The 141,519-nt window shown below is 51.5% G+C and overlaps 2 protein-coding genes and 1 non-coding gene across 13 annotated transcripts; 1 reads left to right on the top strand and 2 right to left on the bottom strand.

Moving 5' to 3' along the window:
* Positions 1 to 26,775: 26,775 nt before the first annotated feature.
* On the top strand, positions 26,776 to 26,880 carry LOC113830765. The gene has a single exon (XR_003482094.1). It is a non-coding gene; the product is annotated as a U6 spliceosomal RNA (small nuclear RNA).
* Positions 26,881 to 44,551: 17,671 nt separating this feature from the next.
* On the bottom strand, positions 44,552 to 110,915 carry Ahdc1 (AT-hook DNA binding motif containing 1). 10 transcript variants are annotated; one of them, XM_027399547.2, is made up of 7 exons: positions 110,880 to 110,915; positions 110,110 to 110,206; positions 66,928 to 67,109; positions 60,650 to 60,761; positions 60,487 to 60,524; positions 55,275 to 60,185; positions 44,552 to 45,191 (listed from the first exon to the last, which is right to left on the bottom strand). In XM_027399547.2, exon 6 carries the CDS (start codon positions 60,109 to 60,111, stop codon positions 55,318 to 55,320), a length of 4,794 nt encoding a protein of 1,597 aa, XP_027255348.1. In that variant the 5' UTR covers positions 60,112 to 60,185; positions 60,487 to 60,524; positions 60,650 to 60,761; positions 66,928 to 67,109; positions 110,110 to 110,206; positions 110,880 to 110,915; the 3' UTR covers positions 44,552 to 45,191; positions 55,275 to 55,317. The 10 variants fall into 10 exon arrangements, with proteins under 10 accessions (XP_027255348.1, XP_027255350.1, XP_027255345.1 ...); XM_027399549.2 differs by having other exon boundaries at positions 110,110 to 110,203; positions 110,880 to 110,904; XM_027399544.2 differs by lacking the exon at positions 110,880 to 110,915 and adding an exon at positions 110,439 to 110,847 and having other exon boundaries at positions 110,110 to 110,203.
* A 9,899-nt stretch (positions 110,916 to 120,814) lies between these two features.
* On the bottom strand, positions 120,815 to 134,456 carry Fgr (FGR proto-oncogene, Src family tyrosine kinase). 2 transcript variants are annotated; one of them, XM_035438902.1, is made up of 11 exons: positions 134,109 to 134,456; positions 133,389 to 133,491; positions 131,783 to 131,881; positions 126,372 to 126,475; positions 126,054 to 126,203; positions 124,160 to 124,315; positions 123,878 to 124,057; positions 123,453 to 123,529; positions 123,003 to 123,156; positions 122,069 to 122,200; positions 120,815 to 121,976 (listed from the first exon to the last, which is right to left on the bottom strand). In XM_035438902.1, exons 1-11 carry the CDS (start codon positions 134,389 to 134,391, stop codon positions 121,768 to 121,770), a joined length of 1,647 nt encoding a protein of 548 aa, XP_035294793.1. In that variant the 5' UTR covers positions 134,392 to 134,456; the 3' UTR covers positions 120,815 to 121,767. The 2 variants fall into 2 exon arrangements, with proteins under 2 accessions (XP_035294793.1, XP_035294792.1); XM_035438901.1 differs by lacking the exon at positions 134,109 to 134,456 and having other exon boundaries at positions 133,389 to 133,537.
* Between the last annotated feature and the right edge of the window lie 7,063 nt (positions 134,457 to 141,519).

A 141,519-nucleotide genomic window follows, 5' to 3' on the forward strand; every position in this document is an offset into this window, starting at 1 on the left:
TCTGCTTCCAGTCCATTTAGGTGGGGGATAGGAGGACACTTGCCCAATAGCTAATTGAATACAAGATGCTGCATCTGGGTGACAATGTGACAATCCAGTTTGGCTCAGTTAGTATTCTGGAGCAAGTCTGTATAGCAGAGATAGGCCTCTTACGCAAGGATGACAGGAGTCGCTGTTACTGTCATGTCTTCTGGGCTCTTTGCAGTGTATTGAACTTACTTTTTAGAAAGGGAGTGTGGCGAGACAACGACACAGCTGTCAGTAAAGTGCCACTTTGAAAGCATGAGGACCACCAGCCGGGCATTAGTGGCGCACACTTTTAATCCCAGCACTCGGGAGGCAGAGGCAGGCAGATCTCTGTGAATTCAAGCCCAGCCTGGTCTCCAGAGTGAGTGTCAGGACAGCTTCCAACACTACACAGAGGAAACCCTGTCTCGAAAAACAGAAAGAAAAAAAAAAAAAAAGATTTCCCGGGTTTTGGTGGCACACGCCTTTAGCCTTTAAATCCCAGCACTAGGGAGGCAGAGGCAGGTTGATCTCTGTGAGTTCGAGGCCATCCTGGTCTACAGAGTGAGTGCCAGGACAGACAGAGAAACCCTGTCTCGAGGAAAAAAAAAAGGTACAACAGATCCGATGATGGCGACCTGTAATAACAGCTATAGAAGGCAGAGACAGGCAAATGTCTAGAGCTCACAGGCCCAGGCACTTAACCTGCTTGTCCAAACTTATTTGTTTGGACAAATTGTTTTGTTTAAGATTTATTTATTTAATGTGAACTGGTGTTTTGCCTATAAATATTGAATCCCCTAGAACTGGAATAACAGACAGCTGCAAGATGCCATATGGGTGCTGAGAATTGAACCAGGGTCCTCTGGAAGAGCAACCAGTGCTCTTAACCACTGAGCCATCTCTCCAGCCCCTTGTTTTGGTTTGTTTGAGATGGAGTTTCTCTGTGTAACAGTCCTGGAACTTGCTTTGTAGACCAAGCTGGCCTCAAACTCTATGGCTGCTTCTGCCTCCCAAGTGCTGGGATTAAAGGTGTGTGCCACTACCACCGGGCTAGATCAATATTCTTGTGGAAAAGTGAGACCAGGGATGTGACCAACATGTTCCCAGAATCTTAGGGGTCAACAGAGATGACAAGTAGGTGAACACATGCCAAGTGAGGTTGCCCCTGGGGAACTGCAGTGAAACAGCCAATGCCAGGTCTTTAATTTTTATTTTATTTTATTATTTTGAGACATGGTCTCTCTACTATGTAGCTTTTGGCTGTCCTGGAACACTATGTAAGCCAAGTGGCCTGAATTTACAGAGATGCCCTGACTCTGTCTCCCCAGTGCTGGGATTAGAGGCATGAGCCACCACATCTGGTGTTTCCAGGTCTTCAGGCAGGTCTGTCCACTCTTGAGAGCAGAACTCTGACCATCAAGGGCTGCTTTGGCTGTATTTCCAAGTCCTTTTCCCTCCCTGAAGCTTAAGACTTCAGAAAGGACAACACTGCCAAGTAAGCAGTGCCAAGAGGGCCCCAGTGATAACTGGATGGGTGTCTCGCAGGCTTGGATTGGGACACTATGTCTGGCACATGACTGTTTAAAACCTGGTATGACTGACTGGAAAGTGAAGGAAGGCAGCTGTGTGAATGACAGTGGCTTTGGGCTGAGACTGACGGAACTCTGAAGCATAACTCTACCCTTCTAGTCTGTCTGTGCCTTATAGAGAGGTTCTCTAAAATGTGGGCAACAGGGGCTACAGAGATGACTCAGTGGTTAAGAGCACTTGCTGCTCTTGCAGAGGATCCAGGTTCATTTTCCAGCACCTACAAGGTGGCTCACAAGCACCCCTAACTAGTTGCAAGGGGTCTGACAGCCTCTCCTGACCCCTGATGGCACTGCATACACATGGTGCTCATGCATGCGTTGAAGTACACACACATAACTAAAATAATTAAACCTAAAAAAATGTTTTGATATAGACAATGGAGCAATTGTGAGAGTTCCATGAGTTAATGATAGAATTACTGTGTGCACAAAGCTCCCAGTAGCTATTTATTCACTAGTGGATTCATCCATTCAATAGAAACTACTGAAATGGTTCAGCAGGTAAAAATGCTTGCTGCCAAGCCTGATGACCCCAGTTCAATCCCCCAAACCCACTTGGTGGAAAGAGAAAACTAAGGTGTCCTTTGACTTTTCACACACAGGCCTTGGTATGTCCATGCCCTAACACATGTACACACACACACACACTCAAAAAACAATTTTTTGCTTGTTATTTTGAGACAGGGTTTCTCCATTTAATCCTGGCTGTCCTGGAACTCACTTTGTAGACCAGGCTGGCCTTGAACTCAGAGATCCATCTGTCTCTGCTTCCTGAGTCCTGGCACTAAAAGCATGGGCCACCTTGGCCTAGCTAATTAAAAAAAAAAAAAAAAAAAAAGTTAAGCACTAGGGACTGGAGAGATGGCTCAGCAGTTAAGAGCACTGACTGTTCTTCCAGAGGTCTTGAATTCAATTCCCAGCACCCACATGGAGGCTCAAAACCATCTGTAATGAGATCTGGCACCCCCTTCTGGTCTACAGGCATACATGCAGACAGAACACTATACAAAATACATAAATAAATCTTTTAAAAAGTGCTGCTGGGTAGTGATGGAGCAAGCCTTTAATCCCAGCACTCAGGAGGCAGAGGCAGGTGGATCTCTGAGTTCGAAGCCAGTCTGGTCTATAGAGCTAGTTCCAGGACAGTTAGGGCTACACAGAGAAACCCTGTCTCAGGAGAAAAAAAAAAAAAAGCTAAGCACCTAAAATATGTAGAGCACCCTGGGAATGGATAGCTGCAATAGTGAGCAAAACAGACCCTTATTGAGGTTAGAGTTAAAGTTAAATAAGTGAGCAGGCACTTCAAAATTTGGTGTGAAAAGGAACAAAAGGCAAAGAGCAATGTGTTTACAAGAATAAATGTCTGGACAAGAGGAAGCAGCCTGAGCAGGTAGTATCGGGATGAATTGATGAACACTTGGGAAAGAATGTCTGCCCCAAAATAAGCTGGAAGTTGGAAAAATTGGTTCAAGTCAAAAGATAGGTGCAGAAGAAAAGTTGGTTTGGCATATGAAAGGCACTCTATAAATTGTACTTGACCAGGTGGTGGTTTTGGTGGTGGTGGTGGTGGTGCATGCCTTTAATCCCAGCATTTGAAGAGTAGAGGCAGGCTGATCTCTGTAAATTCAAGAACCAGCCTGGTCTATACAGCTGGTTCCAGGATGGCCAAGGCTACCCAGAGGAAAAAAAATGTTTGGTTGATCCAGCATCCAGGGAGGTAAGTCTGAATCAGCAAATCCAGCCAATGAATTGCAATAGAACTGATACAGACACCTATGCCCTGACCATGTGTCATCTGATCTCAAGACTTTGAAGCTAGCTTGTCAAAGTTGACACACACCTTTAATCCCAGCACTCAGGAGGCAGTGGCAGGCAGATCTCTGTAAGTTTGAGGCCAGCCTAGGCTACAGAGTGAGTTCAAGTACAGCCAGGACTACACACAGAGAAACCCTGTCTTGGAAAACAACAACAACAACAACAAAAATAAATAAACAAACAAAATCTTTGAAGCCAGACAATCTGGCTTTAAATCATTCTTTGACAACTTCTTCAATGGATGATGTTGTTATTATTTGGTTTTTGTTATTGTTTGTTTGATGTATTATTGTTTATTTTATTTGGCCTCAAATTCAAGGTAATCCTCCTGCTTGAGATTTCTGAGTCCTGGAATTACCAATATGTACCACAAAGTCTAGCTTTGGGCAGGGTACTTCATCTCTCTTGAGTTTTCCTTATCTGAAAGATATGGATCAGAGCTAGGCTTAGTCCCCCACACTGTTCTCTCTCTCTCTCTCTCTCTCTCTCTCTCTCTCTCTCTCTCTCTCTCTCTCTGTGTGTGTGTGTGTGTGTGTGTGTGTGTGTGTGTGTGTGTACCTGCAGAGGACAGAAGATAGCAGCAGTGACATTGCATCCCCCGGAGCTGGAGTTACAGGCAGTTATGATTTGCCCTCCTCCCCCAACATAAGTGCTGGTCATGGAACTCAGGTCCTCTGGAAGAACAGAAAGCTCTCTTAACTGCTAAGTCACCTCCCCAGCCTGATACTTGTTATATAGCACACACTAGCTTCAAACTCCTGGTAATCCTCCTGCCCCAGCCTCCTGAGTGTTGACATTACAGGTATGTACTACTGGACCTGGTTTGGTGGTGCACACATAATCCCAGAACTAAGGCAGGAGTTAAGGCCGACCTGGACTATATAGCAACTTTGAATCTAATTTGGTCTACAAAGGGAGACCTTGTTTCCAAATAAACAGAAAGAAAGGCTTATAATTGGTTTTGGCCTTGTGTGCAGGGAGAGGGAGGAGGATTCAAAGACCTAGAAAATACTGTGTTGCCACAGCTAGGCTCTTCTCTTAGAGCCTCAGCCATATGCCTCCATTTCCTGCTTCACCTTGGATCTCTATGAGTTTGAGGCCAGCTTGGTCTGCCTAGTGAGTTCCCAGCCAGCCAGGCTACATAGTAAAGCTATGTCTGAAAACAAACAAACAAAAAAAAATATTAAAATTGTATCAAAAATTGAGTGAAAAAAATAATTACTATTACTTCTGTTTCCCAGAGCTGTAAAGATTTAATGAGCTTGAGCTAGGTTTGAAATTGCAGTACTCAGGAGGCTGAAGCTGGAACATCAGTAGTTTGAGACCAGCTTGAGCTACACTATGAGACAGTGTCTAAAATAAATAGGTAGGTAGGTGGATGGATGGATGGGCAAGCGGGCAGGCAGACAGACAGACAGGTAAACGTGGTGGCACTTCTGTGATCCAAGCACTCAGAAGGTGAGGGTAAAAGGATTTGAAATTTAAGGTTGTTCTCAGCTACATAGCAACTTTGACGCCATCCTGGACTACATAGGATCTTGTCTCAAAAATAATGTTAGATGACACAGTAGACGTGAAGCACTTAGCACAGTGATTGGCATACATCAGCAGCTATTAGATGGTAATAATAGATCTAACAATGATGATGGTGAATGAGCCCGGTGTGGTGGTTCATGATATTTAACACCTGTGCTCCAGAGGCTGAGACAGGAGTTTCGCCGGGGCTACATAAGGAGTTCAAGGACAATCTGGGCAAGACTTTGTTTCAAAACAATAAATTGAGCCTGGTGTAGCTCACCTTTGATCCTAGAACTAGTCAGAGGCAGGCAAACTGGTGTCTGAATTTTGAGTCCTGCCTGGTCTACAGAGACACTGCCTCAAACACAAGTAAAAAATATTGTTAATATGCTGATGTCATCAGTTTCTACCTGTACTAGAAATCAAGATTTGGGGCTTTGCTGACAGGCTATCCAATAAAAACCTTAATACTTCCTGTGTAGGTGATGCAGCTAGACAACTGTTTTCTGAGAAGATAATGTTACATATATTAAGAATATTAGCCGGGCATTGGTGGCGCACGCCTTTAATCCCAGCACTCGGGAGGCAGAGGCGGGCGGATCGTTGTGAGTTCGAGGCCAGCCTGGTCTACAGAGCAAGTGCCAGGATAGGCTCCAAGGCTACACAGAGAAACCCTGCCTCGAAAAAACAAAACAAAACAAAAAAACCAGAAACAACAAAAAAATATTAATGAGCTTGTGCTAAGGCTGTACATGTATGAATTAACTCCTTACAACACGCTTATGGGCTTGTTTCTGTTATCATGTTACCCACGAGGTCAACAAAGAACAGGGGAGCTAAGAGCCTGGCTCCAGGACATCCAGTCAGGAAGTACTAGCTAGAATGAACCCAGCCTGGGCTAGCCAGGCCTTCCCTGTTACATCCAAGTTATCACTAGAATGCTGATCCAGTATCCAGGCTGCAAAGAGGCCACGCCCTATGCCTCTCAAGAGCTCTAAAAAGTCAAACTGGCTGGGAGTGGTGGCCCCCCCTACAATACCTAATGAGACCCTGTCTCAAAAAACAACAGTCAGCTGTCCATTCCCTGAGAAGAACATGAAACAGACCCTCTTCCTCCACAAGGGAGGTGAAAAGAACTCTAACCGTGCTCTGTTTAAACGCCAGCTTTGCAGTTTAATGGCTCTGTAATCTTAGCTGGGTTCCACCCATACTCTGAGCCTCAGTTTCCTTATCTCTGAAATAGGAATGATAAAGCTTCAAGGCAAACAAGAAATAAGGCCTGCACAAACTCTAAAGTGCAGTCCACCCGGGAGTTCTTCTCACTGTTGCTATGGGGACAGGAACCCTCTGGGAGAACAGCCCATCAGGCTGACAAGCAAAATTGCCACCTGTAGAAACAGACCAGGGATCAATTCCTAAACCTGCCTCTTCCACAGTCTGGAGCTAGGTGTGGGACACTTATAATCCCAGCACCCAGAGGCCAAGGGAAGAGGATGGAGAGTTTGAGGCCAGTTTGGGCTACCTAGTTAGACTCTGTCTCAAAAACAAAAAACAAAACAAAACACACACACACACACACACACACACACACACACACACACACACACACACAAAACTAATCAGCCAGACAACCCAAACACGATTTCTGATTTTGGTCAAGGTATATGACCTGTTAGAGCCTCGGTTTTCTTGTCTACAAAATGGAACGAATTATATGACTGTTGTAGAGAGGGAGAGAAAATGTGAGAATGCCTGAAATGCTGTGAGCCAGTGTCTGGTACAGAACTAGCAGAACCAGGTACAAAGCGCAGGGATCAAAAAGGATCACCTCTCTGCATCCTGCATCCCCACCCGGATCTGTGGGAAGTGGGTGGGGAGTTCTGTGCTCAGAGCCCAGAAAAGTCCCTGCCACTCCCCTTCCTCTGGCATCCTCAGCTCTTGCTGGGTACACAATTCTCTCTCTCTCTCTCTCTCTCTCTCTCTCTCTCTCTCTCTTCTCTTCTCTTCTCTTCTCTTCTCTTCTCTCTCTCCCCCCCCCAAGTTCTTCACTGAGCAATCCCAGGGGGCCCCAAACAACCTCGGTCCCAGCCTGGCTCACAGGCTTTCCCCGCCTCCACATGCCTTAATCCGCTGCCTTTGCGCTTGCCATTCCTTCCACCTGGAATGCGCTCTCCTCCCTGAGCGCCTTTGAAGGGGAAGGCGGGTGCTAGAGGGGAAGGATCTGGAATGATGTTCCCCTACCTCCTCACTCCGCTCCCCTGCATCCCCAGCGGCATACCTGACCTCCCCCTCCCAGCGTGGGGGAAGAGGCAGCTGGGAGGAGGTGGGAAGGGGGGAATGAGAGAAGGGCCCTCTGTAGGATTTTTCACCTGCTTGGAAGAGACTGACAGAAACGAGAGCTCTAGAAAGAAGCTGCCTGCTGCTCTGCTTCTGAGGGCCCAGCTCAGTGGAGCCTCCCTGCCTTCCCACCATGCCATTCTGCCACCTTCTTCTCTCCTCCTTCAGGCAGGTGCTCCAGTCAGGGAACATGGGTGGGCAGCGGGGTTAGAGAGACGGGGTTCAAATCCCCTTCCTGCCACTTAACCCAGCAAATGACATCAGCAAACTGTTCGGCCTGCTTCTACCTCATCTCTTTAGAAAAGGGACAACAACCAATGCCTGTCTCTTTGGGCTGTGGTAAGAACTAAGTGAGATGGCAGATAAAAAAAACGTCTGACCTGGCCATGACGGAAAGGCTCAGGACAAAGACGATAGTGACAGTGGTTAACACCGTGCTCATATGTGCCTTGCAATGCTCTGTGCCTTGATGAGGATGAGCAGGGTTTGTGTCTGGCCTCCCATACATGCAGCAGAGGTGTAACCCAGTGCTATAGTGCAGACAAAGCACTCAACCCCAACAAAGCCGGAGTTCACTCCAGAACCCATCCCCCACCCAAAAAGCCCAAATCCTTCCTGAACTTGACCTCCTTTATCAATCTATTCATTTAATAAGCATAGATTGCTGTCTGCTCCTGTCCAGGCTTATGCAGGGCACCAGTGACCCTGGATCAATCTACACCGCTTTTGTCTGAAAGCACCTCTTAATGAGAAAGAAGCCATACGTAGAACGTGACATAAAGCCGGATGGGCACAGTAACTCACACCTGTAATTCCAATACAGGTGTGAGGCAGGACGATCAAGGGTTCGAGGTCATCCTCCTCCATTGCATAGCAAGTCTGAGACCAGCCTGGGCTACCTAAGACTTGTATCAAAAGCAAAATGAGATGCATCAGTGGTTAAAGAGACCTGCTGGCAAATCCGAGGACCTGAGTTTAATCCCTTGAGTCTGCAAAGTGGAAGGAGAGAAATGACTCCTGCAAGAGGTCTTCTGATCTCCAACCATGCCCCCTCCACACACAAAAAATAATTAAAAATAGGCAACATAGTGGAGAATGCCTTGAACCCCAGCTGGTTCAAAGCCAGCAGCCAGCGCTGGGGCAGGAGGATTGCAAATTCCAGGCCAAGCGCTACAGAACGAAGTTCACAGCCAACCTAGACAATTTAGTGAAACTTTATCTCAAAATGAAAAGTACAAATGGTGCGGATGTCACTCAGTGGTAGAGTTTGCCTAGCATACCTGAGTCCCCAGTGCATCCACACATACAAACGGGGGAGGGGGTGGAAGAAGGAAGAGAGAGAAATTAGAAAGAAGTGTCCTTGCCTTGATGGTACCTTGGGTAATGGGAGAAACAAAAGCTAAGTTAAAGAGCGTAGCAGGCAAAGGCAAATTCATAGGCAAAGATCTAGAGGGGAGAGAAAGGATGATTTCCTGGGGAAAAGAAAGCCTCCTTAGCGACTGGTGAATAGAGAGCAGTGGAGCTGAAGGTTTGAGCTGATGAGGGTGCTGGGCAGATGTGGAAGGGTTCTTTGTTTTTTGTTTTACATGTATTTATCATAATGGGAATGGCCAGTAGCCTTCCATCATGTGGGAATTGAACTCAGATCATCAGGGTTGGCAGCGAGCAGCAGCGTTACCCACTGAGCCAGATGGCTGGCCTGATATTCTTATTCTTATTCTTATTATTATTACTAGTGTAGCTCTGGCCGGCCTGGTACTTGCGGGCTGACCTGGAACCCTGGACAATCCCACCTCAGCTTCCTGAATGCTGGGACTGCATGCATGAACCACCTCACTCACTGGCATTAAAGGCCTTTAACAGGGATGGGCCATTGGGGGGGAAATCTATTTATGGCTTACATTCATTCCGTCAAGACTCACTTCCAGCAACGTAGCTAAGCTCTGTCAGACACCAAAGCAGGAGGCATGGGAACTACACATAATTAATGATTCTTTAGCCAGAGCAAAGGGTGGGACACTGTGGAGGGTTCCAATGAGCCCTTAGGATGTGAAAGTAAATGGCTCTGAGGAAGAAGAAGAAGAAGAAGAAGGAGAAGGAGAAGGAGAAGGAGAAGGAGAAGGAGAAGGAGAAGGAGAAGGAGAAGCTACCAAGTTTTGTACAAAGCAACAGTGAAGCCGGGCGTTGGTGGCAAATGCCTTTATTCCCAGCACTCGGGAGGCAGAGGCAGGCAGATCTCTGTGAGTTCGAGACCAGCCTGGTCTACAAGAGCTAGTGCCAGGACAGCCTCCAAAGCCACAGGGAAACACTGTCTCGAAAAGACAAAAACAAAAATCTAAAACAAAACAAAAAGCAACAGCGAAGATATGGGTGAAGAAGGCCCTGCAGAGCTTGCACTAGAGACACCAGTGATTCAAGAAAAGGAATGAGGTGGGCGTTGGTGGCGCACGCCTTTAATCCCAGCCCTCGGGAGGCAGAGGCAGGAGGATCTCTGTGAGTTCGAGGCCAGCCTGGTCTCCAGAGCGAGTGCCAGGATAGGCTCCAAAGCTACACAGAGAAACCCTGTCTCAAAAAACCAAAAAAAAAAAAAAGAAAAAAAAAAAAAGGAATGACAGCAGGAAGAGGAGGGATGGTGGAACAATCCAGATCCTGTAACCTCTGGTCTGGAGAAAATGGCCAAGAGGGCAGGGCAGTGGCATCCCCCACCGGCCCCTCTGCCGATCATCCCACATTGTCTCAGTCCTGCTGAGGCCTGAGGCTTGTCTCCCTCCAGGTTCTGAAAGACACACCAAACCCAGGAAGAAAAAAGAGGTGGTGAGGATTCGGGGGGGCGGGGACAGGTCTAGGCCTCTTGCTGGAGCGCAGGCTTCTTTCCAGGGCCTAGAGCCAACAGGCTGGCTGGGGAGGCAGAGGTTGCAGGCAAGGATTAAGGAGCTGGTTGCTTTTCTTCCCAAACCATAGCTGCATCTCTCTCTCTCTCTCTCTCTCTCTCTCTCTCTCTCTCTCTCTCTCTCTCTCTCGCCCCCTCCCAACCCCCCCTCTTTTTTAAAGAAAAATGTTCCTGTACATGTACCCGGAGGCTTTTGCAGGAGGCAGCTTTTGGAGAGCTGGGAAAACAAGCCAAGAAGCAAGAGGGAGGAAAAAGACCACGCCTCGCCTGGCAGATTCCTAATGGCCCAGGAGACCAAGGCTTTGCAGGGGGAGCTGCGGGGGTGGGGGTTGGCTCCAGTAGGAGGGAAGGGAAGGGCAGGCCGAAGGACAGCCACTTGCTGGCCAGTGACCTTGGGTGGGATGCTGCTTGCTTCCCTCTGGTGTGGATGGAGGAGGAAGGCAGAGCCGAGGCTGGCCGGCTGAGGTCACAGGAAGGCCCCTTCTAGCCTGAAACGTGATCTCGGGATGTGGAGCCTGCCAACCTGCCCCGACCCTGGGCCAGCTAAGATGAAAGGCTGCCTGTCTCCAGCTTCCAGACACCACCACCAACAACAACCCCCACTAACTCCCCAATCAACACGTACCCCCTCACCCCATCCCACCCCCACCCCCCACCCCCGCCCCAGGCCCTTGTACCTCCAACTTGGAGAGCAGCGAAGCTGCTTGCAGCTGGCTGGAGCCAGTTGCTGGACTCCCCACTCCTCTTATATCATCCCACCCTCCCTTCCTTCTTCAGCTTGGTGGACCCAGAGAGGGCTGATGACCTGCATGAGGTCACACAGCAAGTTGGAGGGGCTGAGCCAAGACTGGCCACAAAGTCTGGACTTTGACTCCAGACTTCCTTGTCATTCCCAGAAACTCACTGCTGGGAGGCTTATCCTGGGGACTTGGAGGGATCTAGGGCCAGGAAGGACAGTTCAGAGCTGTATCTGTTTGAAGTCACAGCACAACTTAATGTTGACTAAAGTCCGGGCTTTTTTTTTTTTTTTTTTTTGCTTTTGCTTTGTTTTGTCTTTTTAAGACCAGAAGAAAATTCCAGGCCCCTGCTTAAGCCTGGACTTGCCCTGCTGGCAGGGGAGGAATGCAGCTCTGGCCACCACAGCTGCCGGTGACCATCTGCAGTCTCAGCGCTTGCTGTTCTCATCCCAGCAGGCACTGGGACAAAGGCCTTTTCTCAGGCCTGTCCTTTCCGGGCCCCTAAGCCACCTCCTCACAGACAAACCTGCTAAGTCACTGTCCTCTCTGAGCCTTAGTGTCCTTTCTGTAAAATGGGGGCAGTGTGTCTCCCTGACCTACTTCCCAACTGCTTTTTGAGGTTTCAAGAGCCAAAGTGACCTTGGAACCATGACCTTGGAGTTCTTCCTCCAGGACTTACCTCCTCTCAGTCCCTCCAGCCTCCAGCCCTGTGCCCTTCTGCTTTCCCCGGCAGCCCAGTCCAGCCTCGGTCAGCTAGCTATCATTTTGGGAAGCCTGCCCTACCTCCAGTCCCTGCTGGCTTCATCAGGATATTTATCACCATTGTAATGAAATAGTTAAACTGTGTTATTGGATCTGTCTCCTCGAAAAAAGGAAACAACGGCAGCTGACACTGAGTGCTCATTGCATTCCAGGCATATAGGTGCTGTTAATGTTCCCATCTTACAGATGACAAAAAAGAACATAAAAGGTCCTATCACTCGCCTTAAGTCACAGGAAACTGAAGGTCGAGCCAGGACTCACCACAAGTCAGCTGCAAACCCAGACTGCCATTCCATACCCGAGGCTGTAGCAGTGTACCGCTAATGATGTCTCCCCAGCTCCCAGCCCAGCAGCCAGCATCCACTCAGTGATCCATTAAGTTGGCTGAACGCATACACAAATGGCTGAGGGATGTACATGAATGTCTGGAGAATAAAGTATCTTCCTGGTTGAGCTGGGGAGGTGGTGAGTATGGGTCCCCACTCTGGACTATTATAAAGAACAATTACTACATTCTTTCTGCAGTAGGGAAGCCACCTGGGATATCACCTTTGATTCTTTCCCCCATTTCATCTGCCGGAGCCAACCTGTCCCCACTAGAACCCCAGCATCTGCTTGGTGTCTCCCAGTGTGTACCCCTTCCTCCCCACCTCTTTTTTTTTTTAACTTCATGTGTATGAGTGTTTTGATTGCATGTCTGTGCAGCGTGTGCATGCAGAACCTACAGAATCCAGAAGAGGGCATCAGATCCCCGGGAACAGGAGTAAGAGTTGTGAGTTGCCGTGTAGGTGCTGGGAATCAAACCAGGGTCCTAGGAAGAAAAAACGGTCCTCTTAGCCACTGAACCATCGCTCCCGTCCCTCCTCCCCACCTCTCAGCCAGGTCAAGTTTTCTATGTAGCAGAGGGAAGGTGACCTTGAACTTTTATTCTTCCTGCCTCCACCTCCAAAGTGCTGCAATTACCCTCCATCAGGCCCAACTCTTTCCCCCCCCTACAGGTATATGTGTTTGGGGAGAGAAAGAAATGGGGGCAATGGAGAACAGTGAATAAGGATCTATATGGGTCCATACATGACACAGCACAGTGTGGAGGTCATGGGATTATCTTTCAGGAATCAGTTCTGTCTCTTCACCGTGGGTTCCAGGCATTGAACACAGGCTTTTACCTCTTTGCCCTAAGTACCTTTACCCAATAAGATGTCTCATCAGCCCCAGGCCAGTTCTTTCTCTTGGATTTTGTGCCAAGTTCCTCATAGATCGTCTCTGTCTCTAACATGCACGTCTAAAGTGGGCATAATAGCTCACGCCTTTTATCCCAGCACTCAGGAAGCAGAGGCAGGAGGATCTCAGTGAGTTTAAGGCCAGCCTGGTCTACATAGTGTGTGAGTTCCAGGACAGCCAGGGCTGCATAATGAGAACCTGTCTTGAAACACACCACCCAAAATAAAAAAGTGCACCCCTGAAAACAGACAGCTAATTATGTCACCTCTCATGCCCTCCACTGGAATGGCTCTCCAGTGCCTTCTGGGTAAAACTCACACTTCTCACCAAAGATTCCACACTCATGACCCTGCTGCCCTCGACCCAGCCTTACCTCCTGCAATCTCCTCATGGCTCCACATGTCCTGTGCCCAAGCTCCCATAAGGTATAAACAAGGAAACAGACAAAGAGGGGTCCAGGTCCTACTCCTACCACCTGACAGCTGTAGTTTCACCCCTCCTGAAGTATGGACGAAATCACAGCATCTCACTAGGTCGGTGTGAGTGTTCCATAGTTGCTTTGGCCCTGAGCAGTGGCTATATTCTTATACTTCCCTTTATTTAGTCTGTTTGTGCAGTGTGTGCCCGAGCACGTGAGTGGAGGTCAGAGAACAACCTTAGGTGCTGAGTTCTTTCTCTACCATGTGGATCTCTTGTAGCCCAGGGTTTCCTGAAACTGGGTCCATAACCTTGAGTCTCTGAACCTTCTTTTTCCATCTCCCAAGTATGGGGATCATAGCAGGGGTGCCACCATGTCTAGTACACGTGTTGCTGGGGATCCAACCCCGGGTTATCCTAGGCAAACACTCCGCTCTCTGAAGTACATCCTTCACTCTGCTCTCTGAGGTACATCTTTACCCTGTTTCTTATTATTTATTTGTTTATTTATTTTGAGACAAGGTCTCTCTGGGTAGCCCAGGCTGGCCTAGAACTCACCATGTAGTTCAGTCTGGCCTCAAACTACAGTTCACCTCAGCCTCCTGTGTAAAATGTAAAATGTAAGTGTAAACAAGTGTAAAATGCCATGCCTGACATCACCAAGGACTTTATTTATTTATTTATTTTTGTTCTTTGACATTTTTGTACATGTATATAATGACTTTTTTTTTTCAGACAAGGTTTCTCTGTGTAACAGTCCTAGCTGTCCTGGAACTAGCACTGTAGACCAGGCTGGCTTTGAACTCACACAGATCCGCCTGCCTCTGCCTCCTGAGTGCTGGGAATAAAGATGTAGGCCACCACTGCCCAGCTGTATAATGACTTTTGGGGTTTTTTGTTTGTTTGTTTTACAGTACTGTGACTACTTCTGGAGTGTGGATGACATCACACCATCTCACAGAGTCCCTGCGAGGAATCAATGGCTGCCTTGGTCTCAGCAATCACTATAATTCCCTCTCATCCTCCTTCCCTCTTTTGCTGAGGCACTTTGTCTCTAAACCAGTCCCCTACCTTCTCATGTCTGTGTGTGTGTGTCCCACTGAGTTTAGTTAGTTACTTACCTGAGCATGCATGAGAGTTTGCTTACTGGGGCCATGCTATTAAAGAAAAGGACATCTCTCCCCATCAACCATTAACTGTCAGAAGTACCTCAAAGAGTGGCCTCACCAGCCGACCCCTCATCCATGATGAAATGACTAAGTGAGCATTTTTTTCTTTTAAAGACTAAAAAAAAAAATGTGTGTGTGTGTGTGTGTGTGTGTGTGTGTGTGTGCGCGCGCACGTGCACGCACGCGTGAGCTCCCACGCACTCCCACACACACTCTCATGTGCATGAGGATTTGTACAAGTGTGAGCAGCGGTACCTGAGGAGTCCTGAAGAGGGCATTGGATCTCCTGGAGCAGGAGTTACAAGTGGAATTGGGGTACCCCACGTAGGGGCTGAAATACTACTGAGCCTTCTGCCTCAGCCTTCTAACTGGTGGGTTACTGCTGTGAACCATTAGGCCTGGTCTCCAAGGGCATTTCCTATTGGCAGTCTTCCTGACCCCTCATGGCAAGCTCACATGGCCCCTTGTGGAGGAAATCCTCCTGATAGCCACATACCTCTTCTCAGATGAAGTCAGCCTGCCTCTCCAGGCTCCATTGCACTTTGAACCTCTATAAAACACCCTGGATGCTGCTGGCTGTGGGTATTGTCCTTCCCAAAATACACAGAGTGTGGCATACAGCAGGCACTCAGCAGATGCTAATTGGATTGGATCCAGTCACCATGCCACTAACTCTACTGTTTTTTGTTTATTGAGACAGGATTTCACTGTGTAGCCTTGGCTAGCCTTGAACTCACAACATAGGCCAGGCTGATCTCAAATTTACAGAGATCTGCCTGCTTCTGCTTCCTGAATACTGGGATTAAAGTCATGTACCATGGGGCTAAAGGTTAAGAGAATTAGTTGCCCTTCCAGAGGACTGGGATTCAATTCCTAGAACTCATGTGGCAGCTCACAACTGTCTATAACTCCAGTGTGGATCTGACACCATCACACCAAAGTGCATAAAATAAAATTAAATAGCCATGCATTGGTGGTGCACGCCTTTAATCCCAGCACTCGGGAGGCAGAGGCAGGTGGATCTCTGTGAGTTCGAGACCAGCCTGGACCACAAGAGCTAGTTCCAGGACAGCCTCCAAAGCCACAGAGAAACTCTGTCTCGAAAAACCCCAAAATAAATAAATAAATAAATAAATAAATAAATTTTTTTAAGGCAAATGCCACCATATCCAGCACCTTTTTTGGTACTGTTTTTTTGGTTTTGTTTGTTTATTTGTCTGTTTGAGACAGGGTCTTACTATGTATATTGTGGTTGGCCTGGAATTTGCTATGTAGACCAGGGTTACAGAAACCTGCCTGCCTGGCTTCCTCAGTGCTGGGATTGAAGACGTGTACCACTACAGCCAGCTTTTTAAAATTTTACTTATTTATTTATTTTATGTACATTGGTGTTTTGCCTACATATATGTCTGTGTGAGGGTTTCAGATCTTGGAGTTACAGACAGTTGTTAGACGTCATCTGGGTGCTGGGAATTGAACTTGGGATTGTCTGGAAGAACAGTCAGTGCTCTTAACTGCTGAGCTCTCTCTCCAGCTCCCCACACCCAGCTTTTTTTTTTTTTTTTCTTTTGAGACTGGGTTTCTCTGTGTAGCATTGGCTGGCCTGGAACTTGCAATGTAGACCAGGCTGGCCTGGAACTCACAGAGATTCTCCTGCCCCTGCCTCCCCAGTAATGAGATTAAAGGTGTGTGCCACCACTGTTTTTCTCCTGGGTCTTTGTTGTTGTGAATTTTTGCTTTGTTTTAAATTTTACGAATTATTATCACTGTAGGTATACATGATGTGTGGTGGGAGGCATGTTCTCTCCACCCTCTCAAACAGGACTCTGTGTAGTCCTGGCTGTCCTGGAGCTCACTATATGGACCAGGCTGGCCTCAAATTTACAGAGATCTGCCTCTGTCTCCTCAATTCTGGGAGTAAACACGTGTGGCGCCGTGCCTGGCTGGTTTTCTCACCTTTCTATGGATTGTTAGGGATTGAACTCCGGTGGCCAGGTTTGCACAGCAAGCACCTTTCCTGGATGAGCTCTTGCCAGCCCTTGTTTTATGTTTGTTTGCGAAAGGGTCTTGCTATATAACCCAGGTAGGCCTTGAACTCCCAGCAATCCTCCTAACTCAGCATTCCAAGCTCTGGGATCACAGGCATGAACCACTTTACCCAGCCTGCCAGTGCCTTTCCTTAGTCCCTGGCAGGGGAGGGGATTGTGCAGGAACTGGTGCCTGGTGTCCTCTAGATCTGGTGCAGGTTCTGTGGTGTGTGGGAGTGGGAGTGGGTGGGGGAAACTCCTGGCTCCCATCTCTGCCAAGCTCTCTCTTCCCTGAGCGGAAGATTGGGAAGAGGAGGAGAGCCCAGGTGCTGAACAGAGCAGGTGGCGCCTAGCTGGAGTTGGGCGTGGGGAGAGCTGGCAGGCTGCAGCTCCTCTAAGACCAGGGCTAGGCCCTGCAGGACCGGGCCTCACAGCTAGTCCCCTCCTGCAGTGCCCCACCCCATCCTGGCACCTGGATTAAGTGACTTTTCAAGTTGTAAAACTGCATCTTGATTGCAAAGGGGTAGAATCCAAGCCTGGCCCCGTCTCTGCTGAGCAAGGAGAAAGGGGGCGGGTTTCCTTTAATTCCTCTTTGTGCTGTCACATGCCCAGCAGAGAAGGTAAGGAGAAGTCACAAAGCCTGTGGGAGGTCATTGTCCCCAGCCTTTGCTTCAGTTACTGTTCCTGTCACTTACTTTCCTTAAACCTTCTCTCTCTCCCTTCCTTCCTTTCCTTAAAGATTTTATTTATTTATTATGTATACATTCTGCTTCCATGTATATCTGCACACCAGAAGAGGGCACCAGATCTCATAATGGATGGTTGTGAGCCACCATGTGGTTGCTGGGAATTGAACTCAGGATCTCTGGAAGAGCAGTCGGTGCTCTTAACCTCTGAGCCATCTCTCCAGCCCCCTCCCCCCCTTGTTTTTTCAAGACAAGAGTTTCTCTGTGTGTAGCCTTGGCTGTACTGGACCTCACTTTGTAAACCAGACTTGCCTCCAATTCACAGAGATCTGCCTACTTCTGCTTCCCAAGTGCTGGGACTAAAGGAGTGCACCATACCTAGCTTTTTTTTTTTTTGAGACAGGGTTTCTTTGTGTAGTATATGTAGACCAGGCTGGCCTCAAACTCAGAGATCCTCTAGCCTCTGCTTCCCGAGTGCTGGGTGAAAAGTTTCTACACCCGGATAAGCCTATCCGCCAATAGAACAATCCAAATTAGACCACATGAAACCGAAGTCCATGTTTAGCTGGGTGTTGGTGGCGCATGCCTTTAATCCCAGCACTCGGGAGGCAGAGGCAGGCAGATGTCCGTGAGTTCCAGGCCAGCCTGGTCTCCAGATCGAGTGCCAGGATAGGCTCCAAAGCTACACAGAGAAACCCTGTCTCAAAAAAACAAAAAAAAAAAAAAAAAAGAAAGAAAGAAAAGAAAAAGTCCATGTTTAATGGATACAGCATTCCTGGGTGGCCTTCCAGCCCCCAAGAGAGGAGATGGGAAAGGAAGACCAGAAAACCCACAAGTCCGGTTTCTAGGGGACAGTTTAAATACCCTGTGGGAGTTGTCTTGAGCATCTCTGGGGGAGGGGCTTTCTGAGATGCAGCAGGGTGTGGAGGGAGATGGGGGAGGGGAGCTTGGGTGGAATTTCCACCATAACATCCCAGACTCTTTGGGTTTATGGATGTCAGCGACTGGGGCAAAACTTTTATCATAACACTGGGATTAAAGGTGTATGCCACCATGCCCAGCTTCTTTTTTTTTTTTTTTTTTTTTTTTTTTTTTTTTTTTTTTAGTTTTTCGAGACAGGATTTCTCTGTGTAGCTTTGGAGCCTATCCTGGCACTCGCTCTGGAGACCAAGCTGGCCTCGAACTCAGAGATCCACCTGCCTCTGCCTCCTGAGTGTCAGCCTTAAAGGCGTGCGCCACCACCTCCTGGCTCCACGCCCAGCTCTTTAGACCCTCTCCTGATGACCCACTTTCCTCAGGATGAAGTATCAACTCCTATACAGCCCTCAGAGCCCAGAGTAGTCTGCTTCTTGCTTCATCTGATTTGCTTGTGTTTGTTTTGAGACAAGGGGTTCACTATAACCCTGACTGGCCTGGAATTTGCTATGTAGACCATGTGGCTTGGAACTCAGTCTCTGCAATACTGTGATAAGGGTGTGTACCACCACATCCAGCTGCTTCATCTTTTTTTTTTTTTTTAAGTTTTATTTATTTATTGTGTATACAGTGTTCTGCCTTCAAGTATGCCAGCAATTCAGAAGAGGAACCGGATTTCATTATGGATGGTTGTGAGCCACCATGTGGTTGCTGGGAATTGAACTCAGGACCTCTAGAAGAGCAGCCAGTGCTCTTAACCTCTGAGCCATCTCTCCAGCCCCATCTTTTTTTTTTTTTTTTAATGGAATTTTCTTTGTTTTTGTTTTTTGTATTGTTTTGTTCTTATCCAAGACAGGGTTTCCTCTGTGTAGCCTTTGTTGTCCTGAAACAAGCTCTGTATATCATGCTGGCCTTGAACTCACAGAGATCTGCCTGCCTCTGACTCCTGAATGCTGGGATTACAGGCAAGGCCTGGTTGGTTTGTTGTCATGACATAGGGTCTCTTGTAGGAAGACAAAGAGTTCTGGGCCATCCTGGGCTCCCAAGTGCTGGAATTTTCAGGCATGTGAAATTATACCTGTCTCTTGTTTTTTTGAGACAGGATGCTGCCATGTAGCCCAGGCTAAGCTCAGATTCATGCATGATCTTAGCCCTCTACATGCTGAGATTATAGCAGGCCTGTGCCTCTGTGTCAGACTGTGGTTGGTGCCTTTGAAACCTACAAAACCCTTTGCCTATCACAGGTTATGCCTGGTCTCCCAAATGTTTCCCCTTTCTTTCTTTTTCCCCTTCCCTCCTCCTTCCAGGTCCCCCGCCACCACCACTTTACCTAGGCCTTTGCACATGCTAGGTACAGACCCTATCACCCAGCCCTTGGATTTTTGAGATGGAATCTTGTTATCTAGCCCAGGTTGGCCTCAAACTTAGAATCCTGTCTTCACCTCCTGAGTGCTGGGCTGCAGGCATGCACCACCTTGCCTAGCTCCATATGTCATCCTGTAACAGCCATATCACGCTTATACCCGTGATTCATGGTGACTTGCCATTGGTGCAGTGTGAGGGAGCGGCTGCAAATCACTCCTGCTCTTCACACCTGCTCATTTCTTCCAAGTTTTGAGTGCACCTCACCTCCTAGAACAAACTTCCCTTGACCACTCCTACACTGGGTCAGGTCCTCTGACCCCATGGTTCACACACCTTTACTTTGGAGCTTCTCCCAGCAGCAATTAGACAATTACCATACCTCTGTAAGCTCAATTTCCATGGTTCTAGGATTGTTGTTTTTTTTTTTTTCCTCTTCTCTTCAGCAAGTGCTGAAGGTGGAACCCAGGGCTTTGTGTGTGCTAGGCAATTACTTTTATCAAATGAATTATATACCAAGCCCTGATAAATGGTTTTGCAAAAAATGTTTTTTAATTTTGTATTTTAGCCAGGTGTTGGTGGCGCATGCCTTTAATCCCAGCACTCGGGAGGCAGAGGCAGGCGGATGTCCGTGAGTTCAAGGCCAGCCTGGTCTCTAGAGCAAGTGCCAGGATAGGCTCCAAAGCTACACAGAGAAACCCTGTCTCGAAAAACAAAAAACAAAAAATTTGTATTTTATTTTATTTATAGACAGGGTTTCTCTGTATGGCCCTGGCTGTCCTGGAACTAGCTCCATAGACCAGGCTGGCCTTGAATTTAGAGATCTGCCTGCATCTGCCTCCCGAGTACTGGGATTAAAGGTGTGCACCTGTTTGATTTTATTTCTATTACATTTATGTATTTGTTTGTGGTTTTTCAAGATAGGGTTTCTCTGTATAACAGTCCTGGATGTCCTAGAACTCACTTTGTAGACCACGCTGTCCTCAAACTCACAAAGATCAACTTCTTCTCCCCCCTAGGTGTTCGGAATTAAAGACATATGCCACTGAGCCCTGTTTTATTTTATGTTTAATTTCTATTAAAAATTAAAGGGGAAAAAAAGCAAGATAGTGACACAAACAAAAATAATAATAATTTTAGCCGAGCGTTGGTGGCGCACGCCTTTAATCCCAGCACTCGGGAGGCAGAGGCAAGTGGATCTCTGTGAGTTCGAGACCAGCCTGGACTACAAGAGCTAGTTCCAGGACAGCTTCCAAGCCACAGAGAAACCCTGTCTTGAAAAACCAAAAAGAATTTAAAGGGTGCGTGCATTTGTATACGTGTATGCCATGTATGTGGGTGCCTGAGGAGGCCAGAAGAGGGTTTCAGATCTCCTGGTGCTTCAGCTGCAAGTATTTGTGAGCCACCCAATATGGTGCTGGGAGCCAAATTTGGGTTCTCTGGAAGAGCAGGAAGTGCTCTTAACTACTAAGCCAAGTCTCCAGGCCTCAGAAACACTTTTTAGAGAAAAATACCTATGGAAGAATGCTCACATCAAATACAAACCTTGATGAATTGTCACCCAAGTGGCAGAAGCCAGACAACATACCTTCCCTCATTTCCTATATCTAGAAGCCCCTTCCTGTCCTTCAGCTTTGACCATTGTTAATTTGTTTTGTTTTGATACAGGGTCTCATGTAGCCCAGGCTGGCCTGGAAAGGCCGAGGTAGCTGAGAATGGCCTTGAACTCCTGATCCTGCTGTCTCCACCTTCTAAGGGCTGGGACTGACAAGGTATGCCACAAGGTATGTCAGATTTATTTGATGCTGGGTATTGAACCCAGGGATTCCTGCATGCTAGGCAAGCTCTCCCCCAAGAGCTACACTCCCAGCCTGTATGTATGCTAGTCTTTTTCACTCTTGTACTCTCAGTACCAGCGCAGAGCCAGAATTAGCAGACACCCATGGGTTTGTTGAATGAATGAACGAGTTGGAGATACTGTTTAGGGATCTTTTTAAAAAAATAATTTATACTTTATTTGCATTGGTGTTTTGCCTGCATATGTGTCTGTGTCAGATCTTGGGAGTTACAGACAGTTGTGAGCTGTCATGTGGGTGCTGGGAATAAAACCTGAGTCCTCTGGGAAGACCAGTCAGTGCTCCCAACCGCTGTGCCATCTCTCCAGCCCTCTGTTTAGGGATCTTAATCAGTTACTTTTCTCTGCCTTTTAAAGAATTAAAAGACAGGAAAATCTGCCAAACAGAGAGAAGACTACAGAAGCCAAGGTCTGCTCTCTCCTGGAGGACTGGGCGTTTTAGCAGGGGTAGGGGTAGGGTTGAGAGGGGGCTTTCTTTCCCCAATTAAAGTTTGGCCAGTTTGGAAAAACATAGGGAGGGTGATAGGTCTGAAAGTTTGGGGTAACCAAGTCCTAATCTGGCCTTCAATTTGACAGACTGGTCCGAAGATTGGGGATGGGGTGCTACTGGTGACCCTACTGGTCGGAGAAAAAGCCGACTAGGCCTCTGTCTCAGAACAAAATGGTGAAGAAGAAGCCAGACATCTCAGAAATTCACCATCTTTATCACCTAGTCATGCCCTAACCCTGCCTGTCTATCAGACACTCACTCCCTCTAACTCCTAGTCCCTCGACACTTAATTCATCAAAGAAGGCCACATGGAATCCAGTGTTCTTCAGTTGTAGTCCCAGCTTGGTGTGACCCCAAGGAGGTCTCTTCTGCTTTCTGGGTCTCAGTTTGTGGAAGAAGAGAGGCTGGACTAATGATCTCCTTAGGGCTTTTCCAAATGTGGCATCTGGAGCAAGATTAACCCCTGGGGTTCAGGCCCTACACCACTGGGAGTTATTCCTGTTTCCTGGTTGAAAATGAGGCCCTGAGGGGTTTGGAAACTCGATCTTTGCACAAGGTCAGAACCTGGGCCTGAGAGTCAGGAGACAGAGGTTTGAGTCCAGGGCCGACCTCTGGGTGAGCTTGGCTCAGTCCCTTCCTCTTCCTGGTCCTCCCAGAGAACTTCACCTGGCAGGAAAAGGGTTGTGGGAGAATGGTTGAGTTGGCGCCAGGCCTCTAAGCACTAAGGTTTAGTTCCTGGGGAAGGGCAGCTTTCTGGCTCTGGGTTCAACTCTGCCAGGCAACTGGGAGGGGGGAGGGAGAAAAACACATGGTCTGATACGGCCCAGGGTAAGGGAACTCACAGTCTGGCCAGGGACCCAGTGTTCAGCCAGGAACCAAATGGAAAATAGACTGATGTTCCAAGTGATTCTCAGTGTGCAGGGCTAGAGGAGATGCACTGGGGAGCTCTGAGTGGGTTATAGAAGACCCCAGGGTTGGTGTGGGGGAGGCAGAAATGGCTTCCTGGGGGAGAAGATTTTTGAAATTGGCAGGGCAGTCAGTCCAGTGGTGCCCCCAGAGATGGGAGGAGGCAGGAAGAAGGAAATTGGGTCCAGGTGACCACAGAGCAGCAGCTTGGCCTGGTATAGGAGAGGTGGGGCTCGCCTGTGGGAGCTTGGACAACAGCCACAGCTGGGCCACAGAGGGAAAGGGGGAGGCGGGGACTGGCCTCCGCACTGTGAAACACCATCTTCTCAGGCCACAGATGCAGTTACGAACTGGAGGAGCTGCTCTCTGGACAGCCCCAGGGCCCTGTCTGGCTGTCCTAGCTCTGCAGGACAAAGGTGAGAAGCACCGTTGTCTCTGGCCTCAGTCCCTCCTTAGCTCCTTCTATAGGGGCCATCGAGACACCTTCAATTTGGATGACAGGCCCTTTCTGGCATTCCAAACAGAGGCCACACAGAACATGTCTGTGTCTCATTCCTCAGGCGGATGACTGAGGCCAGTGGCTGTTAGCCAGATTAGGGGAAAGTCTAAGATACTGATAATGGGCACCAGAGCTGGAGTCAAAAGCGTGACTGCCAGGGTTTGATTCTGTTACTTATAAACTGAGCAGCCTCAGGCAAGTCTCTCAAACCTTGCTGTGCCTCTGTTTCCTCACCTGAAAAGTGGGATACTAAGATTACTTCCTGGGCATTGTGAGAGTTAAACTGGGAGCTGGGTGTGTGACGCTGAGATACACGGAAGCACAGCCAGCTCAGAGGCGGCTCAGTTAACAGACACCCGTGTCACGCCAGTCTCAGCACAGGCTACTTCACCTCTAAAATGGAGCGGGTAGTTCCTGCCTTCTGAGGCCCTTGTTACTCAGACGGACAAACTGTTCCTTTCAAGAACACACTGGAGGCCCTTCCAGGCCCCACCTCCCTGCCCCATTCCTCAGCACCCACTCCTGGTGAACAGCTGCCTTTGGCTACTCCTCAGGCCCAGGAATCTACACTGGCAGTGTGGTTTGGACTAGGGAAGGGCATGCCCACACCCTGTCAGCTGGCTCAGGGATTCTAGGATCCTTGGTCAAGCCAGAGCTGTTTTGAAAGGAAGTGAGGGTGGACCCTTGCTGGGCTTCCCCTCCCAGTCTCTCTGATTCTTCATTCTGTGAGGGAAGAACCAGTGAAGGAAGGCTGGGGTGACCTTTTGAAGTATTGAGGCCCCAGGTCCCTGATTACCTGGACTTAATTAGGTCCTCTAAATTAAATCAGGATGGGGCTGGAGAGATGGTTCAGAGGTTAAGAACACCAACTGCTCTTCCAGAGAGCCTGAGTTCAATTCCCAGCAACCACATGGTGGCTCACAACCATCCATTATGAGATCTGGTGCCCTCTTCTGATGTGCAGATATACATGGAAGCAGAATGTTGTATACATAATAAATAAAATCTAAAAAATAAATAAATAAAAAAAAAGGAAGTAAGCTGGGTGTTGGTGGCACACGCCTTTAGTCCCAGCACTAAAGGCAGAGTCAGGCAGATCTCTGTGAGTTCAAGGCCAGCCTGGTTTACAGAGTGAGTTCCAGGACAGGCTCCAAAGCTACAGAGAAACCCTGTCTCAAAAAAAAAAAAAAAAAAAAAAAAAAAACCAAACCAACCAAACAAACAAAAAAAAAACACCACCAACAGCAACAAAACCAACAATAAAGGAAGTAAGCTGGGCATGGTGACTTACTCATTTAATCTTAGCACACAGGGTCTCCAGCCCCACAAGCCGAATGAGTAAAATAAGATCATCACCATGGAACACATCTATAAACTCTCCCACAAAGCAGCCAATGAGCATTAGCTGTCAGCTATTCTGCACACATAACTCCAATTTGTATGAATGCAGAGAGGAGAACTTACTGGGTAAGAGAACTAGGGTGTGGAAGGCTTCCTGCGGGAGGGGCATCCATGTTGGACCTTTAGGGATAAGTGGGAGAGGGCATTCCAGGAGACAAAGGAAATGACCTGTTTGGGTGTGGCTGGCTGGGAGGAGCAAGTAGAAAATCAGCTGGAGGAGCCTTTGGGGGTGCTTCAAGGACCATGTTGTCAGAGCTTGGACTGTGGGTGCAAAACAGGACTCTGGCTGTTTTAGAGAGACCTTGCTGACTGTGGTGTGGAGAATGAACCGGAAGGGAGAGTCTGGAGGTCATGCTGGGGAGGAGATCTGAGCATACTCCCGGTGGGAGGGCCCCTTCCCCCCACCTCTGGTTCAGCTCTGACCTCTCCTACTTCCTGCCTTCCCAAGTGTGTACTTGTTCCTTTGCCTGGAACATCTTCGTCCTCCCTTTGTCTGGCTTACTCCTTGCCCTTCAGATCCCAGCAGCTTGTCCTCCTGGGATGCTGCTAGACACCCCCATTTAGGTTAGGTCCTCCTCTGCACTTTCAGACCTGTGGCCTTCCTGACTGGACTCTGACCTAGGGCAGGGACTTTGCACCTGCCCTTTGTTGTGTCCAGAATGCCTGCTGTGGCTCAGTGCTGGCACCCAGGGTACCCTGTCTATGATTCACGAAATGAGCGTTGTGAGCCTGTTGGGACAGGTATTGAGAGTGGGAGTGCCCATGAGGAGGTCAGCAGTGACAGTGAAAAGAGATGGGGTAGAGTGGACAGGGACAGGGCTGAGGAGAGGCGAGCACGAGGGGAAAGGAAGAGTGGACTAGGACTCAGAGGTCTGGGTTGTCCCCATCATCCCCACCCCCACTCATTTCGATAAGCCCCGCTTTTAGCCAAGATAGGAAGCTTGAAGGAGGGGTTGGCAATAGGGAGAGGAAGCAGAGGAGGCCAGGAGCAGGAGGCTGGGGCCCTGGCACATGCTCTCCAGAATGCTCCTGTCTGCCCACCGGTGGAACCATATCGGGACTCTATAAAAATGTCTTCGGCATTATGGACATAGTCAATCCTCGGCATGCTTCCCTGGTAAGCATGAAGCCCTGGGTTTGATCCCCAGCACCTCATTAAATTGAGTGTAGCGGTGTGCACCTATAATTCCAACACTCCTGAGATGGAGGCAGGAGGGTGAGAAGTGGAAGGTGAGCCTCAGCTACATGTGCAGTTAAAGGGCCAACATGGGATACATAACACCAGTGATTGAGAGCCAGCGCCCTGCGCTCTTCCAGAGAACTGGAGTTCAGTTCCCAGCACCCATGTCGCACAACAGAATGTAATTTCTGTTCCAGGCGAATCTGATACCTTTTTCTCTTCTCCTTGAGCACCCACAGAGTTGTGATATACATTTACACACACACACACACACACACACACACACACACACACACACACGCACACGCACACGCACACACACACACAAATAAAATGAAAATAAATCTCAAACAAACAAACAAACAAAAACTTACCAAGCCAGACAGGGTGTCATGCCCCTTTAATCCCATTACTGAGGAGGCAGTGGCAGGTGGATCTCTGAGTTCAAGGACAGCCTGGTCTCAAAAAAAAGAAAAAAAAGAAAAAAAATCATGACAGATGTGGTAGCCTACACCTTTAATTCCACAGGCAAGACAGATGTCTATATTTGAGGCAAGCCTGGTCTACACAGATAGTACTAGGCCAGCCAGGGCTACATAGTGAGACTAAGTTTAAATAAATTAACAGATAGGAACACTTACTGATCTTGCAAAGGTCCCAGTTCAGTTCCCAGCACACACTTCGAGCAGCTCACAATTTATTCTATCTCCAGCTACAAGGGATTCGATGCTCTCTGCCCTCCTCTGGCCTCTGCGGGCACCTCTGTACATGTCGGTCACATACATTCACACAGGCATACACATACACATAGATAAATAATTTAAAAGTGGGATGTGTTGATAAAATGCTTGCCACACAAGGAGCAACAAGAGTCTATAATCCCAGGGGAAGGAAGACAGGAGGAGCCCTGGGGCTTGATAGCCATCCAGCCAGTATAGCTGAACTGGTAAACTCCAGACTCAGTGAGAAACCCTGTGTCAAAAAATAAGGTGGTGTTAGCCTCAGCAGCATACTAAAATTGGAATGATAAGGAGAAGATTAGCATGGCCCCTGGGCAAGGATGACACTCAAGTTCTCTAGAAGCATCCCATAAGGCGGGGGGAAATGATAAGGTGGAGAGTGATTGAGAAAGACACTTGAAGATTGAGCTCTGGCCTCCACACATGTGGAGGTACACACGCTACACATGTGTATACACTCGAATACAGAGCTGCCTCCTTAATGCTGGTCACCTGAAACAGACTGACTCATTGTTTTGTTTGGTTGCAGGAAAGATCTCACTGTGTAACCCAGACTGGTCTTGAATTCATAATCCTTCTGCCCCAGCTTCCTAAGTGCTGAGATTATAGGCTTGTGCCACCTTGCCAAAAGCTCTTTCTTTGGGTGGGCTGGGAGGAAGGTTTTGAGACAGGGTTTCTCTGTGTAGCCCTGGGTGTCCTGGAACTTACTCTGTAGACCAGGCTGGCCTCAAACTCATGGAGATCAACCTGGCGAAAGGCTCTTGATTTGTATTTTATTTATAATTTATTTTTATGTGTATTGGTGGTTTGCCTACGTGTATGTCTATGTGAGGGTGTTAGATCCTGGAGTTACAGACAGTTGTGAACTGCCATGCAAGTGCTGGGAATTGAACCTGGGGTCCTCTGGAAGAGCAGTCAGTGCTCTTAATCACTGAGCCATCTCTCCAGCCCTGTATTTTATTCATAAATACCCCCCTCACAAGACTGGCAGGTTGCCTCCCTCCACAAAAGCAGAGAACTTGCTTGCCACATGACCTAGTACACCTGGCAGGCTCCTTGACCCATAGTAGGAGGCTCAAAAATTGTTTGTTGAAGACTTGTAGCTCAGATAGTAGGGTGCTTGCCTGCCAAGCACAAAGCCCCGAATTCAGTCCTTGGCACCACATGAACTGGGAGTGCTTGTGTGCATCTTCAGTCTAAAGCCACTAGACTCTAGGCACTTGGGAGATGGAGGCAAGAGGTTCAGCTCAGTATCATCCCCAGATACATATCCAGTTCAAGGGCATCATGGGATGGTCTGGGACACGTGAGACCCTGTTTTTTAAAAAAGAAAGGGGGGGGACGGACGGACGAGGAAGGCACTGAACTCAGCCTCCAGGGTGTCAGGAGCCTTGGAATGCGCTTAAGCAAGACAGTGTCAGGATTCAGCTCGTGTTTTAGAAACCTCACCCTGGTGGCTGTGCATAAGATGGATTATGGATTGCGGAGGGAAGGCAGGCGACAAGAGGAGGGGGAACTGAGGAGCCACTGGGGGAGACAAAGACACAGCACCTGAGGCTGGGCCTGAATGCCCCCTGCCTGTGAAGCTCTGAACCCCCTCCTAGTCCTCCCCTCCACCCCCCAGGCCTGTTGTCTTGAGCAGCAGTGGGAAGGACAGGGCTGGCAAAACTGACACTCACTAATCACGGCCCTCACCCCAGAGCCGCACTGACTGTCTGGTCTCCATGGAGACACGGCAACCTCCGGCCACTTGTTAATGGCAACTCAACAAGGCTGCAGCAATGGGGACGGGCCTGACCAGTGTGCCCAGCTCCGCACCATTCATCCCAGCTTGGGCCTCTGCAGAAGACCCCAGGGGTGCCGGAGTTGGGGCACAGGAAGGAGGTCTGGTGGCTGGGAGATACTGCACCCCTCTGCGGCCCCGCCTCCCTTGGCACTGCCAAGCAGCGAGGGCAGAGGCAGTCTCTGCCCTGGCTGACTCCTCCGCAGGGCTGCTGGGAAGCTGAGCTCATGCAGGTCACCCAGGCAAGGCCAAAGGGCTGGCGGGGGATGGTGCGGAGTCCGGAGGGGATCTGCCTGCATCCCACACACAGCAGAACGGAGGGGGATGAGCTTTTCCTGCACCAACAACCCTCTGCTCTGCTAGCCTGAGGCAGGGGCCCAATTGGGAACCATCTGTCCAGAACCTCTTCCCAGAGCACTGTCGCTACAACGGAAATGCCACCATTAGCAATTCGTTCCATCAGGAGGCAGCATGGCTTAGCACACAAAACGCTGGCTTTGCAGTCAGGCCAGCCCAGCCTGGGTATAAAAGCCTGGCTCTGTCCCTACCATTGAGCATTGATTTCTCCATCTGTAGGATGGGGACGATAATCGCGCGCGCGCACACACACACACGTGTGTGTGTGTGTGTGTGTGTGTGTGTGTGTGTGTGTGTGTGTGTGTGTACATGCACAGCTGGAAGTGCTACGGTTATTTCCTGGAGACCAAGTCTCAAGTCTCAATTCCTGTGCCTTCCCCTCAACAAGCCGATCCTTTTGCCTCTTCTTTTTCCCTTTCTTTCTTCTTCCTTTTTTTTTTTTTTTTTTTTTTTTTATGTTTTTGAGACAGGGTGTGTTGCCCAGGCTGATCCTGAACTAGCTAAGAGTGACCTTGAACTCATATACTCTTGTCTTCACTCCCCAAGTGCTGGGATCGCAGGCCTGTGCTGCCTTGCCTGGCAACTGCAGGCCTTTCTTAGCCACCACAGACCATCTGGGTCCTCTTCCACACTTCCCAGGATGATCCCACAGATGCTCCACCCTCCTGTAACTGTCCCACATTTGTGGTCCCCATAGACTGGGCTGGGTAGAGTGAGCCTCAGGGACAAAACTGGTGAAATAAACAAGGGGGAGGAATGGGGGTTCTCTTGTCTTTTTTTTTTTTCTTTTTTGTCTTCCTTTTTCCTGCTAAGCATTCCATGGAGGTCTCTTTTCCCTCTCCCCTTCATACTGCTGTTCATCTATCCATCCCTTCCACAAACAAGGACTGCACCCCTCTTTTATATGGGGGTCTCAGAGGTGCAGATATCACCTTAGCCTCAGATAATACAGGAGCCAGGCATCCAGATAGCAGGCATCCCACAGTTGGCTGGGGGCCCTTCCCACACTGGTTTTCCGCGTTCATTCCCTAGGCAATGCTGCAAGACTAAAGAGTCCTGGGAACTCATCTAGTCCAATCTGTGGAAGCCATCAGGATGAAAAAACGAGGCTCAGGGTGGCCCAGGATCCCACAGCAGCTCCATTTTGAAGCTGACAATGTGGGTCTGCTTGGGAGGTGACTTTTTTGGCTTTCTGGACCCTGCTGACAGCTGCTTTTCCCAGCAGCAGCTGGAATGCTGGTGGGAGGCCTGCCTGACCTTTGCACCCTGACTCCCCAGGGCAGAACCAGGTGGTTCTGTTGGGGCCCAGGGTGAAGAGGTGGGGTCAGGGGATGGCTGTGAGTGAGCAGTGAGGGCACGGGGCAGCTGGAAGATAAGGGACACAGTGTTTATTCTGTAGACCCAATCAGGGGCTCTGGCTGGATAAACCTGGTTTTTCTTCCTTTTTTCTTTTTTCTTTCTTTCTTTCTTTCTTTTTTTTTTTTTTCAGACAGATTTCTCTGCGGCTTTGAAGCCTGCCCTGGAACTCACTCTGTAGACCAGGCTGGCCTTGAACTCACAGAGATCCGCCTGCCTCTGCCTCCCAAGTGCTGGGATTAAAGGCATGCGCCACCAATGCCCGGCAAACCTGTCTCTTATTAATGAAATGTTATTACCAATGAAAGATAAAAAGTATTTGCCAATGGAGGCAACCATACAAAGGTAAGGAATTTTTATCTGGGGCTGAAAGAGCTGGAGGCCACAGAGTGAGCCTGTATCTCTATCCTGTGCATTACCTTTGCAGAATTGGAGACAAAGATTTGTCCAGTCCAGACTGTTCATTTGCTAAATGAGGAAATGAGACCAGAGATGGGGAACAAGTTGCTCAAGGTCACACAGCCATTGTGGGACCAATGTGGGCCCAGAGCCCAAGCTGTGCACAAGGTCCCCTGCCCAGCTGCCTTGCTTGCTCATTCAGCCCCTTGGTTTTGTCTCCCCCAGCGAGTGGGCGCAGAATGGGCCCAGCTTCCTTCCTGCCGCCCTGCCCGCCGTCTGCCACGTTGGCAGCCGCCTGAAGCCTTCTCGCCCCTGCTGCTGCTGCTGCTGCTGCTGCTGCTGATGCGGCATCAGCCGAGACCAACCAGCCGAGAGTTTGCCCAGAGCAGCCAGGGCTGCCTGAGCCTGAGCTGGGGCAGGGCTGGCTGATTCTGCCAGATGGGAGGGAGAGAGGCAGCCAGTGGAGGGAGAGAACTAGAGCTGAGCCCTCTGCTCTCACCAGCCAAGGGAGGGAGGTAGAAGACTGTGGTTGGGGGCTAGGAGGCTGGAATATCTGACCATGAGGTTCAGACAGCTGGGTCTGCCCCCTCAGGAGCATGTACACACACACACATTCACATACACATACACATACACACACACACACACACACACACACACACACACACACACACACACGCCTGAAAAAGAACACTGAGGGTGAATTTATTTGCTTTATGTGTGCAAGTTCTGCTGTGTGTACATTTGTGCTGCTCAGACACCCACTGTGTGTTTGTATAAGCACAAGAAAAAGTCGTGTGTGTCCTGTGTTTGAATTCAGGCTACGTGCAAAGAAATGCTGTGTCTAGCAGTGTGAACACCTCAAAACCAGCATATAAGACATCACTGACAAGGAATCCAGGTGTACACAAAGGGGTCAGTACATGTGCCTGACTTTATGTATGCCACGTCAGGGTGTGTCAGGCGTTCCCATGAACTTGTTACAGTTGACAAGAGAATAATGAGGTAATTATGAAGAAGACATCGTGGGGATGTCTGCCTTAAGAGATGCTGTGTGAGACTGTGGTTTGGTAATCTGCATCTGGGAAAATGCTGTGTAGCTGTGTGGGCTGGACCAAATGTCCAGGGGCAGGCATGCAGCATCTCTGTGGCTATTGATGGTGGCATAGGGGAACGTTATGTGTCTGTATGTATTTGGTTGTGTGTATGAGAGATTAGGAGGCAGGACGGGGGGATGATGGTTGGTGGCGCTGTGCAGGGCAACACTGCTCAGGATTTGCACTTGTTTCTCTGTATGGCAGGGCCTGTATGTGCCTGTGTGTGTGACTATGTACTGTGTGATGGAAACCACGTGGGTCTGTAGTGAGCTGAGCTTGGAAAGGGAGGGTGTCCATGCCTGGGTTTGTATTTATCTGTGCGCCCCAGGTCAGATTCGTTCCTACCTCCTGTGTGCACAGGTGGCTGCTGTGTCCAACCGTGTCTTTGTGTGTTTCAGGTTGCCTGAATGTGCACAGAAGGAGGACATGGTGGGAGGACTTGAGTGCGTGCCTGTGCGGGCCCCTTTAACGTGGCAAGTCTAAGAAATGTCGGCCTTCTTGGCAGCAGATCTGGGCTTGGTTCCACTGGGGGTGTCTGCAGAGAGGGGCTTAGAAGGGACGTGCTTGAGCGAGAGAGACAGGAAGAGAAGGGGGGGCAGCCCAGCTTGGGGTTTCCAGGAGGGAAAGCCAGACATTGGAACTTGTCAACGCTACCTCCTTCCCTGCCCCCACCTCTTTGCTGCTGCCTCCCCTCCTGGCGCCTGAAGGCTGTTGGCAGACGGACAGACAGACAGACAGTGCACACATAGACTGGCTCCATGGCACAGAGCCCAAACCCGGGCCCCTAAATACACAAGCCTGGATATGGAGGTCCAGGGAGAGCAGAGGAAGTGGCTAAATCTTGGAAGAGTACATGTGTTTATGTGTACTGGGGAGCAGGGGGTGCTGTTGGCCTCTGGTGCTTTAACCTAAACCAGCAGGCCTGTGGGGGGGGGCTGCTAGGGAAGCCTCTGGGGAGGGGGCTTTTATGGCTCAAGCCAGGCTCTCAGCCCTGCCCCCTGCTTATACAACTGCTGCAGTGTCTCAGAACACCAGCGCCTCAGGAATCAGTCTCTGGTACTGACTGTTTTACTGAAGCAGAAGACGACTAGGGAAGGTCAGCAGCTCATCAGGGCCATGCGACAGGAGTAGGATCGGAACCCGGGGCTGCTTCTCAGAAGGAGCTGTGAGCAAGCACGGTTCCTGGGCCAGTCGCCTTGCTCTTCTCATGGTTCATTTAGTTCTTTCTCCCCCTTGGGGTCTTCAGGTTATGACAATGACTTTGATGTTATTGTTGTCTCAAGTGACAAGTCTGCTTATCTGCTGTAAGTCCATCTGCTGATCACAGTGGCTCTAACATGATCTAGAAGAGAGCTTGGGTTCTGTACCAAGGTTCCTGCTGGGGGGTGGGGCAGGGTGGAATAGAGAGATGGAGAAATTCAAGAAGAGAGGGAGGAGGGGGGATAGAGGAGCCAGGGGCTGACCTGAGCAGCAGGCTCTCCCTCTCCACCATCAGCCACCAGATCACACTGTTCGGAGAGCATCCTGTTTGGTGAAGGGGATTCCCCCTGGGCCCAATCCCTAAGTCCTAGGAACAGAAGGTCTGGAATCTTAGGGCAGCCCTCCAGGTATATACCTAGCCAGCCAGTGTGGGCCACACTTGCCCTGAGAAAGGGGTGGGGCTGTGGTGGGCATGTGCTGGTTAGGGGTGTGGCTCTTGGAACCTGAGGTGGTGACTTTGAAAGGACTCTGTGTGTGTGTGAGCATGTGACAAACAGGTTGGGACTGCAAAGGAAGGAGGAAGACTTTGGGAATGTCTGTGACAGGCTAGGAGTGGCTATCTGTGTGGAGGGTTGTGAATCTTTGTTTCCATGCTCTGCATTGTGTATGTGTGTGGTGGTGTACATGAGTCTGAGGTACACATGTGTTGTCTATGTGAGTCATTACATTTTTTTCAAGTATGTTATTTATTATTGTGTGTGTTGGGTCTGCGCCTATGCCACTGCGTACCATATGGAGGTCAGAGGATAACTTTGGGAGTTGGTTCTCTCCTCCTTCCCTGGGATATGATGATCCAACTCAGGTATTCAGACTTTCCCAGAAGTGCTTTTACCTACAAGTCCTCTCAGCAGCCACTCTATAATTCCTGACTATGGGTTATGAACGTAGTTCATACATATTTGTGGGGTACTAAATAGGAAGGAATTGTTCACACACATGGCTATATATTCTGGAGATCTGAGTCATATGTGACTATGTGGACCTTCCTTTCTTTTGTAGTTCCGTGGATTCACTGTAGCACTTTGGGTATTCTAAACAAGCACACTATCACTACCACAGCAGGCTTTTTTTTTTTTTTTTTTTAAACGTAGCCAGGGCGTGGTGACACACACCTTTAATTCTAGTACTCAGGAGGCAGAGTACTAGAGGATCTCTGTGAGTCTGAGGCCAGCCTGGTCTACAAGAGCAAGTTCCAGAACAACCTGTCTCGGAAACAAAAAAAAAGGTGTGTGTGTGTGTGTGTGTGTGTGTGTGTGTGTGTGTGCGCGCGCGTGCTCGAGTATATACTCTTGGGCATCAGGGGAGGTCAGAGGACAATTTCGGGAGTCAGTTTTTTCCTTTCACTATGTGGGTTCTGGGAATCCAATTCAGTCATCAGACTTGGTGGTAAGTAAGTGCCTTTACCTGCTGAGTCATCTCACTAGCTCCCCAGCACTCTGGCTTTTTATTTTGAGACAAGGTCTCACTAAATTGCGTAGGCTACTGGGGGACACATTCTGTAGCCTAGGCAGGCCTTCAGTTTACAGTCTTCCTGCCACAGCTCTGAACTGTGTCAGGTCAAACATATGTATGGTTCTTTGTTTTTGTTTTCTGAGACAGGATTTCTCTGTGTAACAGTCCTGGCTGTCCTAGAACTCACTTTGTAGACCAGGCTGGACTTGAATTCACAGAGATCCACCTGCCTCTACCTCCCAAGTGCTGGGATTAAAGACATGCACCACCACCGTGCATGCCTTATTTATTTATTTTTTTATTGTCAACCTCCCGCTATCATGGACTCAGACTATGAGGACTGCAATTTTAATGTTTCACTCAGTCTCTCGAATGAGTCGAATAAAAAGAATCCAATTCATAGTAGGCACTGAGTACATACTTCTTGAATGGATGACGATTGAGCATTTGCTTGGCTAGGCATGAGATATATATGCTCACTGTATGTCTGGGTGTGTGAATTGACACTTTTGTGTGTGTGTGTGTCCAGATATGTGAGGTTTCTGTCATGTGTGCCATGTGAACCAAATCTGTGCTGGGATGCATGTGTGTGTCTCAAAATGGGACTGTATACCTGAGGCTGTGTCACTATGTGAGCATTGCTAGTGTTGGGGATATGGCTGTGTGTGCACAGTTCTGTGTGCATGCGTGTGGGGGCGGGAAGTCGCTGTCGGCTTCTCCCAGCCTTCAGCACTCACTCAGCTTCACCCCAGGTCGCCTGCTGCGAAATGTCAGTGGCAGAGAAGCTAAAAATATCCTCTCTCCTCCTTCTGCTCACTGCTTGGGCTGATGGGACTGTGGGGCCCCAGCCGGCCCCTTGGGCCCTGGGGGAAGGAGGAACTGCTGGATGAGGGGTTAGGGCAGGGAAGGAAAGGAGGTCCTTCTCAACACAGTCCTCATCTTCCTAGGCTCCAAAGCCAGACCCCCAAGTTCACCTCTTTCAGGAAGCCCTTCTGGGCACCCAGCACTGCCACATGCTCCTGTGTGTCTGTGTGTGTGTGTCTGAGGTATCCCAAGTTATCCAGGAGGGAGCTATGGTTCCAGCAGACTCCAGGTTTCTGGGGCAGGACCCTGCTTCCTTTGTCAGCCCTGGGACTTCAGACGATAGGGTTGTGCCTCCTCACCCAGCTAGGGGGCCCCCAAGAGAACTGATGACACTGCTCCTTAGGGCTGAGGATTAGGGGTGCAACAGCCAATACATGAGTTCATTCAGCCCTGTTCTTGGGACCAGAACCTTCTGACTTTAAGGCAGATGCGCTGTTACTGAGAGCTTGTGGGCAAGGAGGAGCCTCAACTTCGTCCACACCACACCCTATGCTGGCGCATGTTTGTGCCTTGAGTACTTGTGTGGGTGCAGGTGGGACATGTAAGGGCCTGTGGTCCTTTGGGGAGCATGTCTTTTCATATGTTGGGCCCCTGGGTGTGTCTTCCTGTGTCAGTGGTGTCAGCCACTGTCTGTCTTGGGCACTGTGGCAATCAGTAAAAGTTTGGCGGACTGTGTTTCCCTGGGTGCTAGTGTGTGTATGTGGGTGACTACGTATGCTGGCTTTTGTCTTTCATCACACAGACCAGCAAACACTATAAGCTGCGTGCATATGGGAGTTGCTGGTGTTAGCATGGGATAGCTTCTATTTGTGTGTCTCTGGGCTTGAGGGTGCCTGCTGGATGGTCAGTGCCTGATTTTCTTTGGTGTCAAGATACCTACAGGCACCAGGCAGTGGGGCAGGTGGCAGTGGCTCATGCCTTTAATCCCAGCACCTGGGAGGCACAGGCAGGCAGAGCTTTGTGAGTTCAAGGCCAGCTTGGTCTACAGTGCTAGTTTCCAGGACAACTAGGACTGTTACATAGAGAAACCCTGCCTCAAAAACAACAGCAACAACAAAAAGGTATCTGTAGGCATATCTGTTTCCATGTCTCAATCACTCGATGGTCTGTCTGTTCCTGTATTTGTGTGTGTGTCTTTATGCCTATGGGCACCTCTGAGAAGGGCTGTATTCCTCTGTTACTCTTTTTTTCATTTTGTTTTGTGACAGGGTCTCATGTACTTCACACTGGCCTTGAATCCTCCATATAGCAAAGGCTTACCATGGACTCCTGATCTGACAGCCTCCACCTCCTAAATGCCAGGATTTACAGGCATTCACTGCCTCTTGGCATGTGCCTGTGTCACTTTGGAGAGGCTGTGACCAGGTGTCCCTGTGTGTGTTTGTATTCTCTGTGGCACTGGCATGTGGTTTCCTTCTGTTTTTCTAAAGATACATGGTTTTTAAATGCGTGCGTATGTGCGCCATGTGCATACCTGTACCGTGTGTGAACACATGCATTTATTAACTCTGTCATGAGAAAGCATACCAGAAGAGGGCGTCAGATCTCCTGGAACTGAAATTACAGGCAGTTGTAAGCTGCCAGGTGGGGTGCTGGGAACCGTACCTCCTGTGTCCGCTGGAAGAGGGTCAAGTGCTCTTCACCACTGCTTCCATACGTCAAGCCCTAGTTTGTTTTTCTTAGTCTCTCCCTGTTCTGGGTTGAAGGTTTCAGGGTTGTGGGTGTACACTACCTCTCTCTGCCCTTCCCAGAGTCTCCAGCCCTGAGATTTCTTCTGCTCTTTCTCTGTGGGACTTGCCACCTGAGATGGGAGAGAAGCAAACAGACAGGCAGCCATGGAGCCCACGACAGGCAGGGTTGGGGCCAGGCTGCCACGAGGGCCCTGCCTCAGCTTTGCTCCAAGCAAGCACTAAGCCAGAGAGCCTCGGTTACATGTAAACACCAGCTGTGTCAAGACAGCACAGCTTCTTCTAGGTCAACAGACAGCTGTGGGGTTGCTAGGCAACCGCCTGGCTCTCCCCCCCCCCCCCAATCAGGCTCCCCTCTCACTGCCTCTACCTGTAAACTCTTTGCTGGCACCCTCACCCCACAGGGCCTCTCGTCACCCCCAGAGCAGTTAACAGAGTGGTGTAGAGAGTCAGGGCAGCTTTGGGACTGGAATCCAGCAGGAGGTGTGACTCCTTCCAGTGTGCTTTCTACCCAGGCCTCTTCAGTTCCCACCTCACCCTATTAGGTCTGAGCTGGAGGGCCGAGGAGCAGGTCCTTGAGAGAGGGCAGATCTACCTAGGTGTGGTGGTAACTAATTACCCCCAACCCCAAAGTCATGCATGACCTGGAGAGGAGCTAGAAGCAGGGTAGGTGTCACTATGTTGGCCTTTGACAAGGTCGCATGGGAAGACAGACTGCAGTACCTGGGTCTCCCTTTCTTTTGCTCTGTCCTGCCTTCCCTAAGGGTGGTCGCCTTATTTCCAAGTCTGACCCGTGCTTCCTCCTGTTGCTTGGTGCCTGCGCCCGCCCAGGCAGGTAGCCCCGCAGGGCCAGCCGTAGCCCTTGGGCCTGGCTGGACTCAATGCCGGAGAGATGAGGCGATAGTGGCCTGGGACCAAGGACTCAGGATCCGTGTGGAGCGCGTGGGCCGAAGGCGCGCGCCTGAGTGACGGCGGAAGCTGGAGGAAGGAGTGGGAGGAGAGAGCGGCCAGTGGGGGGCAGCTGTGGGGGCAGTGCCCGTGGCCGCCCATTAGTATGCGGCCGCGCTCGGCGCGCCATGGCAACCGCTCCCCCCACCGCAGCCTGGGGCGCAGCGAGCACCTCTCCTCCCACAGGTGGTGGCGCGCACTGGCGCGCACTCACGCATGCACGGGCACGCACACTTGGGCTGCCTGGCGCCTGGGGGCGCGCCGAGGGCGCCAGGTGCGCTAGGGCCCAAGTCACCTCGTCACCTATGGGCGTGTCCCCAAGTACTCCAAAGTGAGCCCAGAGGGAGGTGTGTGTAGCTGAAACTGTTCTGTCTGGGTCCCTCGTGGGTCCCTCTGTCTCTGATTGCCCTTGAGGTTTGTGCCTCTGTGTGCTTTTCCCTCCTTATTCCTGAGTGTGTGTGTGTGATTCTGAGTGTGTTGAGTGAACCCGTGAGCCTGCATCTTCTCTATTTGTGTCTTTGTGTCCCTGTGCATGACTGTGGCTCTGGGGTTTTCTCTGTCTGGATGAGGATTTGGCTGAGTGTTTTTCACGAAGTATGTCTGTTCTGTGTGAGCCGTTGATATCTGCATGTGACCCACTGTGTCTGGCATCCTTGTGTGCTTCGGGGAGTGACTGTTTAGTTCTGTACCTGAGTGTGTTCCTGTGAAAGTCCTCAGCAACCATTCGTGTACATATAGGTCATTGTGTGCTCCCGTGAGCGCTCAGATTGTGTATCCTGGAGTGTGCTTGTGTCCAGGGGCTGCTGGCTCCTGGCCCTCCTGGGCTTCGCTCCCTGCTGCCTGAGTGAGCCCACACCTGCTCTCTGAGCACTGGGCCCCTCCCCCCACCTGGCAAGGACAAGGAAGGACAGAGGCAGACATGGAGGCAGAGACAGAGACATAGAGGGGGACACAGAGCCAAGTAGACTGGAGAGGTGGAGACCAGAGTCACATGATCAGCCTCTTAGCCCAAGACCCAGAAGAGAAACAGATGCCAAGATCCTGACATTACAGAGAGGGACACCCAGAGCCACACAGAGACCCAGAGCACCAAGTCCGGAACTACTGAAACAGAACAAAGATCAAGGATGTGGCTCCCCTCCTTCCCTCCTCCCTCCCACTCTCCAGTTTCCAGCCCCAGCTATGCCTCCCCCACATACCCAAAGCTTAGCTCTCCTGGTTCTGACTGGAACCCAGCCTCCTCACAGCTGTGTGTGTGTGTGTGTGTGTGTCTCGGTCCTGTAGTGTTCTGGGCTGGTGCCTACCTTGTGCACAGCCCTTTTCTGTCACCCCCCTCCCTCCACACTATCCACATTTTTACAAGGTCCAGATTACACACACCTTCACCTTCACACATACAACACCACATAGTCAGTCAAACCCAGGAACACACCATTAGAGTGCCTCTCTGTCACATCTGTTGTTTGCTTTGTGACAGAGTCTTATTTTGTAGCACTGGCTGGCCTGAAGCTCACTGCATAGACCAGGCTGGCCTCGAACTCCCAGACATAGATCCATCTGCCTCTGTACCACAACATCCTGCTCTTCACATCTATACAATGGGCCGAACACAGCCACAAGAGCAAATCTCTCATGGGGTTCCAAATCCGCCATTCATAGGAAGAGACAACACCAAAATATGATTCCATCAGATTGTATGTTTAAAGGGGAAAAAAATCTATTTATCTCATTGACCATTGTGCATTGTGTCCTCAAGTGCCTGGGCCGGTGTCTGGGAGCTCCAGACCACTGCAGTGTACACACAGAAAAGCGCCGTGGATACACATAGGAATACATATTAAGTATGGGTGTGTGTGCACAGGTGGATGTGTGTGCAAATGCTAGTACAATAGCTAGACTAGAGGCTATCAACTCTGGATGCATACTGAGAATACCAGAAGAGCTTTTAAAAAAGAAAACCCATGCCTAGACCCCACCCCGGGCAAATAAATCTAGTGCCCTCAGTTTTGACCACCGCCAGCAATTTTTGCTATTAAAAGGAAAGAAAAGAAAGGGCCAAAACATAAAACCAGGATCTAACACACAGCCCAGGGCAGCCTTGAACTTGGTATCATCCTGCCTTTGACCCCTCAGTGCTAGTATTATGGACCAGCCCCTACAGCATGGAGCACAGACAGGTATCAGCATTCTGGTGTTCTCCAGGTGGCTTCTCTGAAAGGTGGTCAAGAACCACTATGTGAGTAAACTGGAGATACAGGCTTGAGAGGTCAGATCGGAGCAGTTTGGGGGCCTCTTCCGTGCTGGAGACAGAACTCAGGGCCTTGCTTATGCTAGGCAAGCACTCTTCTAATGAGTAAGACCCCAGCTTCTGGGTTTTCACTTTTAACAGTACAGTGAATTATAGACTCCTGAAGACCAGATTGCTCAATTCTGGTGTCTCCATTTACTGGCTGGCCTTGGCAAATTACATTTCTGCACTTGAGGGTTTCTTGTGTAAGTTCTTTGCCAAGGTGTTAGAGGACAACTTGCAGGAGTCAGCTTTCCTTCTACCATGTGCATTCTGGGGACCAAGTGTAGGCTGTTAGCCCTGGCGGCAGAAGCCTTTACCCACTGAGCCATCTCCCTGGCCTGGGTTTCTTTTTTCCTTTCCATGACCACATTGCCTGGGCTGACCTCGACCTCCCTGTGCGGCTGAGGATCAGCTCAGGATCACTGCCTCAGCCTTCTGACTGCTGACATTTCAGGCTTGTCCCACCACACCTTGTTTATGTGGCGTTGGCAATTATTCCAGGGCTTCATCGTGCAAGGGGAGCACTTTGCTGAGATACACGTCTAACCCTAACAGTATTTCTCAAACGATAGTTATCGAACCCATGGCTTTGTGCTCGCTACTAGGCAAGTGCTCTACGGATGAGGTATACCCAACACTGTATTGAGCTTCCTGTAAGATGGACAGTTGCAGTGAAACCTCGTGGCACCGTTGTGGAAACTGTGAAGCTGGCACACACACACACACTCACTCATTATTTTGTGATGGTGGAGAATGAACCAGGGCCTCGAGCTTGCTAGGCACACTTGCTCATCACTGAGTTGTATCTCAGCCTGAAACCTTTTACTACAGAATGAACTAATTCGTGGGTTTTATAAGTGGAGTGACCCTCCCCATGCTGTGGATCAACCCCTGACCCTGTTTTATGCATGCTAAACATTGTGCTCTTCCATGTCCTGAGCTAAACAGATTCTGTTTTTCATTAAGTCTGTATAAAAAAAAAATATCAAAGGCTTCAAGTCAGTCTGCAGGCCTGTCTACTTCTGCCATTTTCCATATGACCTTGGACAAGTCACTCCAAGAGCAAGTCACTGAGAACCTGTCTTGTCTTCTATAAATGATGGGAAGATCTTTTCTCCATGTCAGATTCCTTGAAGGACAGACACCCCGGAGAAGTGACAGGGATGGTAGTGCTAGGAATGATAGCCAACTCCGAACCATAGAGGCTCCACCTTTATTTCTTTATTTGGTGCTAGTTATTGAACGCAGGCCACCTTGCCCAACCAACCCTCTTCTTATTTTGTGTGTTCTTGTAGGCACACATTTGTGAATGTGCTTTTAGAGGCCAGGCACCAACTTCAGGTCTCTCCCCTCAGGTACTATCCATCTTGGTTTTGAGACAACATCTCTCAATGGCCAAGAAGCTCCAAGGATGTCCCTGTCTCCATCTCCCTAACGCTAGGGTAACTAGCATGTGCCATCATCCCCAGATTTCCTCCCTCTTCAAAATGTGTTTTGGGATAAAATGTGAGTCTTCATGCTTGTGCAGTAAATATTTTAGACTGGGTTACTTCTCCAGCCCCTATCTATTTGCTTATATCATGGTGTGTTTGTGGAAGCCAGAGGACAACTCATGGGAATAAGTCTTCTCCTTTTATCACATGGTTCCAGGGTTAGAACTGAGTTGGTCAGACTTGCCACCAAGAATCTCTTTACCTGCTAAGTCATCTTGCCAGCACCCCACCACCTCCTTTTTTTGTGTGTGTGCTTAAGTAAATATTTGGCTTTGAATTCACCTTATAGCCTAGGTCTTGAACTGAGATCCATCGCCTCAGTTTCCCAAGTAGCTGGGATTAAAGGTCTGTACCACCAGGCCCAGGTAGAAACCATGTAGTTTTGATGCATTCTGGAATCAGGTGTGGTACCTTGGCTGTGATAAAGCCCCAACCTCTGAAAATAGAACTAAACAGAGTGACCTCCATTATTGCCTCACTTACCTGGCAGGATCTCTTGTTGCCCTTTCCTCAGGGATTCTGGGGCCTGAAAAACTTTCCATCCCCAGAGCTAAAGTCTGGTCTCCAACATGAGTTGGCATCCTTCGCTATACAGCAGGGCCACCCCAGGCTGGTTATCTCCCGATTCCTCCCAGACTCTTCTCTTTCTGTTGTACTGGTGATCAGGGCTCGTGCAAGCTAGGAAAGAGCTCTACCACTGAGCTACACCCTCAGCCTGACACCTCTTTCTCTCTCAGCATCTTGTTCCCTTTCACTTCTCACAGAGCATTAGGTTCTCACCAAGTCCCTTCCCAGTGCCCTCCTCCCACCAAGCCAAGGAGCCTTCTCTCTGCTCTAAACGTCTCCCTCTAAACTGGGGTGGGTCTCCCCACCCTTTTCTTTAGTTACTGTATACACAACCTCTCACTACTGTTCCTTCCCTTGAGATCCATCTTGTGCTGAGCTGCAACTCCCTCCCAGCACCTCCCCTCTAAGCCCTCAGCAACCCCCACCAGGCCTTACCCTCTAACTGAACCCTGACTGCCAGAGATGCCAGTTCAGCTCAGCACCCCCCTCACCTGCCAGCTCCACCTGGCTAGACTTCCCTTTCTGCCCCTCAGCAGCCATCGAACACATGAATTTTCTCTCTTCGGGCAGCAAACAGGCTTCTTTGGGGTTGGTCTATCGCAGCAGTCCCGGGGTGAGCTTATTTTTTGTTTTGGAGTGGGTAATTGAGCCCAGGGCTTGTGCCTTCTGTAATTCTGTAGGCCAACACTCTGTAATTGAACTACATACAGCTCCCTATCCCACTGCTCCACCGGATCTTCTGATGCCCAATTCCTTTCTACCATTTTCCTCTCCACTCCAGAATGACCTCGCCAGAAGGCTTCCACTGGACTCTCCCAAGCACATGTCCTATCTACTGAAGTTAGGTCTGCCTGGGACTTCTGCCTCCTGCTGCCATCCTCTCCCACCTCTGGCCTTTGCACATGTCTTTCTTGCTTCGGAAATCACTCATTTTTCTGTTAGCACCCTAGGCGTGGCTTTTTAAAAGCTTTCTCCTTTGGAAAGCCCCTTCCCTGACCTGACCGCTCAGCAGGTCTTACTGCTTCCTGCCTCACTTCCAGCTCCACAGGGGATTGTCAGCTTGAGAGTAGTGCTGCCTCTCCACAGCAGGCAGGAAGGGTAGGCCAAGGTCTGCATCTTGAGGGTGTGTGGAGGGGGCTGCCCAGCAGATGGCTTTTACACCCAGCAGAGGATGCAGTTTTCAGACACTGTGACCTGTGAACCCTTCTGCCTCTTCCAGGCATGGAGGTATCGGGAAGGTGGGGGCATGTTTGCCTCTCAGCCAGTGCCCCTGATGACCACAGGCATGGGTCTTGCTTGCTGCTAGTGTCAGGGAGGCTAAGCCACCAGGAACTTGGCTTGTCACTCTGAGTGTCACCGAGGAAGAGGGACAGGGAAGTCACACTCAGCAGAGCTTCACCATCAAGTGAGTCATGGGAAAACATGATCCTGAAAATCCTAAGGACCAGACCAAAGTGGACATTGAGGAGTTAAGGAAACGGAGAGTCTGGCTGGCCATTGTCAGGGAGTAAGAAGTAATCTGGTTAGTTTCTCTGTTAGCCAAAGCTGGGAGGAAATACATGAATAGCATTTAGAATTTAGGATGTAAGGAAAGAAACATGAGGGTCACCTTAGGTTACACAAAAGCACACAGGTATGTCATAGGAAATGAGGAACAGGAGTCGGGGATAGGGGGCACTCAGGACCTGGGATGGATAGAAGATACCTAGCAGGGGCTACTCCAGTCACGCAAGGAAGTCACGTGCTCTAGTCCTGAAGGGTTGTGGACTTACTATGGAGTGTTTCAAAGATTGATATTGCTGTGTGTGGTGACACAGGCCTGAAATGCCAGCATTTGGGAGGTGAAGGCAGGCAGGTCTGAGTTCAAGGCCAGCCCGGCCTAGATAGCAAGCTCCAGGACAGCTGGGGCTGCATAGAGACACTCTACCTCAATAAAATAATTAAATATTAGCATCTTGGAACCACCACAGAATCCTGAGGCCCAATGCCCCGGGAGACAGGACCAATGAATGGACTTAGGGTACTGCCCTGGGACCTGAGATGGAATGAGGGAATCTAGAGGAAGAGGATGGAGGCCAAGCTTATAGGGGGGCTCCTCAGGGAGAAGAAACCAGGCTTTGGGAGCCATAGGATTTAGGATAGAAACAGGGGGATGGTGAGCAATGGATTGGAAGTTAAGAACACTTACTGTTCTTGCAGAGAACCTGGGTTTGAGTCCCAGCATCCACACAGGCAGGTTATAACTGTCTGTAACTCTGGCTCCAGGGGATCCCTTGCCCTTTTCTGGTCTTCAAGGGCACCAAGCACACATGCTATGCACATACATGCAGCACTCAGAGGTAGGGAACACAGGAACACATCTGGTATTTCAACTCCCCTGGGGATCAATGGCTGGAAACAAAGCCCAGCTGTGTCCCTTTCCAATCCATCCACCCTCACATACTGTTTTACAAGACACAAGGTGGTTTTTTGTTTTTTTTTTTTTTTTTGCTTTTTTTCATTTCTTTTTAATACAAACTTGGATCTTTGGGTGTGTCCTGCCAACAGAAAACAACAACAACAACAGAAGATAAAACCCAAAAAGTGAAAAAGAAAAAAAGGAAAAAAAAAAAAGCTCCCAAGAGGTTCTCCCTCCCCCCCCACCATGCGAATTTGCACACCACGGGACCACAGCAGGTTTACAGAATGCAATATACAATCCACAATTTATAATAAAACAGTATATACAATAAATAGGATATTGTTCATTTTTGTCAAACGACCTGTAGATAAATTTCTCAGTGCACACTTGCAGGGGTTCTAGACACCTTGAAGCCCCGCTCGCAACCTCTTGCACACTCGCTCTCTCTCTCTCTCTATTTTTTTTGTCTTTTTCTAAAACTGTGTTTTGTTTTTAAGTTTTGTACATTTTAAAAAGTATTTACAATTGCTGGTTTTGTGCAGAAAGGGCTCACCTTCGGCTTCTGCGTGGAGGAGATGGGCAGGGAGGGGTGGGAGGTAGGATATGGGGCTGCAGGGGGTGCAAAGGGCAGGTGGGAGGCAGAGGGGCAGGCGCTCCTGCCAGAGGACGATGTGGACGCTGGGAGGGGTCTTGGCATTGGTTTTCTGAAAGCTGTAAAGAAACAAAAGAAGAGGCAGAAGTTAGCAGCAGACAGACACTGAGCTAGCTGGGGGGGGGGGGACGCGCTAAAAAGAGGCTTGGCTCAGTTTCCACAATTCTGGAGAAGCTAACTTTGCTCCTTCTCCAGGCAGCCCCCCATGTAACTTTGAGACTTTGCCTTTTCTTCTCCAAGCTCAGTTTCCTAATTTGGTGGTGCTTTTGTTCAGTCTCATGTAGTCTAGGTTAGCCTCAAACTCGCTGTGTGCCAAGGCTAGCTTGAGCTCCTGATTCTCCTGGCTTAGCCTCCTGAGGACTGCAATTACGGGTGCTAAGTGCCCAAAATCATACCAAGAGTGAAAGATGGGCCAGAGAAGCAGGCAGATCTCTGTCAGTTCAAGGCTGGCCTGGTCTACAGATGTGTTCTAGGACAGCTTGAGCTACAGAGAAAACCTGCCTCCAAACCAAAAACCAAACAAAAAAAAGCAAAAGAAAGGAAGGAAGGAAGGAGGCCGGTGCTGGAAGGGGTATCAGGGTCCCAAAGCAGGGTTTGCTAAGAGTTTAGGCTCTGGAATTAAGAGACAGCCGAGCTTGCATGCCAGTGCCCCCATTTAAAAGTTCCATGACTTTGGGTAGGAGCTGAAGCCTGTTTACTCATTGGAAGTTCTCTATGTGTGTGAGAGACAGGACCTCACCATAGAACTCTTGCTGGCCTTGAACTTAGTGCTTGCCTAAAATCTATTGAAGCCCTGGGTTTCATTCCCATCATGGCATAAACCAGGTGTAGTTGTAGCCTCTTACCCTACTCATGAGGTAGAGACAGAAGATACTGTTTTAAAAACAAAACAAATAAAAGCCAAAGGAGGGGGCAACAGGACCACCATTCTAGGTTTGTTGCTGGACCCAGTGTTTAAGACAGGGAAAGGTTGAACACAAATATGTAATACATTAAATCTAATTATCACTTTTATTAATTTTATGGGCTCTCTAAACCTCAGTCTCCAAATGTTGTAATAATGAGCTTGCTTGGTAATGCTTCTAACCTCCATGGTTGGAAAGAGGGACAGGGCAGAGTCTGGCCACAGCACCACACAGGTGTGAAACACTGCTTCTATTTCTTTTCAATCCACCCTTCTTCCCAGCCCCAGTCATCCATTGTGCTCCTAGGAGAGATGAGGTGATGAGGAAGTCATCCTCAATGAAGGAATGAAGAAATCACCCAGCACAATACCATCTGTGTTTGGTAGAAACAGTGCCTTCCTGAAGCTTGGGAATTCCCGAGTCCCCACAGCCACTAAGGTACCTCCTTTTGCTAGACAGTTTTGGTCGTGTGTGGGGATCATGTATATGGAACTTATCTTCTCTACCTAGACCCCCCTCCCCCAGATCTCCAGCTCTATTGCTGTAAGGGATGAGAGAGCCAAGACACAGCCGCCTTAGGCCATTCCCAGGTCATTAGATTGTCTGCCTCAGAGGTCTGGGACTCTGGCCTCCACCTCCAGAATCAGGGGTAGGGCGGGGGTGCTAAGCTGCCTCCTAGGTCTCCTCTGTGCACCACCTGTCCTCCCCGACAGCGGCAGGAGCCAGGCGGCCACAGAAAGTCCCTTCCCTTGTACTTTCTTAGCTTTCCTCTCCAACAGGGCCACATTGGCATTCCACTCAGCCTCAGCTGCTGTCTGCTGGGCAATCAGCCCCAGGGATGACTTTTGTCCTCTGGTTGGACTTGCCAGGACACCCTGGAGAGCCAGGTGGGTTCCTGCAGGGAAAGGGAAGCACCCACCTTGGTGATTAGGCCACAAGCATGTGGGAGGGTGAGGAGGGTGAGGGGGTGAGGGTGAGGGTGAGGGCTGAGGGCTCGGGACACCAGATCTGTACCACAGTAAGGGGTACTGAGGGGAAGGTAAGCCAGTGTGCCTGTGAGGTGGCAGATGTGTCACAATTGGGGTAGTAAGCAGAAAAGGAGCAGGGTGCTGCAGGGATGAATGTCAGCTCTCTACAGTTAGGGCGACAAGCACGACCAATTGCAGAGATGAAGGGAAAGGACTATGATATGTGGGGTGCCAGGTTTAGCAAGCACTGGAGAAGCCTCAATCCAGAAGCTGGCTTCACTGCAGTTGAAGGACAGTTGCCAAGACGATGATTCTGCTGGGGAACTGCTGGAGAGGGAGGGTGGGCTGCTGCAAACTACTTGGCACGCTGACAGTGATGAACCCCAGTTTTGCCTGCTCCCCTCAAAGGCCCACAGCACAAATTCTGAATAAATCCCCTTCACCCCCACCAGCCCTTAGCCACTGCCAGTGACCCTCTGCAAGCCAGGTCTCCATGGTGATCTCAGCCCAGCAGGCGGTTCCTGCCAGAATCTTCCCATGGTGCCTGCAGCCAGGCAGCAGGAGGCTTTCTCACCCTTGGCTAAGCTGCCCAGAGCACCTTACCGCCCCCCACCCCCCAAGCTTCCGGGCCTTGGCCAGCCAGGGGGCTCAGGCAGAATCTGGAGAGGGTGGTGGGTGGGGGTGTTCTTGGTGAAGGGAGAGTGCTATGCTGAAGAGAACACAGACCTAGCTGGGCTCAACTCTAGAAAACGGAACCAAACACTAAGGTTCCAGGCAGCCCAGTTCAGGAACTAGGAACAAGGCAGAGAATGTTATAGCTCTGGATCCACCCTAAAAGCTTGCTGGAGTGGAGGGAGAGTAAAACATACAGGCAATCTCCATGCAGGTAGACGGTTGTGCCAAGGGAGGGACTGTGGGGCTCGGAAGAGGAGGGGCACTCAGTCCAGTCTGGCGAGGAAGGCTGCTGCTCTAAATTTACCACTGACTACAGAGCTCAGCGTGCAGGGATGGCCCATGCGGGTAGACTGCACAACGGCATCATGACTGATCTAAGGCTGGTCAGCATGTCAGGGTGTCCAGCTCAGCTCTCTCCCACATACCTCTGGGATGCCTCCTTAGAATGCCTCGTTACCATAGCTACCGGCCATTCTCCATTCTGCTCTTCTAGAGCACAGACCTGTGTGTGGCACCTCCGAACCCTGAGTTCCAGTATGCACCCAACCTCAGGACCCCAGCCACTTTTTATAAAGACTCAACCTTTTAGCGCCCCCAAAGGACCCTCGGAGTCACTTTCACTGCACCCCCATCCTCATGCTCTAACAGTTTTAGCAACTGAGGTGCCAGGGGCTTCAGTGGTCTTTGCCTGGGCAGAGATTCAAAGTGCTAGAGATTGTACAGACACCAGGCTGCCCGGAGAGAGCCATTCTCCCTATAAACAGAGCGTACACTCATGGCTCCAGCTAAGCAACCATGTATCACACCCACTTCCTGCTAGGGTGTGTGTTCAGGGTTGACCTCTACTCCCTGGCCTGCCTCCAGCTGAGGATTTCAATGTCACATAAGGGAGAAGACAGAGAGGGAGGCCCTTTTCTCTCTAGGCTTCACTTTTCTTTCTGCAAAGTAAAGGGTTTGAACAGGTGGTGAGAGAGATCTTTAGGTGTCCCAAGCGTGAGGAGTCAAAGGACAAATCAGCTGTGTGAAGACTAAGTTACTTCTCTGACATTTTCAGTTATCAGATCTATGAGGTAGATACCTCAATGTACAAGATATTTCTGTGGGGCTTAAAATACACCCAACAGGCAGAAATACTACTAGGGGGTTCAGCGAAGGGTCACAGGTGGTTCCCAGTTGGGACCAAAGAGGCCAGTGGGGCAGCTCCTCCACTTTTCTGGGAGCCTCCTCTGCTGCTGGACTCTAGAATACTTGCTAGCGGGACCAGACGGGCTTACCTGTAGACACTCACCAATCTGCCCAGACACATATTTGTACACTTCTACACACACACACAGCTCTCCACCCTCCCTGCAGGCAATGTCCTATGTAAGGACAGGTATCATTGATGATGTAGACACGCAACCAAAGTGGATGCCAAAGGCAAAAATGATGGATTTGGGTGCTTCCCAAGAGTTACTCTGTTTTTGTCACTCAATGTTTCTGTGGCTCCTGGGAGGAGTCTTACTGCTTGGAGGCCTCCCCCTGAAAGCCACCTGGTCCTGAGAGTTGATAGGTTCACTGACACACCCTTCTATGGACTGCTTTTATGGTTGCTTCCTGAAGACTTGGGACCCTTCACTCTTCCTCCTGCTCTTTTGTGGAGACAAGATCTCTCTATGTACCCTTGGCTCACCTGGGACTCAGAGTCCACATGCTTCTGCCTCCCGAGTGCTGGAATTAAAGGCCTGCATCAACCACCATACTCCGCTGACTTTCCTCTCTTAGTTCTTCCATCGTATTAGCTTGTTTAACCCCCCCCCCACGATGGCTGGGGGGCGGTGGGGGGGCGGACACGTTAACTGCTAAACCCGATGTCCTGAATTTGAAGCCCAGAATCCACATGGTGAAGGAAGAGAAAGGACTCCTAAAAATTGTCCTCTGACCTCCACACACTTGCTGTACGCACACACACCTGAAATACCCAATGGCGAGACACTGGAGTCGGGGAGATGATGCAAAGATGAGTGGCTAGCGAACTGATGGTGTGCTGGGTACATCCCTGGAAAGGGTTGTCAAGGCTGTGTGAAGAGCTGGAGATTAATTGTGGCTATGAAGGATCATGGAACACTTCTTGGAGGAGGGGACACGAGTCAAAGACTGGCAGTGACAGGTGGGGGACCACAGTGGACAGGAGAGGGCAACCCGGGCCAGGGCAAGCAAAGGGCACATTCTGCAGAGACCTCTCTGATGTTCCCTCCTGAGTCAGCCTGGTGAGGAAGAGGGTGCATGCGTGAGATGGGGATGCCAGGACAGAAGCCTGAATGTCTCCTGCACCATGCCGGCGGTCAGGCTTGTACTCTGTAGACAAGAACGCTGGAGAGGAAGGGTACAATCAAAAGGTGTGAAGCGTGGACTTGCAAGAGCAGATGCGCTTTAATCAATTCATCCAATAAATATTTTAGGGGCTCCAGACACCGTGCATCTAAAAATGCTGAACAACAAGCACTTTGGCGGCCACCACGGGCAGAATGGGCTGGGTGGGGGGTGGGCCAGAGACCCAGGTGGCTGAGTAGGGCTCGAGCTGCTGAAGTCTCTAATTTGTTAGGATCATTTCCAGCTTCAGGGAGGCCCTGCTGCCCTCCTTATGTAGCTCAGAAGGGCTGGCATCGAGAAGCCTCCCTCCTGTTGGAAGAGCTGTGGTACCTCCCCTAGACATGGTACTCAAATAGAGGTCTGAAACAAGCCCATTGGGCCTGTGGGTCAGTGGTGTCTTGGGCATGGGCTACCGGCCAGTGCAGAGCGGGCTGCTAGTTCATGTGGACTGGAGAGACTACATCTACTTCCCCAACCCCCAGCACAGGCACTATGGCACCAAAGATGACAGTGACAAGGCAGACAGAGCTATCCTATAAAGTTACAAGGAAGGTTCCTCGGATGCTTTGTGTTTGAGAAGAAGACTGTAGATTGTGAGGATAGGGTTCTACCTGACCCAGGTGATTTTCAGAGTCCCTTGGAGTAAAGATTACTTCATCCCTGAATCCCTACCTCCCCCTGGGAGGACTTGGTCCAGGGGCTAACATGAAGAACACTGCGATCACCCTGTCCCTCATTCCCCCAGGACTGGGAATGGAATCCAGGGTCTTGTCCACAACAGGCAAGCAAGCATTCTTCACACTCAGTGACATCCCCAGCCCCAGAGAAACTTCAAGGTTTCCGAACGTTCCAGGCCCACAGCAGTATACAAGACCCCGTAGGAGAACAGCAGGGAACGATGCAGGAGGATTATCTTTGGTCAAGCAAGGGTCAGAAACAAGGGTTGGAGATGAGTGACTCACACAGCTTGAACTGGGGACCCAGAATTCAGAATGTGGGAAAGTATTCATTCACCCGTCTACCAGCCACCGACTAGGTGCTTTCCTGAGGGCCAGGGAGGGCCGAGGGTTTTACATGTCAATCCCCTTCATTTGTACAAGAGATAGAGATGATGTGACTCACCAGGTTATGTGAATCACCAGATCATCTAGCTGCTAAGGGACGGAACCACCTCAGGGGCCCATGTGTGACCACAGACATGTACTCCTAGCCACTGCCTGCCAGTTTAGAGGCTCTGCTTTTACCAGGGATGTGGGGTGCAGGGAGGAGGAGCAGCAGAAGACATGCTCATAGAGAGACAGTATTTCCAAGAAGAGGGGGCTATGAACAAGAAGGCCTGGCCTAAATATGGCTACAGGGAAGGCAAGCAGAACTGGAGGATGACCTCAGAAAGGAAGAAAACCTGGAGCTTAGAGGAAGCAGGGCAGGACTGGCTGAGCCCTGACATGAGGCCTCTTGCTCAGAGCCAGAGGCCAGATCAAGTGACCTCTTAAGGATTCAAGACTCAGAGAGACAAAGCCCAGAGCAGCCGGGGCCTGGCCCAGGCCTGGGCATGCCTGCTGACCCTGGCTGGATGGTGGCCTTGGAAACTGCCTCCTGTTCCCATCAGGCCCCAGCTGGTGTAACCTGGGAGGACCTGTGACATTTCTCTTGGCCTGAGTTTTAGAGCCAAGAGCTAGTAGGGAGGGGAAAAGGATTAGAGATTCCCGAATATATATGGGCCCTTCCTATCTTCTGGCCTGTTCCTGGGGTCTGGTGTGGTTGCTCTTGGTTCAAGGGTCCTAACATGGAGCCAGTTTGTCTGGCTCTGCTTTTCATTTAAGAGACCCAAGAAGATGCCTGTACGGGCCCAAGATCCCCTCCTTCGACCCATCCCTAATTGTCCTATCAGCTACAGCACTCAGAAGTCAGAACACACATTCCCTGCTGTCTCCTCTGACCTTGTGTCTCCCAGCTCTCACTGGGATGAAGCCTGCCTTTGCCCTTAGCTCCCAATGCCTACAGTGCTCTCCCTGCCTCCACATCTTGTCTCTTCTTCAAGCTCAAGTGCAGCTTCTTACCACAAATCCACAAAATTCATTTAAAATGCTAGACTTTCTGGATCCAGTGGTACATGCCTGTAATTCCAGCACTCAGAGGGCTGAGGTGGGAGGAACCAAGTTCCAGGTCAGCCCGATCTATAGTGACTTAGTTGCAGGGTACCCAGGGCTACAACAGAGCAAGGCCTTGTCTCACAAAAACAAACCCTGCCCCACCCTCCAAAACAAAACTCAGGCCCCATACCTAATGTGACCTATCATTCTGCAGCCAGGAACCAGGAGCCGGAGATGTGGGTGAAGAGCAGCCCATGGTAAGCTTTGAAAGTCAGGGGTGGCTTCATGTTTTACAAACTACAGGTTCCTGGGCAGATCTCGGTTGTGCCTATTTCCTTACCTCACCAATGAAAGCCAAGATGTCGTGAGGCGTCCCTGGGGCAGTGTCACACAAAGGGACAACACATATGTGCACAGAGGAGTGACTTCCAAATATAGCACCCAGAGCTTGGGGTGCACTCTTTCCTTCTCCCTGCCTCTGGGCACCCGCCATTTCCTACCCGGAGTTTCCAGGTTCTCTGTGTGCTTGTTTTAACTTCCTGGGACAGATGCTGATGTGCAGACAGGAGCCATGTCTGCTTTGTCTCCCCAGTGTCTGTCACAGAGTTAGTGCAGAAGGCGTCAAGACGAGCAGCTGAGCTGAATTACTGCTTCCCCAGTGCCCAGCGTTAAAGCTGCCCACTATTTGTTGGGTGAGTGTCATTGTCTTCTCTGCTTAAGCCTTCTGTGGACAACGTGACTCTCTGTTAATTCTACCTCCTTGCCACTCTCCTCTCTGTATCTTCCAACCTTTTTCACTCTCACCATGATTTTAACTAGTCAACGACACGAGAGGATTGCTCTACTCAGAGGGGCTTGTATGCCATTCTAACTAAGGAAGGGAAACTACCCCAGACCACCTGAGTCCAAGTTACCATCACCACTGGTTGGTCTGGTCTCCTTTCAACACATGCCTGGTTTCACTGTGACTATGTCTTCAGTGGCTCCCTGTATATCTTGGAACCACTCAAATTCCTTGCAGTGTCTTACAGGGTCTGGCTCTGCCTGGCCCTTGCTTAGCTCTACTGCCTTCTCATCTATCAGCTCTTCAGAGCCAAATCCCTCCCCCAACTCCTCAAGACTGTACACACCACTTGCTGTCTCTTCTACCCCAGCTTCCATCCAGCCCCGGCATCTTGCTGGTAGCAGCTGTACAGTCTGGGTATCCTGTTGCAGGCTCTCACAACCTCCTAGCTGGCCTTGCACCATCCTTCCCTGTGGCTCTAACCTCCAAGTGCTCTGCGCCATTCCATGTTTAGTGTCTTTCCCTCTGAAATGGAGGTCCTCTGAGTATAAAGCGCCTGGTCTGTGGTGCTTTCAATGCCCAATACATGGGGAGGGTTGCACAGATGTCTCTGGAACTGCATGTGTCCCTGTGAGGACAGTGCTGCTGACTCCCAGTGCTGGGTGGGGAACAGGCTAGAATGTGGGGCTGGATGGCATCCCAGCTCCTCCTGCCTTCAGGCCTCACTGGGTGGTTCCATTATACACTGCACTGAGCTGTGACCTGCCCAAACACCCAGCCCCCACACATTCATTTTCCATCCCAGAGTCTGGGAGGAACGGTTTTGGGATTATTTCACATTTCTGGATTATCCATGAGACATCTCCCCTCCGGTGAGAAGGATCAAGAGTTTGACATTTTAAACCCTAAGCAGCTTCTCCCTGGCCTGCTTCAGATCTGCAGCCCTGCTGCTTGCAGTGAGATAGATGCATGGGGAATGGAAGACCATTTCAGTGTTAGCCTGGCTTCATTAGGAAGGAAAAACACTGCCCCCCGCCAAAAAAAAAAAAAAAATGAGCCACTGCCTCTGCCATACAGACCTGTGAGAGCCTAAGAGGTTATTGAAGTCAAGTTTCTCAAAAAAGACGGAGAAACAGAGGTCAGAAAAGGACAAAGCTTACACAGGTAGCAAGCTGGTGGCCAACCAAGGAATGGTGTTCCCAGGGGCCTTCTGGTTCTCACGATGGCTCTTTGCCACCCTCAGGCACCAGGGCAGCTGAAGTCTAGCAAAGTGGGGTGGGGGGTCGTAAGTTCCCACTGACTTTACTTCAGGACTCTGAGCCATCCTTGGACTGGAACAGCCTCCCCAGAGCAGGGACGACAGGCTTGTCCATCAGGAAGCAAACACCCAGGAGGCTTTGGGGCAGCAAAAGTGATGAGGGCTTTAGTCAAGCTCTTAGCTACTCCACTGCCAATGGCCACATCTGGCCCATTCTGTGAGAGCCCTCTTGCCCCAAAAGTGGGTCTAGTTGTGACTGCATTCTGAAATAAACTGTTCTTCAGGAAGATAATTACTCTAACTCCACTGTTCTCTTCAGTCACATAGGAAACAGACTTCAACCATGAAGGCACAGTACCTGACAGAGACAATGGCAAAGTACCTCCAATTATTTAATTGAACTCTGGAAAAGCATTTGGCTTGAGGGAAGGGACTGGTTTCCCTTCCTGGACAGACCTATTGGTTGCAGTTTCCTGGGGAAGAGATGGCACTGTTCTTCACATCTCTCTATCTCCCCCACAGGGGCCTGACCAACATCAAGCCCAAGATGTTTTTAAAAAAGCTTTGAGGGATTGGGTGTGGTGGCAGACATCTTTAATCCCAGCACTCAGGGGGCATGGCAGGTGGCTATCTGTGAGTGCAAGGTCAGCAAGTCCCTGTCTCGATTTTTAAAAAAGCCTTTGAGGAAAAGAGAGAGAATCCTAGAGACCATTTTGTAAAGTTCTAGCAAAGCATGCCAAGGCAAACTAGCTACACCAAAGGGGCCTACGGAGCCCTGAGTGGCTGAGGCACACTCTTTTCTTCATCCCAGGGGAGGCGAATGTCCTCCTTCGTAAGAGATAAGTGGTATTTCTCACCCAGGCAAGAACGAGGGGAATGAACACTTGGACTTACACAATTTATGGTTCTACCACTCCAATGATCAGACTTGTGAATATTCTGTTGGGTTCCCCACAAAGCACCACAGGCTCTAGACAATTTCTAATCCCGAGCCTTTCCTTCCTGCTGGCAAGCCCTACCACCCTACCCTCCCTCTCATCAAACAGCTCTCCCCCTCCCTCCCTCCCCCGCAAGTTTCTGCCCTTGTACCCACATCCCCAGACTCACCCAGGAACAAAACCTCGTGGTCCAGTCGGCACTTCAGTTGGTACTACAGGGAGGTGACGGTGAATGTGTCCTCAGGGTGAGGTTCCGCCATGGGCCCCAGGAAGCCACTCTTAGGGCCTCCACCCAGGCCAGGATGCGCCTGTGGTATAAAGCCTGGATACCTGTAGGCAGTGTCCTGCAGGGGCAGCAGCGAGTCCCTCGGCACAGGGGACAGGGTTAAGTCACTAAGGAGTGGGCAGCCATAGCCAGCAGTGGCTGCAGCAGGGCCACGGGGTGGACCTGGCGGCCGGGCCATCTCCAGTGGCTCCTTGTCGGCCTTGGGCGTGGCTGGAGGGCTAGCCAGGTGAGGGGCACTGAGGCATACAGCCTCCGTCCTGCCCAGGAAGTCAGCCAGCAGCCCTGAACCCACCTTGCCTTCATAGGGTGGGCTACGGGCAGCTGAACCTGGTGGGTACCAATAGGCTGTACCCTTGCAACTAGGGGAATCATAGTGAGGCTGGCCCAGCGGCAGGTCCCGGCAGCTCAGGTGGGCCTGGGCTGCAGCTGCATGGCTCAGGCTAGCCCCCTGAAGACCATGCTTGAGGGGCTCACATGCAGTCAGCTTTGTGGGTGGTGGCCGCAGCTCTTCCTTGAAGCCGAGTGTGGGGGAACAGGTGGGTGAATACGCCTTCTGCAGGCCAGCATCGAACACTGTGGGCGGGTGGGCCAGCGGTGGGAAATGCTTGCCATCCAGCTCGGGAGCACCGAGGCTGGGAGAGTCACAGTGGAAGCCTTGGCCAAAAGTGCCATCAGAAGGTGTAGATGGATTCATGGAGTAGGGTCCCATGAAGTCACAGGGGTCGCGCTCTCCCACACCAAAGGCCCTTGACTGGGAGGGCAGTGGTGACATGCTGCTATCTCCGCTGTAGTAGTCTAGGCCAAGGTCTGGACTGTCCTGGAACAGTGGATTAACTGGCTGTGGCTTGGGGATGAACTTGGCCTTAGCAGCTGTACCACCTCGCTCCTTCTTGGCTGAGCAGGCCCCACTACCCCGGCCACCCCGAGGCTGCCGGGGCCCGGTGCTCCGTTTGGACGGGTAGCCAGAGGCAGTGGCCGAGGCAGATGTTGAAAAGCCCAGATGTGAGGCCTCGAACAGGTCCACCTTCTTCCGCCGTCCACGGCCAGGCTTGGAGCTACTCTGAAAGAGGACACTCTGGTTCCAGTTGTAGCCGGGAGCAGACGATGCTTCATTCCAGTCCATCATGAGCTTCTCCAGGCTAGACAAGCTCGACTGGCCCTCACTGCTTGAGGCCTCACTGTTGGCACGCCGAAAACCACCACCACCAACCGGTTGATTGAACTGGGTGCTGTCGGAGGACGACTCAGAAAAGGTCTCAGACACGGCCGTCTGTTGCTTTACCTTCTGTGGCGTGTAGTTCGAGATGTCTAAGATCACGTTGGGCTCACTGACATGGCAGTCAAAATTGGGATTGTAGAGCTGACTAAAGGCCTCCGAGGCCCAGTCCAGGCCTCCATACCCCTGCCGGAAAGGCCACTGAGAAGCCCCCACAAACTGCCGACAGTTCTCAGGTGAGGGCTGAAAGGAAGAGGAAGAGGAGGAGGCGGCAGAGGCTGCAGAAGCTGTGGTGCCCTTAGGTACCATATAGCCACCGGGTGAGACCGTGCTGGCTCGACTGTCACAGCGCAAGGGTGTGGGAGCTGACCCAGAGAAGGGGCCCCCCTCAGAGCTGTTGAAGAAGGATGCCTTGCTGGGTGGCAGGCAGGGGCCCCCAGCAGGGGGTGGGGCATAGCCAGCACTGTGGGCGCTGCTGGGTGAGGCAGGAAGGCTGTTACCGCTGCCATAGGCAAAGCTGCAGTCCTTGCTGTTAGCACAGTCCTGGCCTGAAAAGGGCTTTGCTGGGGCAAAAACGCTTTGTCCTGCCCCATAGCCACCATACTGAGGTGGGTAGGTGTTGGCAGGCGGGTGGGTTGTGGGTGAGCGGGCCACGGCTGAAGGGGGGGGAGCCAGCTTTGGGAAGGTCTCAGCTGCCCGGCAGTCTGAAGTGGCTGGGGTTATCCCGTAGCTTGTTGCCCGTCCTGGTGGGAAGGTCTGACGGGAGGGCAGGACAGGCTGGAAGGAGGGGTCTGCCCCAGCTCCACCGCTGCCCACTGCCACTGGGCTAGCTTTGGCTCCCCTGTTTGGAAAGGTGGTAAGCCCCCGCTGAGCAGGCAGCCCACTGGAGGGAGGCCCTGCATAGGTGCCTGATGCCTTCCGGGACTCTGGGCGAGAGGCTGAGAGGGCAAAGTCCAAGAGGTCAGAGGAGTCATCCGAGTCGAGCAGGGAGCGAAAATAGCCAGTGAAGAGGTTTTGGCGCTCCTGGCTGAGCTCCGTCTGGCCTGAGGGTGCACCAGCATAGTAGCTGCCACGGCCTGAAGCCCCACTCTCCAGTCCAGTGGAAGCAAAAGCCCGGGCCTCGGTCCCTTGGAACCCACAGTTTCGGCCAGCTTGCCCTCCTGGATGCCCATGGTGAGGGGCCCAGCCACCACCCTTGTCCCCAGCCCACTCAGCACCTGCCTCCCCAAAGCCTGGGCCACTGGGCACCTGCTCTGGGAACAGAGTCCCGTTCTTTCGGGACCGCCTCTTGCGCTTGGGTTTCCCAGTCACAGCATCTATCTCCCCTCGGCCCCTTTTACGTGGGTGCCCCAACTCTGTGAGACCTGGACCCACAACCCCAGTAGCTGCCACTGGTACCACCTTCTTTTTCTTGCCAATGCCCTCAAAGAAGTCACTAAAGGAACAGCGGGCTGCCTTGGCCGCATGACCTCCACCCCTGCCTCCAAAGCCTCCTGTTTTGCCTCCTCGCCTCCGGAAGCCCTGTACACGATGAAGGAATTGGGAGATGCTCTGGGTGTCTGGAGCCTGGTGCACTGACTCAGGCTCACTGGGAGTCCAGCAGCGGGGTGGTGAGCACCTCCCAGCACACTGGCTCTGGCGGTTCAAAAAGGCCAGCTTGGCAAGGACGTCAGAGTACTCAGCCTTACTGTCATTGGCATCTGCTGCATACGATGGCTGAGGAGATGCCAGCTTTTGTTTTCGTCGCCTCCGTTTCTTCACCTCTGGCATGGCCAAGGTGGCCGCCGCGACAGTAGCAGCCTCAGCAGCTACCACTGCTGGCTCTTTCGGCTTGCCGGGACCCAGCAGCAGGTTCTTAGGAGGGCGGCCACGCTTACGCTTGAGGATAATGGGCATCTCACCTGGCGGGAAGACCACCACCACATTCCGGCCATTGTTCTTCATTTTCAGCAATGGGGTGGGCTCTGTCGACACCCGCAAGCCCAGCTCCTTGCCTTCCACACTCAGACTGCTGCTCAAGGATGAAACTTTGTATGTGGTCTTATTCCTGCGCCCCAGGGACACAGGGATCTTGGCCATCTTCACCACCATGCGCCGTACACCCCTGCACTTGCCTTTGCGGGTGGGGACCACTGGGGTCTGAGAGGACTCTGCCTCCAGCTCAGAAACTGGGCCTGGGCCTGACAGAGCAGGAGGTGGTGGAGGTGGTGGCAGTGGCGGGGGCTCAGTCAGGGCAGCTGCTAGCCCTGTAGGCATGGGCAGGGGAAGTAGGCGGCCTTCAGGTCCTGAATCTGCCTTCCGCCCTCTTCCAGCTTTCCGCCGTCGACACAGGATCTTTGGCCTATCAGTTCGCCTCAAGGCGTACTTGGGGTGGCCCTCAGGCCCAGGGGGACCATGAGGTGAGCACAAGTCTAGGCGTAAGGGCTCAGCCAATTGGCAGTGCCCCAGGGACTGCTGGGGCTCTAGACGTCGACCAGGGACATCCAGCAACTTGGGCAGGGGATCGAGGGCCTGGGGGTCAAGGAGCTGGGACTCCAAGGAGTCAGGTAGGGTATCTAGGGCCTGCAGAGTCAGGCTTGGCAGCCCCAGAGGATCAGCAAGAGGCTGCAGGGGTGGTAGCTCCAAACCTTCACCTAAAGGCTCTAGCGCCTGCGAGTCTAGAAAGCGGGGCTGGGGGTCTAGGAGCTGTGGCTCCGGCTGCGGAGATGGTGGCTCAAGGGCCTGAGCCTCCAGGAGCTGGGCCTCAGGACACGTAAGGGAGGCCAGTTCATTGAGGATATCGGCATCTGCTAGCTCGGAATAGTCAGGCCCATCTGGCTCGGGCTCTGGGGGCAGACCAGTGGCTGTAGCTGTGGCTCCAGGTCCATGGCCTTGGCCAGGCTGGGGACTATCCCTGGGCTCAGGCTCAGGTTCATAGAGGGGGTGGCTGGGCCGCTCTGACTTGGCGTGAGGTGTGACGCGCTCCTCAGGGCTTCGGATACTGTTGGCCAGGCTAGGTGAGGAGAAGAAGCTGTACTGCAGGTCACCGGGTGGTGGGGCAGGTGGGCGGCTCAGTCTCAGCCCACCACAGTCCAGATGCACACCACTGTGCTGCAGGTCCTGGGACAGCCTTGTCAGGTCCTTCATGATGTCAATCAGCTGCACCACTGGACGCAGGTTCACACGGCCGTTGTCCCAGTGGTGGAGGGAGTTGCTGTCTGGGGCCGGTGTGGGACAGTGGGCCTGGGAGACAGGCCGGGCTGCCCGAGGGGGTAGCAGGTCGTCTCCTTTGGCAAGGACTGGTGGACGCCGGGTACTAGGGTCCCGGCGTGGGGGTGGGCGTGGGTTCTCAGAGAAGGTGTGGGTAGAAAAGGCCTTGTCAGGTGGGCTGGCAGGAGGTCGGGTAGGAAGCAAGGGCCGGGGGGTTGGGGGACCACCGGGGTAGTACTTGGGCTCTCGGAGGTAGTCAGGAGAGCTGCACACTGCACTGGAAGTCACCACAAGGCCCTGGGGCTTCACACGCATCCTGACCTTGTCCTCCGAGGGCCACCGGGCGGGGCCAGGGCTGACATGAGGGTGCGAGAAGCCAGGACCAGAACCTGCCAGAAAAGGAGAGGTGGGAGGTTCTTCACTGAGCATCTTTGGTTTCCCACATCCTAATGAGCCCTTTCTCTATGCTTCCATTGTTCCTCTGTGTTCCAGCCCCTGGCCCAAGCCCAAATCACTTGCAGGTCTTCAATCGGGTATACATACACTTCGATAGTCTATAGGGTCCAAGAGGATAGATAGCATCACTGTCTTGGAGAGAGAGGCCCAACAGCAGGACAAGATGGCCATACCACATGAAACTGACTCATTAGCATCTTTCCTTCTCATCCCCATTCCCCAAGGTGCACTCACCCTCGGCTCTGCCGCCTGGGCTGTCACACTGGTTATCTCTGTGGGCAACAAGACATGTAACAGATCTGAATTCTCCACATGATTTAGGGTCCACACTCAACCCCAGCTACCCGCACACAGCCCCACCCCTTTCCAGCCCCCTCAGTGCTCCTTCATGCCTGACCTGGTAAACAGAGGGCCCCCGTGCTTGGGGACTCTGCCAGTCGCTGGTTGTCAGCTGGGGGTGTTGTGGGGCCACTTCGGCCTGAGCCCAGGCCTTGGGGTGTGGACAGCGCCTGGAAAGGACCACCGCAGCTCAGGTTTAGTGAGCACCTACTGCACGCCAGGCACTGGGCTGGAAGCTGTCCAGGCATTGCTTCATTTAATTCTTCATACCAATCCTGCGAGGTAGGGGCTATTAATAACCCCATTTTGCAGATGAAGAAGTGGTGGCTCAGACATGAAGTAATATCCATCCATCCATTCATATGTTCATTATTTATGGAATATCTACTTTGCACAAGGCCTGGGTAGTCAGACATTGAACAGATAATCATAAGTGACTTAATAATTAGTGGACTAAGAGCTACAAAGAAAAGTGAAGAGAGTACCTAGCATCAAGGGTCTAGCCACCTCCAGGAAGCTGACAACAAAAGCCTGTACTTTGGGGACACTTTCTCTATTACCAACACTAGGCTAAGCACTTTAATGGATTACCTCATCTAACCTCCATACCATACAGAAATCAATTATTATCCTGCCCATTTTTAAAGAAACCATTCAGTAAAGGTTTGTCTCCTGATGCACGAAACTCCCCAAGTCTGACACAGCTCATGTTTATTACATTAAAAACAAACAAAACACCCTTATTTTTACTTTACATGTTTGAGTGTTTTGCCTGCACAGATGCACACACACACACACACACACACACACACACACACACACACACACACACACACGTTTATGCCCTGGTACCCAGGTGAGAAGAGGACATCAGATTGCCCAGACTGGAGTTATAGATGGCTATGAGCCACCATGTGGGTGCTGAAAACTGAACCAGGATCCTCTTAACTGCTAAGCCATCTCTTCAGCTATTATTTTGTTACATTGTGTGTGTGTGTGTGTGTGTGTGTGTGTGTGTGTGTGTGTGTGTGTGTGTGTGTGTGTATGTGTATGTGCTTATGTATGTATGGAGGTCAAAGGACAACTTGCAGAAGTCAGTTCTCTCCTTGTGGGTCCCGTGGACTAAACTCACGTTGTCAGGTCAAATGGCAAGTGCTTTTAGCCACTGAGCCATCTCACCAGCCCTGTTTTTCAGGACAGGGCAATGGACAGAGGGTAACAGACATGCACCACCATGCTGGCTCTCATGAAGTTTTTTCTTATTCTTTTCTAGACCCAACAGAGGTGCTGAGGGAGTAAGTGACAAGAACGTAGAAAGTAGTTGGCGGTGGCTGCGGTGGTGGTGGTGGCAGCGGCGGCGCACGCCTTTAATCCCAGTGCCCGGAAGGCCCACAGGCGATTTCTGAGTTCAAGGCCACCTTGGTCTAGAGTGAGTTCCAGGTTAGCCAGGGCTACACAGAAAAACCCTGTCTTGCAGACCTTCATCAGAGAGTCTCTGAAGTTGTATGTTATGTCCAGCCTTCAGTCTGGCCTGTCTGTCCTCTTGGAGTCCTATCTATTTCACCTTCATAGTATTTATCACAACTGTAATCAATTACTTGTGTGACTGGCAATTTAGTGTCTCCCTTGAGACTGTAGGCTCCGCAAGGGCAGGGATCACACATGTCTTGTTTACTGCTGTATCCTCTGACCCCAGAGCCTGAGCTATGGATGCTACATAAATATTTACGGAGTGACTCTGAGCTGGTTAGGGCAGAGCTGGGACTTAGATCTAGGCCTGTTTGAGTCCCAAAGGAGCCTGAAGACTCAGAGCTGAGCAGAAACCAGGACCTCAGTGGGCCCCAACTGCTGAACAGTCTCAGAGAGTAGCCCCCGATTTCTGCCTATTATTTGGTCCCAACCTAACACTGGATCATTGGTTTATGCTCTATGAACAGGTTGCCATATTGCCTAGTGCTTCCCATAGGGAGAAGGCAGGGCTGACTCAGGGAGAGTGTGAGAAAGGACACTCCTGTGGGCCCCTGTGGTAGGCAGTGACATGTAACCCACTGACATTCTAAGCATCACCAGGGCAAGGCTCTCTGTCCCGCTCACTGCATCTCTCGACATCTGGAAAGGAATGCGGCCCATAGGAGGAGTGTGCAGAAAGAACTTTGCAATCCACATACATGACCCACCGAGTCCTCACAGCAACCCAGGAGGCATGCATGGCTTCTCATCCTGGAGCTACAGAGCAAACAGACCCAGAGCCCTTGTGAAACTCGCCTGAAGCCACACAGCTGTTCTGAGGCAGAGTTCCTGAAGCTCTTAAGGCCAAAGCCTCTCTCCCACTCTCAGCTCCTGCAACAACCCTTCAGCCACTTCTGGAAAGGCTCCTTCTAGAGCTGTGGTCTAATTTAAGGCTGGGAGGAACACTGAAATTATCTAAGCCATTGGCTTCCAAACCCTGAGCCCGGGGGAGCGGAGGAGCTGTGTAACACTCCAGATACCCAGGCCCCAGTCCAGGAGGGCCTGACTCACACATCTGAGGGACATCTGGGAAGCTGTCATTATGATCTGCGCCCCCAGTGGGTACCCTGGGCTCTAGTACCATTTTACCGAAGAGGAGACCCAAATGGGAAGAGCTTAGGAGACTTCACTTAAAGCCACAAATGGCACACAAAGGACCCATCTTGTTGTTCATCCAGGTCAGTCTCCATTTCTGTCCACTCTCCATCCTTCTGCCTCCCCTGCACCTGCTAACTCAAGGCTCTGATTTCTCCTAGCTGTGGACCTGTGTCTCTTCCAGCTCAGCACTGCTTCTCTCTCTCTCTCTCTCTCTCTCTCTCTCTCTCTCTCTCTCTCTCTCTCTCTGTATGTGTGTGTATGTGTATGTGTGTGTGTGTGTGTGTGTGTGTTCGCGTGCACGCACACACCTCTCACAGTGTAACCTGGAATTCTATGTACATCAAGCTGGCCTAACAGGCAGCTGTGCAACCAAGGAAAACCTTGAATTTCTAATCCTCCTGATCCTGCCTCCTTAATGAGATCACAGGGTGTACCACCACACCCAGTTTTTGTGGGTGCTAGAGATTGAACCCAGGACTCTGTGCACAGGAGGCAAATACTCTACCAACTTAGCTACATTTCCAACCCCATCCCACCCCCCTTTCTTTCTGGGAGACAACATTTTACTTGGAGTCATGGTTGGCCTAGACATCACCATGTAGACAAAGCTGAACTCAGACTTGCAGCCATTCTCCTGCCTCTGCCAGTGTTGACAACACAAGCATGTACCACTGTGCCCAGTGAGTTTAGCTAGTACTGCTATTTTTGAAGAGAGAATACCTTCAGTGTATAGGAAAAGCCAGGCAAGGGCACACACCTTTAAACTCAGTTTTCAGGAGGCAGAGGCAGGCAGATCTCTATGAGTTCAAAGCCAGCCTGGTCTACAGAGTGAGTTCCAGGTCAGTTGGACTACAGAATAAGACCCTGCCTCAAAGTATGGAAGCAGCTCAGGCTCTGGAATTGCCAGGTCAATTTCCAGAAATAAGCTTGACCTGGCTTTCAGAGCTACCTACCAGCAACCACCATTCCTCCCTTGCTGTGGGTGGGGCTCAGCAGCCTTTCCTGCTCTAGAGGCCTCCCACTTGGGGCCTGAGGGTGTGATCTTGGCAGAAGAGACAAACCTCTCCAGTGGTTGCTTCTGCTCCACCCACCCATGAAGACCTTTGGCCACATCCTCCTGACTGTCCACTGCTCTTTTGCAGCCTTCAGGATCTGAGGGAAGCAGCTGGCTCCCTTCCCCACCACACCCCAACAGGCAGCCATTCTGTTGGCCTCTTCTCAAAGGTACCACCTAGCCCAAGTCTGTGAATGAAAAGTCAAAAGGGCCCTCTGTCTGCTGTCTGTTCCCGGGTCAGTGTCTGAGCTTGCCCACAGGGACACCAGCTGGCTAGAAGGGGGGGCCCCAACCTGCAGAGCACAGTGCCGGGAAGCACCAGCCCACATCCTTGATCCCAGCCCCACCCTCCCCCGCTGTGGCTATGACCACCCCACCCCTTCCCCAGCCCTCCTCCCCCTCACCCACCCCTAACCTCCCCAGGGGAGCCAAGCTGCCAGCCCCAGTCTCACTTCCGGCCTCATGACCCTCCCTCCAGCCTGCATGCACCCCCCTCCCATCTCCCTCAGCTGGTTTGAAGGCCCAAGGATGTCCCTGGCCTCCTCGCAGTGGGAAACCCTGCTGCTCTGTAACCTTCCTCAGGACCTCTTTTCTCTACTGAGGCTTTACCTTCCAGGATCAGCCACCCTCCCTCTCAGGAACTTGGTATCACCCACTCTGTCTTCCCTTCCTTTTAGCCTCTAGTGCCCACCCAACCTGCAAATCTTCTAGCAAGCAGATTCCGCCCCAGGTCAGAGCAAAACAATGAACCAGTCACTTATTTTGAATTTAAATGTGAGCACAGAGAGGCTTAGTCATACCATTAAGGACACACAGCCATGCCATTCAGTCTTGCTGTTGTACACATTTGGTTTTGTTGGGATCCTCTAAACCAAATTGCTTCACCACCCAGAGATTCAGCCTAGTTCACCTACCCTAACTATCTCAACTATCAATTCTAACCTATCTTTCTCCTAGCTTCGTACCTGCCATCAAGATGCACTACCTTCCCTGACCACTAGGTGTCCCCTTGGAGCCACTGATGCCCCAAGGGGAGCTGGTCCTGCCCCGCCCCCGAGCCATCAGCTCCCCTGACCCCAGCACAGTACAGCACTGCATAACCCACCCTACCCTATCCCCAGCCACACAGAGCTCCTTTGTGCAGCCCCCGCCCACCCTCTTCCTGTCCAGAGTGGGGCACCTGGCAAGCAGGTCTGTTCCTGTACCGCCCCCTGCCAGCCCCTTGTCTTGGGTGCCAGGTGTGTAGGCGCCACTGCCAGCTCTCACTGGACCCGAGGGTCACCCCACTGGCAGCCCTCCCTTCCTCCCTCCGAGGTCACCCAGGGACTGTGCTTCCTGCCCCACTCCACCCCCATCCCCTCCTGCCCTTGGCCCTTCCAGACTCCTGTCCTTGTCTTTCCTTCTGTCTCCCAGAGGACTCCCTCCTCCAGAACCACTAGCACCTCCTCCCACCTCTCTCCCGCCCCCGCCCATGTCCCTCCCCAGAGAGAGCCAGTTTTGCCCCGCCCCTTGCTGCCGACCAGGTCGGAAGAACTCCTCCCCCTGGAAAGTCACTGTTGGAAAGGAAGTGACTTCAGCAATTTGGCCACAAGGCTGGGCACTGCTGAGTCCAGATCAGCCCGTCTTGCCCAGCCCACCTCCAAAGTACAAAGGAAGCCATGTGCACAGGCCAACTCACCTAGCACTGGGAACCCTAGGCACACACCAAACCCACCTGAGGGTATTTGAATCTTGACCACACACTTCTCCATAGCACCCTGTGTGGTAGAAACGACCTAGGATGCCCACACACAGCACAGGACACAGATTCAGTACAGCCACCTCCACAGCGTACCACATGTGAAGCCCTTACCTATCCCCCAGCCTGGACCACTTACATAACTCTTGTATACACAATCTTATGCACTAAGGGCAGAGAGCCCTCCACACCTGCTTGCACACAAACCCAGCTCCAGTTCATTTACAGCCTCACATCCTCCCACAGCCCTGCCTCCCCACCCTTCCTATCCCTGGTGGCCCAACCCCCTTACAGACCTCAGGAATGCTCCTTTGGAAGTTGGGTGGGGTTCCCAGCAGGCTAAACTCTAAGGAGCTTCCTGGAGCCTGAGGCTTCATGTGTCAGTTCAGGGAGTTGCCTCTACAGGGCAGGGCAGCCCCACCTGGCCTCTGTGGCTGGGAGCCTGGGTGGGCTAACCTAGGCCAATGGAAAGATGGATCCTACCACTGCCCAGTCCCCAGATGGTTGCAGTCACAGTCACACCTGGACCACCATACCATACCTTCCCATCTTAGCGCTTCCAAAGACCAGTAAAGAGGTGTCATGGGGTGGGGGTGGGGGTGGGGGAGGACACGGACAACCAGTTGCACCTATCAGGAACTCTGGTTTCCACCTCTGCCCTGAATCCTGGTCACTGTCATAACCCATTTCTCCTCCAGGTTCTCTCAGGTCATCAAGGAACAGGGACAGTCCTCAGGCTAAGAGGCAGGACTCTAAAGGACTCACTGTCTATCCACAAGTCTCCATTCCTCTTCATGGATAATGGGGAAGTTGAATAAGCTAGACAATTTTGTTTCTTTACTTAAAGGGTCTCTCTCTCCTCTCTTTTTGCCTAAGCTAAGAGGAGATCTCTGATATGCTGTCCCAGGCCCAGGCCCGGCTTTCTCATCTCAGTTACCTGAGCAGGCTTTGCAGAGGCCTGGCTCAGTAGGACAGGTCTGTCTCCACCAGCATCAGCTTCTCCGGGGTGGTCTCTGCTGAGTCCTGAGCGGTGCCCCTCACCTGGGACTCTCTGCACACACTCAGCTGGGTTGGCTCTGGAGTCCAGGCCGATGAGGAGACGATCAGGCAAGCTCCCATCTGGAGAAGCAAACACATCACAAAGATAAGTTCGGATGCGGGATGAGGCAGGCAGAGGCCACTGAGCCAGGAGGGCATGCTTCATGAATACCAGTCCAGCGCTGACTTCATCCTACTGTAGAGCCGAGTACCTCCCCACCCTTTCTTTTTTTTCTCCATTTTTTAAATTTAAATTGGAAACAAGATGGTTTTACATGTCAATCCCAGTTCCCTCTCCCTCCCCTCCCCTTTAATTCTTTAAAGATTTAATTATTATATTTTGTGTGTCTTGCATGCCTGGTGCTCACAGCTCCAAGAGCACCTTGGATCCCCTGGAAGTGGAGTTACAGATGGCGCTGAACCACTGCATAGGTACTGTGAATGGAACCCAGGTCTTGGCAAGAGCAACAAGTGCTCTTAACCTCTGAGCCATCTCTCCAGCACTGAGTCCCTGTGTCTCACAACCCCAGGCTCCTGTCTGAAGAGGTATCTTCAAATGTCTAGGTACTCAAATGTGTGCACAAACTGCAGACAGGAGAGGCAGAGGAGGGAACCTCGCCTTGGCAAAATCCCCTTATCTGGAATCCTTTAAGGTTCTCTATTTTCTCATCTCTGAAACAGGCTTACATCTGAACAAGAGAGAAAGCAAGCTCTAGGGAAACTGGGGCCTGTTGGCTGTGCAGGTATGAGCTGCTGCTCTGAGTGGGAGGGTGTCCACCTTCATGCATGAAAGGGGCACTTTCATGCAGCTGGCACTTGCCCATCTCCAGTGACAACTGCTTATACCTCTTGTTTTCCTTAAAAAGCGTGGCCTTCCTCACCACTCTCCACTTCCTGCTGGCCCCCTGAGGTCTGCATGGATGCTGTGTGTGTGTGTGTGTGTGTGTGTTTATAGGTTCTGGCTGCCTGGGAATGTGCATGTGTGTGAGACCCAGCCTGTATAAATGCACAACTATGCCTGTCAGTCACGTGAGTAAACACACACAACTGTGTGAGGCTTGCTGGGTCTACCCTGCCTGCCATGTCTCTCTATATGTCAATCTTGGCACCAGTATGCATATGAGAGGGCTCAGGTGTGGCCCAGAGGTAGAGCACTTGCCTAGCATGTACAAGACTCTGGGTTCTACTCCTAGCACCACACTAAAGCTCACACACACGTGTGGGATCATGTGTTTGGTCAGTAACGGCTGGTGTGTCAGCTGAGTCTATGTCTGTGTCTAACATAATCAACTGTCTTCACTTATACTTGTGGATATGTGCACCATCTAAATTTCTATTCCGTGCAGCTGTGTGTGTGTATTTAGCTGAGCCTGGGACAGGTGTGCCCAGCTGTGAGTGTGCCTGTGTGTGTACACACTGTGCCTGGCTTGCTGAATCTCACTGTGGCAGGAGCCAGAACAGCTCCTGCCTGCCTCAGAGCTCTTTGGGTATGTGTTTGGCAGCAGGGTGGGGGCGGGCGCCTGATCCTCTGCTGTCCCTGCAGGTTTCCATCTCCAGGCCTGTGACTGCAGGCACTGGTGTCACTGCGGATCAGCAATGCCTACCTCCTACCTCTGCCTCTCCTTCCTGTGGGCTTTCAGGGTCACAGTGTGACAGCGTGACTGGTCACAGTGTCCCTGTGGGTTTGTTTTGCCATGGTCAGCATGTGCTTGCGGGTGTATCTTTGCATGTGTGGATTTGTATGACCTTATCATTGTGAGTCTGTGCATACCATGTATTTGTGTATGTTGGCGGGTCCCTGTTATCCCACTATATATCTGTGCCAGTGTAGCTGAGTGTCAATGTCAACATGTGTGAGAGGGTCTACGTGCCTATCGGCACAATGGTGTTTCAGCATTTGTGTGGTACCTTTGTGAGGTTGTGTGTGTGTCACTGTTTGTTGTATGTGCTGGCTTCCCTCCTCCTTCCCTCCATATCTTCTGAGTGTGTGCGTGCTCGCTCTCTCTCTCTCTCTCTCTCTCTCTCTCTCTCTCTGTGTGTGTGTGTGTGTGTGTGTGTGTGTAGGAGCCAGACAACTCCCCAAGCCTGGATTAGGGACAATTTATCCACAGGCAGAGAAGAATTCCAACCTGCCAGAGCCTCCCTCTGATCCGTCCCCCCTTCCCTGTGGTTGGGTGGGCATAGAAATGCAGCCTAGCAGCTCTGAGGCCTCAGGGAGCCCCCACCTCCACAGTTCCCCAGAGGCCCAGAAAGGTGGAAATGGTGGGACTCTGGGTGGCCTGAGTTCCCCGATCCCAGGGACTAACTGGCCCCCATAGCTCAGCTAATCTTGACCCTTTTCTCCTAAATATGGTGGGTGAGTCTGAGACGTATACACGAGGTCTGCTGGCCCTGAGGGCTGAGGAGACTAAGGAGCAGCTGCCCTCTGAGCCTATATATCCTAACATTCCCCAGCTGATAAATGCTATCCCCCCAATAAATAACTAGGGAACATGCAACTGTGCCCATTCGGGCTGGGGGGGAGGCTGTGTGGGGAGGGAATGTGGCAAGGGGGAGCAGGGTTGGGCTGGGACTAAGGCTCCCTTCACAGTGCTCCAGGCACAAGGCAGAATCACATGTTTCCCATTAGCTGCTTTGGCCTCCTTGTTCGGGGGTGTTGGCTGGGGGAGATTTGTTCTGGTTGCAGACACCAGAAGAGACCACACAAGAGAGGAGGGGGGGTTCTCTAGCAAGCACTAAAGGCAACAAGGAAGAGAGACAGAGAGACAAGGACAGAAGACAGAGACTGGTCATGAAAAAGGTGAACAGACAGTGGGGGACAGGGACAAGGAGGCAGTCTGGGCTAGGCCCCATATAGATAGAGTCCAGGTCGGGAAGGACCCAGAGAGGGAGGAAGACAGCCTGAGAGTTGACAGTGGAGAGGGAAGTCCAGAGACCAGGCTGAGCCACAGAGGCCTGAAGAGGATGGTGGGGTAGACAGAACAGGAAGGCGAGATGAGGGCCTCATAGGCAGAGAAGTGGATGCCCAGGCGGGTGGTGGGTGGGTGGCGGCAGCCAGTGCCTGAGCCTCCCGCCTGCTGACCCTCAAGCCTCGGAGATAACAGACCCGAATAGTGCTGACTTGCGGTTCAGAAATCCAATATCCTCCGCGGCACACTAATCGACTACCTGAGCCCCAGCCCGCGTGAGCTGCCCCGATTAATCCTGCGGCTCCACAGCCTTAATTAGTTTAACAGTTTCAGGGGCAGAAGAAGCAGGCAACAGGGTCCCTAGGCCTATGGGGACATAGCCCTCATGCAAACCCTGTCTAGTGCTCCACCTTCTCCATCCCCAGAGGCCCCTTCCCACACCATTTGAAAAACACTGGGTCCTTTCTCCTGGGGCACAGTCCCAAGGGCTGGCACTTGGGTCAGAAGGTAGGTCATGTGACACAAAGATGCCCACTTCATACTGTGCTTAGTTCCTCTGGCCAGCCTTTTGGGGGCCTTGTGATCTGTATAGGGAAGCCCCATAAACTGCCAGCTCCACGCCACAGGGTAGTATTTTGTCTCTTTAGGGTGAGAGATAAGCTCCTAACTCACTGACCATCCCAACAGCGTAAGATAGTCACACATTCCACTCCCCAAGACAGCCAGAGACAGGTGTAGTCACCGACAGCCTCACCCACCGGAGCAACTCAGCACATAACCTGTTGCTTCCTTGAAAGTGTGAGATGGTCATATCTGATACCCCAGACGGCACAAGGAAGGTGTCCAGTCGTCACCCCTCACAATAGTGTAACTACCGCCTCTCCAGACACCCCTTACCCACTGACAAGATGTGCGATGTACACAACACCTATCATATTATATAGTGCACCCAAACAGCCCACCATGGGACACACCCGTGTCCTCTGACGTACCCCCTCTCCCCATCTAGACACAACACGCCACTTCTGCCTGCTCTGGACAGGTGACAGCCCACCCACATCCCTCCTCCAGCACTGTCGCCAGCCTGGGTGGTACTGTCTGTCCTCTGCCTGCAGAAGCGTCACAGCTCACAGGGCATGAATGTCACCCCAGCAATGCTAGAACCGGGCACAGCCACACGTTGCCCCAGTGACAAACGCTACTGGCCCCAGGAGGTGGTAGAGGCACACAGGGCTCTGGGTGTGACCTTGCTCCCTGGACACCAGGAGGGGAGGTACTGTGGCCTCCTGCCTGGGTAACCCAGCAGCCAGGCAGCAGGCTGCTGGGAGAGGAACACTGGGGAGGAAATTGCCTATGCACACAGACAACCAGGAGATTTCACCTTCCCAAGCTCCCATTCCATTTCTAATGAGCTCAAGGAGAAGGATAGTCGCTTGCACTCCCCTTTGCTGGGAAGGCTGTCCTTCCTTATAAAGGCCCCCTCTCCAAACTTGAGGCCACAGAACTAGGGATAGGGACAAGGAGGCCAAAGTCCAGGAGCATGACTCACTTGGGGAACAGGCCCAGCCTGCTGGCCAGAGTGGTGAAGGAGGCCAGGAGCCAAGAGGCCCGGGTTCAAGTCTGCACTCCTCCCAAGCCAAGCTGTGTGACCTTGGAGCAGCAGCTCAGCCTTTGGCTTAAGGGAGAGAGAAGGGGCCAAGGAAGTACTGGGGTCAGAAAGCAGCTTTAGAGAAGGGGAGGGCGGTGGGATCCATTCCCGCTGCTGCTTCCTCAAAGACCCTCATCTTCTTGTATCTCAGCCCCTCATCCATAAAGCCAGCCTCAGAAGATCACGCGGTAAAAGCAGAAGGGGAAGGGAGGGAAATAACTAAGGAGCTGGACACCCCCTAAAGACACAGGCTAGACCAGTGTCAGCTGAATCCTGCCTCCATTGCCTGGCTTCCCACAGGGACTCTTTCTTTAAAGCAGCACGGAGATGTGGGATGGGAATGTTGAGGTGTTATTGCATCTAGGACAGACTGCCTTAAGCCAAGACCGAGGAATCAGATGTAAGTCTGTCCTACCCCTCACCTTTACCCTCAACCTCACTTGGACTACCTTAGAAGCCTGGATTAGGGCAACAGCTCAAAGGGAGGGAGTGAAACACACCCTAAGCCCCTGCTGCCCCCATGACCCACAAGAGCACCGGCTGCACAGGACTAAGAGACCAGAGACGACAGTGTTCGAGGGCCCCTTACTGTAAGTAACTCCAGAGAGGGACAGACCTAGCCTGAGGTCACACAGCTGGACTGCAGAAAAGGCCAGAATTCTCTTCAGCAAAACTCTCAGAGCAGAGTCCTTCTAGCCCCTGGGGGTAGCTAGAGCTAGGGGGCCCTGGGGGACTTAGCAAAAACGTGGCGACAGATGGCCTGCCGAGGCAGCGGCGATCTGGGCGGCTGGCAGGCATGCTCGCTCCCGCGCAGGGAAGCAGCTAATTTTAGCTGAGGCCTCGATGCCAGCTTTGTTCCCCCCACCCACCCACCAAGGGGGCCCAGCATGCTTTGCGTGCAACCCGCCCCCCTGGCACCCCCCTACCTGACCCCCTTGGTGAGTAGTGTCCAGACTCAGGGTTCTAGAACTGTCTGCCTGACTAGGCCTCACCATACCAAGAGGCCAGGCTCACTACCCTAGGGCCTATTTGCCCATGACTCAGAACTCATTCCTTGAAGGAGGATGACAGGAGGAAGGCCAGAGGCCATTGTCCAGACTGGGAGGCGTGGACAACAGGGGCTGTCAGCTGTCAGAGGTGGGCATGGCCCTTCACTTGGCACTTAAGGAGACAGGCCCTGATTCCACCAAGACTCTGGCTCTGGGCAGCAGTGCTCCTGGTGCCAGCGATCAGGGCAGTCACTTGAGCTTTTCCTTGTTCCTCATAACTCTGACTTTGTCCCAGAACTCAAAGTGCTTTATAGAAACTGGAGAGAATCTGGTCTGGATAGCCTGGGACAGTCATCTTATCAGGGGGAAAGGATCAGTGAGGCCTAGGCACCCTACAAGATGATGGCAGGGCTCTTGTCTAGCTTAGCTCCTGGGACCGCTCCTTTGTGCCACTTGGACTGGTGGAAGGGTGACCAAATAGGGAATGTCCAACCTCTGCAACTGCAAAGGAGGCCTCAAGTTCCTCATCTGGTACCCGATTTTCTGAAGGCTCTTTAATTTTAGACTCTGCCCATTTCAAGTTCAACCACACATGCCCAGTGGGCCTCTCAGGGCATAGAGTCCCTACTAGAAAGGGACATTTCTTTGGGGTGACTCTGAAGGTGTACCCTCAGCTCTCTGGCCAGTGATTACAAGGGAGATGGCCGAGTAGCGAACAGAGAAGAAGTCTTGAAAGAAATCTGGATTTTAGAGAATCAGTGAGGACAGAAAGAGGAGGGAGAGATCGAGGCGGAGAGATCTTGGGTGCAAGAAAAACGGCTTAAGGAGAAAGAAGGGAGGGACTAGGAAACGGAGCTGGGGAGAGGTAGGGAGAACATGCTAGGAGAAACAGCAAGAAAAAGACTCAGGAGGAGTGTGAAGAGGAGGAAGAAAAAGACAAAGAGAGAGAGAGAGAGAGAGAGAGAGAGAGAGAGAGAGAGAGAGAGAGAGGCAGGATGATGCAGAGACAAAGACACACACAGAGGGGAGAGAGATGGAGGAGCTTACCACAGACAGGCCTAGGCACAGCAACCCAGGGAGCAGGAGACAGAGGGACTGACACACCCAGAGACTAGAGGAGACAGTCAAGAGGGTGAGATACACTCACAGAACGGGGTGGAAAGAAGGGGGAGACATTAAGTGATGGATAGAGTGTGGGGGGAACAGCAGGAGTAGGCAGGGGTGGAGGGAGGGGCGCAAGCAGGAGGGGAGATGTCGCCAGAACTGGGGGGGGGGGGATGACAGAGGACAGAAATGGAATGTGGGTCTGGGCATGAGGCTCACAGATGCACAGGCTCTGGTTTCAGCTGGGGCAGTTGGCTGCTGGGGGGGAGGGCTTTTGAAGGGGGGGGCTTGTTGCCATGGCGGCGGGCACTGCAGGGGCACAGTCTGTTGGCACTTGGAGCTCTGGGCATGGTAGGGGGCTGACTAAGGGAGAAAGGGGGATGTGTGATGAAGAAGCTTTGCCCCTGCCCTCAGGGCTCTACCAGGAAGTTTCCAGAAAGCACTGGAAGATGCTGGAGTGGAACAGGACTCTTGAGCTTCTCCCAACCCCAGGGGGGCACTCTTCCCCAGGTCACATGTGCTGTCTCAGGGTCCCACCTGTGTCTCAGGATGTCCCCTGGGGATTTTCCTCCTCTGTCCCCCTCAATCCCCCACATGCTGCTGCTGCTGCTGCTTGCAGGGAAGCAAGATTGTGAATTCAGGATCTGTAATCCTAACGCAGAGCCCAGGCCTACCGGGCTCCAGTTGCCAAGGCGACGGTGGGTCAGAGGGCAGTGCAGGGCGCCCGTTCCTCCAAGTCAGAATCCCAATTGTTAAAGCCCAAGAATAAACAGCTGAAGCGGCTGTGGGGGGGGCCAGGAGGGGGGTGAGGTCTGCATGGGCTCAGTGTGGTGTTGTCAAGCGAGATGTCACTAATTGTCTGAAGGAACGGGCTGAGGCAGCTCTTAACTGCTTCTGTGCCACCGGAGACACCTTGGCTCCTTGGCCTCATCCCTGGGGCTTCCCAGCATTCCACTAGGCCAGCCTGTGGGTGTGTGTAGGGGGAAGAGTGCTGGGCCAGCATAATCTCTGCCTCCCTTGCACTGAACCCCCACATACTTTGGCTCCCAACACTCCTCTTTGCCCAACTTGGAACCTCCCACCTGCAAGCTAAATCTTTATGTCCCCAGAACCAGTAACCCCCAATCACTGGGCTCACAATACTCCATGAAGTCCAGAATTGCTTCCCATGGCTGGTAAATGCTCTTAGTTTCCCCAGTCACCTCTATTTTTCCCAAATCAGAGGATCTGGTACAGATGTGTGGAAGGCAAAGAAAGGTACACCAGGTGCTCTTCTCTTTGTGTAGAGGGATGAGGTTGACCAGCCTCTCTGGCGAGGAAGGAGAAGGCCTCTAGCAATTCTCCCTGCAGCTCTCCCTGCCTAATCACACTCATAGCCAAAGGTGTGAGGGGAGCCAAGAGCCTGGCTCCTAGCTTTTCTGTTTTGTTTGCTGTGTGGCTCTGCAGTTTTCCTTCCATATAAGCTTGTGCCCTCCTCTATCCCAACCTAAATAGTTAGTGGTGCCTTTTCTGATTCATGCCATGTCTATAACCCCTGTTCAGGAGTTCCCAATCCTGTTGTGAACAGACAAATCACAAGGAAGGGACAGTGTCTAGTACACAGTCAACTGCTTCATGGCTAGCTGAGGTTGTTAGTACCTTATTGTCTCTCCCTCTGTAAGCATCTCGCTAAGAGTAAAGGTAATGGCGGGGGGGGGGGGTGCGTTTACTGGAGGTGAGGATCGATTGTGGGAAGGTTGTCTGCACAAAGTAGTATCTGGCAAAATGTGGACAGGAACTGGAAAAATAGAGGTCCCCAGAAGAAGTCTTGTTCAGACTTCAAGGGGGAGCCAGTCTGTGGCCTCAGGGTCCCTGTTTGGTCTCTCACACTGCAGAAAAGGCGAGGCCTTTGAGGTCTCCCCACCCCCCAAAGTCAGCCCAGCCTGCTGAAGCATCTCCTGCTGACTCCACCCACTATGCTCCGGAACTCAGGGGAGCAGGCAAGGTTGCACCTAGAGTGACATCTCAAGGGGGGTGGGGGTGGGTACAACTTCAGTCCCTGACCCTCCTTCCTGGGGCTTCAATGCTAGTCTCCCCTTGCCCAGGATGGGGGCTGAGAGCATCTGCACCCCTTAGATGGATACCTGTGGGCAGAGACAAAGTGTGTGAGCTGGGATCTGAGCTCAGAAACAGGGGATCCCCCAGAGAGAGCCTGGCCCAGCTGGGGGCTGAAAGCGGACAAAAGGCTACTTGTTCTTAGGATGCCTGCGCCTTCTCAGACATACCTACAGCAGCACTCTGGGGACAGTTACACCCACAGAGTCACACAAAGCCTGCTGGGGTGGAGGGGGTGTGTGTTGCAGCAGCTAGCCCCAGAGGTCAACAATAGGAGCAGCCCTAAGAGGAACCAACCCTTGCCTCACACAGAACATCATTCACCTCGTATTCCTTCCAAGTCAGTTATAGATAGCACCACAGCCTGAGGTGCCTGACTGAAACCTAGTCAGTCTCGAAGCTACCCTCTCCTCCATACTGTTTAGAGCTTACCAACTTCTCTCTAGAGTTGGCTTGGCAGCCAATGACATTTGTTACTATCCTTCTTATTTATTTATTTTTATTGCTGTTAGTGCTTGGACTTGAACCCAGGGCTTCAAGCATGTTGAGTAAGCGCCCTAATCCTGAGCTGCTAATACACCATGGCCCTGCTCACATTACTCTTTACTAAGTGCCTGCTCTGTCCGACTCTGCAGACACATAAACATGTTTAGGTGAAAAGCCTGCTTCAGTGTCATGAGTCTTGATCTCAACACTAAGATAGAGGCAAAGGTCTGAACCAAAGCCAAGCTTGACTTAAGAGCCCAAGTTCTTGCATGTGTTATCGATGCTTGCCATCACACCATCTTACACCCCAGCACCCTACCACATATATGACCAGACAGCAGAGACATGTCTGAATGGAGGTGTAATTCTCCATCCCACACACATCTCAATGCCAGTCTAGCACCAAGCCGGCAATTCTAACTCATCAGTGTCTACGCTGTCCCTCAGATTATAGAGGGCTAGAGCAAGAGTGGGGCCTGAAGAGGATATCTTTAACTTTTCCAGCAGGGTCACTTCTAACTCCCCTAACCCCAAGATGACAAAACACTCTACACTGGCTGGGGTGCCTGACCCCATGGGCCTGGACCTTCCCCTAACCCACAGCCCCTGATGAGAACAAGTTTAAACAAACTCCTTCCTGGGGATGTCAAAGAACCTTTCCTGGGGGAGGTGGTGCTGTGATCCTCGAGCCTAGCTAGGGAGAAGGATCAGGTTACCCCACCCCCATCGGTGCCCTGGACTCCTTGGGGTTGACCTTTCACCTCATCCAGGCCTGGACCCCAAGGGGGAGCCCAGGCCTCACCTCCTGTTAACCCTCTGCATTCTTTACTTGATTATTGGGTTCCTGCCAGGACCTCATAGGTCTGAAGTAGCCTAGTCAGGCATGCCAGCTTTCTCTAGCCTCCCATCCTATCTGGCTTTCCAAGGAGCTTTAAGGAAGGCACATCCCTGCCCCCTGCCCAGGCTGCCCTGCTGGGATCAGATGCTTCGGCCCAGGCAGCTGAAAATGACCTGGGCTATTTTCGCTACAGTATCATGTTGCAAACTCCCCCTTGAGCTGGCTGCTTCCCACACCTCTCCAGACCATCCTGCCTACCCTCACTCATCTCTCACCCATAATCACTGACTAACAGGATAGGAGGGCTCTTAACTGGCCTAAGCTCTTCATCACTGAGGCCACGAGGAGCCAGTCATGGGCCTGGGCAGAGTACCAGGCTCCCTGAGTTCCCGCCCAGGTCTCGCTCTAACAGCCTGCTCTGTACCCTAGATGCCAGAACCTCTGACCCAGCCAACTTCCCCCAAGCACCGGAAAGTCACACTGGAGGCTACCCATAAGTCCTTGGGCCACTCCGCATGTCAGAAACTGCCTCTGCCATGTTCTTGTCTTTGTTCAGAATTGGTATCAGGTCTGTACACCTATGGCACACACGCGTGGGCCTACCTGGAAGGTTTGCGGGTGTATAAAGTGGGAGACGACACAGGGAGACTGAAGCCTGGAAGATGAGAAGTGGATTCAGACATTAGTCTCAGTGGCCCCTGCCCCAGCTTCTAGGTGGAGCCCTCCCCCCCATTCCTATCATTTCAACCCCCTCCAGGCTCTGCCCCTGCCCTGTCTGCCTTAAGCTCCAACCCTCCTGGGAAGGAATGTGACTGGTCAGGTCTAAGCTGACCATGAGTGGTTTTAAGGTGACAGGACCCCCCCCCCATACTCCTATCCCTCCCACCTAGGAGTTCACATACCAAGGTGGGGGGCAGCTTAACCCTTTGCAGTCTGGTTTTCAAGAAGCAAAGATGGGTGCTCTACTTCCTTTGACCAATCCTATATATAATGGCTTCATGGAGGGCAGGATGTGCTCGTGTACAGGCTCCTTTTCCAATAGGATGGGGGCATCTGCCTGGCTGGCTAGTCTTTATTAAGAAATCCCTTGACACTCTAAATGTTTTATCTCATCTCCCATAATATGGGAAAACAGCCAAGAACTGGTGCTGAGGGCAGAGAGGAGGCTTCATGAACCCCAACCTCAGGAGCGCCTAGTCTGATGGGAGAAATACAACCCTGCCCTGGGGAGTCTGAAGGGGGAGACCAGGCACAGAGGCTGGGACAAAGAGCTGAGAGCAACAGAGGGCCCTGAGCTGTTACACAAGTGGGAGGAAGCCAGTGCAGGAGAACAAGCCAGGTGGGGTCAGGCCGGGCAGGGTTCCCGGAGGCCCCTGGCCTTACACCCCTCCCCCCAGGCTCTGGAATCTTGGGGGTCAGGGCTGAGGGACAGCTCCACCCCTTGCTCCCCTCAGGCTCAGGAATTCCACCAGCAAATGGGGGGGGGGGCTTCGGACTCTGTTCAAGTTGGCTCCCATTGGATTGGGAACTGCAGCTCCTCCTTGCTGCCACCCCCACCCAAGCCCCTAAGGCTGGCCCCCAGCCCTCTTCTCTCCCCCTGCCTGGGCTGGCATGGTGTGTGCCAGGCGCTGGCAGAAAACAAACCCGCCGGGGTGGGTTTGCAGGGAGCGGGGTAACCTTGACACAGTTGCAGCAGTCGCTAATGGCAGACACATACTCCGCCTGTTCTGGGGGGACTGTTGCCGTTGCTAGGAAACCGGCAGCCGCGTGAATGGAAATGGGTCAGTAAACCTGGGGAGAGATAGTGTGACACTCGAACCACCGCAGCTGCTCCAGCCCACACCGAAATCCCTCCTCTTCAATATTTATCACTCCCGCCTGGGCCCACAGCTCCTGCCAGACCCTGCGCCAGCCTGGCCCTCAGGCCCCCCCAAGGCCTGATAAGGGTAGAAAAAGAAAAAGCGATGGATGGATGGATGGGGTAGCTTATCCACTCACTGTTGGGGTGGGAGGTGAGTCGGGATGGAACTGGTTCTGGAGATTGAACAGGAAACAGAATCTAATCCCGTGGTGGGGAAGGGGTTAAAAGGTCAATTCCCGCCTGTTCTTGACTTAGGCACCGTGGTAAAATTACTGTGAGCGAGCTGCCTGGCGGCTGCCTGTTACCTGCACAAACACTAGAAAAGGCAGACTTCCCTCCTCTCCTCACCCAGTTTTCGGGCCTCCCTCTGTGTAGGGGCTAGAAGGGAAGAGACACCCAAAACATGACCAGGATTGATTGGTAGCCTAAAATACCAATCAATAGCCCATACAGACAGCATCCCAAATGAACAGGAGCTGCCTACTACCTTCCAATGCGCCACCTCTGGTGGGTGTGTTCAGGAAACCTTGACGACAACAACCCCACACAGAAACCCTCACAATAGACATAACAGCCACAATTCAGAATAGTGTCCTTCAGCTCAACTCCCATCACCAAGTGGGCAAACCTAGACACAGGTTAAACTCTTCTACCCTCGAGGCTGTCCGGCACTGACTCAAAGCCAACTCCTCTAGCTTATTTTTCCTCCTCCCCACAGCCAGCCTCCCTGTCTACTGCCACTGCGATGACTCTTGGGCACAGATCCCACAGCTAGCAGCCCCATGCCCAGCACCCCATCCCCAGAGGCTGACTGGTTGGTCCCTGACACACACATTCCTTTCCTCTAGAAGCATGCAGCCTCACAGCCCTGCCTGACACAAGTACTCATTCTTGAGCACAGGCCTCTCTTCTGATAACAGGAACCCTGGGAGTCAGCAACACTGCTCATTTGGGTGACATGCCCCCTCCACCCACCACAATTTCCGTCAGGATCTCTGAAGGGTGTGTTTCAGTAAGGAAGGCACTCTGGCTTTCTGGGGGGGTGGGGGATACCTTGACAGGGATCTCCCAGCCAACTCCGTTCTCTGTGTGCTATCTCCTAGGAGACATCAGTCAACACGGGCTTGGAGCCTGTCAGAGCTAGAAGGTGCCTGAGGGAGTCACTAATCCAGCCTCCGTGTCAGGCAGAAGGAACAGAGACTCAGAGGAGAAGTCACCTGCTGGAAGTCACACAGCCTAACTGCTGGTTGTAGCTTTTTTCCCCCCCACTCAGTCCATTACTGTGAGTTCTGTACTGGTCTGAGAGAAACTAGCCAGATCTCTGCATGCTTCCTTCCAACAGGACCTGTTTTACAACCTTGCTGCCTCCTCCTTAACACTTTCTGCTGCTGCAAAACAGGCCGACCTGTGTGGTGGTTCACAGTGGGCTGTGCTGGACTTAGTCTAGCCATCGGGCAAGTTCCTGAACTCTGTATCTGGGATCCCAGAGCACTATCAGAACCCAAAGAAGCTGTCTCTATCCCCTATACCCAGCCTTCAAAGCAAATCCCTTTAGTGCCAGGGCATCTCTGTCTTGTATTATTTAAGTCTATCTCTGCCAGGCTGCCTCTAGGATGATGAGTGAAGAGGTAGTGTTCAAGGTAGTTTTATATATCCATACAAACTATCTGGTCGGTGTTGGGGATTAAATGCAAGGCCTCGGGCCTTGTAGGCAAGCACCTTACAGATCCACCATCGCCCTTCCCAAGTAGTTTGTTTCAATTCCATTCTGCAAAAAGGCAAGCTAGGGTTCACAGAGGTAGGCCTCAAGTTTACAGTCAAATGGGACATTTTTTTGCTGCTGTTGTTTTGAGACTGTGTAGCCCTGGCTGGCTTCAAACTTACAGAGATCCACCCGCCTCTGCCTCCCAAGAGCTAGGATTAAAGTCATGCAACATCAGAGCTTACTGAAATGAATCGTGAGCTCCTTTCCAGTATACTAGTTTTTCCCAGTGAACAAGGAAGGCCAATCAAACAAGAATAGAGCTGGGGACGGTGGGGGTGGGGAGAGGGTGGGAACAACACAGGCCCAGGTGTACTTCCTGGGCTCAAGTGGAGCCTAGGGGAATTTGAATTTGAATCTGAGCATCTGGCAGTGGCAGAGTGGAAACTGAGCAAGGAGCCCCAAAGGAAGAATCCTACTGACCTTAAGCCTGCCTGGGCCATACACCTGGAGAAGCCGAGCTTTGTGCTCGGCTAGCCCCACCCCCCAGCCGAACAGTGGGAGCATCCGGAGCAGACCAACCCCCTCCTTGGGCATCAGTTTCCAGTCCATACTTAGAGCAGGCCCGGGAGGAAGGACTTTAATTTAATGCATTGTGACCGGAACTGGTTCCCAGCTCCTAGCACTTTAAAGGTCTCTTGCCCCAGTGTAGAGCGAGCTGAGACTAACAACGGCAAGCATGAGTTTAATGAATAAATGAACACTCAATAAAGCCAATGGCTTTCCCTTTCCATCCTTCCCAAGAGGCACTGCTTACCTTGGGAAGCCACATTGCTCAGGTCCGGTGGAAGGTAGATGGGATTAATGTTTTACGGGTGGTCTCTACTCTCCAGAGCAGGACTGCATGTTACTCAGATGCCCTATGGTAGGCATCACACTAACAGCTTTACAAGAGCAACTTCAAGCTCCACAAGGCCCAGGCCTGCCTACTATCATCTAGTTTTTCAGAAAGGGGAAAGGAGTGAAGAGACTTGCCCACAACCAGTGAACAGTGCAGGACAGGGAAGGGATCTAACCATCACTGCTCGTTTTAACGCTGAGAGCTCAGTGGGGGCGGGCATTATAATTGAACTGGGGCTTTGGCTGGGAGTGGCCAAACGGTCCATCCGTCTACATCTGCAGAGCTCAACCAAACGGTGCTGGAATTAGGCAAAGTTGTGGGAAAACCATCTCTTAACACCCACACCCCCACCCAACAGTGCCAAGAGTGAGCCCTGAGAGGTCACTTACCAACTCCCCTGGATTTCAGGGATCCGGGAAAAGGGAGGCCCTCCCTCCCGGGTCCCTTTAATGGACTCTTTGACCTGCAAGGTGCAGAGTCAGTCGCCCCCCAAAGCAAGCTGCTGCCGGAGCTGGGGAAATTATCCAGGATTTTTCTAGAGGTCCGCCGCCTGCTGGCTCGGTAGTTGCTAGAGGAGGGGGGCCAGAGAGAGGACTGGCTCGCCTCCCTCCTCCAGAGAAGCCCTTCGACGCCTCAGCTCGAGCAGGAGGCGAGCAGGTCTGCGGGACGAAGGAATCCGCTCCCGAGTTTTCCCGCCGCCGCCGCCGCCACCGCCGCCACCCCTCGAGCTACCTGGCCGCCCGGTGCCTGCGCCTGCGCCCCCGCCCCCTCCCCAGGAGGCCGCAGGGCTTCTGACTCTCGCAGAGGTGACGGGCCGAGAGGGAAACCAGGCGGCTGGGGGAGGGGCGTTGCCTGCACCTGGCCCCTGTCCGCCGCCCAGGCCGGGAAGGGCGGGCCTGGACCCCCGCCAGCCCCGAAGGAGCGGCGGGGGAGGGGAGCCTCCTGCCTCGCCCGTCCGCCTGCCCGGGGGAGGTCCGGGACCGGGCGAGGAAATCTCCCACCCCAGCGGAGCGGCGGAGCCGCGTCCGGGGGTCGGGCGGCTCGGTGCCCCTTCCCGAGCAGCGCTGGGCCGGCTCCCCCGGCCGGCTGCGCTCTCCAGCTGCAGGAAATTCCAGAAGCTCTCCATCATCCCGGCGCAGCGCGCAGCCCAGGCTGCCAAGGCTCCCCGAAGGAGAGCCACATGCCGGCCGGCCGACCGCGCGGCCCGCCCTCGCCCCCACCCTGTCCCACTCGACCGAGCCGCCACGTAGCCCGGCCCGCCAGCCCTTCCCGCGCCCCGGGGGCCGGCGGAATGCGTGGCAGCCCCGGCCGGGGGCTATTTTGAGCGGGAGGGGAGAGGCCCAGCCGCGGTGTTTTCGGCTTTTTCCTGGCCCCCGGCCCGCTAGCCCAGGCCCTCGGCTGCCCCGCGGAGGAGGGACACGTGGAAGGAGAGGGAGGGGAGGGCAGCCTCGATCCGGCTCCGGGCTGGGAAGGGCCCGGGAGACGCCCGGCCCGACCTGCTTGCTGTGCGGGCCGAGCGACGGGATTTATTTACTAATAGCGCTTTGCACGGGCGGTGGCTCCAGGGCGCCCGCTACCTGCACGCCCCTCCTCCGGTGAGCGCCGGAGGCCCGGGCACTTCCTCCCCAGCGGCGGACTCAGGCCTCACTGGATAGCGCCACCGAGCTCCAGTGGCCAATCACCGGCCTCGATTTCCTTACCTGTAAGTTGGGATGAGCTACCTGGCGTTAATTGGAGTACCATATTCATTTTGCTGTGCGCCTTTCCCTGGGCAACACTTTTACTTTTCGGGGAGGGGGGCTTGATTTTATCATTTGTAAAGTGAGAGAGGGATTGAAAAGCCCCCTTTTCAGGGGAAATTCCCCACACCAAAACAATGTATTTTCATACAATACATTTGCATCTAGCGCCTGCTTGATGTTAGTGGCCAAAGGCATACAGACTGGCTCTGCTTTCTCAGAATAAATTAACTCCATTAAGGTCCCAATAAAGATACAGTGTTTTTGCTCTGGAGGAAACTGAGGCTCAGTAGAGTTAAGTGACCTGCCAAAGGTTAGACAGTGGCACAGCCCAAAGTCAGACAAACTGGCTTCAGAGTATGAGGCAATTATTGACACAAGACGAATCCTGAAACAGAGGTGGAAACTTAAAGCCTAATGTGTCACTCAAAGTCGCCTTTGACTAGTGGCAGAGTAAGTACCCAATACAATCTTCAGCTCTTTAGCACCCTGATACAGCCCTCTGAATCTATTCAACACCTGCTATGGGACAGCTAGGGAGTCCCCAGGTTAGTGTCTAAAAATGGGTAACAGACTGTCCAACAGCCCAAAGAAGGCAGGCTGCTCTCAAATGCTCATCTCAGACTACTAGCCCACCCCCCATAGTTCACTCATTTATCAAATTCTAGACTCAAACCAGCCTCAGAGGTAAGGGGTGTGAGGTGTGAAGGGAGATGATACATGGGGGGACACCCTGTGATAGTCTAGAGCTGCTTCCTGCTCCCTCCACACCCCCCCCCAGCACGGGAACACAAAGACTGGCAGTCACATAACCCCCCCCCTCCGCCCCGGAAACCTGGCAGTTTATTTCTGTCTCCGGGTCCCCAGTTTCCATAGAGTCAGTCCAGGAAGGCTGGCAGCAGCTGGCTTTGAGGGGCAGAGCTTCTGCTCCAAGGGTCCAGCTGCCACCCTGCCCTCCCCCCACCTGCCAGGCCAGACCAGACTCCGAGTCAGAGGTGACATTGGGATGAACTAAGGACTGGTGCTCAGAGGTCACGCCAAATGTCCTAAGAGGCCTGGAGCCCCAACAGAGGTTCCACCTGCAGCTAGTGGGTCATTATTTTGAGGGAGGGAACCCTTTCTTCTCAACCTACAGTCCTGGTGCTGTCTCCTGCTGGGCCAGTCTATACCAGTTCAAGTTGGTCAAAGGTGTAACCTAGCACTTCAACCCTATTTATTCCAGATTATTCTGGCTCATGACTCCTGGACCCTAGTCCCAAAGAAAAGGCTGCCTTCTAAACCCATCCTGTCCTCTTAGCTGGTTGCCACATGTGGGTTCTGGGCATTGAGAACATTGTCAGTCTGGGTGGGGGATGATGGTCAGTGTAAATACACAGGGGATACTTAAGTCTGACTATAAAAGAAAAGACAAAGTATCTTAGTAGTTTTATAATGATTATATGTTGAGACAATCCTGTCTTTGATATACTGAGTTAGATAAGATACACTATTAAGTGGATTTTGCTGCTTTTTCCTTTGTTGAATGTATTAGGAGCCACAGTCTGGTGGCACACGCCTGTAATTGCAGAATGGGGCAGTCTAAGAAAGGGTCTTGAGTTTGAGATGAAGCAAGCTTGGGGCTACATAGTGAGTTCCAAGCCTCCTTTGCCACACAGACACCTTGGCCTTTTTCCCCTTTTTTTTGTGTGTTTTGTTTTGTTTTTTCGAGACAGAGTTTCTCTGTGGCTTTGGAGGCTTCCTGGAACTAGCTCTTGTAGACCAGGCTGGTCTCGAACTCACAGAGATCCGCCTGCCTCTGCCTCCTGAGTGCTGGGATTAAAGGCGTGCACCACCACCCTCAACTCCTCAACCCCCACTCAGACACCTTGTCTTTTTTAAAAAAAAGTGGGTATTAGGCTAGGCATGGTGGCACATGCCTTTAAATCCTAACACCAGGAAGGTAGAGACGGGAGATCTCTGTGAGTTCCAGACCACCCAGAGCTGTGTAGTAAGACCCTGTCTCAAAAAAGTGAAGCAGGTATTAGAGAAATCTTAATTACATACATTACTTCTATTGTGCTTTATTACAACATGCTGCTCCAGATCAGACGGTGCTCTGGCTTACAACCAAAACTCTGCCAACTCCAGATCAATATCTGTGCCTGTCGCTCACCCCACTTCCCCATATCCAGACCACACAGCCTTACACATGGGTCCAAATCTCAACGCCCCATACTCCCCCACCCCAGCTTTCTGTGAATTTAGGCAACGTCGGAGATTTTTGTTATTTTTTGTTTTGTTTTTGAGACAGGGTTTTCTCTGTGTAGCCCTAGCTGTCTGTTCTTGGTTGTCCTGGAACAAACTCTCTGTAGACCAGGCTGGCCTCCAACTCACAGAGATCCTCCTGTTCGACCTGTCTCTGCCTCCCTAGTGCTGGGATTAAAGGTGTGTGCCACCATGCCTAGCAAATCCTGAGATCTTTTAACTGTTTTCAGCCACCATCTAGTTGTCACTCTTTATGACATAACTGTATTCTGTAGCCCAGGCTGGCCTCCAACTCAGCATCCTCCGGCCTTGACTTTCCTGGTGCTGGGATGTGCTCACACTTGACTCTAGTCCTTTTTTATTTTTTATTTATTTATTTATTTTTGGTGATTTGAGATAGGGTTTCTCTGTGCAGCTTTGGAGCCTTTCCTGGCACTCTCTGGAGACCATGCTGGCCTAGAATTCATGGAGATCTACCTGTGTCTGCCTCTGCCTCCCAAGTGCTGGGATTAAAGGTGTGTGACACCACTGCCTGGCGGCTCTAGTCCATTTTATACTCACCAATTCCAAATGGTTAGATCACATTCTAAGTCAACCTGCCTAATACACCAAACTTATTTGCCTAGAGATCACTAATATACTTTAGAATCTGTATACCCCTCAGAAAGAATAAGGCTTTTCACCAGGAGTCATCAGATTCCAGCCTGTTGTCTATTTCATCACTGAAGATTGACTGGAACACAGTCAAGTCGTCTGTTTATGCATTCTCTAAGACTACTTTCAAGGCATCACAACAGAGAATGAAAGGCCTGCAAAAAGATCTAGACAACCAAGTTCAGTTTCTCATACATCTAGATTTCAGCCTAAGCCAGTGGCCTCATCTCATCTCTGTCACTTCTTGCTTCTAGATGGAACCTGATGAGAACCTAACATGGGTCCCAGGCAGCTGGGGTTCCAGATTCTACTGTAATCTCATCAGATGGACCCCAGGCCTCTTCTCTGGAATGGAAAGACTCTCCATTTCGGCATTCCCCTGGAGAGTTCAAGGCCCACTGGCCCTTCTCTGTGGCCTTGGGACAGGGAGGAAGGGTAGATTCCAGTGACAACCCTGGAAGCTGTGTCAAAGGGTCAGAGATAAGTCCTTCTCTGCCAGGCACTGAACATAATCAGGTCATGAAGTTAGAATAGCCTACGCACCACCCTTTTCGGGCAGACTCCAGAGCAGGTCCATTAGTGGTAGGATCCTATAAGGCGGATTCTGGAAGCCAGGCCAGGGAACTCTAGATGAAATCCTCATTCTCCGCCCTCACCTTGGATCACCTGATGCCTCGCACACCTCAGGGCTAAGCAGGCCCTTTTTCCTATCTCCAGCTCTGACTTCTTCATGGCTTTCTTTAAAAATCCTCTCAGGTCTGTGTCCGTCCCTCTCTCCTTGGCCTTAGAATGCTGGGCTGGCCTTAAGGTGCCAGCTGACAAACTCAGCCTTTCCAGCTGTGACTTTAAGCCAGTCACTCAGCTTCTTTAGGCCTCCTCAGTTTCCTCATCTATAAAACAGAATAAACACAATGGTATCCATGTCTATGGTTGTTGTGCTGCTTTTATCAAAACGGCAAGATAGAACCTAGAACCTTCATGCAGTACCTGGTCCAGAGTGAGCATTAGTGCTAGGTGCTGTTGGTACTTACACTGACCCTCCAGTTTTTTTGTTTGTTTTGCTTTGAGACAGGGTTTCTCTGTGTAACAGCCCTGGCTATCCCCTGGAACTCATTCTCTACACCAGACTGGCCTCAAACTCACAGAGATCCTCCTGCCTCTGCCTCTGAGTGCTGGGATTAAAGGCTTGTGCCCAACTGACCAAATCATTGTTTTATTTATCCGGAGATAAGACCCTAGCTCTGTCATGTTCTCAGAATGGATCCTTAGCCCCAAAAGTTAAAAATCTAAACGAGAAAACAGAGGTACACAGAAGAAAAGAAGTGAGTAGCACTGGGAAGGAGCCAAGGCCAGTGTCCAAGAGCATCAAACCGCAGGTCTCATTCCTTCTACCAATCTGTTTGACTTGCCTGACCTCATCACTCCTCACGTGATCAATTTCCTCTGTGGGCTTCCCACCCCATCACCTTCAAGGAACCTCCTCTACCTCATTCCAGATGTCTTACTCAGATCCCATCATCAAGGCCAGTGTCCCCAGGTTGACATTCGATGGCCTTCACAGCCAGCTGAGCCCTGCTGGTCACCCTTCCCTCTCATCTGGTCAGTAGGCTAATTTCTTCCTTTCCAACTGTCTGAATACCACCCACAGGGTCACTCAGTTCAGGACAGACAGACCCTGCCCTGCTGGCCTGTCACCCAGTGCCTCAGGCCTAGCCGGTTGCCCCTGCTCTGCCTCTGGGGTTAGACCTAGGTCCAGCCACTCTCAGCTCACCCTGAGCAGACTAGGCTGAGGCGTACTGACCACACTGCTGGCTCCAGGAAGTAGGCCACTGTCCTAACTATGCAGCTTGGCTCCAAGTCTGGATACTGGCTTACTTTAGATTTCACTTGTCCTTTCCACTCACTCTCATTCTGTCCCCTTGCCACAGGAACTCTCAGGGAGTCAAGGGCACAGCACTACCCTAAAAGGCAGGACTAATTCTGTAAGTCTGCCTTTTCCCTTTGAGCCAGTGTCCCCATCTGTGGATGGGGACAGCAATATCTGCACTTCACATGATCTTCATAAAGGCTAAGTTGTAAACTGTGTGTGTGTGTGTGTGTGTGTGTGTGTGTGTCTGTAGATGTCTTCTACTAAAATTTGCAAACATTTCAAATAGTCACCACAGCCTCTATCTGTAGGTTTATTTCAAATTCTCACCCATGTCAAGAGTGGTGCTGTTTACCTGGACTTCTGGGTACTCAGAAGTCTGAGTTGGGAGGGGGACCAGAAGTTCACTGCAGCCTGGCCAACACAGTGAGACCCTTCAGTGAGACCCTTGTTTCAAAAAACAAAAAAACCTATATCCAGGGCAGCCTTGCAATCTTGTACTCTCTAAGCCCTGCCCTGATCCATTTTCCTACTTGGTACTTCTAATAACCATCTAAGAAACCACACACACACACACACACACACACACACACACACATTCTCATTTATTTCGGAGCAAGATTGCACTGTGATTGCATTGTAGCTCAGATTGTACTTGAACTCATGCTCTTACCTTAGCCTTTCTAGGACTGCAGACATATGCCACCATGCCTAGCCAGCTAGTAAACCATACATTCTACCTGGCTTTGTGTGAATAATTTTACTTTGTGTAAATTCGCTTGGGAGTAGAGTTTTTGTTTTTGTCATTTTTTTTTTTAATACATCCATTCTGTTCACTGCTTTGTGTCCTAGAACAGTCTAGCACTAAATGTGCATCGTTAGGTGAGGGGTGGATGCACGAGTCACATCTGGACCATGTTCTAGGCACTGTATTGCTCACTCATCATCTCATCCTTGGGTCAGGTGCTTAAACCCAGTGGGGAGGAAGCAGCTTGGTTAGGCTGTGACTCCAGTGTCTACCCTGTTAATGACTGTGCTATTTCCTTTCCTGTGATTAGCTAAGCCTCTTACTGTCACCCATCACATGCCTCCCAGCTCTTCTTCACTGGGCCACTTCCTTCCATTTCTAAGTAAGCTGCCCTGCTCATTCCTGCCTTGGGGCCGGTGTTCTGGGCCCTCCTGTCTTTCAACTTACCTATCTTTCAAAACCCACTTGTCATGGGAACAGTCCTGCAAGATTCTACTTTTCTTTACCTGAAGCAGGTCCAATTTTGAGGCTAGCCTGGACTACACAAGTCACTCTGTCTCTTTCCCTACTCCCCCTTTTCTCTGTGTTTCAGCATGAGCATACCTGTGCTCTCGTGTGCACACACATAGGCACATGGACACACAGGCCTTCCCTCTTCTGTCCCTGTCCCTCTCCGGGCTGGGGCTTCCTCCTTCATCTGTTGGATCAACCCCACCCCCACCCCAGTCCCCAACTAGTTTGAATCTTTTTTATTATGAAATGTAGCCCCACCAGGTGGTGGTAGCCGCGGCTGCAGCAGCGCACGCCTTTAGTCCCAGCACTTGGGAGGCAGAAGCAGGCAGATCTCTGTGAGTTTAAGGCCAGCCTGGTCTACAGATTGAGTTCCAAGAAAGTCAGGACTGTTTCACAGAGAAACCCTGTCTCAAAAAAAAAAAAAAAAAAAAAAGAGAAAGAAAGAAAGAAATATAGCCCCAAAACCAAAATGGTGGTACACACCTTTAATCAAAGCACTTGGGAGGCAGAGACAAGCAGGTTTCTGTGAGTTCAAGGCCAGCATGGTCTACATAGTGAATTCCAGGACAGCCAGGGCCATGTAGAAAGACTTGTCCCAAAGAAAGAGAAGGAAGGAAAGGAGGAAGGAAGGAAGGAAAGAAGGAAGGAAGGAAGGAAGGAAGGATAGCCCCCCACCCCTACTATCTAGCATTCTTTTTCCTGTGTGTGTGTGTGTGTGTGTGTGAGAGAGAGAGAGAGAGAGAGAGAGAGAGACAGAGAGAGAGAGAGAGAGAGAGAGAGAGAGAGAGAGAGAATGTGTTTCTGATTAACTGTGTTTCTTGGGGATGTCACTGTACCTCTCGGAACCCATTTCCTACCTGCACGATGAGGAGAATACATGCTCTGCCTTCTGAGCACAGTGGCTGACACTAAGCGCTCAGTGAATACCAGCCCACATTATGACATTTTATTGTGTTGCTCATCTCCATCCGAAGAGCCTCAGCCTGCTCAATTCTTCCTTTCTGAACAGCCCCCTACACACAGTTCTTTCCAGATATGATGGAAAGAAGACAGCTAAAATGTTCAGTCCCTTACTATCTGTAGTGGTTGGAAACTTGTCTGGTACCCAGCAGGCTCTCTGTGTTACTCATTAAATTAACTAAAGCCTCACCATACCCTATAGGGTGGGGAGAGCTACTATTACGTCCATTTTACTGACAATCAAGGCCAGGCACCATGAGTAGGATTTAAAGATTATGTTTTTATTTCTGTGTGTGATATGTGTGGATGCCTTTAGAGGTCAGAGGTGGCATTAGATCCCCTGGATCTGGTGTCACAGATGACTGTGAGCTGCCCAGCATGGGGACTGTGAACTGAACTTGGGTCCTCTAGAAGTGGAACAAGTGCTCTTGCTCTTAACCCTTGAGCTCTCTCTCTAGCCACATGAATGTGATTTAAAACCAGGCTGTCTGACTCCAACATTGGGTCTGCCACAACCCCCTTGCTATTCCCTCCTACTGTGCTCTGGGGTGGGACTCTCCGGAGTTGGACCTGAACATGGCCAACCTATGTGCTTTGAAGTTCAAACCCTTTGTATTTGACCTCACTGGGCCCAATAAAAGCCTAAAACATCAGTGCTGTAGTCACTTCCTCTTGACAAATGAGGAAACTGAGGCTCAAAGAGGAGCCAAGTAACACAGGATCCAAATCCAAACTCTCAACTACATCATGGCATTTGAGATTTTTTTTTTCTCTTAAGGTGTGACACAACCCTTGAGAACCATTCACACTTATCAACTTAATTCCTCCAGTAGGTCCAGCTTTCTACAGCCAAACAATTCTCTCATGTCCCCTTCCAGCAGCAACGACTGCAGCAGTGGGGCCAGGTCCACAAAGTATCCCTAGCCAGGGACACCTGCTGCTATCTATACCTGTATTGTGTGTCACCCCCACACATACTCGCCCTACCTTGATTTGTAGGCTCGCTCTGCCCTTTCAAATATTTGAGTTGGTGAAGAATCTGCCTTTTAACCTAGACAGGAGGCTTTCCAAAGATACCTTTTCTCAGATGAGTTCAGGGCTCCTATCCCCTAACTTAAAGTACCAGGGGTTGGGGGTGGTGGTGGTGGACATAACATGAGATTTTTGATTATAGCATCCCAAGTTCAAAAGTACTGGCTTTGAAGGACCTTGGGCAAGACTTGTAGCTCTCTAAGCCCTGCTTCTGTGATACAGGAGCCCCATTATCTAGGAGATAAGTAAACAAGACTTGCCCAGGTGAATGCCTAAGACTGTCAAACACCAACCCCTACAGATACTATGTTTTCAAGTTTAGTTTATCAATTACTCACCCTAAGAGATTAGTAACAATATAGTGGAATGCTTACAATATAATAACTGTAACAAAGTACTTAAAACTTATAGATTGTTTATTTCTGGAATCTTCTGGTTAATAGTTTTAGATTCCAACTGACCACAATTAACTGAAGGAAGTAAAAGCAAGGGGCTAGAGAGATGGCTCATTGGTAAAGAGCCCTGGCTGCTCTTCCAGAGGACCCAGGTTCAATTCCCAGCACACACATAGCAGCTCACAACTGTCTGTAACTCCAGTTCCAGAGGATCCAACAGTCTTACACAGACACAGCCTCTTACTCCAGCACTTGGGAGGCAGAGGTAGGTGGATCTCTGTGAGTCCAAGGCCAGCCTGGTCTATAGAGTGAGTTCCAGAACAGTCAGAGCTACACAGAGACACCCTATCTTGAAAACAATCCCCCCCACACACACACACACACAAAAAGAGGAATAAAACAGACCATGGTTGGCAGTGTACAAAACAAGGACAGCAGACGTGATGGCTGTTACTTATAAAATGCTAAGGGTGTGGGAGGAGCTTAGAGGAACAGTGTGTGCTCAGTGTGCATGAGGCTCTGGGTTCAAGTCTCAGCATCAGAAAAAAAAAGGACTTAATGGAACTAGGAGGGCTCCACCCTGCTATGGTCGGCCACTGAGCAGCTCAGTTCCAAACAGCCAAGTGAAGAGCTCCGGTGACAGAAACCTTAGCCTTGGGGGAGCCACTGTGACTGGGACCTACTCCCTAACTCCACATCCTCCCAAGCTAGAGGACCCCATTTTCTGGCCTCATCAGACATCTGGCCTAATCCACTTTAATCTCTGAGATTTCTCCAACTGTTAACTCTTTCCACCCAAGACAGTTTACTAACTGAATCCAATCCATTCTTCCCTTAGTTGCTGTGTGACCTTAGGCAAGTCACAGCCTCTCAGAGGCCTCACCTTCTTCATACTGACCAGTGGGTAACCCTGTCCCCTACCAGAGATAACTGAGGTCATATCTATGGGTGTGTCACAGGTGTTCCATCATGCTGGTGACTTAGAAGCCTGACCAACAAGCGTGTCATCCATGCATGGCAGACAGCTGTCAGTAAAAATTGACATCCTCCTGCCTCAAAAGTTCTCCAACAGCCTTGAAATACTATCCAAAGCAAGTTCCCTCTCACAACCCCAGAACACTGAAACAGGCAGGGGCTCAAGTCAGGCTTTCAAAGACCCAACCATTACCATCAAAAGCCTGAAGCTAATCTGGGAGAGAAATGGGGGGGGGGGGTGTTCCTTGGGGAAGAAGCAGGGGCTGTGGAGGAAACCCTGTGTTGGAAAGGCAAAGGGATAGAGCTGCTCCCCAGAGCTCTCCTCTTCTCCCACAGCCAACCCGGCATCACCTGGCCAGGCCTTCTACCCCTCTGAAAAGCAAGAGGAACTAGTGGCAGCAAAGTAGAATAAGAGATTAACTCTGTTAATTAATTAAAATAAACAGCAAATTAAATACAGCAAAATTAAAATAGCACAGGAAATTAATTCTCTACCAGCCCCACCTCACAGGTGAGACACTTAAAGGGCCCCTCACAGCCTGGATCCCAGGGCAGCTGAGAGGGGATGTCAGGCAGATCACTTGCCTCCCATTACAACCCCTGGCCATCCTAGAGATCATGACAGAACACATCTCCCTGAAGGCATTCACATAGCTGATACCCCAATTGGCCTCCTGGCTCTTACCCCTGAGGACTCCATGAACTGTATTCCTGAACCTTGCTCCTCCGTCGATGGGAGGAAGGGCCCCGACACAGCCCAGGTCAGAGATTAGACACTGTGTCCTCCTGGGCACAAGGCCCATATCCACTGCCACACAAGTTAGGGCAGGACGGAAGAGGGCCATAGGCCCTCTCTTTCCTTCTAGGGCTTGGAGTCAGACTTTTGAAAGACCTTTGTCTTCAGTGCTGGGCTCTGGCCTCTCTTCAGGGTGCCTAAAGCCCCACTCTGTAGACCCTCATTTCATTTTCTCAGTGCTCCCAGGAAGAAAGCACTACTGAGGCCCAGACTCCCGGCCAAAGATGTTCACTCCAGGTGGCTCACCCAACCCTCATACGATGCCAGAGTCTCCTCCCACAGAAAATAACAGCTCATTTCACAGATGAGGAAACTGAGGCCAGGACAAGCATGTGGTGGGGCCCGAAGCTGAATCTCAATGGCCACATTTCATGTTACCATCCAACATTTAGAGTTTGGGTGAAACCCAGCTCTACACTGACCCCGCTCCCCCAGAACCCCAGGCGACAACTCCATCACCTTGTGGCCTACCCAACAGTGGGTGAAGGACACCAGCTTCCTAGTTCCTGCCCTCCAGCTGCTGATGGACTACCCAGATTCTACAGTCTACCCCTAGCTCCACAGTCCAGGTCAGGGTCCTGGCACTTGCCTCCTTTAAGCAATCGGGATGTCCCACCTCCACCCCTGCCAGAGCACTCTCCGCTGTCTGCCTAATAATGCTGTGTACCAGTGCCTGGCATGGTACCCAACACTCAGTAGGTGCTGACTGGATCTCATCTGACTGTTGTCCTCCACCGTGTCCAGCCGATACCAGACTGCTTCCTGGCGAGCGACACACCCAGCACCACCTGCACTGTCCCGTTTTCACATGGTGGCCCTTGCTCATAGAAGCCTCACGGCTCTGGACCTGGAACCACACCAGTCCTTTCCCGTACCTGAATCTCCCCTTCTATGCTGCATGCTTCTAGGTAAGACCACAGTCTGTACCACTCAAACCTCCCCGATAAGCCACCTGGGACCCCAGAAGGCTGAGGCAGAACAGCAAGTTTCTGGGCTACACAATGAGTTCTGGGGCTACCCTGAACTACAGGGTGAGAGCTTGTCGCAAAACAACAAGGCCAAGTGTGGTGCCTCACACAGAGTGGGAGGAGCTCTGTGAGCTCCAGGCCAGCCAGGACCGGCCAGCCAGGACCCCGCAGTGAGACCCTGTCTCAAAACAAACCCAAACTTTTCCAACTACTTGTTTCCATTCTAATCTAATGCAGATTCTGATGCTAAAGACTTCCTGTGTCAAGGCTAGAGAGATGGCTCAGCAGTTAAGAGCATTGGCTGCTCTTCAAAAGAGCCTAGGTTCAATTCCCAGCACCCACATGACGGCTCACAACTGTCTGTAACTCCAGTTCTGGGGTATCTGACACCTTCACACCAGTGTTCATAAAATAAAAGTTAAATAAGTTTTTGTTTTTTTTTTTTTTTTTTAAGACTTCCTGTTTCTTCCCGTGGTTCACTGGACAAAACTCACCTCCTTGAGCAGGGCAACCATTCTGTACCACCTGGCTTCTGCCCTCTTCGAAGCTCTCCTCTGCTCTTTGAACTGTACTACATTCTCTCAGCACATCAAATTTTGATTGCCTTCAGGCTTTGTACATGCTGTTCCCTCTGGCTAGAACACCCTTCCCACCGTGTTCCTATTATGACTTCATACATATACCGATCATGGCTTACCTTCCAATCTAGTAGAAAAAGAGAAGCAACAAATGGCCAGGTTGGTCACAAAACTTGGAATGAGAAAAGAGCCTGTGCCTGTCTTTGTTATCAGTCTCCCTGGGGCTTCACCCATAAACAATGCTCCTGCGATGTGTGTTAAGGCAATGAATGCTCTATATACACTTGTTGACTAGACAGGAAAAAAAAAAAAAGAACACAAGGTCACATATGCAGGGCTGGAGGTGGAGGAGAGACTGAGGCTAGGAAGGCCAAGGACATAAGGAAGAGCAGTGACAAATGCCACGAGGGCCCGACCTGCAGCACAGCTCCACTCCTGGCAGCTGGAGTGTTTGTGAGAGGCGGTGCACGCGTGCATGTGTGAGAGGTGAGGAGCGATGTGTGTTGCATTTGTGAATTAACCTGTGTGTGAGAATGCAAGGAAACGGGGGTGTGTGTGTGTGTGTGTGTGTGTGTGTGTGTGTGTGTGTGTGTGTGTGTGTGTGACACGACGATGACTCTTTGCAAGAAAGCCATGAAGACTGTGGGTCTGCATAGGCGTCTGAGGAGGAAAACTATGTATGTGCGCGGACTCACGCACGCGCACACAGACACACACACAGGATACTGTCTATACCTGACTAAAGTTGCACATGTCTACTAGAAGGAAGGATGACTGGAAAGATGGGGGGGGGCACATGACTGAGGGGATGTGACTGTGATCGGGATTGTTGTAAGATAATTGCACAGGGGAAGATGGTGTCCCTGTGAGCGTGACCAACATAGAAGTTAAGAGGTGTCAGGGCTCTGCTCAGTGTGTGGCTGGGGTGGCCTCTGCCACAGGTCTGGTGCCAGAGGTGGGGGCCAAGGGTTAATGCTCGTGGAGCAGAAGACTCCTCAGAGCCTCTAAGGCATCAGATCACTATGTTCCCAAGCAGGGAGACTGAGAAGGAGGCCCAGATGTGCGTGTACCTCCACATCTGTCCACAGCAAAACCTCTGGGCATTTATCTGTCTTTGTCTATGTCCGGGTGTGCACGCCTGTGCTTGTGTAAGCTCTGCCAGCCGTGTGTCTGCACTTGTCTTTGTCTGTATGTATCTAGGGCCTTTGTCTGAGAGTGTGGCTGTTGGTCTATGCCTGTCTGGGTGGCAGTGTCTGGTTTTGTGTGTCTAAGTTCATCTGTGTCTATGGGGTACCGTGTGTCCTTGACTCTGCATGTTGAAGGGGTAGATGCAAGAGACTCTAGGACTGCTTGTCTGCATCTGCAGACCCGGGTGGCCGCATTCTGGCAGACACACTATTTTGAAGCTGTGGGTCTGAAGCTTTAGAATATCTGAGTATGTGCTATGAGTGTGTCACTGTGTAAGCCATGCTATGCACTGTAGCACAGCAGTGCTTATCTGTGTTTGTGACACTGTGGATGTGTGTGTCTCTCTACCTCTGCATGTGTGTGTCTGTGTGTGTGTTGGGTGTGAGGGGTTTGTCACAGACTGGTGAGCAAGTTAATCTCAGACTCCGTGACACGTGGAATAAAATCACGCTCCCATAATAGGATCATTCGTCTTCCTGTCCAAGGAGAGAACCAACTCTTCACCCTCCACCCTGGGGGAGCCAGTGGGGCCAGGGCCAGACTCCAGCCCCCACTCAGGCCCCTTCTGGCCCTTGGCACCTCTAACCCTCCTCTGCTGCAACAGGCTCATTCGGCCTCCAGAGTGCCCTGGTGCCCACTGTGGACTGGGCAGGACTCCAGGACATGTGACTGGGCCTTAGAGGCCTGTCCTGGGCCCCCAGCCCCACCCACTGCCAAAGAGGGCTCTGCCCCAGATGGGGGGGGTGCAGGAAGGAATCTTTGAGTCCCTCCTCCTCCCGGAGGGGAGGGATGAGCTGCAGGCCCAGCCGGGATTTTCCATCTCTCAGCAACAAGATTCCTGGTGAGCAGGCTGCGGGGTTTGGCAGGGCGCCTGCTGGAGACCCGCCCTCACCCGCCAGGACGCCTGAGTCCCCAAGGCCCAGCAGCAACGGGTTCCCTGGGGAGCTGGGAGGGCCCCAGCACTCCAGCCTACAGTTGCCTGGGCCTGTGGGAAAGCCAGACCCCCTGCCTTCCAACCAAAGATGGCTCCCCAGCCCCAACCCCCCCAAGCAAACCACCACCCTTCCTCTGGCCTCCTTGAAGCCTGCTTTCCCAGGCCAGCTACCAAGCACCGCCCTAGCCTGACCTCAGCACACACCCTGCCTTGGGTACTAAGGCTCACCTCCAGGCCTCTTGGAGGGGGGATTCTCAGGCCAAGACTGTGTATTAGTCTTGCATCTGTGAAATCCTTTTGGTCTTGGCTCTCCTTCTGGACTGAACTGAGCAGCCCTAGCTGGGGAAACTGAGGGAATGAAGCCCTCTACCCTACCCATCACAAGCCCTCTCTGCCCACCTATCCAGAGGCCTCTTAGCTCTGCCCATCGGTGCTGCTGCACCCCCGCTCTTTCCCAAGAGTGAAATGTCAGAGTGGGGAGAGAATGGGCAGGTGGGCTCTCTCAACCTCCAGCAACATGGGGTAAGCAGCTGGAAAGCTGGTTTGGTGAGAGATTAAGGTTGAAGAGGAACCAGGACTCCAAGATTTATGAGCCTCATCCTTCTCCCTCAAATTCCCCTCCAAGTCCCCCAGTCCCAGCCTGGTCCCTCCAGGGTTATGCTGTGGCCCCAGGCCAATGTCAAGGCCCCAACCCATCCATCAGCTGTTGCCAGGGAGTTTCCGCCCCAGCGGGTACCAAAGGGAGGGGCTTAACTGACACTAGGGATTCAGATAGATGGGAGGGGGCATGGCCCTAAAGAGTCAGCCAACAACCCTGCACCCTCCCAAGAGCTGGGGGGCTCAAAACCTCCAGGGAAGAAACAAGCCTGCAGGGTGGGGCCCAAGGGGAGGCGCCTCCCAGCCCCATCACCATTCCAAGCCCCACCCTTTCAACAGGCCCAAAGACCTGGGATCCAGAGAGGCCCTACAGCTCACCAGGGTGTGTGACCTTGGGTGGCTTCTACTCTCTCTGGGCCCCACCACACTCTACAGGAAGTGGCTCTGATAGACCAGGTATTCTCCATTCAGCTCAGCCTCTTCAACCCTAAACCCTGCTCTCTCCAGCGCAAGGGAGTCAACAGAAACTGGGCCACAAGGGGTGAGGTGGCCTAGGCAACTAACTGAAAGAGACTGAAGTCACCCAAGTCAGGGCTAACCACCTGTGATTATTCTCCTCCTATATCCATTTTGTGGATCTGTGAAACCAAGATTCTGAGAGAGTCAGTCAGGACAAGTTACAGGGACCTCAATTAAAGTACGGGGTGGACCACGGCTGTGTGAATTCCCATATCTTCTCCGTCTCAGACTTTGCATCTGTAAAATGGGTCGTAGCCCTCATAGAGTTGTTGAGTCCAGCCGAGTCAATGCAGGCAAACAGCTTGGCATAGTGCCTGATACACAGTGGCTGCTCTCCTAACTGCTTTACACTATATTAACATAAATCCACTGTCCAGAGGGACTCAGATGTGGCTGGAGGATGAAACCAACCTCCTTGAGCCAGGTTGGGACCCCCAGAGCCTCAGACCAGGAGGCCCAGCCAAATTTCCTGGAAGCCCCCCAGCTGTCTTCCCTATTCGTTAAAAGCCTCTCATTAGTGAGCCCGGGCACCTGCCCCTCCATGCGTAATAAGCCTCATTAGTATCTTAGCCCCAAGCTCTGAGCCTAGTGACTATATGTGTGCACACGCATGAAGGTGGGGGGCCACAACAGGCCACCAGCCAGGAGACAGCACTCTCGCCAACCACACCCCCTGCCTGTCATCCACAGAACCCGTCACCACCAAGCTCGTCACCTGCCTGCCTCACACCCGCACCACCTGTCACCCACCCAGCCTGTCACCCACCCAGCCCATCACCTGCACCACCTGTCACCCACCCTGCCTGTCACTGAAGCCGCCTGACAGGCATCTGGGTGGGGGACAGGAGATGGGAAGAGAAGCCCACAGAGGTGTAGAGCTGGGGGCCCCAGAGACCCTGTGGGACCCCCACTTCTGCTCGGCATCCTGCAGTATCGCCATGGCAACCTCTCAGCCGCAACCACTTTCCCAAACATCCCCCGCCTGCCCCCCCCCCCCCAGGCCCTGCTCTTAGCTGAGCTGAGGCTGAGAACAGCCTGAGTGACAGCAGAATGGGGCAGGAAGGAGGGGGTTCATCAGCGGGCTGGCCTTGACCATCCTTTCTGCCCTTGGACTCGGTTACTCCATCTGCAAAATGGAGGGGCCAGAAAGGTGAGGCCTTAGGAGAGCAGGCCAGCCTTCTCCGGCCCGGATTGGCTGAGCTGGCTGCCAGTTAGCCTGTGAAAGCGAGGAGGTGGGACAAAAGGACGGGGGTTTCTGGGCTCTTCCATACTCCTCTGCTAAGGTCCCAGTCCAGAGTGGCTAGGCCTCTGACTCAGGCTCACACAGCAGGAAAGAGGCAGGGTGGAAGGGAGAGGGGCTCTGCCACAGGTCTGCTAGCTAGAAGTACCACACTGTGTGACCCAAGGTGACTGGGGGCAGGCTTGGCCCCCACCACTGAGCTGCATTATTTATGAAACTCCGAGGTGGGAGCTGAGCAGCAGCTGTGACACTGGCCCTCTGGGGGCGCATGCTAGGTGGGAGGGAACACAAGGTGGTTCCTCGGGAAAGGGCTTGGAGTCCCTGGTTCCCTTCAGGGCTGGCTGGGGCAGGGTTCAGAGGGGCAACAGCCTATCCTCCCTTCCAACCTCGCCCCCCCCCATTCCTCTCCACTCCTCCAGGCAGGCAGCGATAGGATTACTTCTGCATGACTGCCCGCTCCACAGGGTTCCGAGACCCTCCTGCCTGCAGCAATCTTTAAAATTCCTCCAGCCCAACCTCTCTCCCTTTCTCCCTGCAGTGAGTGCTCTGGAGTCTACCGCAGTGTACCTACTGCACTACCGCCACCACCGGCACCACTACCAAGCAAGCAGGGACCCAGGTCCCTTGTGCCCAAGGACAAAGATGAGCCCATCCTCGCGATGCAGTCCCTCATCCCTCAGAGCCTCTCACCTCTGGTGCTGACCCAATCCCACAGACCACAGTTGCAGCTGGGGTACCAACTCGGATGGATGGGCACCATGTACAAACACACCTGGTGGCATTTGGAGTGCCTGCCCGTGTCTGGTGTGCCAGAACCTGGCTGCTCCAGTCAGCTATGACTGCCTTCCCTATCTCACCAATCCCTGCTCCCACCAGGGTGGGCAGACAGCTTGGTCAAGCTAGTGCCTGTGGGCTCCCAAGGGCACAAAGACAAGAGATGTATCCTCTGAATTTCTTTAAGGGCCTAATGTAGCCTGCAACCTAGGACTGGCTAACCTGGGACCTAGGCAATGTTTTGGGGACCCCCTCCCACAGCAATATAACTGTCCCCTCTTTTAGTACTCCTGGGTCGGGGAAGCCCCCTATGAGCCTTCTCTCAGCAAGAGATACCAGGGACCCTCAGGATAGAAGTGAGTTGGGGGACTGTAATACTCCCCCCAGTCTCTGCATCCCTAAAGCAGACAGGAAGGAGCAGCTCGGGCTCTAAATCACTCCCCTCATGCTGCCCTCTGAGGTGGAGTCTGTGCATCTGTAATTAGGGGGTGGAACAGATGGTGGAGATTCCGTTTAAAATCATGCATCTAGTAAAGGAACTGACTCCCAGGAAGGCCAAGCCCCACAGCCTAGATCTGTGGAGGTTCATCAAGCCAGCACCCTCCCCATCCCTTTCCCAAATCCCTGTCCCTCTCAGGTATGGGGGGGGTTGTCTGGCAGGTTGGGGTGTGGGAGTCACCTCCCCTACCCCCAACGTGCATGCCAGAGCCCAGGCACAGCTAGGTACTCAAAGAGTTCTTGGCTGAGAGTTCAGGGTGACCAGGTGCCAAGTGGCTCTGCCTATTCCCAAAAGGGGCTCAACGCCCACCCCCCGGCTTAGGCCAGAGTGTCCACAGCCCAGGATCTGGGGGGGGGCAGCTTTGAACCAGATGTCCACCCTCACTGTCCAAGAATGAAAGGCCTGGGGCAGTGAGGGGTGGAGATGGCTCCCCAGGCAGAGGAGGCTCTGGGAAGTGGAGGAGGCTTGGGCAGTAGACAGAGAGCAATGCGTGTGAAAAGGAGAGGCTGTCTGGGGGTAAGGAGCTGAGTGGGGGAGGGTGTGCTGGAATGTGTGGCTGGTGGGAGTGAGGGCTGCACAAGAAATGAGGCTGAGGCGGGGTGTGTGACAGGGTGTCATGGGGTGCCGGGGAAGCTGAAAAGCTACATGTGAGCTTAAAGGGGCGAATGGGTCAGGGCGGTGACTAGGCAAGGCTGTGCATGTTATAGACAAGCTGAGTGTGTTTGGAGAAAGGTGTAGGAGTGTCCTTGTGCCTTTCCAGGGTTGAGCCTAGAATCAGAGCTGGCTAGGTCTGGGGAGCTGCTAGGGCTCAGGCAGGGTTGCCTATGGAACCTATGAGGAGTGTGAATGCATGCACACGCATGCCGGGGCGGTATCGAAGCTATGAGGACCTTTGGAGGAAGGTATGCTAGAGGAAGCTTTGTGTGTGAGTTTGAGATAAAGGTGGAAATAGCCTAGATTGTGTGTGTGTGTGTGTGTGTGTGTGTGTGCGTGCAAGTGCACACATGTGCACACGCGTGTTTGGGTAGGGGCTTATTTGAAAAGGTGTCGGTGCAGGCTGCCAGGCTCTAGCTGGGGGTAAATAAATGCTTGTGTGAGGTGTGAGATGCTGGCCGTGAAATCTATGCATGGGAAGGTATGAGGGCTGTAAGCAGGTCTGGGGGGTATCTGGTGAGGTGTTGGGTTTGGAGAAGGCCCTGATGTGCTTGGGAATGTGGTAGAAGCTGTGTGTGTGTGTGTGTGTGTGTGTGTGTGTGTGTGTGTGTGTGTGTGTGTGTGTTGGAGTGTCTAGGGTTAAGTGCTGGGACTGCACTGCGTTTGGAAGGATGGACAGGTTACAGTGACTTTAATTGGGAATGGGTGTGGAGGTGCTGGAACTGAAGAGAGTGTGGCAGGAACTACTGTATTAGGATAGGGAGGCTGCACCTGGGGAAGTGCCAGAGGCCTGAGAACTACGTCCTGGGAGGGCAAGTATGGGTCCTTGATGTCAGAGATGCTAGGGTTACAAAGCACATGTGTGAGAGGGCATCAGGATTATAACTAGGGCTCCCGGTGTTTAGGGAGGTGTTACAGTTTACACTTGTAGCGGTGTTGGTATCAGGTGGTTGTATGTAGAAGTGTTGGGGTTGTGTATTTGTAGGTATGTTTAGCAATTATTTGGAGTTGCTGAAGCCACGAGCATACTTGGGGCACATATACATACTGGAGGAGTTAGGGGCTTGGAGACCTGACGGAGGGGGTGGGGGGAGCTATATGGTGAGACGAAGGGATAGACCTCTGGGAAGATGAAATGCAGTCCTAGCCTTTGCTCAGTGGTCCACCTGGGGACTGCCCCCCTAGAAGCCCTCTGCTGTGGGGTACATGGACTGGGACCACACCGTTGAGACAGGCAGGTTCATCTGTCTCCAGTTGTGCCTGGGCCCCAGGAGCAGAGCTACCTCCTCTGTCCCTCGGGAGCAACAGTGACTCTCAACCCACCCACCTGCCTTCAGATGGTCCAAGCAGAAGCTTCCATGAAGCTGCCTGGAGGGCGTCACTGTGTTTGAAGAGGCACTGGCTGGGGGTGGGGAGAACTACACAGAAACAGTCCTCACGGAGGCTCCTTTGAAAACCACTGCCGCCAGGCAAGAAGCAGGAGGACAGGGGCAGGCATGTCTGTCCTTGGGCTGTCTGTGTGGGTCAGTCCCCAGCTGCAAGGCCCCTGGTAGCCCTAGTCATGTTTTTATGCTGATGGCCCCTATTTAGGCAGCAGCAAGGCCTTGAAAAACACCCATCCAAGCCAGGACAACAGCCAGCACAGCCTGGTACCTGCAGCTATGCTTACCTATGCACACCCGCAAAGTTCAGACAAACACCCACAAGCTTCCACATACAATGTGCACCACTGCACCCTTATACAGGCCTCAGGCCCTGAACACACACACCATCTAGCTACTCATCTGTAAAACCCAGTATTGTCTCACACACCATCTTGTCAAGGCAACCTAAAGTCAAGGTTTCTTTCTTTTTTCTTCTGGTAATACCAGAGACTGAACCTGAGGTCTTTCTTGTATATGTTTGGAAAATGCACCATCACTGTGCTATAGTCTCAGCCCTCTTTATACACCCTTATCTTTACACACACACACACACACACACACACACACGCACGCACGCAAGCACGCGCACACACGCACGCACACACACACGCACGCACGCACACACACGCGCACGCACGCACACACGCACGCACACACACACGCACACACTCACACACACACGCACACACACGCACACACACTCCCTCTCTCTTTCTCCCTTTGTCTCTGTTACATACCCCATCTCACATACTTCACGATAGATTCGTGCGTGTTCGTGCGTGTTCGTGTCTGTTTACACACACACCCTTACCACTTCTCAGGTAGCCTTTTCCCACTATCCAATCCTCCACAGCACCTTTGTGTCCAGGCCTTGCCTTGCCTTCCTTGGAGAGCTTGTACCCATTGAGGAGATCCTCTATCAGCTGGGTCAGAACCGGGGCCCTCTCTGCTCAGGTATGACTCTCAATGTATGATGTCAGAGTTCGAACTTGTGACAACACATCTGAGACTTCACAGTAGGCCTGTGTGTCACCACCTAGATAGCTAAGGAAGCACAAGCATGTTATCTGTTACATGTAAGAAACCTAACGGAGGATCTAGAGACATGGCTCAGCGGTTAAGAGAACTGGCTGCTCTTCTGGAGGACCTGGGTTCAATTCCAAGCACCCACATAGCAGCTCACAACTGCCTGTCATCCCAGGATCCAGCACCCTCACACAGACATACACATCAATAAAATAAAAATAAATAAATGAATAAAAAGCTGGAAGGGAGGGGAAGGGGAAAGGAGGGAGGGAAGGGAGGAGGGAATAAAGCACCAGGTTACAAAATGTGTATGTACAGGTGGGAGTCAAGGGGACATTTACACAGAGGAACCACCCTCCAGCCAGTGGGGAGCATAAAGAGACCTTTCCTGAGATGAGCAAGCCAAACCTTTCTATGCTGGAGTAGGGACCAGGAGAGCCCTCTCAGCAACCCCCCTTCCAACAGAAAAACAGAGAAGAAGGGGCTCTGAAAGGCCTTGCTCTCCCTCTCCCTCTCTCTCCCTGACCTCTTTTAGCAGCTGGAAACTGAGCCGGGGGTGGAAGGAATGGAGACTTGGCTGGCTGGCCTGGGGGTTTGGGGAGGGACCAGGCAGAAAACACCTTCCAGATTCTCATCAAATTCCTGTTTGTGGTTTGTAGCCTCCAGTCAGTCAGTCTCTCAGTGTGTGTCGTCCCCCGTCCCCGCCCCCCCTCCGGGTTTCCCCCTTTCTTTATCTCTTCCTGTTTCTCAGTCTCTCCCCATCTTTCTCTTCACTTACACTGTGTCTCCTCAGTCTTTCCATTTTTCTGACTCCACTCTCTGCCAGCACCTCTGTCTGTCCGTCTCTCCCTGTCCCAGTCCATCTGTCCATCTCTCTCAGTCTGTCTGTGCGTGGGTGTCTCTGTCCATCTGTTCTACCACCCATCTGTCTGTACTAGTCCTTCTAAAGGTACCCCCACTCTCCTCTTAACCTCCTCTAGGTCAGCAAAGGCCTCTCCTGCCTCAGGTCGGGGAAGGGAGGTGGTCAAGACCTGCAGCTTCTGGCTTCAATAGCATCTGGGAGACTCTGGGAGTTGAGGCCAGCCAGCTGCAGAAGCAGCCCCTCCCCTAGGCTCCCAGGCCAAGGACCCCAGAGCAGGAAAACCAAAAGCAAGGCTTTACCTGCAGCTGCCTTCATGGCTTAGCAGGGGGCTCACTTTATCCTTCCCTCACTATTCTCTCCAAAGTCAGGCCCTGTAGGAGAAGGCTCCTCAGTGCCCACCTTCCTTATGTCCTAGCCAACAGGAGGAGACACAGGGATCCTGGGAGAGGGAAAGGCTAGGCCTTAAGGGAAGGAGGGGCTGGGAGCCAGGGCTTCCTGTCAGCTGGGCAGGAGGGGCTCTTTCCCTCCTCCTTTCCAGGCAGTCTCTGGGGACCCCTCCCAACTCCAGGCACTAGGGGCTATCCTGCCAGTTCCTGTCAGCTCCATGAGGCCATTTCTACCTCCTATCTACCCATAAGGATATGGGTGGGAGGGGAAGCACACCAGTATCTTGCCCAGAAACAACAGAGGATGGTTTGGACCATGTGTGGACCTTGTCCAGTCAAGGCACTGACCGTCCTGAGAGGCACAAAGCAACTCATCCACCACTCACCACTCTCTCACACACACACACACACACACACACAGACACAGAGTCCTGGTGTCACTGCCCACTCACTTGTCCCTACCACAGTGGCACACACCCAGAGATCAGCTGCCTACCTTGCATTCCCAGCAGGCTCCAACAGTGCCCCAGCACCCAGCCATCATCTTAAGACCGCACCTCCCAACATTCTTCCAGCCTGCTGTGTTCACTCCCTCCCCAGTAGCTCAGAGTTCAAGTCCCACAAATGACAGAGAAAATGAGGTGCAAGAGGGAAGGGACGGGAAGACACGATCATCCTCTTGAGACCCAGGGGTCAGGTCAGCAATGAGACTGATCCGAGAAAGAGATGCAGAAGGGACACAAGAAGGCTCCTTCCTGACCCACTTCAGGCAAAGTCCATATTGGCTGCACCCTACAGTGCCACTGGGTTGGGGCCAGGGGCTGGCTGCCTCCCTCCACAGCTCTCCTGGCCTCTGGCTGGGCTCTCTCCCTCTCCCCCTTCAGAGCAGCCCTTCCTGCCCTCTCTCTCCAAGCTCTGGCTCTCACATCCTTAGCTCTTGGAAGCCTGACTCACTGTTTCCCTCCCTCCCTCCCTCACTCTCCTGGCAGCAGAGCCTCCCCCTCCCCTGAGGGGGCTCTGGCCACAAGGGTGCCTGCTTGCTCTTCTCCCCAGGCTCCAACCCCCTCTGTGCTGAGGAGGGCCCCCTGCAGCTGATCTGGTTCTCCAGCTACAGTGAAGTAGTGCACAAAACACTGGGGTTGCCACAGTGTCTGTAACCCTGGGCTCCCCTCTCTGGGTTTGGATTCCTTCCGTCAGTGGGAAGGGACGGACCCCAATGAATGATGACAGGCACCTTAGGGGTGCTAAGGTCCCCCGCTTTTATAACATGGGTGTCTCCTAGCACAGGGTACCTGCCAACCTGTGGAGTGTTCCACCGAGCCCAGGCCCCACCCACAGGTCCCAAGAACTTAGCCTGGTTCCCAGACACCTGAGAAGAACAGAGAGGAAAGGCTGCTGCGCTGGAAGCGTTAGTCAAGACCCCTGGAGCCCCCCTCTCTTGTTCATGCTGTGCATTCTTCCCTCTCCTGTTCCCCACCTGTCCTCCCCACTTCCCAGAGACATTTGTGCTTATCTTTCTGCCAAAAAACAATCCCAGCACTCAATCATGACAGCCAAGACCTCAGTGCCTCCTTGAATCTGGCTACGTATAAGCAGTGGGACATGCCTAGGCCCTCTAAGGTTCCTGGGGCCCACCACTGAGCCCCAAGATCCTGGTGTTCCTTGCCTATTTTCTCTCGTCACTCTTTTCAGTGGCTATGGCCTCTATCTTTCCCTCTCTTCAGCAGCATGTGGCTGTCTGGGTCTCCTCCCCCACCCCACTCTCTCTCCCTGGGGGGGCCCATCTGCTGGCATTAGCAACAATATTACCCTTGCTTCAACTAGCAGTCCCCAGCTCCACCACACCTAGGCTTTGCCCCTTCTCTGTGTCCCAAGAGATCCCAGCCACCAGAGACAGAGCTTGGCTCCATCCCATAATAGTGCATCTGCTTGACCTCACCCAGCCAGACCAGAAGGGCCAGGGCATCTGGTACACAGGCATGTCACCCCCTGGTCTTGGGAGGCTGGCAGAAGACATGGAGCTTGCTCAAGCCCCCCCCATACAAACATAAACACATACACACACATACATATACACACAAACACACTTGCACACAAGCACAGGCACACAAGTAGACCTGGGGGTCGTATAGAGCAAGGAGGGGAAATAACCAAAATCAAGGTTTGCTAGCAGGAAACCCTGTCCAATGGGGAACAGAGGCATGCTTCAGGGTGACATTCCCCTAGGGCTCTACCAGTGCACCCACCCCAACTGTCTTCTGCCAGGAACAGTCTGCCCCAAAGTCACAAGGAGGTGGAGCCCCTCCCCTTAACATCTTTCAGAATCCAAGCCTAACCTCCCTACTGTACACCTCTATTAAACTCAGCAAGCAAGACACCTCTTCCTGCCAATATCCAAGCACATGGCAGCGGGGGGGGGGGGGCCGCCCCCCATCACCAAAGGCCCCATCAGTTGAGCTGGGAACATTATAATATAATCCTGGACGCCTCACACATTAAAACTGAGAAACTAAACTGTTTACCCACATTACCTGGGGGTGTCAGGGGCTCCCTGACCCCACAATCTTGTCCCAGACCCCCCCAAACCAAAAACCATAATAAACAGCAAACTCTCTTTCTCTCTGACAACAGATTTCTCCAAGCCCAACAGCTCTTTCCATCACTACCTCAGCCATAGATCACATTAAAAACTCACAGAGGGCAACTTAAACACATCACATTTGTTTCTCTCTATATTATTTCAAAAGTAACGGCATTAAAAATGGATTTTAGTACAGAAAATAAATATCAGCACGTGGGCCTGGAGCCCAGGCGGAGAAGAAAGCCCACCAGGGGAATGTCCCTGAGGGCTTAGGCACAACTCAGGCTCTGGCCAGGGAGGTGACTGAATGGCCAAACTGCACCCTGGGGATGCCTGGGGAGGGGGCAGTGTCTGCCCTACCTGGGCACCTGCTCCAATGCCAGACCAAGTGGGAGATGAGTCACTGGTTTGGGTTGATGCCCATGGACTCCCAAAGCTTATACCCTCACTAGTCACTGCCCCACCTCTGAAGGGTGGGAGCTCTGGGGCCATAAGTTCATCAGTCTCTGGGGGTTACTCCAACTATTGACACGGGGGAAAATGAATTCAACTTACTATCCAGTTTGATTTTCCATTACTATAAAAATAAATACACATCTGCTCAAAGGAAGGCAATAACAAGTGGCATACATGTGCTACCTCGGGGGTCCCTCCACAGCTGACCACCACAGCCGAGCCTGCCTGCTCCTCCCGTGCAGGGAGGGGGGTGGACAGGCTGGTAATCTTTCACTTACAGCCCTGGCTCACACAACCATACACACCGGGCCACCCTGAACAGGAACAAGTCAACAATAGAAACACCCCAATGCCCCTGGCAGGACTCTGCCCAGGCCTGGGCTCATGCCCCTTCCCTGCCAGCGGCAACAGCAAGAGCGGACAGAATGTGGCCACCCTGACCCGGAGGCAAAGCTTGTCCTCACACCCTGAGCTCAGCCCAGGGAGCTGGGGCCAAGTCCCGCCTGACACCAACTGGTCCAGCGGGAAACGCCTGCCCAGCCAGACAGACACAGGCCCCCCAAGGGTCCCTCCTTGTGTTCAGGGACCAGGCTGGTGCAGCCCAGCCCTGCCTCCCAGGGTGACGCCTGGGCCCATATTCAGCTGGCCCTGCCAGTCAGGCACTGGTGCAGAACCGAGGGCACCAGGCTCAGCCCCTCCCAGCCCAGCCCCAGGGCCCCCAAGCTAGGAGGGAGGGGAGACTCCCCACCCCTCCACATCTGGCCCTGGCCCCTAGGGTCTGCGGTAGAGAATTCCCGCCCCCGCTTCTCTCCCTCCTCCTGCTCTGTGCGATCTGTGCCCGCTGCCCGCCTCAGGGACAGCCCCAGCTCCCGCCTCCGGCCAGCAAGGCCCACATCCTTCCTCCCTCAGCTGGCCCCTTTGCTTGGCAGGAGGGTGGGGGGTCAGGCTGCTGGGGAACCCTCCCCCTAGCTCCCATCAGTCCTCATCCCCAGCCCCCAAACTCTGGGTTGCTGTCCCTTTTCCTGTAGAACAGGAAACAAGGTTATTTCCTAGTCTCAGAGCCAGCCCCCTGCCCCTCTGGCTCTGCCCGGGGACCCAGACCCAGCCGGGAAAGGCGCCCTCAGCCAGAAAGCAGAGATTCAGCAGCTCACCCCAGCTCCCGACCTAGGGGGCTGACAGCTGTCACTCAGCACCCCACCCCCTGGGGAAGAGGGGGCCCAATACAATCAGAGCCCTAGAGGAAACGTATTGATAGGCGATTATTTATTTATTTATGCAAAAGTGAGCCGACTTTGTTCGCCAGGTAACCGGGCACGCGGCCCAACCCCTCTGGCCAGGCCGCCCCCAAATCCCTCCTCCACCCCACACCCCCTCCAGGTCATTAGGTCCCCGCCCCTCAACTCCCAGAGCGCCAGCGGAACCTTGGGATTTGGGGGCTGAAGGGGAGGGGCTCCTCCCTCCGCAGTCTCCCCTTTTCCCAGTGCCTATCCTAAAATCCAGCCTTGTTCTCCGCTCCCACGGTCCCCCTACATCCCACCCCCCCACATTCTCAGCAAGCTGGAGAGCAAATTGCAGTTTTAAATCCAAAGGCGGAGGGAGGGGGAAGGAGGAGGGGGTGCGCGGCAGCGCTGGGCGCGCACCTCGCCCCCGAGCCGGGGGAGCCGCGGGGCGGCCAGGAAACCCGAGAACCCCCCCTCCCCGCCCCCCCTCCCGTCCACCTCCCCTCCCCCTTCCCGGCGCTGCCTGCCAGGCTTCGAGCCGAGCCCAGCCGAGCCGCGGGCCCCGGTGGAAACAAAGACCGATCGCACCGCGGGCACCGCAGCCACGGGGTCCGGCGGACCGGACTGGGGGCGCTGGGCCCCCCCTCAGTGCGCTGCACAAAAGAGCCTGACCGGCCGGTCCCCAGTGGCGTCTAGAGCTGGGCAGGAGGCGCTACTTACCGGAGTGCTGGGCTGCCGGCTCCGGGGTCCGAGCCAGGCGAGGGGTTTCGGGGGGCGTCTATCTTCCGCCAGCGGCAGCGACGCGGGCGCCCGGCTGCTGGGAAGAGGAGTCGTAGAGGAGCCCTGAGCCGCCTGCCGTCGCTGACAGCATGGCTCGCGCCTCGGCTCACATTCTCCGCCGCTAACTCCGCTGGACACGGCCCCCCGCTCCCGCGGCGCCCCCCCACCACGATCACTCCTTCGCTATCTGAGCCCCACTCGCTCCCCCAGCCGCGCACACACTCTCACAGCCCTGGACACCCCCGCCCCCAACCCCCCCAATTGCAAACCTGGGAGGGAAGGCGCCCCGCGTAGTCCTCCTGCTCCTCCTCCGCCGCCCTCCTCCCTCCCGCTCTGTCTGTCTGTCTGTTTGTCTGCCTGTCTCTATTTCTCGCTCTCTCTGCCTTTCTCTGCTCTCTGAGCTGGGTGGGAAAAGGAAATGAGGACAGAAAGCAGACGCTGGCTTTGGGTGGTGGTAGCTGGATTCCCTCTCTCCCTCCCTCCTCCCTCCTCCCCTCCCTCCTCCTGCCTTCTGCTCTCTCCGCTGCGAGCGGGGCTGAGCGCAGCCTGGCGGGTGGCTCGCTCTGCCCGCCCGCCCGCCTGTCTGTCTGTCTGGTCTGCCTCGCTCGCTCGCTCCCTCCCTCCGTCTCTCGCCCTCGCCCTGCCTGCCTGCCTGCCTGCCTCTCTCCGTCTCCACCGCCGCCGCCGCTGCCTCTGCGAGCTCGCCTTACCTTCGCTGCTCACCATCCGGAACCCCAGGGGGGAGCGCGCGCAGGGCACGCCGGGACTTGTAGTCCCCGCTCGGCCGCTCCGCGCGCTGGGCGGGCGGGGTCGCTCCCGCGGCTCCGACGGCGCGGCCCGAAGCGGACCCCGTGCCTGAGTCTCCCTGGCCGGGATGAGTCCCTGTTTATCTAGGAGTGTTGATCCTCCTCCAGACTTAGGAAGGTTCCCGGCGTTCCGAGGCCCCTACCCCGGGCTCTGGCTGCGCCGAGGTTGCGGGTGGTAGTGCAGGGGCGGGGTCTGAGAATGGAATGAGTGGAATAGGGCATCAGAGGATGAGCCAAGAGGGCTGCGACTTTCTGGGGTGTCCCAAACATGTTGAGAGGGGCATGGAGAGAAGTGAGGACTGACATTCTCAATGTGGGGACGTCTTTCCCTTCAATAGAGGCTTCTGGCGAGAAAGCCGCTCTGGAAACGCCAGAGCCTCCTCCGCACTTAGTGGCCCTTCCCCTCAAACTCAGCCCTGGATTTAATTCCTCCAGCGCCTACTTTTTGTTGTCCAAGGGCGGGCGGCGAGGGCGCAAAAATCCTGGACAATTCATAGATACCATGCCTCTTTCCGAATTTAAACAACTGCTTGTAAGCCGAAGTCAACAGTTCTCTAGCTCCTGCTGCGCGTGGGGGCTGGGCTCAGCACTTTCACCTACCTCCTCATCAGGTCACATCTGTTCTCCAGCCCTTGGCTCTGGGCCCCCTGCCTTGTCTACCCCACAGATGGGAATGTGCGCCGCTGAGGAAGGCTTTGTTACCCCAGGGAGCTGGCTGGACAGCCCTGAAAGGAGAATTCCTGCGGCTGCCATTTACTGAGCACCCGGGCACCACGGAGCCCTGGAGCATCTCAACAACCCTAGAAGACCTTATTTCAATTATAGATACAGGAATTCTGAGGCCTAGGTGTCCGGATTAGAAAGTGGTGGATCCAGGCTCTGGCTAATTCCAAAGCTCGCATGCTTAACCCTTGGGCAGTGACGGAGAGGGGTGATCCCCTTGATCCCCCTTTCTGGATGACCTTTCCGTGTGTCTGTGTGTCCTCCCTCGGCACTTCAGTAGACAAGTGTTAGCTGAGGTTTGTAGAAGCCGATGAATAATGCACGATCACTGCTCTGCCACATGTCTACCGACTGACTGCTCCTGAGAAGATCCCAACTTCACAACTGTGGCTGACATTCCTTTGCCCAGTGGCTGCTGGTTTAGTCCATCTTGCCCCACGTCGGGACCTTCTCTGGCAATGCCCTTACTCCGTGGTCCACCTGCTTCTGAGCCTTCTTTGGACTTTCAGGGTAATGGCTAGTCAACCTGTGTCAAAAGTAGACGGTGGCATTATCCTACCCAAAGCACACTCTCACCACCCCTCATACCTTCTCTCCCCTCAACCCCCTCCTATAGAACAATTGGAATCTTTCCAGAAGACAACAAGTAATAGAAGAGGTGAAAGGCTCTAAAAAGTATACCCACTGATGTGGCATAATGAGACCTGCTGGGGAGGCCTCAGTCAGGGGCAGCTTCACTTACAAAGTAACCCTGGGAATTGATTATGATAAGGTCAGTTTTAATAAAAGCAGTAGGTATTTTTGAGGCCCTTTTGTAGCTTCAAATCCCAACTGTGAGGTTATCACAAATAAATGACTTTTTGGAGTCTTGTCATAGCTCTCCTGCCCCGTGCAGTGAAGACTTTAACACTGAAGAGAGTGAGAGAAGCCCAGGGGGTCCCCCAGTCTTTAATTTCTCATGCACCTTTACCACCCTGAGGCCCTACTACGGGATTCGAAGACCCTTACTGTTTGAGTTAAATTCATGGAGAGAGTCGGGTGGAGTAATACAGGAGGTAGAGAGCCGGGCAAAGAGGGGACTGATTGGAGTTCAGGGAATCATGGAAGGAGGGAGAAAGAAGGCTAGTCAGATGATGAGAGGAAACAGAAGTTAGGGAGAATTTTCCAAGTATGCCCTCTCCACTCCAAGCTGCTTCAGGTGTCTCCCTCTGAGGACATAGTCATAGCCCCAAAGTGTTGCAGATTACTGGGAACAAAGCACAGCAGAGTCTTCCTGGAATTTAGGAACATTTTTTTTTTTTTTTTAATGGAACCTCTCCAAAGTATGTTGGGGGTTCCCCAAACGCCACACATGAAATATTCTGTGGGATGCTTCTGCCACCTAGTGTCCAACCTGCATATTTGCATCAGTAACTCAAGCTGAAAAGAGCTGAGTCTCTGAGAGTCTCCATCTCTTTCTGGTCTCAGCTTCCTTCAACCACTTCTGTTTCAATGGAAGAAAACCTGGTATATTCAGTCTCCAGGAAATATTGCTGAAAGTCCAGATAAAGATGTGGGGATCGAAGGTCTTAAAGGCCCTGTAAACTGGGACCCAGGCACACCTGATCTTGCCTTTATTGTAGGAGGCTTGGGTTCCCCGTGAATAAAATAGAGTCAGGTTGAGATAAACTTAACATTTAGAAGCCGAAGGGATTTGCAAACTACACTGGGAATAATGGTGCTGCCTATAATCCCAGCACAGGGGCGGTGGAAGCAGCAAGATCAGAAGTTCAAGGTCATCTTCATCTCTACAGATAAACAAGGCTGACCTTGTCTCCAGACCCTCTTTTGAGAATCAAATGCTTTGAAAACTGGCAAGGCACAGGAGAGTCCTAAAAAGTATGGCAATAATTGACAAGTCCCTGGGACTCATGCAAAGGGAAAAAGAGGTTGGTGTCTCCACCTAAATACAGAGGTTCTGGGGCTTCTTCAGGGGAGGTCTGGATTGCAAGAGAGTAATTCAGCCTCATCCATACAAGAAGAAACTGGGACCTAACAAGCTTCCCTGAACTTTCTGAGCTGCAGATCCAAGAACAAGAAGCTCATTGGACTAGAGCCATTAGGTACCTGCTTTTACTCCTCCTTTGGATGGAACAGCCAGAACTGGGGCCCAGGAGATCAGGAAAGCAGGAAGCCCCCTCACAGTGGAGACTCAGGGCCCCCAAGCCCCCCATTAGCCCTCCTTCTGAGCCCAGCCCCTCTCCCCTCCCCTGTGCAAGTCCTCCCACATTCCTCCAGGCAACAGGAAACCCCAGCTGCAGCCCAGACTTCAAACAGCTCCTCCCTCTGGGGCAGGGGGTGTGGGAGGAGAGGCCAGAGGCCACAGGGCAAAGGTCAGCTTTGTTCCTGCCAGAGGTGGTGAGGGACCTGGAGAAGACAGAGGGGGCAGGGTAGGGCCCTTGACAACTACACTGCACGTGTGTAAATTCCTGTGCCCATCTGGGAGTACAAGGTCCTGCACCTAGGGATAAATGTGTGTCCTTGGTTTGCTTTCAGTTATCTCTCTGACTGTAGGTCAGTGCGTTGTCCGTCCTTCAGTGCTTAGCCTGGGACATCACTGATAAATCTGTAGGTGTTATCGAATCTCTCGATAAGCCGGGTTCACAGGCCTGTTCAAAGCTGCATGTCCTATGAGTGTGACCTAGTGCGGTACTGTGTGTTCAGAATGCCTGTCCTCTTGCCTCTTCTCCTGTCATCCTTCCTCCTCACTGGTCACCAGGGATTTTCTTCTGAAAATTGGATTTGGCTTTGTTTACTCCCATGCTCAAAATTCTATAGTGGCTGAACATAGTGGTTCATGCGTGTACCCCTGCACTCAGGAGGCTGGAGGTGGATTTGAGGCTAACCTGGACTACATAGTTCCAAGTCAACCTGACTTATAGTGTGAGACTCTGTTTCAAAAGCAAAACAAAACAGGGGGCTGGAGGGATAGCTCACAGGTTCAAGGCTGTTCTTCTAAGGACCAGAGTTCGATTCCCAGCACACACCTCGAGCAGTCTGCTACCACCTGTGACTGTAGCTCTAGGGGGTGGCATGCCTTTGGCATTCACAGGCACTGAGTGTATATGTATACACACACACACACACACACACACACACACACTCACAAAACTCTACTTTGGCTTCCTGTTGCCCAAGGGTTAGAACCCCAGCCAAGCAGAGTCCTACCTCACACACCATCTTCATTTTTAGGCACTAACTCCCTGGAAAGTATAGTCCCCTCCTTCCAGCCCTACCTAATGTAGGCTGCTTCCCCCAGCAGTTTCATTTCCTGCCTCTGGGTTCACTTAATTCTGTCTCTTGCTCTTTAAAAAAGAAAAAATGTGTTTTGAAGTGGGGTACTTTGATACAGGGTTTCAGGTAGCCCAGGCTGGCCTGGAACTCACTGTGTAGCTGAGGATGACTTGGATTCTCAATTCTTCTGCCTCTACATCCCAAGTGCTGGAATCACAGGCTTGCTGCAGCAGACCACCTCTCCCCACTCCTTTCTTCTTTGAAACAAGGTCTCTCCCCAGGTAGCCATGTTCACCTCAAATTCACAATCCTCAAGTGCTAGTATGTATCACCATGCCTAGCCACCCCCCTTTTACCTGTGTTTCAAAAAATAATATATATGTGAGTGTTTGCCTGTATATATTGCACCCTGGAAGTCAGAGGAGGGCACTGGACCCCCTGGAACTGGAATAAGACATGCTTGTGAGCTGCCATGTGGGTGCTAGGAATCCAATCCCGGTCCTCTGGAAGAGCAGCCAGGGCTCTTAACTGCTGAGCCACCTCTCCAGCCCCCATGCTCTTTGTCTTTGGTCTTTGTTTTGTGGGTGTTTTTAGACAGTCTTACTATGTGGTTTATGTAGTTCCAGGTTGGCCTGGAACTCACAGAGAGCAGCTTGCCTCTGTTTCAGAGTGCTAGACTTAATGCACTCCCCCTGGCTGGTTTTGTTCTCTTGTCTCCTCTGAAAAGTTCCTTCCCAAGACTAGTGTGGTGGCATGCACCTTTAATTCCAGCAGAGGCAGGTGGATGTCTGTGGCTTCGAGGCCAACCTGGTCTACAGAGTGAGTTCTGGAACAGACCTACGTAGAGAAAAAGAGAAAATTTGAGTACGGATCAATTGAGTATGGATCCTCCTCTGTTCTCCAATACACCCTAGGCTGTCATTTTCTCTTGTCTGTCCTCTGAACCCTGTTACCATTTTGTGTATTTTGAGAATGGGAATTGGGACCTGACACCCCACCATCCCACCCAGAAAAAGTTTACTTCATTTTTCAGTGTGGTTTTCAGGCTTTCCACTAGGTGGAGGGCAAGCATCATAGCAGGGCTATCCTGGCCATGTGCCTGGGGTGGGTAGGACACTGGAAGGGAGGCTTCCAAACCTTACCAGGAAAGCATCTATTGGAGTGGATGAGGAGTCACGCAGCTCATTTTGGGGCAGAGGGACTCAGGAAAGCCTCCTCTAATGTGTCCTGGACTTCCAGATGATTTCTTTCTGGCGTTCAGGAGCCATGACCCTTGATTTCCTGCTTCTCCTGTCTTCTGACCTGCCTGCCATCCTTATTCTGCCCGCTGCATCTACACTCTCAGCCATCTCATATGTGTTATTTGGGTTTGCCTGAATGAGCCTCCCTCTGCCATACTTCTGGGCCTTAGCACATGTTATTCCTCCAGCCAAGATTACCTCATTGTCCTATTATTTCATCAGGCCAATTTATTTCACATACTCCAAGAAATCTCCCTGGGCATCTACACTGGCCTTGCTGCTATGTGTTGAAATTGTTTACTGTCATGCCTCCTGGACAAGACCTGCCTAATGGAGAAAACACGAAATGAATGCAAAATAGCCAAACAGGGTGGCAGATGCCTGTAATCCCAGCACTTGAGAAGCAGCAACAGGAGGATTCAAGACCAGCCTGGACTACATAGACCATATCCATCTCAAAAACAGCAACAACAAAGAGAGAAGTAAACCCATCACAAACTACAAACAAAACAACACAAAAGCAGGTGCATATAAAATTAACAAATGGCTAGGTTGAGGAGTTTATTTGTTATTTATTTCTTTACTTGTGTGTGTGTACATATACCCTCATGAGTTAATGTACATGTGTGAGTGCAAGTGCCAGAGTGCCGGGCATTGAATCCCCTGAAACTGGGGCTCCAGCCAGCTGTGAGCCTCCAGATATGGGTGCAGGGTACTGAACCCAGGCCCTCTGCAAGAGCAGCAATCACTCTTAACCACTGAGCCATTTCTCTAGTCCCAGTTGAGTGCAACCGGCAGCGTGTATGGAGACACTCTGGATCCGTATTTATCTATACCCATAACCTCCCTGGGTCAGTATTAGATTTTGTTGTGCGACTCTATCAAAGCGATGTGACAGTGGGTACCATGAGTATCAGAGTTCAAACCCAGACTCCATCATCTCCCTGGATGACCTTGGGTGAGGGTCAGAGCCTTCATTGCCTTTATTTTTGTAACTGGTTGTAATTTCACGTTGCTGCAGAGCCTCGTGGTGAGGATCAAATTAGACCATGCAAGTGAAACCCCCTGCATCAGCCAATTAGGTGCCCTCCCCCAGCGTGAACTTGGAAATAAAATTGCCCTCCAAGTCTTAAGCCAGTAAAATCTACACATCACGGAGGAGAAGAGCCAGGTGGGGGAGTGAATGAGGCGAGAGAGATGGTTTTGTAAACGACTGAAGAGTTTCGTGAACGGTGCAAGCTGCAATCAAGGTGACCCGCCTGTAATCTCAGGGAGGCAGGGGGAGCGGGTGTGATTGAAATGGAGAGAGCAGTGGTCTAATCAATTGCATTGTGCTCTATCTGGAGGGAACAGAAGGCGGTACTAAAATGGGGGTGCTGAGGAGGTTCATCCAGCTGCCCTGGAGGGAGTGATGGGGACCTGTAGACACAGGGATGCTCTGGTCTTCTGAAGAGCAGCCAGGGCCCTGGAGAACTCCAGATGGTTCAGTGCACTGCTGGGCCTTTACTGAAACCACATGGGCAGCAGGCAGCAGGCAGAGCCCCCAGGAGGCCGACAAGAATATCCTGGTTCCAGGAAAGGGCTGTAGAGGCTGAGCACTAAATCTGGGGCCAGAGACTTGGTCTCAGCCCCTGATCTACGGCTTATGTGCTGGACACCTTCAAAAATTTGACTTAGGCAGGGCATGACCATATATGCCTACGATTCCAGAACCAGGAAACCTGGGCAATACAGAGAAAGCCTATCTCAAAAGAGGGTGTGTGTGTGGCAGGGCGGGGAGTACGATTTCTCTCACAGTGCCTCAGCTTATCAGGACAGTCTCCTGTTTTCCTAGGCTATGTGAGGTTGAAATGGCAGCATACCCTTAGCAGGACATCTGGCATGTAGTCTATGTTCTGTAAATGGCAGTGACCAGCAGCCGGCCGACATTGGATTAAACATTTTATGACTTAATGAAATTAAAAACTTGCATAGAACACGGTAGCCAGAGAGTGGTAGAGGCAGAAGTCACAGCAGGAACCACAGCTCCAGAGCTGTGCTCCTAACTGTTTATTTTTGTTTTAATTTATCTATTTTTACTTCACGTGCATTGGAGTTTTGCCTGCATATATGTCTATGTGAGGGTGCTAGATTCCCTGGAACTAGAGTTACAAACAGTTGTGGGTCGCCATGTGGGTGCTGGGAATTGAACCTGGGTCTTCTGAAAGAGCAGCCATTGCTCTTAACTGAGCCATCTCTCCAGATCTGCTCTTAACTGTTTACTTCTGGCTTGTACATCAGGTTCCTGTGAATTCCATTGGTTAGGAGACTGTGACCTCAAGGAGCCTCGGAGTCTGAGAGTTTTTCTGCAGAGCTGAGGCTACTACCATCCTGTGACAATGTGTCTGAGCAGCCACTTGGATTCCATTCGGACATCCCTCAGCACAGGGAACTCTTAGTAGAATCCACCTTGCCCCCTATCCTTTAGACCCCTCAGTTTGGCTGAGGTGTCTAGGGAATCTTTCTGCCAATAACTAGAGAACACACACACACAATACACACCCTTTCAAAAGCCCAGTGGTTATGCAGTCTGAAGGGACTATGGGCTTTGTGTAAGATCAACTCTGCTGCATGCCTCCAAGTGATCCAGGCATATCATGTAACCCCGGGACCTCCGTTTTCTTATCCAGTGGAACTAATCTTAGAAAACAGTCTCAGCTTTAGATTACTCGGGGGATGGTGGCAAACACATATGCTATTCAGCAGACACGTTGTCTGTTTGTTTGAGGTGGGGTCTCATTATGTATCCCTGGCTGTCCTGGAACTCTCTATGTTGACCAGGCTGGCCTCAAACATGTACATCTGCTTGCTTCTGCCTCCCAAGTGGTGGGACTAAAGGTGTGTGCTGCCATGCCGGAATCAGTTTAATAGATTAAACTGGGCATGGTGGTGCACATCTGTAATCCTAGCATTTGGAAGGTGGAAGCAGGAAGATCAGGAGTTCAAGGTCATTGTTGGCTATGTGGAGAGCTCGAGGCCAGCCTGGGTTAGATGAGACCATACCTCGTGTTTTTTTTTTTTTTATTGAAAGGTAAGTTATTATTTATTTATTTCTTATTTCTTCAGCCTGAGGGAACCCCTCCAGGGCAGGAATAGATCTCACTCATTTTTATGTGCCCAGGGTCCTGTTCAGTGAAGGACCCATCGGAGACAACTCTTAGTAATCGCCTAGTGCAGCCGTGGCTTCCAACTCCTGGACTCTTTCCTCTTCTGTCACATTCAGAGGTCAATAAACACTGCCTGATAGGAGAGGCTGGAATCCATATTTCCTGCACTCCTGCTTTCCAGAGAGAGGCATGTCAGCTACCAGGTTCTCCAGGAGGACTTAGCAGGTGAGACCATTCTTTGCCATTGCAAAAGTTCATTAAAGATTGTAGCCTGGCTGAGGTGGCATACACTGTTAATCCCAGCACTTGGGTGACAGAGGCAGACAGATCTCTGAGTTCAAAGCCAGCCTGGTCTACAAGAGTTCCAAGACAGCCAGGGCTACACTGTGAAGCTTATTTTTTACTTCATCTGAATCCATTTATTGCATCTGAAACTCTGTCTCAAAAAAAAAAAAAAAAAAGGCCAGGTGGTGGTGGCACACTCCTTTAGTCACTCTTGGGAGGCAGAGGAAGGTAGATCTCTGTAAGTTCAAGGCCAGCATGGTCTACAAAACGAGTTCCAGGACAGTCTCCAAAGCTACACAGAGAAACCCTGTCTCGGGAAAAAAAAAAAAAAATTGTTTACCATCCCTGATCCCAGCTAATAGGCCCTCCCAGTCACTACAATAAATACACTTCCAAAGGTCTCCAAGAATTCTCCCAGTGAGGTCCCGGGAACCAGGCCTCTTCCCTCCTCCTATGCCCTGTTTTGGAGAACCTAATAGCCACAGAGGGTCTGCTGTATTCTTCTCCATGCCTCTGCTGTGGCACACTCCTTTAGTCACTAAGACTGTCTATGGTAATTTGAAAGTAATTGGCCTTCATAATCTCACAGGGAGTGGCACTATTACGAGGTGTGCTTTTGTTGCAGTAGGGATGGCCTTGTTGGAGGAAGCCTGCCACTGTGGGGTGGGCTTTCAGGCATACGATGCTCAGGATACTGTCCAGCGTCCCAGTTAACTTCCTGTTGCTCACGAGATGTAGAACTCTCAGCTCTTTCTCCAGCACCACACCTGCCTGCAAGCTGTCACACTCCCTGCCATGACGATAGTGGATTAAACCTCTGAAACTATAAGTGAGCCAATCCAATGAAATATTTTCATTTATAAGAGTTGTGAGTGCCGCCGGGCGTTGGTGGTGCACGCCTTTAATCTCAGCACTTGGGAGGCAGGGGCAGGCAGATCTCTGTGAGTTCGAGGCCAGCTTGGTCTACAAGAGCTAGTTCCAGGACAGGCTCCAAAGCCACAGAGAAACCCTTTCTCGAAAAACCAAAACCAAAAAAAAACAAAAACAAACAAACAAACAAAAAGAGTGTGCCAGGATAGGCTCCAAAGCTACACAGAAAAAACGAACAAACAAACAAACAAACAAACAAACAAACAAATAAATAAATAGTTGCTGTGGCCATACTGTCTCTTCACAGCAATAAAAACCTTAACTAAGACACTGTCCCAGTGTGCCTGTGTGTGATGGGTGGGAAATGACTGACATGAGTTAACTGTACACAGATTCAAAGCCACATTCATCTATTTCCAATTGCCTGTTTTCTGTGTTTCTCAACTCATGGTAAACTGACTGTGAAACTCCATGCACTGGGTACCTAGAACTTAGTAGGCAAGAGGGAACTCCTCACTGCCCGCCAAATCTATCCGTTCACCGCCTGTAGAGCACCGTCCCTTCCCAAAGATGGCTCAGGGAATTTTCATGGCTCAATGTTCACATCATCATTGTTCTTACTTACATAATGAATAACACATACACATTATTCAGAGAGGTGGTGAGCCTTCATCAGCTCACTCCCTCAGGCCCGGACCTGGACCATTCGCATCCAGTCTGCAGGAAGCGAATCAAGCAAAGACATTCCCTGCCGTTGTAACTTTGAGAAATCCAAAAGAACAGAGAACAGTAATTAAATTCTTAGACCCTGGACTGGAGCAGGTTGACAAGAAGTAGGAGAGCAGGAATAAGAGATAAGTGAAGGAAGGGAAATACAGTTTTATAAATAACTAGACAAAGTATGAGTATTTTTAGGAGATGGAAGGAGAGGCTAACAGCATGTAGGAGCCTAGTGGGACAGGGAGAATGGTGCCTGCGGTCAGACTGTTCGAGAGATGAGTTCTGAGCATCCATTCACTCCATCTGCAACATGAGTGGGTGCCCTAGATTTTTAGAAGGGAAGAGGGAGTGGTTGGGGTCAGAGAAGGCAAGAGATGAGATCCTAGCCTCCATTTGCCCCATCTATAAAATGGCTTCAGCTTTTTGAGTTCTCAGATTCCACAGGGTTCCAAGTCTGGGGCACTGGGAACAGAAAGCCCTGGAGTTTGCAAGAGCAAGTAGATACTCCCAGAAGGTCACTGATGCCCAGCTGGGCTATGTCTGGTCCCCAGGCTGGTACTGTGGTTCTGTGGAGGTAAAATAGTCTTCCAGGAAAGACTGTAGGTACTCAAAGGTGGGCCTCTCCTCTGGATCCAGGCGCCAGGTCTGCTCCATGACTTCATACAGGGACGCTGGGCAGCCCGGAGGGCACGGCATGTGGTAGCCATGCTCTACCTGTTCCAACACTTCCCGGTTGTTCATGCCTGAGGGGTGGAGCTCTGTCAGTCAGCGCAAGGAGTAAGGGTGGAGAAGCCCCTTCCCAGGGCCATGACCACACCCTCAACCCCCATCTCACCTGGGTAAGGAACTCGGCCCTTGGTGATCAGTTCAGTGAGCAGAATCCCAAAGGACCACACATCTGACTTGACAGTGAATCTGCCAAAGAGGGCGGCCTCTGGGGCTGTCCACTTGATGGGGAACTTGGTCCCTGGGGAGAAAATGGGGAAGGCAAGGTTAGCTGGGGGTGGGGGGCATGGAAGCTGCTAGATTAAGAGAATGAGAACTTTAGGATTAGGCCTCTTGGGTCTAGAAGTCTCTGTGCACAGCAGAAAAAAAAAAAAAAAAACTGCTAGTACAGTGTTGGCCACTTCCACACACCGTTACACTTCTCATGACAAGATGTTAGAATGTCTCTAGCCTTTGCTAAGTTTCCGGCACAGTTTTGTCTGTCTTTGCTTGGGTTTTATGGTGCTGGGAGAAAATTCAGCCCCATTTCCACTAAGCAAGCATTCTCCCACCCCTCCCAAGTTATAGTTCCCCGGCCCCTTCGGCCCAGGTATTGTTTTAGGCAATATGCCTGCATTGTTAACACATTGAGCCCTCACTATCTCTGACCTCGTTTTACCAGTGAGGAAAAGAAGATGCCAAATAACTTTTTGCCCAGCTCACACAACCAACAAGTGCCTGAGAGACACTCGAGGTGTTCTGGCTACAGACCTGACACTGTTATACTCCATTGTCGAAGTTTAAGACTTAGAGCAATGTCAGTAGCTGGTAAATGGTTACTCACTTACTGTTGTCTAAGTATTTTCATTTTATCAGAATGGCAAACCATAGAAGTTAGGTAGCTGAAGATTTGTGGTAGCAAATGCTTGAGCTGAGACTTGAACTCAGAATTCTATTTTATTTATGTCAGGCTGGGAGTATCCAGTATCATCAGGGATGGGGAGGGGCTTCTGACTACGTGGGGTAGCTTTTGATCTCTAGGGAGGGAGGGTGAGGCTGGTTACCTTGGCGGGGGTTGTACTCATTATCCTCTATGAGGCGCGCCAGCCCGAAGTCTGCGATCTTGCATATTAGCTGTTCCCCCACCAGGATGTTGGCTGCTCTCAAGTCTCGGTGGATGTAGTTCATACGCTCCATGTAGGCCATGCCCTCAGCTACCTACAAAGGAGGAGGAAAGGAAGTGGCGGCAGGAGCTAACACGGACTCACAACACCATAATGGGACCTCAGGGGTGTGTGGGAGTCGCCTGAAAAGTCCACTCTCCTGATGGAACCCCTCCCCCATGCCGCCACAGCCCAACACACACGGGGAGACTTAACAGCATCCTCCTGCCTCAGGTCTCAGAGCTCATAAGTTGGGGTAGGCTACAGTTTTAGGTGTATGAAGGCACAGGGGGTTTATGAGAGGATAATAAGATAGAGGTTTGCGAGATGAAGCCTGCTGGCCCAGTTTACCTGGGCGGCCATGTCCACTAGATGGGGCAGCCTCAAGTTCTGGCGTCCTCGATCCTTTAGGAAATCCAGCAAGCTACCTAGGGAGAAGCAGCCAGAAATCAGCCACAGGCCCCTACTCCCAATATGCCTTCTCTACATTGGTCTAGCCTCACTCTGCCTCTCATCCTGCTTTGTCACCTACACCAACCCTCCGGTTCTGTTCCCACCTCCGAACCCCTGGACACGCCCCACTTAGACTCCTCCCCAGGTCAGCCCTCATCCCTGATCCTGCTCTGGTTTGCTCAAATGGATCCACTAGTTGGCAAACCTCCTTCTACCTAGAGGAGGCTCCACCCCCTGTCACTGGCCCCACCTACACCTGTACCTTGACAGGTGGTGGCTGAGGCACCACCCACCCACAACCGGCCTCCTACTCAGCTCCTCACCGTGGCTCATAAACTCTGTCACAATATAAATGGGCTCCTCCGACACCACCGCGTACAGCTGCACCAGCTTGTCGTGCCTCAGCAGCTTCATGATCTGTGCCTCCTCCAGGAAGGCCTTCGGGGACATGGTGCCGGGCTTCAGCGTCTTCACCGCCACCTTTGTGCTGCAGTTCCACGTGCCTGCTCATCGGCGGCAGCATTTCGTCAAGACTGGCTCTCTGCCAGCCCTGCCACTTGCCCCAGCCCCCAGCCCCCAGCCCCCGGATCCTAAGACCTTCCTACCCAGCCACACGTCTCCAAAGCAGCCGGTGCCCAGCCTGCGTTCAAGCGCTATGGAGCTGCGGTTGATCTCCCAGGCATCCTTGGCCAGGCCCAGCGTCTGGGGCTTCATGGTGGTACAGGGCGCCGTGAGCAAGTAGCACAGACCATCATTCACTTCTGGAGGAAGGGCGGATGGAAAGCGTCACAGATGGAGGATATGATAACTCTCCCCGAAATCCTCACACAACCCAGCATCAGACCCTAAGCGTGGCTATAAATAACTGGGCCCTAACGGAACATGGCAGTTCATGTCTGTAATTCCAGCACTCAGTAGGTTGAGGAAGGAGGCTTGTAATGAGTTTGGTGCCAGCCTAGGTTACAGAGTAAAAACAAAACAAAAACAAACAAACAAAAAACAAACAGAACAAAAGTAGTTTGCCTTCACAAGCCAGGATTTAAAAAAAAAAAAAATTTTTTTTTTTTGAGTAACTAATACATAGTTTAGGTCACAGTTAAGGAAGAAGGCAATTCAGGCCTCTGAGTAGGCAAACTTGTTGGTGTCCAAGGAAGAGGATGGCATAGAGAAGTTGAAACGATCCCCATGGAAACTTCATGGCTCTTCCTAGGAGGCAGCCTCCAGCAGGGCCTTTCAGGATAAGCACTGGTTCTGACTGACAGGCGAAAATGGAGGCAAAACTGTGGACCTGCAGCCCTTTCTTCATGGACCTCATCCTGGGCCTAAGGGCTCAAGATGGAAACATAGGCAATGATGTGGCCTGGTCTCCATACTTGGGTTTTAGACCTGAGTGGAGCACCATTGCTTAATCCCACAGCCAGGCCTCCATCTGGTCAGGTCTACGCTGCCGCCTGTTCTGCTTGTCTGTGCAGTCACTGCTTCCATCTGGCCACTACCATTGCCTGGTCAATGACCACAGCAGCCCAGGGACCTCTCCTTCCGCCTTGTCCCTGGCATCCAGAGAATCTCAAAGTTCAGACCACCTTCTGCAATCCACTGCTTGGAGCAGTTGTTCTCAACCTATGGGTTACAACCCCTTTTCGTTCCCAACCTGTATCTCAACCCCTTTGGAGGGGGGGGGGGTTGAGCCATAACTTCACAGAAGTTGCATCCTACATATCAGACATCCTACATATCAGATATTTACATTACAATTCATAGTAGCAAACTTACAGTTATGAAGTAGCAACAAAAATAATTTTATGGTTGGGGGGGTCATCACAACATGAGGAACTGTATTAAAGGGCCCCAGCATTAGGACAGGTGAGAACCATTGGCTTAGAGCCTATGATGGTGACTCTGCCTAGGAAATACAACAGGGCCAGCAAGGACGCTGAGCAGATAAAGGTTTGATCTCTGAGAACCATATGGTGGAAGGAAAGGACGAGCTTCTGTAAGTTGTCCTTTGACTTCCACACAGCATCCAGAGAGAGAGAGAGAGAGAACAACAAAGACCCCCACAAAGTTTCCATAGACTGGAGCCAGCAAGATGGCTCATCAGGCAAGTGGCTAAGGCCAAACCTGATGACCTGAGTTTCATCCCCAGGACCCACTTGGTTGAAAGAGAGAACAAAGTTCCACAAGTTGTCCTCTGACTTCCACACCCACACTCTGGCATGCATCCAGTCATGAACCCTTCCCACAAGTAAATAAAATGTAACTTTTTAAAAAGTTCCCACCGGCTTAGATCTGGAAGCAAGGACCTAGCCTTGAACATTAGGAGGCACTGCTTTGTCTTTGCCACTTGTGGCCTCAGTTCCCTCAGGATCTACACGGAGCAGGATCCTGGCCTGGAGACATGCACACTTGGTCCAGCCAGTACTGCTTTGGGAGATCACTTCATCCTCTAGGGGTTAGTATCTCCATCATGACAACACACCGTCTCCTGGAGTAGCTCACCCATGTAGTGCCGCACCAGGTCCTGCACGGATTCGAACTGGGCCCGTGTAGTGATGTAGTAGCCACCGGTATCCAGCTTTCGGATCTTATAATGCTTTATGTGGTCACCTCTGTTCTGGTCCCAGTCACGGATGGACAGGGAGTAGGCACCTGTGTGGGAAGGGTCACTTAGTCCTCCTGTCCCTCAGACTAAGAGCAGGAAGAGGCACCAAAGGCAAATTCCCAGAGCCTACTTTAGCTTTGCCCCTTAGCCGGGACCCAAGCACTGCCCCACTGGCCAGAATGGCAGATGGCATGAAGTAACTACTAAAAATGCACCTTTGGTTGTTTCACTCTCCCGAATGAGGAAGGCCCCCTGAGGGTTGCCAGCTGAGAGAAGCTGCCTCTCTGCATCCTTCCTGCTGATCTTTCCAAAGTACCACCTGTGAGGAGAGGCAGGCAGAGTCAGGCACATTCTCTTCAAACCCCAGTCCATCTTCCTGGGAAGTCATCTCACAAGCCTCAATTTCCTGACCTGAGAAATGGGCTGTTACAGTCTGCGTGATGGTATAAGGACCACAGAGAAGGGAGATGAGAAAGTGGCTGACACACGCAGGAGATGCCTAAAAAGACCACCATCCTCTTTTCTAACCACTGGCGTCTCTTGAATTAAAATTAAAACAACAAGGTCTAGGCCAGTCAGGGCTACGTAGTGAGACCCTACCTTAAAAATAAAAATGTGTGTAATCCCAGCACTCAGGAGGCACAGGCAGGCAGATGTTCCAAACCAGCCAAGGTTACATAGTGAGACCCTGTCTCAAACAACCAAATTGGTAAAACCTCGTCATCAATGACCTCATAGTTACTGCCACAGGGTCCTTAACTCATCCCACTAGAACTCTTCACAACCCAGTTTACAGAGGAGGCACTCAAGGCTCAGAAGGGAACTGACTTACCCACCAGGCGAGCTGACATGGACCACCTAAAGTCCTCACCCACCCTAGTTCTTTCCCGCCACACCCAATCCCCTGATTCTTCCCCCATTGATGTTTCCTGTGACTGAACTGTAGCTCAGACCCAACTGTGCAAGTTCATGGGGGTATGTGCCTGAAGTGACCACACATGCTGTAGAAGATTCCGCTGTCATCTCACTGATGGCTAAAGTGACTGTGCCACATGGGCTCAATAGAAGGAACACAGCTTTCAAATTGAGGGGGATGGAAACACCTGGGAACTCTGGCATGCTCAGTCTGTACCTGGCTACTAGGCAAATCTGGGAGACAGGAAGAGCTCTTGGCAAATGGTGTGCCTAGGAGGGCAGACAGCAAGAAGGAGAAAAGACTGAAGGACTCTGTAGCAGACTCACGGCCAGAGTTTTCCAAAGCCACCTCCACCCCCAGCCATGACATTATTAACTTCCTTAAGGGTCAACTAAGTAGGTCAGCACTGAGGAGGCTGAGATCCTGAGTGTGAGGCAGCTTGAGCTACATAGCAAGACCTGCTTCAAAATAAAAAACAGACTTTAAATAGGCTGGGCACTCTTTCTGTGGTGGACATGGACCCTACACATACATGTACTTCCTAATAATGTTCAGAGGAATGTGCCATGTTTCAGCTCATAAGACAGAGAAGGAAATTGAACCAACTACTTAGTAGTTAAGCAACTTGCCGGAGGCCATACTGTGACTCCAAAACAGGAACCCAATTGTCTACTCTCAATCATGACATGGCACCGAGCACTTTGGATGTCAGCATGCTGCCCAAGCTGTGGACAACAGGACGTACCCCAACCCCCGGTCCTTGGCATCGTCGCCCATTATCCGTTCCTCCTTCATGCTTCCTGCCACTCTCTCCACAATATGGCCTCATCCCGCTTATGCACTGGACTTGCCCGTGTCCCTCTGCTCAAGAAATCCCACCTCACCCCATGAATGACCCCTGAAACTGTCCATCCATCAAATTCTAAACACACATACCTTCTTCCTTCCTAGAGGGAAGTTCTGATGCTACATTGCTGCTGTGTTTTAAAGATTTATTTATTTTGAATGACCGCATGTGCACACGCATGTGAGCGCAAGTGTCCATGGATGCCAGAAGGGGGCACCAGAGTCCCCAGAACTGGAGTTAATGAGAGTTGTCACCAGGGAGGTGCTGGGAACCAAACCCGGGTCCTCTGGAAGAGTAGCTGGTGCTCTTAAATGCTGAGCCTTCTCTACAGTCCCCTGCTTTTTTTTTTTTAAACAAGAAACTTACTGCATTTTATGTATTTATTTTGTGTGCACATGTATGTATGCATGCTATAACAAAGGAGTGAAAGGCAGAGGAAAACCCATGCACGTTGGCTTTCTCCTTTCACCACGTGGGGTTTCTGGAGATCAAACTCAGGTTGTCAGGCTTGACAGCAAGAGCCTTTAGCTGCTAAGCCGTCTTCGGCATGTTTGCCCTGGCTTCTCACCTTGCCTTCGCTTAGACCACATTTCCCCTCCTGGGTCAATTACTCTTCCTCCACTTTCTCTCTCTCCCTCCTTCCTGGACTCTGCTGTCAGGCCTCGCTTTTACTTCCCAGGAGACAAGATTCGTATGAAGGTCACCCCATCGCCAAGGACGAGGGCAGCCTCACACAGCCCTGTTTTCAGGAATTTTTCCTCTAGTCCTGGATGTTCTACATTGGCCTGGTCTGATTTCCTTGCTTCTCTAGGTGCTCTTTTCTTCTCTAAGGTGTCACCCCCAGAGCCGGGTCCTAGGACCACTCTGTCTGTCTGTCTGCCCCCCCTTCCCCTTTATCCTACCGAGCAGTTAATTGTCATCTCTACCCAGGTGAGGTCCAGTTCCCACCAGCACAGGTGTGCCATTTGCCAGGGCTACAGGGAACAAATGACAGAGACAATTAGGAACAGGTGCCCCTTGCTCTGGGCTAGTGTAGTGGCGTGGCCAGGTGCATCTCACGCGCAGCACAGCCTGGTCTAGCTTCTGGCAGCTTCCTTTACCTGGGTGATCCTCAGAACAACGATCCCCCTTGGAGCCCACCTGCACCTCCACCTGCTCTGGTGTCCCCCATTTTAGTACCTGGCACCTCATTCAACTTGCTTCTTCAAAAGATCCTGGATAACCCCCAATTCCTCTCGCTCCCCACAGTCCAACTGCAAACCAATCGCCAAGTCCTGAGGACTTCCATTCTGGTTTTGGATTGAATTTTTTGGAGAAAAGTCTCAAGTAGCACAGGCTATCCTCAAATTCACTACAAATGCCAGGATTACAGGCATGTGCCACCATGCCCAGCCTAGTTCTTCAAAGTCTCTTTCATCACTTGTTTTCACAAATGTGTGGGACACATCATAGTGATAGCTTTTTTTGCGGTGGAGGGAGAGAGCACTAAAGATGTGAAGGAACCGGCTTCCTTTTGGCAGCCATAACAGCCGAACACGTGCTTGCCATAAACCTGCCTTGGTCACTTAGAGGTCAGATGCCTGTCTTGTGACAAGGAACCTTAGTCACTTAGAGGTCAGATGCCTGTCTTGTGACAAGGAACCAATCAGAAGTTAGCTGGTGGCGCTATGCTTTACGACCCTGGGTGTGCTTTACGGACAAGCGCACAGCAATGACGTAGAGAGCATAGCAACCACCCTGGGAGGGCCTATGAGCCATAACAACCAGTTGACCAATCAACACAGGGCAAGCCCTCCAAGCCTGGAGGCACACCAATCATGAGCCTGTGCGTAAGCCTGTGCGTACCCCTAGACACTCCCCTTACGCTGCCCTATAAGATCTTTGGGGAGACCTTAGGAGCCGTCTTTTTCTAGCCGTCAGCCATGGCGGGTGGGTGAAAGACCCGAGCTAACATGGGGTTAGTTCGTTAAATTACAATAAAGCCTCGTGCAGTTTGCAGCAAGCTCTCGAATCCGCCTGGTGATTGGGGTGACCGCGAACCTGGCCTGAGACCCCGGATACTTGAGTTTTCGGGGGTCTAACAGATGGAATCTAGGGCCTTGCACATGTTAAGCTACACTCCAGCTCCTCTCTGTCTACTTAATAAAATTACCTTTAAGAATTGTTCCCTTGCAAGCCTTCTTCACACTCAATATGCACTGTGCCACTGAACTATACCCCCAGTTCTACTAGTTTTCTTTTTAGACTTAAATTTATGTGTATGAGTGTTTTGCCTGCTTGTATGTCCAGGGACCACATTCATGCCTGGTGTCTGCAGAGGCCAGAAGAGGGTGTCAGATCCCCTGGCACTGGAGTTATAGCTGTAAGTCACCATTCGGATGCACTAACTGCTGAGCCATCTCTCCCATCCTGTTTCGCTTTGTTTTTGTGGGTTATTTGCTTTGTTTGAGACAGGACCTCATTTCTTACAGGCTGGCCTCAAACTCACTATGTCAAGGATGACCTTGAGCTTCTGATTCTCCAGCCTTGGCTTCCCAAAGTCTGGGATTATAGACAAGGGCCATCATGGTTGATTCTGAATGGCGCTGGGAAATCAAACCCAAGGCCTCATGCCTTCTAGACAAACACTCTAACAAGTGAGGCACATCCCCAGTGCCCCAGTTCCACTTTTTAGGTTGTAATACATGTATTTGTATTATTATTTATGTTTATGTGTGTACATCTGTGTGAGTGTTTGCTGTACATGTGCTTGTGTGAGTCAGTTCCCCTAGAGTTGGAGTTATCAATGGTTGTGAGGTGTCACCTGCCTTGGGTGCTGGGAACCAAACGCCAGACCCTGGAAGGACAGCAACCACTGTGGATCGCTGGGCCATCTCTCTAGTTCCCACCTCTATAGCTTTGAAAGCTCATGGGTAGACATCCCGGGGCTTCCCTCCTACTCTCAGAAATTCTTTCACACTCTTCCTTTAAATCTACATTCTCTCTGCTAAGAGAGATAGATAGGTAGACAGATAAGTTTTGACATAATGTTACTCTTACAGATAGGCAAGGTGTATCCTGGCTTGCACGTGGTGTGTGTCTAGCTGGGTTCACACACCAGCTCCACACCTTACCAGTTATGAAAATTTGGAGAGGGTATTTGTTTTCTCTGTACCTCAGCGTCCTCATTTTTCTTTTCTTCTTCTTTTATTTATTTATTTATTTTCGAGACAGGGTTTCTCTGTGTGGCTTTGGAGCCTATCCTAGCACTTTAGACCAGGCTGGCCTTGAACTCACACTCATTTTTCTTTTTAATTGATGAAAAAGTCTCATTATGTAGCTGGCCTGGAACTCACTGTGTAGACTAGGTTAACTTCAAGCTCAGAGAGATCCACCTGCCTCTCCCTCCCACGTGCTAGGATTAAAGATGTGCTCCTCCACCACCTGGCTAGCTTCCTCATTTGTAAAATAAACAATAGTTTCTAACTTGATCACACAGAAACTCCTCAGTTACAGAACACAGCACCTGCCATAAGGTATTATCTAAGGGTACCATCATCATCCCCATCTTTTTTTTTTTTTTTTCAAGATGGGGGAAAGGAGGGTGTTTCTCTGTGTAGCCTTGACTGTCCTGGAACTCACTTTGTAGACCAGGCTGGCCTCAAACTCAGAAATCGTCCTGCCTTTGCCTCCCAAGTGCTGGGTGGGATTAAAGTCGCGCGGCACCACAGCCGGCTGGCTGCCATCTGCTTTTAGCTCTACAATGACCTTCTAACACTGTAGATGGGGAAGCAGGCTGAGGTGAGGCAGTCATTTCCTAAGAGATGGCCTTGGAAGTTAGACACTAGGCTTTTCTCCACAGGGCTGGCCCCAACCCCACTCACTCTTCAGCCTGGATGGAATCCACAGGAGCCACATAGTTGCTGGGAATGTAGCCAGTGTGTCCGGAGCTCAGGGACCGAGCCTCCCACCAGTCTCCTTCACTGTAGACACAGAACACAGGGGCAGTCAGCAGCACTTGGAGTCCAGGCAGGTCCACACTAGCTGGAGAGTGGCCCTGCCAATCCTCACCTTTGCCGCCTCCTCCCCACTCAGAGAGCTTTCGTCTGCCTATCTTCCAGCCACTGCAGCTGCCCTAGCTGTTTTCACCTGGGAAAGGACTGTTTGTGGATTCTTGGGCTTCTTCCTCCGGTTTTTCCATTGAGCAGGTACTAATCAGGATGCTCCCCACTGGGAACTCCCCATGGCTACAGATTTCCTTCCGGATAAAACTCAGGCTTCACCAGCCAGCTTTAAAGGCCTGTGGATTCTGACCTGCTTGTGTCTCCAACTTCTGCTTCCTATTCTAAATTGTATGCCTCCTCCTCCTCCTCCTCCTCCTCCTCCTCCTCCTCCTCCTCCTCCTCCTCCCCCTCTCCCCTCCCTACCTCACTGGGAATCAAACCCAAAGCCTTGCTCTGTAGTCAGGAACATGGTCAAAGGGATGACGCATGGTGAACAATGCCTTGGGGAACTGTGAGAGCTGCTCCAGGACAAAAAGGCAGAGGGCCCTTTACCTCAAGTGCATTTTGTTCCCTGGATTGTTCTTGGACATGATTTCGTGATTTCCTGCCTCCTTTGGCAAATATTTACCCGTTCCTACAGACTATCACTGAGCCACACTTCCAGCCCTGCTGCTCACCCTCCCTCCATCCCCCCTCTTTCTTTCTTTCTTTTTTTTTCCTAGCTGTCCTAGAACTTGCTCTGTAGCCCAGACTGGCCTGGAACTCACAGATGCCTGCCTCTGCCTTCCCAGTGCTGGGATTAAAGGAGTGCACCACCACTTCTCAGCTCTTTTTTTAGTATTTACATGTATTTAGTGTGATGTGTAGGCATGTGTGTGGAGACCAAAAGACAATTATAGGAGCCAATTTTCTCCTTCCACCATGTGGGGGATCTAGGGGTCAAACTCACATGGTCAGGCTTGGTGACAGGCAGTCCTTATCAGCTGAGTCATCCTCCCAGCCCTGTACCTCATCTGTTATGATTTACACACAGGCAACCACTCGGTACTTTCTAGAAATAATACTTAGTCTTATTCCCTCCTTTCTTGCTTTTTCCTTTACTGTCTTCTCATTTTTTCTAGTCTCTACTTAAAAATCTCTAGGAAGCTCGCCTCAATCACCACTACCCAGGGGACCAAGTTTAGTATTCTCCTTGTACCCCAAGTCCTTCACCTTCCCTCTCCCTGCATGGTAGGCAGCAATCACTTAGTGTTTCCTTGTTATTGTCATTTGTTTGCAGTGCTCTAGATGGAACTCAAGGCCCACAAGCTAGGCAAGTCCTCTACTGTGAGTTACACTCCCAGCCCTCATCCAGGACTTTTATCAGCATGCATGTGTCCCCTCCCAAGCAGGAGTTTTCTAGACAGGGATCAGAGTTTTCTCCTCTCAAGGACTCGCTTCTAGCCCAGGCCACGCCCTCCCCTAGGCAGCCCAGTCAGTCACTTACGTATTGTTCAGGATGTGGAACTTCTCGCCTTTGATGAAGGATAAGTCATCCCTTGTCCTGGCCTCATAGTCATACAGGGCGACGAACATGGTCACTCCAGTCCCTGTAGAGTCAGAGCTGCTCAGCAGAGTACCACATAGAGTAGGGAACCAAGGAGGCTGCACCCCTGCATTCCAGATCCCCCACCATCACAATGTCTAGGTTCCCAAAGGAGCTCAGGGACCAGTGGGATTTCTGATTTGGGCTTCACAGTTTGCCCCACTAGGTCCAGGACAAATAACCTCACGCCCTTCTTTCTCACCCTGGAAAGTTCCTAAGTTGCTCCTTCTCCCTCTTCCCCACCAAGCTGTCTCACTTTCTGAAGCAGCACTTAAGAGGATAGAAGAGAGAGAGAGAGAGAGAGAGAGAGAGAGAGAGAGAGAGAGAGAGAGAATTGCTTTTGAGACAGAGCCCATGACATTCATGATGCCTCTGCCTCTGTCTTCCAAATGGAAGGGTTCTCTTTGCTACTTGAAATTTACACTGGGGTCCCTCTGTGATGGGAACAGAAAAAAACCCAAACTGGCTCCTAGGGTAGATTTACACTGACTTAGCTGTTGTGAGCTAGAGAATAGGGCTGTGTTTCCTATTCATTCTAGAGGCTTCTAAGGACAAGTTGGATTTTCTCCTTAGTTTTTCCCAGAACCCAGGAGGCATCTGTCTCCTGCCCTAGAGACCCACCTGAGATGCACCTCATGGTGCCAGCACTAAGGAAAGCTGGGCTGGTAGGCTGAGGAGAGAAGGTCTGCGACCGGCCTTGGCCTTGAGTCGGGTCAGGATAATATCGTTCTTCAGGCGCTTGGCTCCTGAAGTCCCCTTCCAGGCCAACATCCTCCTTGGATGCAGGCTCCAACTTCTTGCAAAACACACAGCCCATTCCAGGTGCCCTGTTGCAGAATGGGGACGGGCTTAATTCAGGGTGACCTGGCTGGTATACCACCCAAAGGACACGCAGGTGTTGCATGTACACAATTCCCACAAATTGGGGTCTTCCTAAGTAAGGACCACCTTGGGTCTGCCTCCTAGCTGCTTTCTTTCTTTCTTAAATTTATTTCTTTTTACTTTATGTGCACTGGTGTTTTGCCTGCATGTATGTCTGTGTGAGGGTGTCAGATCTTGGAGTTACAGACAGTTGTGAGCTGCCATGTCGGTGCTGGGAATTGAACCTGGGTCCTGTAGAAGAGCAACCAGCGCTCTTAAGGCCTGAGCTATCTCTCCAGTCTTGGTCAGAGCTCAGTTTATGCACTTTTGACTCCTGTTGCTTTGCTCATTATGTTTCTGTGACTCCTTTATGGTGTTTCTTTTCCCCTATGTGTCTTTGTGTGTCTCTAAACATATGTTTGCCATGGTGTATGCAGTTCTTGGGGAATGTCTCTGTGTGTAGAAGAATGTGCTGATCTTGGGACATAGCTCAGTTGGTAGAGTGATTGCCTACCATGCATGAAGCCTTGGGTTCGATCCCCAGTGCTGCATAGACTCAGCCTGGTGATGTGGTCCTATAATCCCAGCACTTAGGAGATGGAAGCAGAAAGATCAGAAATTGAAGGCCATTTTTAGCTACCTGGGACACATAAGACCATGTCTCAAAAAACAAAATTGGGCTATGTGCATGCATGTCTATGTGAGTTCGGTAGGCAAGTGATTGTGTGTGTGTGTGTGTGTGTGTGTGTGTGTGTGTGTGTGTGTGTGTGCAGGTCTGTGTGACTGTACACAGCTCTGTGTGGAAGTGTATGTGCCTCTGTGTGTGTCTGTGTTTGTGTGTGTGTAGGTCTATGTGACTGTACAAAGCTCTGTGTGGAAGTATATGTACCTCTCTCTCTCTCTCTCTCTCTCTCTCTCTCTCTCTCTGTGTGTGTGTGTGTGTGTGTGTGTGTGTGTGTGTGTGTACAGGCAGATCTGTGTGACTGTGACTGTACAAAGCTCTGTGTGGAAGTATATGTGCCTCTCAGTGTGTGTGTGTGTGTGTGCATGCATGTGTGTGCTTTGCAATTCACATCTGTAAAGCTGCACATGTTTGTGAATGTATGAGGGCAGTGTGCCTGCACCTGGAGATTCCCTGCAGAGGGGGATCAAGGCCATTTCCTGTCATGAGTCCAGCCTCCAGCCTCTCAAGCTGCCTCATTCTGGCTCCTCTATCGGTTTCCTAGCAACAGGGCCCTTGTAGGAGGAGGGGGCTGTGAAGCAGGCATTGTGGGGCCCAGGAAAGCCACCCAACCCTGTTCCCTGACCCTGAAAGCTTCAGCACACTCCACACCCTACTCACCCCACAGGCCCCTATTCCGGGGTCAGTAGGACTGATGCATGGTCCCTGGAAGGTGCAGGAAACCTGAGGGCGAGACAGAAGAACATGAAAGATGAAGACCTTGCCAGTATTTCTGCCAGCCTGCTGCCCAGATCCTACCCTCTTCAGGAAGCCAGAAAGCCTGTGTTCTGTCCCATCGTGACTTCTACCTTCTTCTCTCCCACCACTCCTGGAACACCTGCTTATCCATCTCCACATAGGACACAGCACCAGTGCACACTTAGTCCTACCTGAGATGTGGCAAAGAGACACACACAGGCCATACATCATCACAGCGTACGCTTGAGTGTCCTTGTCAACATCACTGCACACCCTCACACCCTCAAATGAGCTCTGGTGCACAATAACACACACATATCTGAACCATACATATGTGCATTATTATTATTATTATTATTATTATTATTATTATTATTATTAGATTTTTCCGGATAGGGTTTCTCTGTGTAGCTCTGGCTGTCCTAGAACTTGCTCTGTAGACCAGGTTGGCCTTGAACTTTTGGAGATACACCTACCTCTGCCTCCCAAATGCTGGGATTAAAGGTATTCGCCACCACTGCCCGGTCCACATATGTGTATATGTGCACACACATTTATGCACATGTATATCCGGATGCTTCTCAGGTTTGCACACTCCACAATCATAGCTGTATCCAGACTCATTTCTCAAACTCGAGCACTATCAAATAATTCATGCTTGGCTCGAAGGACCTCTGTTATGCTTGCCTAAAAATGAGCCTTTCCCAAGAACCCCGCCTCTGCCCTCAGCCTGGGCAAGTCCCAGCAGACCTATGTTCTGTTCCCCTCTGGTGCCAGAATGAAAGTGACAGATCAGGGAGGATCCCAGTCAGAAGCTGGGACCACCATAGTCTCTTGAAGAGCTTTGAGCAAGCCAAACTTTCCCCAGCAGCTCTGGCCTCTGAGAAACTCCACAGGAAGGTCATTGAGCAAGGGTCATCACCCCACCTCATCCCTCCCCCCCACACCCCCTGCCGAAAAACTCCACTGTTGCAAAACTCAACTTACAGAGGAACTGCCTGGCAAGAATGCTGGTTTCCTAAGACATGACAGAGCAGTTGTTGTAAGGTGGGGCCAGCCTAGGGCCAGCGAGGGTCCTCCACTGGGGGTCTGAAGATCACGGCTTCCACCCAGTTTCCCCATGGTGTCAGGTCCTGTTCTTTTTACCAGGACACTCACCTCTTCCAGGAAGCCCTCCTTCCTGGATCTAATAGGTCTGGTTGCTGGTGTCTGGTTCAGTCACCTGAGAGTTCCAAACTACATCTTGGCTTGTCCCACCCTTCACCAAAATCATTCTCCTATGTGTGTTGAGGTGAAGGGGTAACACATATGTGGTGATCTGTGAGACAAGCTATGGCAGTTGGCCTGTCCCACAACAGCTTCTATTCACTCAGCCTTACTGAGATCTTCACCTCAGTATGTCCCAACCCCAGGTGTCTGAAAGGGCCCAGCATTCCAGGCTGGTTCAGGCTGGTTCAGGTAGGGGAGGGAGATGGGGAGAGAGATGTGGAGCGGGGAGAGCCGCCACCACCCCCAGCCAAGCTGAAAGGGTTTCAAGAAGAGGAGAGAGAAGACAGGGTAACGTGGAAGCAAAGCCTACCAGTGAGAGTGAAACCCCCCTCACAGAAAGACAGTGCCACAAACCTGTATGGAGCCACACAAGACTTACACCGCAGCCTCAGACATACATCTTCTCAGAAACACACAGGTCATACAGACTCCAAGTTCATCTGTACTTCTTTCCAGACACGCATGCACGCACATCTGTGATCATATCATTCTCACAAACAACACCCTACAGCCCTCATCCACTGTACATATGTTCATGTGTGCTCACGCATTGCATGTGCGCATACACACACCACGTACCCTCTCCACAAGAAAACAAAACGTTATAGCCCTACTGAGTGTCTATCACAGCTTTAAAGGCTTTGCCTGCACCACTTCTTTTTACTCTCACTAGAAACCGGGTTTTAAATGTTATTATTACTGATGAAGCAACTGAGGCACGGAGCTGCTTAGATATTTGCCTAAGGTTGCACACACGAGAAATCCCATCATTTGAGACTAGAATCTGAGCCATTTCCCTGCATTGCTTGTCACGGAGAGAAAGACTTGTAGCCCTTCCCGAAATCACATGCAAATGCATTGCCTGGGTAAGACTGGCTGGGATGTACACAGCACTTCCCCAGAGACCCAGCCCCGCCAGGAGGGCTCCTCTATGGGATACAAGCTTACACCGCCCGGGGCCCCTCAGTTGGGACAATGTTGCCACTTGTAATACATCCAAGTGCTGATTGCTAGGGCATATCCCCCCACAAGGGAACTCCTATAATCTGTTTGCCTGTGAGGAAGGAAGGTTCAAATAGAATCTCTATGGGCTGAGTGCGAATCCTGGCAGGGTTGCCAGTGTAGCCACCAGGCAGGATTGGACAGCCCTCAGGGCCCTGTCACCCCCAGATTTTGAGGGGACTGTGATCTTATGTGGACCTGGCTTTCTGACATAAGTATATTGAAGGGCTCAGGCATGGTGACACAGGGTATATTCAAGGCCCTGTGTAGGGGAGAACCACTTAGAATGTGATCTTGTACACCAGTGGAAAGATGGGTAGGAAGATGCCTCTGAGGGAGAGGCAGAGATTAAGAGAAATATAGACAGTGAAAGACACTGGCAACTAGGGAGGTGTGAAGATGGAAAGACAAAGACAGTGTGGTGTGCTCATAAGCCAATTTGTCGGGGTGGGGGGAACAACAACAAACCCCAAGCCCTGATCTGTAGCATTTGCTAATTTCCATGGTGTAAATATTCCCACTGTGACTGATTTAAAGCTACTGGAGCAACTTCCTGCTAGCTTGGCCCGAGAAGGGATGCAGAGAATGAGTTCCCCTGAGTCAGTGTTAGTGAGCCAACACGTGGCTGCCAGAGAGAATGGAGACCAGAGACAAAGAGACCGACATTCCAGGTAAAGAGTACCAGAATACCACTAGTAGTGTTACCCCCCCCCCGTGCCCCCTCCCGCCCGGTCCTAGAATCCAAGAGGACGAGGCAGGAAGATAGCAAGATGGAAGCTGGTGTAGACTAATTAGCAGGGCTTGGTGACCCCAAATCAAGGGCTAAGGATGTAGAGTGCTTGCCTGAGGCCATAAACTAAGCCATAAACTGAAGCGAGTATAGAAGGGTTGGGGAAGACAAGGGAGACGCTTCAGTTAGTAAAGGGATTGCCACACAAGCATTGAGGATTCGATCCTTAGCACCCACGTTAAGGCTGGTAGTGAGTAGCTGAAATCTCAGTGTGGGCAAGTGAGATGAACCCTGGGACTCAATGGCTAGTTAGTCTAGTGCTAGGTTCGGTGGGAAAAGAGGGGCTGGAGAGATGGTTAAGAGCACTGGCTGCTCCTCCAAAGGATCTAGGTTTGATTTTCAGCACCACATGTGACTCACAATATCTGTAACTCAGTTCCAGGGGGGCCCAGCATCTTCTTCTGGCTTCCATTGGTACCAGGCATGCACAGGTTGTACAAACATCAATGCAAGACAAACACCCATACACGTGCTATAATGATTTTTACTACTTTAAAAAATCATTTATTAGCCAGGCCGTGGTGACATACGCCTTCAGTCCCAGCACTGGGGAGGCAGAGGCAGGCAGATCTCTGTGAGTTCAAGGCCAGTCTGGTCTACAAGAGCTAGTTCCAGGACAGGCTCCAAAGCTACACAGAGAAACCCTGTCTCAAAAAAAAATTGATTTATTTATTTTTAATTGTGCATTGGTGTTTTGCCTGCATCTGGTGTGTGCCAGATCACCTGGAACTGGAGTTACAGACAGTTGTGAACTGCCATATGAATGGTGGGAATTGAAGCCAGGTCCTCTAGAAAAAGTCAGTGCTCTTAACTGATGAGCCGTCTCTCCAGTCCCATATACTATAATTTTTTCTAAATTAAAAAAATTTAAGCCAAGCAATGGTGACCCATGCCTTTAATCCCAATACTTGGAAGGCAGAGGCAGGTGGACCTCTCTAAGTTCGAGTCCAGCCTGGTCTACAGAGGAAGTACAAGGATAGCCAAGTCTATACAGAGAAACCCTGTCTCAAAAAACCAAAACAAACCAACATATTTATACAAAAATGGGGAGCGATTTAAGAAGACATCAGCTTGGCCCACTGGCTTTCACATTCATATACAGACACACCCATACCCCTACATGGTATGTACACACACACACAAACACACACACACACACCAAAAAAAGAGAAGAAAAGAAAGAAAGAAATGGGGCTGATGAGGTGGCTCAGTGGTTAAGAGCACTGACAGCCCTTCCAGAGGTGCTGAGTTCATTTCCCAGCAACCACATGGTGGCTCACAACCATCTGTAATGAGATCTGGTGCCCTCTTCTGGCCTGCAGGCATACATTCAGGAGGAGCACAGTATACATAATAAATAAATAAATCTAGAAAGAAAGTGACAGAGACAGAGAGAAGAGAGCCAGAGACAGGAAGAGGCAGCGGCTCTGCCCACTCAGGCGTTGGCATGAAAACAGCCAGAGATCTCTCTCTTCTTCCTCTTTGCTTTCACACCAAGAGCTGTCTCTTTAGGGAGTCATTGGTCTCTCCTGAAGTCTGGGTGGCAGTAACTATTAGGGAAAATATGCTAACTTATCAAACATTTACACAGTGACTGGCACCTTTCCAAGACATTTCTATACATGTTCTCTTTAGTGACCTCCTGAGGCAGGAGGATTAGGACACTGGGGTACAGCGATGTTAAGTAACTTGGGAAGTGAAACAATACCAACCAGTTTGGCCACCTTATGTACTCTTCTACTTTGCAATCTTTGAAGGAGCATGGACACATATCTCTCTGAATGCCCACTGTGTGCCAGCCCTTATTATACAATACAGCACGGAGTGAAAGTGGTGTGTGTGTGTGTGTGTGTGTGTGTGTGTGTGTGTGTGTGTGTAGGTCAGAACCTTTCATCATGAGTTCCATGGATCAAACTCAGGCTTGTCAGGCCTGTCAGCATTAACTTCTGAGCCCTCTGGCCCTCCTGTCTCTCTGTGGACTTTGGCTGCTTGTTAACATCAGAAAAGGAGCAGCCCAAGAAGTGGCCACCAGCAAGTCAGGGGCTTCGGTTTGTTTATGCGTAAGGGTGTTAGTTTTGTTTTGGTTTGAACCCAGGACTTTGTACATGTCAGTTGCACACTCTACCACTAAGCTCAACTCCAACCCCAAGTTAAGTCTGGTTAAAAGGAATCAATTCAAGAGCCCTATCGAGGTTGAAATCAGGACTAGGGACTAACCCTGAACCACAATGCTGCCCACTTCAGTATCTGCCCCTGTGTGGTAAATGCCTTATTTCTCTCTCTCTCCCTCTCTTGTCTTTTCTTTCTTTCCTCCCTCTCTGGCTCCCTCCCTCCCTGGAAGACATAACAGGATCTCTCTGTGTAACCCTCCCCTTGAACCTGTGATCTTTCTGCCACAGGGCTAGGATTGAGCACTCAGCCTCCAGCTCTGTTCTTCAGCAGACTGTAGCCTTGGATGGAACCGTTTTCTCATCTGCTCCCTCTGTGCAGAGCAGTTGCCAGGATTTTATGAGATGAGGTTCTAGCTCAGTGTGCAGTGACCAAGCCAGGCTGAGAACATGGCAGCGGAGAGGCCCCAGGGACACTTGATCTACAGGCCTCTTGCATATACCAACCAGAAAAGTGACTTTCTTGAGATCACACAGGCCAACTGGAGATTCAAATGACTGTGAAAGCCAGTCCGTAGTTCT

This window comes from Cricetulus griseus, chromosome 2, assembly GCF_003668045.3.
Source record: "Cricetulus griseus strain 17A/GY chromosome 2, alternate assembly CriGri-PICRH-1.0, whole genome shotgun sequence".
NCBI lineage: Eukaryota > Metazoa > Chordata > Mammalia > Rodentia > Cricetidae > Cricetulus > Cricetulus griseus.

Excerpts from the sequence above, each read along its gene's own strand:
- Fgr (XM_035438902.1), bottom strand. The coding sequence starts at position 134,391 with ATGCAACACCTGCGTGTCCTTTGGGTGGTATACCAGCCAGGTCACCCT. Across the intron at positions 133,492-134,108 it reads CACCATGAGGTGCATCTCAG|GGACTGGAGTGACCATGTTC; the intron begins GTGGGTCTCTAG and ends CTGACTCTACAG. Across the intron at positions 121,977-122,068 it reads GGGCCGAGTTCCTTACCCAG|GCATGAACAACCGGGAAGTG; the intron begins GTGAGATGGGGG and ends TCCACCCCTCAG.
- Ahdc1 (XM_027399543.2), bottom strand. The coding sequence starts at position 60,430 with ATGTGGTATGGCCATCTTGTCCTGCTGTTGGGCCTCTCTCTCCAAGAC. Across the intron at positions 60,186-60,339 it reads ACCCTATAGACTATCGAAGT|GTTCTGGTCCTGGCTTCTCG; the intron begins GTATGTATACCC and ends CTTTTCTGGCAG.